Here is a 144,179-nt window from a genome sequence, read left to right on the forward strand (position 1 = left end):
AGTAGAAAAAGAAAAACAGCTAATGTGAAACAGTATATTTATAAGGCAATGATTTTTTTTTCTTGTCTTTCTTCTTTTTAAACTTCATGAACCATTAGGTTATACCCAACTGAAGGAAAGGCGTCTGAATGCATAAGGGTGGGATTTCACGGAGCACGCGAACGATTTGCGAAGGACGCGAATGACAAAATCCAACATTCGGAAAAGTTTTTCTCCGAATGTTTTCCGACAATGAAGCCGAAAACTATTCTTGCGCAATTTGTGCGAAGTTTCCACGACGTATGTGCGAATGTCGTGTGTATCATTGCTAAAGTACAGCATGTTACGTACACGAAGAACACGCGACGGAAATGCGAACAACGAAAATTTTTCAATAATCATGGGAGAAAATGTACCCAAGGAGAGGTGGAAGCTGTCTTGAGTTGAATTTTTTTCTTTCCTCTATTTCTCCTTTCTTTTTCTTTCATTTTTCTATTGTGTGCTTGCCTATATTTTTTTCCTAGGACGTATCTCCACAAGTAAAGCATATGATTTTTTTTTTTTTTTTGCAGTTCCTCCAACACATAATCTCTATACTTCAAATGAAATTTTACATACTTTAGATTAATTCTAACTGTATTCTGCGATTTTTTTTTTGTAAAACAAACATTTCTTTCTCTTTGCTAGTCTTTAATTTCTTTTGTTACTATAGTTGTTAATAATTGTTTGATGTTTAGGTGTATGCTACGATTTTTATTTGTAGAAAAGTATAGGCCATACATCCCCCAAACGTGCGCTAAACGTTCGCGAGAATGTCTCAAAAGGTACGCGAACAGTTTGCGATTACGTCGTAAAATGATCGGGAAAACTTCGCAAATTTCGCGTAACATACGCGAGACATTCTCCAAAGTTTCGGAGTCTGTTTGGGGTTTCACGAACATTTTGCGAACATCGCGCGTGTCCTGCGAAGGTCTTGCGCATATGACGAGGCTTTAAAGACACTTTCGAGAACACTTCACGAGCAAATCACGACCAAGTGTGCGGAAAAGGTTCGCAGAAAATTTCAAACTTTTTTGAAATTCTCGCCGAAGTAAAAACGACATTCGCGAACAATTGACGACGCTTCCGAACCCTCACGTTCGTTTGGCGATCTTTTGCAGACCAAAATGCGAATGCTGGATTTTGCCATTCGCGTCCTTCGCAAAACGTTCGCGTGCTCCGTGAAATCCCACCCTTACTATTGAAAGTGCTTCATACGAACAAGAAACAGAGTACTTGTGGGGTTACAGTAAACGGGACGGGACGCGACGCGACGCTACCTACCTTTTCGATAAAAAGTCATTCAAATCTACTCTCCAAACATGAATGGCCCCACAAAGCGTTAACAGCATTCATGTGTTCCTCCTAGGGTCCTACACACACACACACACACACACACACGCAGCACAACACACACAATCGCATGCCTACACAATAGTCATACAGACGCATACAAAAGTTAACAATACATGTGTCCATTTCATTATCCAAAAGTTGGTACAGATTCTCAAATGAGTATCATTATCAGCAATTATATATATTTTTTTCTTTCCTTTTCTGTGAAACCCTTTGCAGAAAGAAGTGGAATGGTTCAAAATGTTAATGCAAACACACCTTGTCTACACGAGTTCATCCTGTGTTTGATCATAACTGACAAATTTTTGTGAATTGTTCAGTCGGACCAGCTTATAAATTTCGTCACCTTCAAAACGAGTGAACTGAAAAGAGACAGGTCATTTGTACTCTGAACGAGCTTATTTGGATGCTGTTTTGTACTAAGTACATCTCGACAGCCAATCTAATTCTCAGCATTCCTCTGAATAATCAAAGAAAGAAGACTCCTGCAGGTGACGAACAAGAATACAAACTCTCATTCTAACTTCTCATTGGTTGAGTTTCTGGGGTGAACTTTGCAAATTACAAGACAGGCAATTTGAATGTTATTTTGTTTCATATACATCTAAAGAGCTCACCTTCCCAGCATTCAACGACCTAGAAAGGCACTCTGAGAGCGCAGACCTCTGCCAAGCAGCTCATTTCCACCACTGATCTTGTTCTTCCATAGAGATCAGTGATTTCCACTCATGAATACATGCATACTGAAAATTGCCTTATTTCCCAATACATGTATACATGTAGAGGCCTTTTGTTTACGTCATGAGATTCCATCTGTGCGGCGCCTCGCCCGAGCAAGGCATGCACTTTAGCGCAGCTTGAACTCCTAAGTTCATTGACCCTAGCTGCCAAAACATTTAGATAAAAATTCCTTCAAGAATTCATAAAAATCACCGGATCACTACCAAAATTTAATCATATGTTCCTTGTGTCATTAACGTCTTTTCCTGAATATAGATAGTTTCATCCCAATCTGTTCACAACTTGAGCTATTTTGCACACAGACAAACAAACAAACAAACAAACAAACAAACAAACAAACAAACAAACACAGGCAAAACACACAACCTCCTTGGCTGAGGTACTAGTAATTAAACAAAAAAGACTAGATTGCAGGTGTCAAACAAAAACGCTAACTTTGATTCTCATTTCTCATGGTTGAGTTTGTTGGGTGAATGGTAGCTTGTTTAAAACGTTTGCAATTTACAGCAAGATCAGTTCTTTGGTTGCACCACCTATTAGTCTTCTGCTCTCCATTTTGGGATGCACGCTGTTAAAAAAGGCACTACTCTTTTGTCTCTCACAATCAATGAGGTGGGGCAGATTCTCATTTATGGGCGAGTAGGCGAGTGCAAATCTGGTCTGAATAAGTGCAGAAATACAAAGGATGAATAGATTTAAATAGGTGCAACAATATCAAGGAGGATAGAGTTGAGTAGAGATGGTGCTTTGAGCACATTGAGAACATTTAAGGAGTGAATAGCAGTGAGGTATTCATTCCTGTCCTGCATTTGTTGTTGTTTTATGCTTTTTTGCAACAGAATTCCCAGGGTAGACCAACCATGCAGGCATGCAATAGTAGAAGATGGAATAGCTCAAACCGGCATACATGGCAGGATATTGCCCTGGGGTTGATTATATGGAATTTGTTTTTTTTTTCGTTCAACTTGAGATCAAGGTTACAGAGGATGTAAGGTCCAACACATGCACACTCCAACAAATATTTACACACACATCCTCAAGTACAATACACACACACACAAATGAAAAAATGCATTCAGACAACACAGGATACTCAATGGTATATAATTCACTTTGGCCACTTTATTACTTTTAGCAATAACTCAAAGGGTCAACAGGTAATTTCCACTTGAACGAGACAGCTGATACAAACACAAGCAGCTATTTTTCCTTCACATGCTTGGTATCTTAAAGGCACATGGTCCCGGTGTTTTAGTCAAATGCGTACACGAGCACATGGTGCAAGTTTCCTATAGAGACCTACGCTATCAACACCTCTTTAGCGCTCACGCTTTGGCCCATTTCCCCGAGTCCGAAGAAGTCCGATCCACTGTAGTCAGTGGTCCGATCACAGTTCGGCTCATGATTCGGTTGAGGGGGATGGCAGCTTTAGCAAACTTCTTTTGTGATGTCATACTAAGAAGCACATAGGCACGCTTCCTGGCATAACTACAGACTGCGTGATGCGCAGAGAAGACAATGAAGGCAATGTTACCTAGCAACACCTACATGCTTTACTCTTGATGACAGCTCAACTTCAGCAATCTTCGTATCATGCAAACGGTGATCAGCAGTATTATCCAACAGCGCCCTCTAACTCACCGGGACTATGCGCCTTTAAGTATGCAAGTGATAAGCTATCATGTAACTTGACAACAGGAGCATACATACTTCTGTTCATTACGTTAGCCTTGCACTTCATCAACATTTTTGTTGCAGGCGGTGATAACATTTCAGTTTTATTTCATTTACTTACACTACCATGTCATTGGGATTCAGAACCATTATTGTGCCATACACAAAGATTGCTGTAGAAAAAACAAGTGCAGAGATGGCAACCTTGTAAACAGCATTGCAGTATTCCTTGGGCTGAAAAGCCATAATTTTGTTGTTGTTGAAAAGACAGCATTTTTAAAGTATTTTTTACCTTCCCACTTTTCACCAATAGACATGTGTAGTTAAACAATTGGGGACAGACAGTATTTTCCATAAAACCTGCAGCATTTTTGGCCAAAAAACAGGACAAAATATTGTAAAAAAGTAACAGTTGCCATCTCTGTACAGTGCACTCCTGTTACAACTAAGTCCTCATGACCAGCAGTTTTTTTTTCGTTATATTTTGTTATATTTTGTTTCTTTCCTTATATTGAAATTTCGTTATAACCAAACAAATAAACAATTGAAATACATAGACTGGATAATGTGGTGGCATGATTTTTTACTTCATTGTAACCAAAATTTTGATACATGTACAACATTGTTTGTTATAACTGGAGTGCACAGAGCCCTTTCAGGGACAAGCTAGAAATGGTCAACTATTCATAGTCAAATTGTTAATCCGGTACATGAAAATTCATTTGAATAGTCCAGGCGCAGCGACCCAGAAAAAATGACTTCGTTCAACCTACCCCGCAGAAAAGGTTTGACTGTATGGGGTGGTCGGTTGCACCCTTTGGAACACCCCTAGGTAGTATGTGATATCAAATTGTGGTATCAATGAAATTTTACAGGCCATTTTAGTTGCGACATGACCATATTCTTCGAGGAAGCGTCTGCGCACACTAAGACTACTACACGTACCACTAGCACTGCTACAGGCGCCAATGCCAGTGGTGCGTGTTATAGTCTTAGCGTACAAAGACTTTTTCCGCGACAAACATCGGTTTTTGCCTGCAAACTAACTTTTCACGCTAAGCTGGGGTCAGTGTAGTGTAGTTTCCAGACGTTTTTATTTCGTCTTTATTTCTCCGAGTTCAAGCCAAGTGAGAGTGCATACCCAGCGATTGCGACGCCCGAACCGTTTTTTGTGGCAATCATTGAGCATGCACCCTCACTCGGCTTAGCGCAATACAGTGGGCTTCTGCACAATACACAAGCTGTAACTCAGAGAAATAAAGGCGAAATAAAAACAGCTAGAAATTAAGACTAGGGTCGGTAACGCTTGTCACTATTGGGGCACTGAAAATGACAAAATTATCACAGTTTTTGCATTTATTTCACAAAGGATTCATCGAAACGCTTTAAAACTATATATGTGCATGTTGCTAGAGATGTCAGCAATACAATGGGATACATTGTAAGGTATAATATTGTGCATGGTTACCATGGTAACCGGATGTCTACAGGTGATTGGTAACTCCCAAAAATATCTGGAATTTAGACAGGTTTGTTTCTTTTGCCTTTCGTGCACATCACTCATTGTAGATGAGCTCTACACTGTAAAGTTAGTCTGGATAAAAAGGGAAAAGACGCCCAAGATTTTTCCCTTATTCTCTCCTCAGCATTAATTCATTACTGCACATTTTGAATAAAATTTACATATCATGATATTTCATTTTATTCTATATATATATATATATATATATTACAATAGCTAACGAACACAAAAGTACGCTTAATTCTTCGATGGAAAATCCAGCGCACGTGTATATTCCTTCTTTAGAAAGGAATTTATCGGTATTCTTGAATAAACTTCCTTTAAAGAACATAAACATTCAATTGCTTTCCTCTGCTCTTTTCCAGGATTGTTTTAAATAACCATCGCTCTGTAAATACTCGAAAGAGCTACTATAGAATATTGGCTTTGCTTTCTGTATTCATCTTATTTTTAAGGGAAATTTGTGTCCATACATTATTAAAAACTATATACATTTGCCTATGCTTTGAAGTCAAATTTGTGTTGAAAGTACGACGGATGCAACTTTTTCATGCATTTTACTATTCGAAAATGATATCTTTCATTCAATGGCCGTTTATTATGCCTTTGCTTACAAATTTTGCCGTAACTTGAGAATGCTTCAAAATATTCTTCACATATATGTCGTACACTTTATGCAGAAGGAAGGACATGCTTATTGAGCTTTTTGAAATTATGGGCTTTAGTTTTTGAGTTATTGACAACTAAATTCTGATTGGATAATACTGGTTGCCATGGCAACAGGGAAAACTTTTTTAACGAAGATCAATAAAAAAGTGTGTGTGTGTTTTTTTATTGCATCTATAAGATTTAAAAAAAAACAATGTTTGCAGCAGGAGGAGGCATTTTGGGGGTTACCAGTCACCTTTAGGCATCCGGTTACCATGGTAACCATGCACAATATTATAACTTACAATGAATCCCACTGTATGGATGACATCTCTAGCAACATGTACATATATAGTTTTATGCAGTTTTGATGAATACTTCATGAAATAAATGCAAAAACTGTGTGAGTTTGTCGTTTTCAGTGCCCCAAATAGCGACAAGCGTTTACCGACCCTAGTCTTAATTTCTAGCCGTTTTTTCGTCTTTATTTCTCTGAGTTGCAGCTTGTGTATTATGCAGAAGCCCGCTGTATATATTGCGCTAAGTGGAGTGAGAGCACACACCCAGTGATTGCGATTCGGTCGTCACAATCACCGGGTATGCGCTCTCACTCGGCTTGCTTGAACTCTTGAAATAAAGACGAAATAAAAACGGCTAGAAACTACACTACACCGAACCCAGCTTGGCGTGAAAAGTTAGTTTGCAGGCAAAACCCTTGTTTATCGAAGAAAAAGTATATGCGCGCTAAGACTACTACACGCAGCACTGGCACTGGCGCCTGTAGCAGTGCTAGTGGTGCGTGTAATACTAGAGTAGTCTTGGCGTGCGCAGACTCTTTTATGTTTGTTCCAACAAATCATGATGAAAAGTGGCCAGTAAAATTCTACTGACACCACAATTTGGAACCACATACTACCTGGGGATGTTCATAGAGGTCCCATCTACCACCTTGTCTGGTCAAACCTTTTCTGCGGAGTGGGTTGAATGAACTCCTTAATTAAGCCTCTTACAGGAATTAGCGCCTTGACTAGAAGTCTTCGATGCAATCTGTGTAAAGAGTGTTTCATCAGAACTCTTTACACGATTCAAACACTTTTAATTTGGTTCTTTAACTCTGACTACAGCAAAGTTCACTGCAACCTGTACAAACCCTGCTAACTTGTTCTCTCTCAAACAAGACAATTTGTGCAGTGTATCTAGGTTTCAGAGGTATAAAGGGGGTTGCAAGGGGGGATGTGAAAAATGTCTTTAATACACTAATGCTGGAAAATGCAACTCCTTCATAGACATAACATTATTAGCACTTTCACAAATTATCAAAGGTGGGGATTAAATCAAATCCATGATTTGAATTTAGTCCACGAACTAAAACAAGCCTTTCGCATGCTTGTATCGGCACACTTTGATTATTGAATGTCTGTTTGCATTTTAAAGTGATCTCATCTGTCAAGCACATTTACACAGTCATAGGTAAGTTTGCATAGGCTGTGGTCTAAATTTAAACTACCTTTGTGAATTCGGGCCTTTATGTGCAAAGGCACTTAGCTTAATTTGCCCAGCTTTTCATTGTCATTTACAAAATATATCCAGAAGGGATTAAAGGAATAAGGTAATCTCCATTCATATGGCAAGACTTTTCCAGACATCTGTGCTAATCTGTGATAAATAAAGCACTCCTAAAGGTGGGCGAATTGGTAAACAAATCACAGTAAGGGTTAAAGGGATGGCACAGTTTTGGTTTCTAGATGGGGCTCCAGGTTTCCAACTTGTGTGTGTGTGTGTGTGTGTTTGTGAGATGATGAGAAACTTCTTGAGAAAATATGAAGGAACATGTAATACTTAGAGGTATTCACAGTTTATACGATGAAAATTGGTCTTGAAATGGCTGAGATATCAAAAAAAAAAAGTGATCCTAATAAAATGCGACAGGCCATGATTTTTATTAGGATCTCTTTGTTTTACGTTGTTTTTGGATATCTCAGTCATTTCAAAACCGATTTTCATCAAATAAACTTTGCTCTTCCCTTAGATTTGTATGCTCTTTAACATTTCATAGAAAAGGTTTCTAAATATCTTGCAAAACATTAAAAACTGAATCCTCATCTCAACCAATACTATTCCATCCCTTTAAGCATAGCAGACTGAACCTCAGACACTACCAAGACCAAACAATGACCTGTGAATGTAACAGACGATAATTAATGATGTTTGGCTATCAACAGCATCGCACAGCGACCTAGGGATGCGCTAGATACATCACTTGATATCCTGGGAAACACAGAAGGTGATTTGGTCATGCTGCTTTCTTTGTTACATACAGTATATCAATACTTCTGTAAGCACAAGAAATGTTGACTTGGCCTCCTTATAATGGCACCCCTCTACGACCTTCACAACTTCAGGGTGCTGCGTAGGGTTTTCAACCCTACACAGCAGAAGGCTACACACAACTCCCAATCCCTACCAAATCCTTCCAAGGAAGATGGTGTGTAAACCAAGAAGGGGGCATCTGCAGACCCCATCCTAATCTACTGGAGGTGAACGTGTGCAACTAGGGGGCGCCACTCCTCAACTTTCGAAACCCCTCCGTTCCAGTGGGGCCTTGGTGGTTGCACAAGTCCGATGAGTTCTGGAATGTGATTTCAGCCGCTCTCCGTATTTTCACTTCGTCCTTGTTGGTGAAAACAGAGTTGGTATTGCTCGCTCAGTTCCCTTCTGGTGTTGGCATACCTTGAGCTCTACCAATCTCTGGTGCTGGCAGTATCACTCAAAAGCCTAATCCACATCTGAATGCACTCTCTCAAAATCATCATTATGATCATGAAATGTTCGAGGAGAAGAGTACCTAGACAGACATCTGATGTTATTTTTGCGGTGGTTTCATGGCATTCATGTCTGGATACTTCTCCTTGAATCGTTTGATGGTATCTGGCTCCACAAGGTGGACTCCATCCAGCTGGTTGCCAAGGGTAACCCTGCAAAAAAAGGGAAATGATGGGAAATGGATGCAGATGAATATATACATAATCATATACGTGACCGTGCATCATAAAACGAACAACAAGACGCACCCCTTTATTTTATGTGAGGACTCCAAAAAGGTGAAACAGAATAACCAAGTCAATCTTGAGTTTTTCATATTTTTGACAGAGCTTTTATTCTTCTCCATTATTCCCAAGTTTGGGATTGTAATCATGAATGGGAAAGTGTGATTTTAGCAGTTTTTCTACAACCTTTTTTTTGTAGAGTAGTGAGATCAGGTTGTCTTAGAGGCCTCTTTTCGTTTCTTGAAAATCCTTAGCACACTCGTCACTTTTAACTCCGATAACTTTTGAAAAGATAATGCCACTGATTGAAAGTTGGCATTAATCATGAACAGAATGTGTTAATAGAGCATGCTCAACTTCAGCTTAATCTGATAATCCCTTCATTGTTGTTGCTCTGGTGGTTTACATTCCATTTTTAGTCCCATTCATTGCACAGACAGCACGGCTTGGTAAAGATTTTAGTACTTGAATAGACTCTGTACTTCAGAGCCTCTTTTCTCAGTTCACACTTTTCCAGAGTGTATGCTTTCTTTCCAATATTTACATAAGTTACAATAGTTCATTTGAAATGAGTTACACACCATTCTCAGCTTAGAGTGTGTTTTTTCACAATCTGCCCTGAACTAAAAATCCATGTCCGGTGACTTTTTGTTGGTTTTGTGATGCAGGGTTACATATATACATATCTACATATCTTTCACAAAAGACAAGGGAGATAGACGAGGGAGAACATTAATATTTCAAAGTGCTAATTAAACTAGCTAGAGAAGGGAAAGCGGATTGAAAGATAGAAATCAAATTCTAATCATCGGTGCAGCTAAAAGAGACAAAAAGAAGGATTTCCAGTAATCATCACTCCAGGAGCAAGTCATCTGAACCTTATCTAAGCCACCAGTTCCGGCTTTTCTTTACTCGCAGGAATAAAATTGCACTGCATCGTCATATTCAATCAAATGCTCATCCTCTTCAAGCAAGGCTGGCTGAGAGAATTAATTAATTCAAGCAATAAGAAACACTTTTATCCACTCCACAGTGGAGAATGAATGAAGGGGCTGGGAGAGGTCGATTGAAATCCGCAACGATTCATCATCATTACTGAAATAATATTTTTGTAGACGGCAGCAAAATGGTAATCTCAACGAGAGTCTGCCCTAACAGGGAATCCTAAGACCCTGCGTATAAATGAAAATAGGCAAATGTAATTAGACTTCAGAGCCATCTGCTGACATTTTTATTCGATGTTTTACTTCTCAAGGAATACTGGAATGATTTCAACCTAAGAGGGCAACTCATTAGGTGAACACCCTTGAAGGCATTTAGGGGCAATAATAATGATCTACATGTACATTAAGGGGGGGGGGGGGAACCAGATTCATGTGGGTGGGATGCAGTATGAAAACAGTGAATGGATTTTCCTTGATGAATGAAGCTGACAAGTCAATTTTATAACACACACTCAAACTAACACACACACATACTTTTTTGAATGATATTCTTTATTTGAACTTCGTTCAATATAAGTGCATCATATTCACAATGAAACAAATGAAAAAACAAGGATTTTATGCAGATGCACACACAGATAAAAAGACTTGCTCCAAACCAAACAACCACGTATAGAACAGTCTCACACACAGACTCACACACACACACACACACACATGCATGCACACACACACACACACACACACACACAATCTTTCCCCAATATCTTATTCTTCCAATCAGAAAAGGAAAAAAAAAAGCACAGAATCCGGACACACATCTGAAAATACATCTGAAAAAGCCTAATGATAACTAATTTCAATGATGGATTTGAATTATCTTATATTTCTTACTAATTACGTTTTGAGGTCTGTATGTTCTTCTATTTGAATTTCCAAATACATGTACAGATAATACTGAAAACACTTCAATGAAGAGAATGTCATCACAAAAATGTCTACATACTGAATTTGCTGAATCTAAATCACACCGAATCCTCAAGGAGACAAAGAATCATCAAATGTACAACTGTTTGGTAGCCTTTTTACATTTTTAGTCACTTCTATTGACATCTGAACTTTAGAAATTGATTTTATCAACAAATTTCACATTTCATATGCAACTTTTTGGAAATACTGTTGGAAAAAAGAGTCTCCAGAATTTGAAAAATTATACAATTGTACCTATATGAGGAAATTAATGACTTTTTTCGAGCTCTTACTGAGGCAGGTCTCGAGTATAACCTTTGAAAAATGAGTCAGCCATACATGGTGATATCAAACGACTTTCTGTACGCAACAAGGTCCTTATACAGTTAGAAGAGCAGGTGACGTACGTCAGTGCATCGTACAAGAACTACCAATGAATAGTAGTCACCAATAGACCACTTTACTTAGTACATCAGATTTAAGTTCATGAATGTTTCTTCCATCCTGACACAGTAACAAGCTACTTAAGATAAACCCGTGCCTCAAAAACACTTTTCAATACTTGGAATCCAACTTGCATACTTTACTTTAGGTGTTGTTGTGTTTTGATAAAAGACAAGCCTTAAAGGACAAGTTCACCTTCATAGACATGTGGGTTGAGTGAATGCAGCAATATTAGTAGAACACATCAGTGACAGTTTGAGCAAAATCGGACAATCCGTTCAAAAGTTATGAATTTTTGAAGTTTCTGCTCAGTCACGACTGGATGAAAAGACTACTATAGCTTGTGATGTCACATGAGTACAACGATATAGAGAAAGAATTTAAACAAGGAAAAGTAGAAATTACGCGGTGCGTAATATATGTCCCCGCCGGAAGTAGCATTTTGTAGCAAAATGTACAATATAGGTCAAAAATCAAGGTCAAGGTCAAAGAAGTCAAAGGTCAAAATTCTGTGTAGAAGTTCTGAAGCCCTCACCTAGTGCCATCACACAAAGCAAACGGAATCGAAATCGGGTTAGAAATGGCGAAGGAGTAGCATTTTGTAGCCAATGTACAATATAGGTAAAAAATCAAGGTCAAAGGTCAAAGAAGTCAAAGGTCAAAATTCTGTGTAGAAGTTTTGAAGCCCTCACCTAGTGCCATCACATAAAGCAAACGGAATCGAAATCGGGTTAGAATTGGCGAAGGAGTAGCATTTTGTAGCCAATGTACAATATAGGTGAAAAATCAAGGTCAAAGGTCAAAGAAGTCAAAGGTCAAAATTCTGTGCAGAAGTTTTGAAGCCCTCACCTAGTGCCATCACATAAAGCAAACGGAATCGAAATCGGGTTAGAAATGGCGAAGAGTAGCATTTTGTAGCTAATGTACAATCTAGGTCAAAAATCAAGGTCAAAGGTCAAAGAAGTCAAAGGTCAAAATTCTGTGTCGAAGTTTTGAAGCCCTCACCTAGTGCCATCACATAAAGCAAACGGAATCGAAATCGGGTTAGAAATGGCGAAGGAGTAGCATTTTGTAGCAAAATGTACAATATAGGTCAAAAATCAAGGTCAAAGGTCAAAGAAGTCAAAGGTCAAAATTCTGTGTAGAAGTTTTGAAGCCCTCACCTAGTGCCATCACATAAAGCAAACGGAATCGAAATCGGGTTAGAAATGGCGAAGGAGTAGCATTTTGTAGCAAAATGTACAATATAGGTCAAAGGTCAAGGTCAAAGGTCACAACTGAAATTCTGTGTAGAAGTTTCAAAGCTCCCATGTAGTGCTATCATATAAAGCAAACAGAATCAAAATTGGCTCATAAATGACAGAGAAGTAGCAAATTGAAGATTTTGATCACACACGGACGCACACACGGACGGACACACGGACGCACGGACGCACGGACGCACGGACACACACACGTACGGAGCCCGTTTCATAGTCCCCTGCTCGAACTCGTTCGGCGGGGACAAAAATTCAACATATTTCCATTTTTCTCGCATAACAAAAGAACACTCGACTTCTCTCTTTCAGGAGGCAGGGGGAATAATATTACCCTTAACATACGTCAGTAGCAAGTCGAAGAAATGTGCACTTTACTCAAAAAGTAAAGTTTTGTGAAATTCTCTTTTTATTTTCCGTACATAGTTGTACGCATGTGACATCATACACTGTAGTAGTCTTCTCTTCCAGCAGTGACTGCGCAGATACTTAAAATATTCGTAACTTTTGAACGGATTGTCCAATTTCCCTCAAACTTTCACTAATGTGTTCTACTAATGTTGCTGCATTCTTTCAATCCTTATGTATATGAAGGTGGACTTGTCCTTTAAGATATGCTGGAGCCATTCTTTTTTTTTGCATTTCTTTTTTTTTTAAAATCATGCCCAAAGTCTCCATCGTATCTCTGCGAATCCCTTGAAATAGCTGATGAATAGAAAGAACATCAGACATGTTACAAACTATTCCAGTATTGAGGTTTGAAATTTCTTCAGTTTGTCTTCCTCCAGAGGGAGACAAACTGACGAACAATCAAACCTAAACCTTCACCCCTCGACTTAATATTCTCTTGCATTTATTCCACTATTATAGCAATAGATGTGAATGTAGATCTCCGAATTTTAGAATTCGTTGGCCATTCGTTCTAGTGTGAAGGGTGGATGTGAGGCAAGCTTTCAGGTTGTCCCAAGGAATCACTGTCAAAAAGGCACGCATAAAATTTGAATATATTACAGTAGCAAACCAGTCTATGGGCTCTCCCTTTCTTTCTATCTCTGCCTCCCCTCTTTCTCTTTGTCTCTGTGTCTCTGTCTGTCTGTCTGTCTGTCTGTCTGTATCCGTCCATCATTCTGTATCTCTCTTTTCTTCCCTCTCTCTCATTCTCTCCCTGCTCAGCAGGACTCACTCATGTCATGTAAGCAGCCCTGAGAAAAAGGATGTTCCTCTGTCAATCTAGACAAATTCTGTGTTTATGCTCCTTGCCAAGTATTGGGAGGAAATCCAGAGGCCAAACCTGTCGCCAGAGTGCAAGGCATCTCTCTTGCAAAAGATGAGCCTGTTAGCTCCTTCTCTTGAGTTTACCACAAGAAAATATGAAAATTGGAAGCAATCAGGGTGCAGGTTGCCAGCTGGGACACGCCTAATCCCCATTCATACATGTTGTGCAGCCTTCAACAGCCATTCCACCAAGGACACACCGCTCAATACAAATGAGCCGATCAACTGCTCACACGTGGAGGTTTCCTAAATTTCTAAACAACAGCAAGACATAATTGTACACTCTATCTCCGTGTTCACCTTTTAAAAGGGATGGTATAGTATTGGTGGGGGAGGTGTGGGCTTAAAACTTTTTGCAAGATACCTAGAAACCACTTATGAAACAATACAGAGCATACCGTTCTAAGAGCAATTCAAAGTTTATTAGATGAAAATTGGTTTTGGAATGGCCAAGATATCCAAAAACAAAGTAAAACAAAGCGATCCTAATAGAAGGCGGGTCCCACATTTAATTAGAATTGCTCTGTTTTGGATATCTCAGCCATTATAAAACCAATTTTCATCAGATAGGCCTAAACATTAAATCCCTTTTGGAATTACATACTCTTTCATACTTCATAAGAGGTTTCTCGTTGTCTCACAAAAAAAAAAAAATGTTAGAAACACGAAGTTAGGTCTCAACTAAAACTACACAATCCTTTGACTGTGCTATCTATGTTGATGAGCATGATTGATGGTGCTTAAAAAATGCAGATAGACACAGATATCTTGAAACTAAAATCTGTCAATGAATCAAGATTACCTAATCCCCCAATCCCTATCATGCCACCATGGACGTCCTGTTGGACTGAAGCACATTGCTACATCTGAATGTTCTTGCCAACTTTACCCTCCCTCCTCCCCTCCCCCTCCCCCCTCCTCCCACCCACATAAGGCACGGTCAGACTGGCAAAAGAACGAGAAGTTTAAGAGCGCGATCTTTAAGATCTCGAAGTTTTGCCAGTGTGACTGCAAACTTCCCGCAAAACTTCCCGCAAAACTTCCCACATCAACTAGGGATTTTTTCCCCACCCCCTCCAAACTTCTCTATCTTTTGGCAGTGTGACCGCGAGAAACTGAAACTTCGCTATCTTTGTCAAGTGACCAGTCCACCACCTGCTTGCGGGCAGTGTCTTCGAAGCGCGAGGCCATTGTCATGTACAGGCGTATATTGTTACGTCACAATCACTAGCTATCACACGGCATGCTCTTTCTTCTTTCTTGTGCACGTGCAGCGATGACCCAAACTTCTCGATCCAAAGATCGAGAAGTTTGGCTGCCAGTGTGACCGCACGACAAAAAATCGCAAAGACTTTGCGATGTTAAACTTCTCAATCTTTTGCCAGTCTGACCGCATCAGAGCACCATTGGCATAGTCATGAGCAAAGACTATTTCTAACCTTTAGGAGTATCTAAATACAATATGACATTTAATTGCTTTCAGGTTTGGAGAAAAGAATCTATGAAACTCGCACATCATTAAGATTTTGGCCATTTGGGTTCCATCCCACCCTATCCATATGTGAGCCCATCTTTTTATACCAACTGAATGATTTTGCATTCCCTGCCTTCACAAAAGACTAATGCCAGGTTTAGTAAAAATCTGATTTCAGTTCATTACAGAAGAAGACTCGAGAATTTGTCAAGGCTGACAAATTAGGTGATCTGATGTACAAATGATTTCTCAGATTCTCATTGAAGAAAAGGGAATCAAACCTTTCATCTCTACAGATTTAAAATGGAAAGGGCATATCATGTTAACAAAGAGACAAAATGAACCTCTTTTTGATATACAAGTATGATGGCGTCTTAGGAAAAAGCCATAATCTTATGAAATGATCCTCTTGACAAGGTATGATATCTGTTCAAAATATGGTGCAATATGCTATGTATTTACCAAAATACAAGACAAAATTTGTTTGATCCTTGACTCTACTTTAGATAGCCGAGATGGCATCTGATTAGAACGTTGTTATTTCACGAAACGATCCATATGCCATGGGCTAAATGGTTGCAAAATATGGGAGTGATAGGGCATGTAAGTACCAAGATATAGGACAAAGTAGTCTTGACCCTTAACCCTTTATACCTTGCACAGCCTAGATGGCGCCTGAGTCAAACGTCGTTGTTATATGAAATGATCTAGGTAACATGGTCCATACATGTACAAAATCTGGTCCCCATTGGGCATTTAGTAAGCAAGATACAAATTAAAGAATATTTGACCTTTGAACCTCATTTGCACAGCCCAAATGGCGTCCGAGCAAACGCTGTTATTTTACAAAATGATCCATCTATCGAGGTCCATGAGTGTGCAAAACATGGTGGTGAAACCATATACACTAATGAGGTTACAAAATGAAGTATATTTGACCAGTGACCCCACTTAACACAGCCAAGATGGCATCTGAGCAAAAAGTTGTTATCTTGTGAAATTATTCTTGCAACATGGTCCTTACATGTGCAAAATGTCGGAAAGATAGAACGTGTATTCACAGAGATATAGGATTAAACACTTTTGACCTTTGACCCTAATTTACCTACCCAAGATGGTGTCGGAGGAAGTAGTTGTTATTTTATGAAATGATGTTCATGACATGAACTAAACATGTGCAAAATATGGCATTGATAGGACTTGTTGTTCTTGATCTATTGCACAGAAAGTGGAAGAAAGAAAGAAAAATGAAGAAAAAGTTACTTTATTGTATAGAAATTTGAAGGAGAAGTATAAAAAGATCAGAAAAAGATAAAGTTAGGAAGGGAGAGTAAGACTAACTAAAGGTCAATAGCACAATCAGGGTATGCAATTGTGTAACAGGGCAAAAATGAAAAAACTTGGTGAAAATGCTTTTTTTGTTGTTTGTTGTAGCTGAGTGTTCAAATTTTCATTTCATGTAAAGAACGAGTCAAAATTTTGCATTAAACTGTGCATAAATTAGCATTTAAATTAGGGGTGTCGAATTACATTGAAATGACCAATATATTGGAAAAATTCATTAAAAAAAGGAGAATGTTTTTTTCATCTGATATTGCTGTTAGATATTCCTGATAAATATCCCTTTCATTCACCACCAGCACATAGCCATGACATATCACAAAATATAAATGAATTTCATATTTTCACTTCTCGAAATGGATGATCAATTTTGTAGGCATTATTTTGAATTCAAATAAAACTACTTTTACATATTTTATCATATTTCACTTTTGCCTAACAGTGAAGAGGCGAAACTTTCAGGAATAGGTAACAGACATATAGTGGCCATTATTACAAATTTTTATGAAATTAGGGCTGGTACTTTGGAAGATATTATATTTTTCATCAAAAAATTATCTGTACAGTTTGACCTTGAATGTGCGCACAGTGTTTGGATCAATTCTCATATTTGTAAACACAGATAGAAGAATGAATGTGAGATTTATGATGACTTGAGTTGATATCCAAGCTGTGACACTCAAACAATGACATATTAAGCCAAAATACTATGTTTTTGCTTATGATATCTTTAGAAATTGAACAAGCATTGAAATATGAACACTGAACACTTATCATATGACCTTCATGCAGTATAACATGGGCGTGTATCGCACTTATTTATGCTCAGCACTTTGTAAAATATAAAAAAATAAGTTCCTATTGCTCAAATTTGCTAAAATTTTCACACAATAGATTTCTACATATGTACAATTCATGGTTAAAAAAACAAGGATATTCAATAAGGGGAAAAGATTCTTAAAAGTAGTCAAATTAGGATATACCTCACTGAAAATACTGAAAAACGGCTGCACTTATTTTACTCAGCATTTGAAAATGGCTCTAAACTCAAAACTGGCTGAACATTTATTGGCAAACAGCGCACCATATTGTAGTGTGTCTTCAGTACTTTCAGGAAAAGCAGAAAAATAAGCTGTTTCTCCATGTATAGCTGTACAGCATGGGTTAAAAGGTCACAATGTCACAAAAATAAGCCAGCATTACACTCCTACCAGGATGGGACTTCAGACCTTATAACTTTCTCCAGCTGAAAGAACCACTGTTTTTTATTGCATGCAAGCAATGCCAGGAAAAAATCCATTAATTTGATACCAAACACATAGGGGTAGACTTAAAATATGGACCTCAAATCTTGATTTTACGTAAGTTGTAAAACGCTTTTTTTGACGCATTACGTGGGTTTTGGGGGACTTTTTGGGAATTAACCTTTAATAATTAACAGTAAATGAGAAGAAATTAGCTATTGTCTTACCACATGTGATTACTGATGTCTTAGCATGCTGCATGTGAATTTTTAAGTCAGTTGGTGCATTCTTTTAGAAGTTACAATTTTTTAAAGTGAGAAAGTCATGATTGCATACCCTGATTGTGCTTATCACCTAAAGAAAAACAAAACTATAACGGTTTTTAAAAAAAAGGCAAAAGAATTGGCTGGGGTGAGCCTCGAACATGGGACCTTTAGTTTAAAAGTCCTATGCACTATCCACTGACCTATTTCATTCCCCAAAGGCTCTATGTATTACTTAAGCAAAATGACGCTATATCAAAGCCAAGTGCCAATTTCAACCAAGTTTTTCGACGTGATTCCGACGTCCAGTGAAAGAATGAAGGGCACATTTACGATAGCGCAAAGTCTCAGCTACAACATATTAAAATCTGGGAGAAATTCACCAAAGGATAAGTGAGCTAGTGCTCGATAAAGACAGTCATGTCAATTTTCATTTCCAGAAAAACTGCACTCCCATAGAGATAACACGTAAACTGGTCAAATTTGACAAGGTTACTTTCAATCCATTTTTACAAGGTGAAGACGTCATCCAATTAAAATTTTGATATTACGATGCTGAAAAAACATTCAATAAGCTACAACATACTGAAATCTGGGTGAAAATTGGCCAAGGATAAGTGAGATACGCTTGAGTGAACTTGAAATTTGATGACGTCAGTTTGAAAATTTGTCTTTTTTAATTCAATTGAGAAATTTGATATCTTTTAATCATTTTTCCAGCATCGCCAACCCATGAAATGACATGTACAACTCATCAGCTTTCAGAATATGTAAAGAAAATGAGGGGGGTCACAGTCCATCCTGATGAGTAAAATCGGATTTAAAATTTGTGTTTTTTTGGCATAGTTACACTGTATATCGCCATTGACGCGCACGCGGAATTTCAACTTTGACGGGCCCGTATGACGTTATATTGAATCGGATTGACTTGAAACTTGGTAGTATTATTCCATGACATTTTACACATCCGATCCATGTGAAAAAACAGGGAATTTCTATTGCATACGAGCTGCGCGTGCGTATGTATAAGCGCGCGCACGGGTACGCGTCCGTCCATTTTTTTCAATTTTTCAAAAAATGCCTCAAATGATCTGAACCATGTGCAAAATATTTTGAGCTCGATTGGAGCATGTCAACATTTCAACGTGCTCGTACGTGTACATTTTAAGTGTATAGATGAATTTTGAGAATATGAGTAGAAAGAGCTTGACTTGAACTATATGAGACGTGAATTTCATTGAGAAATTCTATTCCATTAATGAGATATGAATGAGAATGTGATTTCATATAATGACGTCATAATGACTTCACGGTCGACTGATCACAATGATTTTATTAGATCTGTCGTCTTTGGGACATGATACATATATGGTATAATTTTGAGATTGATAGGCAGGGGACTTTCTGAGTTAACCATTACACAACTTTTGAGGGGAAATAAAGAAGAAGAAGAAGAACAAAGAATCAGTACAGATACAGAAGGTGATCCGAGAGGATACTCGGATCACCTAATAATCACAACAGCTCATCTTTCAGCCCTCGGCTCTGGCTCCAGTGGGCTAAAGATATCGAAGGCTGATTGGCGGTTTGAATATGGTCTATGGTGAGATTATTATCTGTTATATAACATCTAGATAGATCCTTGTCATTTGATTGGTTGTTTGCTATTGGTCATTCGTCCCATTTTACTATTACATCATCATTTGTGCAATTGTGGTTCCATTTACCGTGCAATCATGGATCCATACGATTTGCGCCATTGCACACACGCCGAGAGCTCGGCTCACTACTAATGTAAAACGCTTGTGTTTGCAGTGTGTAGGCGCCAGCGTAAAGCGCTCCGAGAGCACTCTCTCAATCTCAGATGCTGAATATTCTCTCTTGTTTCTGAATTCATAAAACATCAAATGACAGGGATCTATTTTAGGTGTTTTATAAAACAAATAATGAATATTTTTCATTCATGCAATGGACAGACTACTGTAAAACGAGGAATTTTCGCGTGCATTTTAATTTCGCGAATTTCGCAAGCGCCAAAATTCGCGAAATTAAAATGCATGCGAAAGTTTTTGTCTACACTACATGCATTGAACGCCAGTGGCAATTCGCGAAAATTTCATGCCACGAAAAAGGCTGTCGGCTCCAATTCGCGAAAATTTCATGCCGCGAATATATCATGTTTTACAGTATTTTGTTCGGTGAAAAGATGAAATTATTGGTCCATTCAAAGAGGTGCAGCCCCGTTGAATGTGCCCATTCCATCTTTCACCTCATGAAATATTCTGTCCACTGCACTCATAAACATTCATTATTTGTATATTAATTCACAACAGTCTATGGAAGTCTTCCAGTTGAGTGGGGACCTGAACATACAAAGAGATGAATGTGTCTAGATTGACAAGGTCAGTCCCTTATAGATAATATGAGCTCAAGGAGGTCGGTGCCATTGTTCAAAGTAGTGGGATACCTGGAAGAACTGTAGGGACCTACTAGTATAGGACCGTCTACTTCAGGAGGCTGAAAATACATCATCTCTCTAATGGAGACACATTGTTGTCTTTCTCAATGATCCCTCTTATTAGGCCAGGAGCTGGCTGCTGGTCAATGTACCCTACCACACCCAAAAGGTTTGACCCCTCACAGTTACTGGGTTGGGGCTATCCTCTTCATTAGCTCTTCATGTGCCGTGGTGGAAAGCCCCTGTGCGTCAAATTATTCTGAGACACCAATGCAGTCATGCTTTGAGAAAACATTCTGTTTTTCAAATCTATGGTACCTCTAAAGATTTCTGTTAAGTTGGCCAGGTAGTGAGCAAAGTTGTAGAGAAAATGCCAAACTTTGCTTTCATGTAAATTATAATATGACAAATCGATCCTTTTCATTTCTTTCAAATGACCAGTAGCTACTTTACTGTAAAGGCAGGACTTTTGCACACATAACAGTGACAGAAACTTAGAATTTGCACGCAAATCCATTAGGGAACACCGCTTGATAGTCAATCACTACATAAAATGCAAGCTGTATGTGAGACAAACTGAGGCGCGAGAAAAGCTTTTATTATACTGCAGCATTTGGCAATTTATCAATCGGTTTGGGTGGGTTTGTGGGTTTGAGCAGAATATGCGAAGTTGGCGTGCCGTCGACTGAGTCAGATGTGCAAAAGGGCACACCACAGTCGACTGAGTCAGACATGCGAACGTAGCACATGAGTTAACAAAATGCACGTCAGCCTGACCCCTGAGGGTGGGTTCATCCCCAGGGACCCCCTAAAAGGGTTCCAGGGTAGTTTGCAGGCACAAATTGACCAGGTACAATAAAATACACACTCACACATATGCACCTGTCCAGTAATTAAGCCCTCGGCTCTCTGGCTCCAGTGAAAGATATTGAAGGCTTATCGGCAGTTTGATTATGGTCTTTTGTGAGATTATTACTTGTTAATAACTATCACAACAGTCTATGGAAGTCTTTCAGTGGAGTGGGCCTGACCTGAACATGCATAGAGATGAATGTGTCTGGATGACAAGGTCAGTCCCTTATAATATAACACATGAGCTCAAGGAGGTCAGTGCCATTGTTCAAAGTAGCGGGATACCTGGAAGAACTGTAGGGACCTATAGGACCGCCTACCACTTTACGAGGCTGAAAATACATCTCCTCTCTACTGGAGACACATTATTGCGGTTCTCAGTAATTCCTCTTGACACATCTCAACACCATTAAAGCAGCATGGAAAAACTTCCCAAAGAATCCAACTACTACATGGGATCACGTCATGTCCACAACAGAAACACATAATGCCAACAAATTCATACAGGGGCTGCCAACAGCGAAGAATTTATCACCTGTAACATCTAATTAATTACACTAGATTCACTGGCATCCTTACAGACAGCATTATAAACCACATAACAAAGCAATTATAATTAGCTCATGTGCGCACTTCGGAAAACGACCTTTCCTTTTTCTCAGTTGGTGAGGCGCTGCATTCATTTTAAAGGTGACATATTGCCTTATGTAACAGTTTGTGGAGTCCACGTTAATAAAGCAAAGAATGAACTTGTGAAGATCACATGACCAGAAAAGCCTGTCTTTTAACTCACACTTGAGAAAGCAACCATTTCATTGCTTTGCACTGAATGCACTGAATGCACTGAATGCCTTGAACAAACCTGTTCTATCATTTTTACCAAATACCATATGTCCCCCCAAAAAAATTACAACGTGACCCACTGCAATAACAACTTCAAAAATAGTGAATCAATCCAAATACAATTTCAGGGCATGAAACTATAACTTATAATTACCCACATCTTACAGAAAACCCCATTTGATTTGCTTCAGTGGTCAAAGAGAAATGAGGATTTTTTTTAGAGCTTGTCAGGAATTCCTCGGCTTCCCTCCAAGTTCTGTCCATGGAGGTACAAGCTACCTCCATGTTCTGTCCATTGTGTTCAAACATTTTTCACTTCCAGGAGCAGCCAAGTGCTAAACTTGGAAGAATCAGACCCATGACATGCTTTACAACAATCCTCATTTCTCTGTTACCATGTAACCAAATTGAATGAGGTTTTCTGCAAAATATAGCTAAAATGTTATATTCTACGACCTTAAAGTAGCATTTAGACAGTTTAATCATATTGGAAGTTATCAATGCAAAAATCCGATTGTAATTTTTTGGGAGACATACTGTACATGTACTAGGCTCTAACTAGAAATGTCGCTATGGTGACTGGTATGCCTCCGCCATAATGCATGGTTCTCCAAATAGGTCTATAGCACAATGTCTTGACAATGTGTGATGACAGTTTCACATAACTGGCAAAATATTAAAATGACAGGTTTGTTACAAATGCATTGAGTGTTCACTTTCCTTGAACTAGGTTTATTTGGATGAATGGCTATACTGTCTAAGAGTGCAGGTATTTGGGGATTTGAGGATTTGTACCCAACTTTTGACCCTTTTATAAGTATAAAGAAGACGTGAAATTTAGCACTTTCACTTGACCTTTGACCTTTTGGCAAGAAACTTCCAAGAGAATCTGTATTGGATAATACATGCATACACTAAGTTTCACGAAAAAAATCCTGCAGGAATTGCATAGAAAAGAGAGAAATAATGATAGTTTGATGAGTTGACCTTGACCTTTGACCCCTGACCCCTAAATTTTCTACACGATCACTGCCAGTCAGTGCATGTATATACTAAGTTCCATGAAGATACCTTGAAATATTTGTGAGATATGGAGAAAAAAGTGAAATTTTAACATTTTCACTTGACCTTTGACCCTTGACCTTTGACCTCATGAACCAAAGCTCTCTCTGGGGAATCTTTATTTGGTAGTTCATGTATACACCAAGTTTCAAGAAAATACCTCCAGGCATTGCATAGATATAGGGGAAATAGTGAAATTTTGAGCATTTGACCTTGACCTTTTACCTTGAGCATGTGTGCCCTAAAGTTCATAGGCACAACTTCGCCCACTCATACATATACATGCCAAGTTTCATTAGGATAGCTCTAACAGTTTTTTAGATACGCTGTCCACAAAATTGATTACGGACGGAAGGACGGACGGACGGACGGACAACCCGAAAACATAATGCCTCCGGCGACACTTCGTGGCGGAGGCATAATGAAAACTGTTTAACTGTTGCTGTATTAAAGGTAGATGCACTGGTATGTACTATCTAAAAGGATCACCTGAATGACCATTACATCCTATAAGCTAATCAGAATCTCACCTTTAAAAATTTGTTTTTTTTTAATTTGAATTTCAAAAACCAACTTGTTTTATATGGCAAATGACCCTTTTTTTCTGCCCATGTGCAAAGTGGAACTTCACAATGGCTTATTCTAGGAACATCAATGTAGTGTCAGTCTAGAAGTGGGTCTCAGCAGCTCATTCTTATTTGCAAGTCTTTAAAGTTCTCCTGAATTCTTAAGATTTTGAGATATCTTTATCTCTCTTTAACTTTCTTTCTCTCTCTCTTGCTCTTTAAAGACCTCAGCTCAGAGGGATGTTTGTGGTCACATTGGCAAAACTTCAAGATCTTAAAGATTGTGATCTTAAACTTCGCAATCTTTTTGCCAGTGTGACAGCTGCTATGAAATACTGTCCCTGTGTTTGCACAATCACAGTCTCCTGTTTGCTAGAGGGTTCAGGAGGGGGAGACTCTCCCATTTAAAAGGTGCTCTGGGTTGGAGTCTTGCCTCCTCTAATCTCCATATCCAAACTCTACAATGTATGTGAATAGTGGCTTGGAGCATGGAACGGCAAAGCCAGTGGAATGCTATTCAAACATTCAATTGTCGTGCTATCGAAACTGATATGCATAAGTTCGCACAAATTGCATAGATAGAGATTCCACTCCTTCTCTAACACCTTCTTGTAAACACTGGGCATCTCCACTTTCTGTAAACTAAACTTCAGAGCAAAGTGTACCAGTCACCAACTGCAGTTCTCAAAATGTAAATATACACCTCTCTTTAATATTTGTGCTCTATCCTGCGGTCATTCCTCCATTTACTGATCAAACCTGTCGGAAAATGGAAAATTGGCGAGATTTATTTTTTAGTTTGTGCAAATAAATTCGATGATATGGTAATCATTATGGCTGATTAAGATGCTTGAAATAGAACACTTCCCTACAGCGCATAAAAGGGATTAACAAGGGATTTGAATACAGTTTAATTCATTCGTATTGCTGTTTTTGCCTCAAAAAAGCCAGAGAATGGCTTTAATCGGGGTGTATTTCGTAGAAAACCGCTTGACTTGCAATGACATCATGTGGTCATCCGCGAGCAAGCAAGTAACTCTCCTGGAGAAAATTATACAATAAAAACATCGGCTATGATAATTTCAGATATAAGTAGTTTCTGGTATTGTGATTCTCGAAAGGTATATTCATGTTTATTTCGCTTTGTGGAAAACCAAGATTATTTTAGAGTACGAATAATAATTTGGATGAAAAGAGTGATTGGGTCAGAAATCTTCCTCTGGTCAGCTCGGAGAGACCGCTTGAGTTTCATTCGCTCTAAGAACGGCCAGAGGAAGAGGACACGTTTTGCGTCGGAGGAAAAGTCAAAGTTTTGGACAATCATCCCGATTTTGGAGAAAATCTGGGTTTGCATGACGTGTTCTGACAAACGGGAACTCGTAACACAACAGAGATTCCTGTATTGGATTCAGGGTTTTTTTGTTTTTGTTTTTGTTTCTTGAGTCATTTAGATAAATTAAAGGCCCAAGTTCCTTTAATTGAAGTCTCCCGACACTCTCTTTGGTGTGAACCCCGTGGACCTCAACCGTCCATATACCCCGTGAAGTCGACCCACTTCACGACAAACCGGAAGGTTGAGGGGACATGGCTGGACTTTATACATTCTACTTGGGTTAAAAAAGTGTTTGATTTTTTAGGTCTTTTTTTTTCCAGTGGTACAGTATGATGATGTGTTCAGTATTTCTTGGAGTCACACAAGCATTCAATCAAAGTCAGGTTGAACACTGTCTTTCTCTGTGGTTAGTTTAGAATTTTCCTTAGTAAGGCAAGAATGCCAACCTTCTATTAAACCAGTATTGCAGCATTCCCACGTCTGAAAAGGCATACTTTCAGAGGAGAAACAGCACTCTTACCTATCCTGGAATGTACATGTGTAGTAACGTAATTTTGAAAAAGAAAAAAAAAGATTTTTTTTTTTCCCCATGAAATCTGTAGCATTTTGGCTAAAAAGAATACAAAATACAACACACACAAAAAAACCCCACCCCAATTGAAATCTCCAGAAAGGGGCAGGTAAGGAGATCCTGCTTGCTACTGTATACAGGGTGGTTTGTGAGAGGTTTTGGTATGTTGCTGTAACATGCCAAAACTTTTGCACAACGTTCTACATAAGAGCCTGGAAGAAAATCAATAACATGCTGACATGCAAATGTGTCCAATGCGTCTGTAAACTCCACAAAACCTTGCAAAATATTCTTTTTTTTTCACTCTTATTACAGCTAAGTGATATCAGACATTCTACAATAAGGCTAAGATAGCACAAGAGTGCACAAAGAATCCTAGAGCTGGACAAAGGTACCAGAGGACTTTGTACTTGTAATACTATATTCAAGATTAGGCCTGTTTTTTTGTTTTTTTTTGTTTCCATGGAACATGCTGAAACATTTAGTCACAGACTGTTTTGCCTGTTTGATGTCACAGACTGTTTTGCCTGTTTCATGAAACAGTGGCTTTGCAGAATGTTGTCTGCTTTGAGATCCTGTCGGTGATGACAATACTCACACATATTATACATGACTGTTACTTGTAATGTCGTTCATGTCTACTGCTTGCGACCAATATTCGTGAGATGATGATGATGATGATGATCCACAGCATTCGTATGGCGCGATATATCTGTTATCGAAACATTCAAAGGCGCAGTTCCATACCATATCACTCAATGAAGAGATCAATGAAGACACATGAAACTGACAAATTCCTTATTCTAAAACTTGATTATTCTCTGTCTCATTGTGATAAAAACCATTGTCATATTGTTTGTGGGATTTTGAACTCCATCCATTGAAGCTGGCTTGTACTGTATATGGTATGGAGCTGTACGTTAACCCTTTTTGCGCCAGGGACTTTGGACAGTGTGTACAATGCTATGGGGTTTTCTGTGCCAAGCAGCGCTCAGGGCACACAAATGGTAAGGGAGTAAACCCACACAAATCAGCCCAAAGTAGAATAAGCCTAGAAATAGGCGTTGCAAGGGGTAGAGGAAAGAAAAAACAGGAAAATTGACACTGCGCGTGCTTCAGGTTTATGCAAGTCTGGAGCATGACAATAATAATGCTTTCACAATTGTTTCTGTTTTTAGACATCTTACCTACACTAGACTTATTTTTCAAGCCATTTCAAGGTTGGATGCAAAAAAAGGTCCTAAAGTAGGGTCTTATCTATGCAGGGAAGACAAATTAAGGGATTTTTTTTTTTCAATAGTGAGGTTGTAATTTGGGGGCTCTAATGGCTGTATCAAAAGAAAAAAAAAATGTGTATCAGGGTGATATGGATTATGCTTACTATGTAACTAGAATGCTGGATTCAAAACCTACGACACTCAGCCCAAGATTCAAGGAGTTTTGTGCAGTGAATGAGGAAAAACAACGTTTAAAGAAGAAATCCACCCCAAAAATAAATGTCACTGTGCATCACAGAAACCAACAAAAAGTCGCACCACTTGATTTTACATGAGGACGCAAAAGAGGTGAAACGGGTCCAACCAAGTCAATCTTTAGTTTTTCATATTTTCTGAAAGAGCTCTTCTTCCTCTTCATTATTCTTAAGTTTGACATCATAAAATGAATGGGAAAATGGGTTTTCAGCAGTTATTCTACAACCCTTCTTTTGTAGAATACTGTAAAACGAGGAATAATCGTGTGCATTTTAATTTCGCAAATTTCGCAAGTGGCAACATTCGCAAAATTAAATGCTCGCAATAGTTCTTGCCTACACAATATGCATTGGATGCCAGTGGTAAATCGTGAAAATTTCATGCTGCGAGAAAGGCCGTCGGCTCAAATTCACAAAATTTTCATGCAGCAAATATATCGTGTGTTACAGTAGTGTGATTAGGTATGTCTTAGAGGCCCCTTTTCATTTCTTAAAAATCCTTTACAAACTCTTTACATTCAACTCTAATAATTTTTGAAAGGATAATGCTACAGCTTTGAAAGTTGGCATTAATCATGAACAGAATGTGTTAATAGAGCATGCTTAATTTCAGCTCAATCTGATAATCCCTTCATTACTGTTTCTGTGGAGGTTTACATCCTATTTTTTTATTTTATTTTATTTTTTTTTTTGGGGGGGGGGGGGGTTCCATTCATCGCATCGCGCTTGAATAGACTCTGTACTGCAGATGCTCTTTTCTCAGTTCACACTTTTCCAGAGTGTGTGCTTTTTTCCGATATGGTTAGGTGAGGAGAGTTCATTTAAATTGAGTAATACATACATCATTTAAAAGCTTAGAGTCCGCTCGTTCAGAATCTGCCCTTCACTAAAAATCCATGTCTGGCAACTTTTTGTTGGTTTTGAGATGCAGGGTCACAAATAAATTTCAAAAGAAAGAAAAAATATTGTTCTATTTCTTTTGAAGTTGATTTATTTTTGTGGCAGATTTCGTTGTTAACCCGTTGAGGACGGTTTGATTTTGCTACAACACACATTGCCTATAGACATCTGCCAAAGTAAACTCGGGACTCATCCTCAACGGGTTAAAGGAGAACTCCACTCCAAGTTTCACCTTGTTAGAGAGAGTTCAACAATTAATCAAAAGATGATTTGGCGGGGGTGGCTGAAAAGAAGGAATAAGTTATAAATTACAATTGTTCTTTTCAACAGGTTGACTCAAATGCTTTCTTCCTATACAACATCACCAATCATATGCAGAAAAGTCTGTCCATCCCAAGGAGTTTTTAAACATTTTTTTTACTTTTCCGGTTCTCCTCTGAAGACAAGACAGAAGCCTGTGTGATAGACACTGCTGTAGGGGACGCTGAACCACTGTCATAGATCAGCAAATATAAATTGGATTGCAAAATTAACATCTCATTGATACACTGCGCTCACCAGCAGTTTGAAATAGCAAAGATCTGAGTGAAATTTTCATGGAAAAAGCCACAGCTACATGTACCAGCTCATTGATGAACTAATTAATAGTCATTACTGATCATCCGCGAATGGATCTGTTAGCCAATCACATTAGTTTAAGTGCTAAAGCATCCCCCCCCCCCACAGTCTCCCGTATCAAAGCATTCAGTTTGTATATAGGAGGGGATTTTGTGAAGCACGACATAGTCTGTGCAGAACATATCCCCGACAAGAAATGCAGACTGATCTGTCAGTCTACAACAATCATTACATTGATAATAATAATGATAGTAGTCCTTGATTTCATACAGCTCTCTCCTAAAAATTTATTGTGCTCCAAGCACCTTACAGTATTCATCAAATTAAGAGATACTTATTCAAATTTTCAAATTCCTCAATTGACACAGACCTGCCTCATACTTCTGTGTTCCAAAATGCCAGAAATATGCATAAGACGTAGAAAGTCATGTAACCAGACCTGCACTTGTTTGTTCGTTTGTTTGTTGTTTGTTCATTTTCCATCTGAGAAGATGGCTGGATAGCCCATATTCAGCTATGCTAAGCTGGTCTTCCATGGGGTCCAGTTGGATGTGAGCCAGGACCACTTCACCAGGTTAATCACCCTGCTCTAGCTTTGCGTTGAATGAATGAAGCAGGATGTGCATGAGATGTGACTCTCTCACATACAGGCCCTCCATTTTATGTCTTATCCGTGGGACAGAGTGTTTTGCCTCTTGCTAGAGGGGACAGTATGATTACACAAAACATTGCTCAGTCCAGACTCGGGTTCGAACCCGGGTCGCTTGGATCGGAGGCAGACGTGCGACCGACTGAGCCAACTCACTGCCCTTGTACCCTCACACACCACAGATCTTGCGTGTCCCCTTGAAGCACAATGCCACGTCAAACTATCTTCTGCATTATTGCCCATTCTTTTCTGGATCTACTTTGTCAAGGATGGTCCTTGGTTGACGAGTGTCCTCAGTTTGACGGTACACATTTCTTCTACAGGCAGGTGTCACTGCACTTGTGCAAATCAGTAACCCACACACACACACACACACACACACACACACACACACACAAAACCACACTTTAACATGTTTCTTGTGCACACAAACACACACTCATCATAGGCAGGTGTAATTGCACTTGTGCAAATACCCACACACACACACACACACACACACACACACACACACAAAACCACACTTTAACATGTTTCTTGTGCACACAAACACACACTCATCATAATACATGTACAAAAACACTTAGATACAAGTACCTTCCACACAAATACACACATAAACAAACATACAAACAAACATACAAACAATGACAAGCAACACTGAGTTAAACCCTGACTTACCAGTTAGGCTGTATATTGTGGGCCCTGCCGAACAGCTCAATTTTCCTAGTTCCAGGCGACAGTCTTTCGATGAGTCCATAGATCTCGTCCGGCTTGTGGCTGGTCTGACGCACCTCGGCCACAATGACATCACAGTCGAGGCCCTTGTTGAAGTTTTTTGGGTTACCCTTGATGCCACACTGTTCATAGAAAGTGAGTTCAGTGACCACATTTTGCTTTTGTTTAGTTTATCAGGGCTCGACATATGTAGTGGCCAGGTGGCCCAGGCCCACCAAAAATTGATGTTGGGCCATCAAATCTTTCTTTTGTTGGCCCAATTGGGCAGCTAAAATCCAAAATACAGTTTTGAATTTCCTATTATTTCGGGCCCCTACATTTCTTTTTCGGGCAATCAAAATTCCAATTCAAAAATTTTAGTGGCCTGAATGGGCCAAAGTGAAAAAAGTTGCTGTCGAGCCCTGTTCAGATATACTTTTCAGTACTGATAGAACTGCAAGATTCACTCTAATCGCCATCACACTGGCAAAACTTCTCAAAGTTCAAGTTCTGAAAGTTTAAGTCTTTGAATTTTGGCCAGCATGAAAGCTAACTTCCCCGAAACTTCTTGCGAAGCTCCCAGCTAAAACTATGGACATTTCTTGAACCACCTCCAATCTTTTCAAAGTTTGTGCAGTTTGAACACACACAGATTAAACTTCATGAAATTTGTCATGTGACCAGTTTCGAATACTTTTTGCATTTATTGGTCATCTGTCAGATTGAGCATGCTTTTTTTGTTCTTTGTTGTGCATTGATCAAATTTCGAGAATTTATCAAGAACTGAAACTTTGAGGAGTTTAGCTGCTACTGTGAATGATCAATATGATCATGCAAACTCCATGAAGTGTTCTCAAATTAAATTTCTTGTAGTTTTGCAAGTCAGACTATGGCTTTTGATTAAAGTCACAATGGTTTGACTTTATACATAGAGTCCAGTTGATGTAACAGTTATGATAGTGGTAGAATTTCAGTCGTTACGTGTAGACTTTCACAAAACTTGTGTGATTGTGGTAGAATCACAGTGGTTGTGGGTATACTTTTACAAAAATTGCATCAGTTGTAATATTACAAACAAATGCAAAAGTAGTGGTAGTGACAGCAGCACTAGAAGTGGCAGCAAGTGGTAATCAGTTCATTTGAAACCAGCCCTATAATAACATTTTATTCTGATTGTCAACCAATGCACATACATAGAGTAAACAATATTGACTTCTCAATGCAGTTCTGGTATAAGAGAGAAAATTTCAAATTAGCATTCAATTAACCAAATCAAGTGCTATAAATCTTATCGATGAGAGAAATCTTATGTCACTAGGGCTTCTGTCTCGGGTCATGCTTTCCCATGAGAATTCGTGCAAGATTTTTCTGGATTGGATTGGATTTTGGATTTATTTATTCAATACTCCATAAAAACCATACAAACAAACAGAGAAAATACACTACATATAAGTACAAATACATTACATTTAAATTCATGTCGTCAAATTTGTATAAAATAACTGATATGACTGCAACGGATACAGAATATAAACGTCAACATAAGAAATCATGAAGCATTAGGAACTTGACAGGAAGGCGGTGCCTTATATGAAGCCAAGTCCTTTAACATGTACCAAACGAATATCATATATATTACAAAGTTACAAACAGCAGCACAAAAAAAAAAAAAAAACAAAAACAAAAACAAAAACAAAACAAAACATAGACACACAAACACATTAAACAAAAAGTATATGTATAATCTTATCAAAAATATTTTTATGATACATTTATTCTAAAGATTGTCTGTCACTTAAATACTGCTTAAGATGGGTTTTAAAAATCGTAAAAGTCTGACTTGACTTTATTTCCTCTGGTAACTCATTCCATATTTTCGGTCCATTATAAAATATTGACTTTTGATACGAGCTTAATCTTACAAATGGCAAGTGATAATTAAAAAAGTTTCTTGTTATACATGTATGCACCTGGCTATTGAGCTTAAAGTAATTAATTAATACTCCAGGTAGCATATTATGAGAACATGAAAACATAAATATTGCACTTTGATATATATACATATTATAAATATTAAGAATTTTCAGACGATCAAATATTAGCATTGTATGAGCACGGTAATCGCTATGAGATACAATTCTGATTGCTTTCTTTTGTAATTTAAAAAGCCTCAACATATTTTGTTCACTACAGTTTGCCCAGATTTGTATACAATAATTCAAATAAGGCAGAATTAGAGAATTATACAATAATAATAAAACTTCTTTTGGATACGAATAAAATCTATACAATAAACCAATATTTTTTGCAAGTTTGTTGCAGACAACATCAGTGTGCTGGTTCCAAGACAGTTTTTCATCAATTATTACACCCAAAAACTTAACATATGGAACACGTTTAATAAAAACATCATTGATTTTAATATAAACAAAATCATTGTGTACTTTTTTGTTTGAAAATAACATAAAATTTGTTTTATTTATATTAAGAACAAGCTTATTTATATCTAACCAATAAACTAGCTTTTTTAATTCACTTGCAAATTGTTCCTGTAATATTTGTATATCAGAATTGGACATGAACACACTGGTGTCATCTGCATATAAAATAAACTTTAAACGATCAGACACATTACATATATCATTAATATACAGAATGAATAACAAAGGGCCTAATATAGACCCCTGTGGAACACCACACTTAATTGTCTTTTGATTAGAGGTATAACCATTAATTGATACATATTGTTTACGATTATCCAAATAACTTTGAAACCATTTGTATACAATACCTCTCATACCATAACAATAAAGTTTATCTAAAAGAATATGATGATCAAGGGAATCAAAAGCCTTACTAAGATCTAAAAATAATCCAATAGTTATTTCTTTTTTTTCCAATGCATTCAATATTTTGTAAAGAAAGTCAACTAATGCATAAGATACACAATACTTTGGCCTAAACCCAAATTGATTGTCAGTTATAATATTACACTTTTCTAAAAAATCTATTACTCGATTAAAAACACATCTTTCGAGAACTTTTGAAAATAAAGGAAGAATAGATATAGGGCGATAATTTGATATATCGTCCTTAGATTCATTTTTATGAATGGGTATAACTTTTGCAATTTTTAAATTATTAGGAACTTCACCAGTTGACATAGATAAATTACAAATTTCACATAAAGGAATACAAAGAATATGAATAACTTTTTTAATAGGCAGAACACCAATTTCATCATGCCCAGGACTTTTACCATTTTGAATATTACTAACAATCCGGATTATTTCATCAGGAGAACATGGCTCAAAGAAAATACTACTTGCATTTCTTTTAATATTACTCATATAATTACCAACTCGTTTACAAGATGAGGCAAGTTTGGGCCCAATATCAATAAAAAACTGATTAAAAGCAGAACATATATCATCTTGCCCAGTTACAGTTTTACTATTGCACTTTAATACATTAGGGAGGGCATTTGACTTCTTTCTTGTACCAAGCATATCATTAACTATATTCCACACTTTTTTCATACTACCTGTAGCTGATTCAAATTTGTTTCTAAAATACAAAATCTTAGCCTTCTTTATTTCTTTTGATACCATATTTCTGTATTGCTTGTACCTAAAACATCTGTACTCAGTTGGATTTTTAACATACTTCCTGTACAATATACATTTTTTGTTACAAAGTTTACGTAATGACGTGTTAAACCACGGCTTATGCATATACTTTTTCTTATTTGTAACACGCTTGACAGGAAAGCAATCATAATATATTTTGGTCAACTTTTCAATAAAATCATTATAAGCATCATTTGAGTTATCATGTGTAATATTCCAACACGTGTTGCTAACCACTTGAACAAATTTCTCACAATTCATAGAATTAATATCACGTGTAAAAAAAATATCTGAATCACTATTATTTTTCAATAAGATGTTGCTCACAGAAAAAACAGGAAAATGATCACTTACATCTGCTAAGAGTACACCTGCAACTTCTTGATCAAGAACGTTGGTAAAGATGTTGTCAAGTAATGTTGCTGACTGGGGTGTAACACGTGTTGGAATATGAATCAAAGGGTATAAACTATTTGACATGCATAAATCTAAAAAATTATTTACATGATGACAAACAGATATCTCCAATAAATTCAAATTAAAATCACCTAACAAATACACAGATTTATTTTCAGCATTAATAACATGCAGAATATTATCCATTGATTCTAAAAAAGAATTTACACATTGGTTTGGTGGCCGATATATAACACCTACTATAACATTATGACATTGAGTCTTGAATTCAATAAATAATGATTCTATATATGGTTCATTAGTATCCAAATCTGTTCTAGGTATAAATGATAATTTTTTATTAATGTATATTCCAACACCACCTCCTCGTTTATTTCTTCTTCCTTTAGCTAAAAATGTATAATTTTCAATATCAAATAAAGAGTCACTCTCATATAGCCAGGTTTCTGTGACAGCTATTGTGGAAAACTGCATCCTTAGCATATCAAGTGTGGACTGCAAATTATCAAAATTTTTACGCATACTCCTACAGTTAAAATGAATGGTTGAAAATCTGCTATAAATATTTTCATGATAAAAAACATCAGATATATCTGTATTGAACTGGTCATAAGTGTAAAAAAACTGATCAGACCCTTCTTTTTCTTCACTTTTATCAAATGGAGATAAATACTCAGACAATCCTATACCATTACTGACATCACTATTGACAGAATCAAAATAAGTTTGAGTTTGATATTCAGACATTTACCTAATACACTACACATAAAACACACAGATTAAAAGTAATGAGTCACAAGGATTCACAATGATACATTATAGATATCAAGAAATACCCAAAGCAAATATCTAAAAAAAAAGCCACGGGGAGGCTATGAAGGCAGTTTAATGATCATTAACAATTATATTTCACGGCATGTTTGTTGAAAAAAGGAACACATAGAAAATCTACTCAGCATACTTTGTCCACTGTAGCCATACATCTGTATACAGCTATAGAGAGAGAGGGGGGAAAATGGAGAGGAAGAAAGATTTTGAAAAGAAAGAAAGAGAGAGAGAGAGAGAGAAAAAAAAAAAAGCATGGCATAACATACACTACATGGTGTATTTCAAACTCAAAAATATACAGATCAAATACATGAATAGGTACCTGCAGTGTTATGCATTTTTTCAAATCATAGTTTTGTGAGATCGTCTTTGCACTTTATCAGTCGTTTGGTAGATCTTCCATTGCTTGCAGGGATCAGGACAAAGACGCGACCATCTACAGTCCAAGCTGTTGTCACTTTCTCATGTCCTTGGGCCTCCAGAAGCAGATCGCGATTCCTGGAAGTAAGGTCTTCGTGGATGGTGGTTCCACTTCCTTTCAGCCTGCGACGATGCAGTATCAACTTCTGCCGAGCTCGGTATGAGGAAAGTTTCACGATGATTCCTCTGCTCCTATCACCAGTGGGTTGTTTGCCGACTCGGTGGCTGCGATCAATGTCTGCGACACTGAGATCCACTCCAATCCTTTTGGCAACATCAAGAACAACCTGGTCTGTACTTTCGTTGGGGCGTTGAGGAACACCGAAGATCCTTAAGCAATTTCTTCTTGAGTACTGCTCAAGGTCATTCACAGTTGTTTGAAGCATGTTGATCATGTTGCACTTGGAGTCCAGAGCTTTCTCGAGTGACTGGATTTTCTTGTTTGCTTGGCTTTCACTTGCTGAGAGGTCCACAACAGAAGCTTCCAGAAGTTCACACCGCTCAGTGATTTTGTGCCACGAGTCATTTACTTGTGTTTGCAGGTCACTGCATATCTTGTCTGTCTTTTTCAAAGACTTTTCAAGTCGTGACAAGCATTCGTCTTGTTTTTTTATTCTTTCCACAATTTCCTCCAGTTTCTTTTCCACTGATCTTTCCACCGCTTCAGCAAGGTGTTCAGTAATAGCATCAAGAAATTCTGTGCTTTCCAATAGTTCTTTCAGAATAGATGCAATCAATTTCTTTGAAGCCATGGTGTATCGTGGAGAATACCAAGTCAAAGTAGATTTATGGGATTTTCTGAAAGAACTCACGAATTATGTTTTGATGCTGCACATATCTAGGTCATGCCGACAATGGGTAGATCCCCTACACAGTACTAGCGTCCGTGCATGCATAGCAATAATGAACGCGAAATCCGTACAGAACGTGTAAAGGAAACACCAATCTTAGTATGTGGGACAACAGTGTAGCAAGAGTCTCATTACAGGTTCTCGGAGGTTATGGAGAAGTACAAACGGTATCAAAATTCCATACCATGCAGTGGTTGATGTTACTCCCCATGTGTGGCAAAAGATTGAGATATACAGTATTATCACATTGTGATCAGGACAATCTGCAGAGAGTTCTAGAAGATGGCAAGAAACGACGATTTTCACAGCCTTCCAGTAGGGGAAACGATTCCGGACCAGCGCCCTCTTGCATATGTGTGCACTGGCTGATAACCAAACTGATATAAATGAGTGTCAGACGACGGCAGGAGTCATGTGTTGTAATTGGCAGTCTTGATGATTACTGGCTAAACAAACAAAGACGAGCGAAAGATCCCATGTTAATTTGTCTCGAAGGTTTCATCCTTGGCCATCCAGGGGTGCACAACACATCAATTCACATCAATTCACAAGCAAGCATCTGCTATAAAACCCACTTTCAAGGCAAAAATCGAAATGCATTTTGCACGCAAAAAAAAAATAGATGTTGGATGCCAGACATTTAGACGAACTGCCAACAATCTACATGTCAACACCAAGTCTTCGTGAAAATGCTAGATGGAGCAATTCATTCATGGACAACTGTCACTCTCATCTTGAAATTAATACTGGAAGTTCTGACTGCAAGCCATACATGTGAGTTATAAAGCAAGCCTCAGATTGCAACATGGCACTATTTGACTTGATCGTGTCAAATCCCTTTAAGATGTTTCTGTTTCCATTGTATCATCTGACAATGGTCAACCACATGACTGCATCCACTATCATATTTTCAAAACAAAATGCTGCTGGGAATAGCAGTGTTGGAGATAGATATTTTGTTGTGTGCCCGGAAGAATGACCCAAACACATGGCAGGCCTGTAAGTAAAACATGCGATTCACGTGCATTCACGTCGACAATTTCTTGACCTTCAAGACATCTTTACCATTCAGTGAACAAAGCAGAATAAGGGTTGAGTTTAAATTCAATTCATTCAGTTTGTCTTTGTTTGCATTTGTTTGATTGTTTGTTTGTTTGTTTGTCTGTGTTTGTATGTTGGTACAGGCGACCCTACCAGGCAGTGTTCCTTTCCGTGATTCAGCCAGTGACCCGTTCTGCCGGTGCGGATCAGCCGCTGCAGCTGGTTGGTCTTCACCCAGATGAGCTCCTCCACCTGGTTGTAACCCCAAAGCTGTAGGCACTCCCGACCCAGCTCCATGGCTCTGAAAGATCAGCAGCATCACAAACCATCATGGTTAATTGGGAAAATTGGATCCGTTTGTTGCTTCATACAAAAAATAATACTTGTCCCTGGGGTGACAAGACCTCGTATCTCTGAAAATTCATGATTTTGGACATTGAGATTTTGTCACCCTAAACACACACACACACACACAAACAAACAAACAAACAAACAAATAAACACAAGCACCTGAGCATGCATGCATGCTTTGCAAAACTCGACAAAGTTAGGTCACAACAGCTTCAAGTTATTTCCTATGTCACCACTCTCTCTCTCTCATCAACAGACACAAACACACATCAAACACATCAAACAGGTCATTTTGAGTCCTTGATAAACAACATTCTGATTCCAGGAGTCAGACTAACCACTCACTGTCATTTCTGCTTTCTCTGTCTTTCTCTTACATGCAGACATACAGACATACAGACATACATACATATAGACCGATTCGGGTTCGTTGAGGGCAGCAGACAATTTGTGGCACTGGGCACAGCCACTAGCTCAAAATTCACTTTGCCCTCTGCATTTACCAATACAAGATCTTTAGGTCATGACCTATAAAGAATCCACCCAACTTTTGACCCGAATGTGGATGAGGTGGAAGCCACCAAACCCACTTTGGATGTGCTCAACGGAAGAGTGGGACTGGTATTCCGAAGATTGTTATGGCAACCTTTTTTTACCTCCTCTCCAGCCTAAACCACAATCACGGTTGAGTAATGATGCTTTCAGCGCATCTCTCTTTGAACAAAAAAAAATAATACTTGTCCCTGGGGTGACAAGACCTCGTATCTCAATTGGTATATATCGAAGAACCTCCTGACTGTATTTTGAATATCAAATACAATGTTAATGTAATTCCAAACAATATTTTTACACTATTTGATGTCATCACGGAAGTCATTTTGTGAAAATGTTGCAACAACAAAAAAGCCTTTTTGCTCTCCTGAAAATGCATGATTTTGGACGTTGAGATTTTGTCACCCTAAACACACACACACACACAAACAAACAAACAAACAAACAAACACAAGCAACAGAGCATGCATGCATGCTTTGCAAAACTCGACAAAGTTACGTCACAACAGCTTCAAGTTATTTCCTAAGTCACCACTCTCTCTCTCTCATCAACAGACACAAACACACATCAAACAGGTCATTTTGAGTCCTTGATAAACAACATTCTGATTCCAGGAGTCAGACTAACCACTCACTGTCATTTCTGCTTTCTCTGTCTTTCTCTTACATACAGACATACATACATATAGACTAATTCGGGTTCGCTGAGGGCAGCAGACAATTTGTGGCACTGGGCGCAGCCACTAGCTCAAATTGCGGTGTCCCAGCCTACCCCCCCTCCTCTCCCCCACCCCCCGGGCAACATGTTTATCGCGCACTTGTAGCAGGAGTACGCGCACTTGTTACAAAGGTTCGCGCGCTAAGCAAGCGTTCGTGCACTCAGTACGAGACGCCTATTGGCTAAAACAACCATGCATCAGTTTTTCATTCCATGCGCATGCTTATGTAGGGAGGGGTTGGGGGAGTTGGCCAGGACACCGCAGTAATGGCGCTGCCCATGCCGATAATACACAAACCGCCTCACAGAATCGGTCTATATACAAAATTGTCCCTGGGGTGACAAGACCCAACATCTCAAAATCAGGAAGAGAGAGAGAGAAAGAAAAAACCCTGTCATTTTCACAACATTTTCACAACATTTTCACAAAATAACTTCCTTGTTGACTTGAAATGATGCACAAACACTCCTTTGTATTACAAAAACAATCGTTTTAATTTTAGATTCAAATCAGTATTTTTGATATTCAAAATTGAGTCATGCGTTGTTGTTTTTTTTTCTTGTCTTAGATGTCATGTTACCCCAGGGACTATACACAAATATGGTAAGCAACTTATGTACATTTGCATTGCACAGAATTCTTGGATTTTATCTTAATTTGTAGATGGGTTTGCCCAAAGAAAAAAAAATTTTGTTATGCTGCTTAGCTGACTCCCTCAGCCTCTTACTCCATGCATCTTTATACTCATTTAATGACAATCTAGAGGTGTTACAGGTGTTGTAATGTGTCACAGCTTTATATTTGCTTTGGTTATCAGGCAGGAAAAAAAGGAATTTAATTAGATCTTATTGGAAAAAAAAACTGAAATGGCATTTGAATTTGAATTTGAGTTTGAGCTTGAATATGAATTTGAACTTGAGTTTAAAGGGTGTGTACAGTTCTGGTCGAGGCGAGGATTTAGCTTTTAACGTTTTGCGAGATATTCAGAAACCACTCTATGAGATGTCAAAGAGCATGCAATTCTAAGGGGTATTATAAGTTTATTTGATGAAAATCGGTTTTGAAATGGCTGAGATATCCAAAAACAAGGTGAAACAAAGAGATACTAATAAAGTTGTGGCCTGTTGCCTTTTATTATTATCACTTTTTTTTGGATATCTCAGCCATTTGGAAACCCTGAAGCCCTTACCTAGTGCCATCACATAAAGCAAACAGAATCGAAATCGGGTTAGAAATGGTGAAGGAGTAGCATTTTGTAGCCAATGTACAATAAAGGTAAAAAATCAAGGTCAAAGGTCAAAGAAGTCAAAGGTCAAAATTCTGTGTAGAAGTTTTGAAGCCCTCACCTAGTGCCATCACATAAAGCAAACGGAATTGAAATCGGGTTAGAAATGGCGAAGGAGTAGCATTTTGTTGCAAAATGTACAATTTAGGTCAAAAATCAGGGTCAAAGGTCAAAGAAGTCAAAGGTCAAAATTCTGTGTAGACCTTTTGAAGCCCTTACCTAGTGCCATCACATAAAGCAAACAGAATCGAAATCGGGTTAGAAATGGTGAAGGAGTAGCATTTTGTAGCCAATGTACAATAAAGGTTAAAAAATCAAGGTCAAAGGTCAAAATTCTGTGTAGAAGTTTTGAAGCCCTCACCTAGTGCCATCACATAAAGCAAACGGAATCGAAATCGGGTTAGAAATGGCGAAGGAGTAGCATTTTGTAGCAAAATGTACAATTTAGGTCAAAAATCAGGGTCAAAGGTCAAAGAAGTCAAAGGTCAAAATTCTGTGTAGAGGTTTTGAAGCCCTTAACTAGTGCCATCACATAAAGCAAACGGAATTGATATCGGGTTAGAAATGGCGAAGGAGTAGCATTTTGTAGCAAAATGTACAATATAGGTCAAAGGTCAAGGTCAAAGGTCACAACTGAAATTCTGTGTAGAAGTTTCAAAGCTCCTACATAGTGCTATCATATAAAGCAAACAGAATCAAAATTGGCTCATAAATGACAGATAAGCAGCAAATTGAAGATTTTGATCACACACGGACACACGGACGGACACACACACGGACACACACACGTACGGAGCCCGTTTCATAGTCCCCTGCTCGAACTCGTTCGGCGGGGACAATAAACGTTGAATCCTTCTTAAAATTACAGGCTCTTTCATATTTTATAAGAAGTTTCTCATTATCTCACTTAGGAATTGTTCAAAACATGAATCCCTCACCTCAACCAGTACTGTACAGTCCCTTTAAAGACACTCAGTCGTGGCGAGTGGTTTGTGCGGCACGGAGACGAACGCAACACGCTGCCTCCCCCATTCTGTATCAAATGTAGTGACCCCCGAATGAGAATAGCGCTGGCTCAGTGGGTCAGCGAAAATACGGTAGGCTACAAGAGAGCTCCCTGTGCTTATCTCCTAACCCAAAATGGCTGTCCCAGCGAGCCACGAGAGCTTCCGAATGGACGCACACTCTCAGTGCGCATGCACATGAAGAGAGGCCGAAAGAGCCACGCGTCTTCTGGCCTCTCTCCTCCAATCACCGCAGCTCGCGGTGACAATATTTGTGTATGATGCGTACACGCACACAAACACACACAAACACACACACACACACGCCGCAGCGTCTTCTGGCCTCTCTCCTCCAATCACCGCAGCTCGCGGTGACAATGTTTGTGTATGATGCGTACACACACACACGCACACACACACACACTTGTCTCAGTGGTAGCATTGCGCAATTGCATGCACAAACTTCGGTCGTTCGGAGTTTACGTACCATTAGGGATGGCCATCGGCTGCCTTTAAGTTTGAGTTTGAGCTCGAACATGAATTTCAATTTGGGTTCAAGTTTGAGTTTGAGTTGAAGTGAAATTTGCAGTTTGTTACTCTTTCCAGCTGCAGTTGCTGAACATCCCATAGTCAGGGTTTATTTCACTCCTGCATCATCAGCTACACTTGTCACATTCTCTATGTGCCCCTTTTAATACATACCTAATATGTTTTTCCACCTTGTCTGAGCTCAAAACTCCAAAAGTACAAACAACAAGTAAAGATATACTGAACTATGCATGGTCATGTCTAAAATGAACCTTCAAAAACAACAGTCACCGTGGAAGATTGCAGTTTTAGTACAAGGTTAGTCATACTTTATGATCACTATCTTGTTATAATCTTTTTTGCTTTGTTTTTGTTATTACATACAGCTTTCTTTTAATTCACTTTGCCCTCTGCATTTACCAATACAAGATCTTTAGGTCATGACCTATAAAGAATCCACCCAACTTTTGACCCGAATGTGGATGAGGTGGAAGCCACCAAACCCACTTTGGATGTGCTCAACGGAAGAGTGGGACTGGCATTCCGGAGATTGTTATCATGGCAACCTTGTTTTACCTCCTCTCCAGCCTAAACCACAATCATGGTTGAGTAATGATGCTTTCAGCGCATCTCTCTTTGAACAAGCTCGTAAAAGTTGCAAACTGGGGTTCTGCAACATGAGCATGTATGAATGGGTGGTGGAGGGGGGCTGGGGCGATGTGTCTTTTGGCTGGTTTGCATCTCGTACGACACCTGGACGCGCCCCTCAATTGGTTGATGGGGCTCATACCATATCTTGGAGTGCACTGATTGGATGGTTCGCAAAATGGCTTCACATTTAATGGATGTCTTATCTGCCCTGGAGAACTATGCATTAACTACCTAAAAGAGTGGTTAGCTATTTTTAGATTGATCATTTTCTCTCTTTCTTGCTATCTGTATCTCCATTCATATTTGTTTTGTTTTTTTGTACTTCTGTAACTTTTCCTCTTTCCTACCCACGCACACACTTGCAATACAGTAAATAAAAAAGAACATATTCAAACCTACCCTATATATCATTGACAGTTTTTAGATCTCATCCCACACTCTGAAGCCATATAACGTAACAAATGGTGGTTTTGTTTGTTTGCATAATAAGGAACGTTCTGGAATTTCACGCATGAACACTTGCAATGATTTGGATGGTACATTCTCAGCCCTCCCCCCCCCCTTCAATAAGTCACTTTCTACACAATACTGCCCCAAGAGGCAACAGCAATGCAGGAAATTTAATTAAGAACCTCAAAATCGATGCTGCAATCTCGACAAACCTGCTCGGCCTAAGACGGGTAAGTAAGAAAAGGGAGCAAGGACACACAAATGATACCACTACATGTAGAAGCATCCTACAGAATGTTCATGAGCTATGAAGAACTCTGCATTACGTGACATCACAACCCTTCAAAAATCACACACCATTATGACTTGCATTGAGACCAGAAAGTCATTAGACTCACTGGCAATGCAGCTTTTCTGGAAAGGACTCGAGTGAAAGCCCAAAAATAGTCAGAGAAACAGATTTGAAAGCAATATACTTGGGTGACCCGCACCTCGTCATAGTTAATGTTTGCGCATATTTGAATCACATTTCGCCACTGAAATTCTTTGAAATCCAACTCACATACAGTAAAAATGCTGAAAATTCCAATGGAATCACAAGTTCACTGATCGATATCGAAAATTTGCAGCTATCGTCGTCAAACGCGAACGATGCGAAAAAGTTACGCGCTAAGGAAGGGGCCCGCAACTCGTCACCCGCGCTCCCATAGACAAAGCACGTAAAAGACGTGTGCGGGTGACCGTGATACTCCCATAGACATACACGTAAAAGATGCGTGCGGGGACAGTGGTGATACTTATAACATGTATTCCGATTAAATTTCAGATTTTCGCGAAAAAATGTTCGGTTTTCACCACAATTTGCGTGGTTGTGGTAGCCCTCCATAGTTTCAAGCGTACTGAACACAGTCCCGGGCATAAATTTTTGTTTAGTGGGCTTAAAACAATTTTAAGCGGGGTGACGGTATTCGGGCCCCTGACGAGGTGCAGGTACCTCACTATACCATGAAATGCTTCGAAATGAGATTCTGGACGCACAGTTATGCTAACATCCAGCCAGCCTAAACATCCTAAACATTATGTGGAATATGGCACCTCAGATCCTGCTCTGCTCACATTGGGAGGCAATTGGATATTTGAACAAAAAATAAACACCTGTCTGGATACATTGCAACAAGTACACTAAACTGTCATCATGGTATGTAGCTCAATTATCTACTCTGAAATCCAAGCAGCATATCACCTCCCAGCTCCCTATACATTAAACATGTGATTTAACACAGCACACGTGAAGGAAAACATACTAAAGATGGCATTGGTGTACAAATAACTAGCGATAGACATTTAACCTCTCAAGTTTTGTGCTAAACAGGGCACATGATGAAAATGAGAACAAGGAAAAGTAGAAATTACGCGGTGCGTAATATATGTCCCCGACGGAAGTAGCATTTTGTAAGAAAATGTGCAATATAGGTAAAAAATCAAGGTCAAAGGTCAAAGAAGTCAAAGGTCAAAATTCTGTGTAGAAGTTTTGAAGCCCTCACCTAGTGCCATCACATAAAGCAAATGGAATCGAAATTGGGTTAGAAATGGCGAAGGAGTAGCATTTTGTAGCCAATGTACAATATAGGTCAAAAATCAAGGTCAAAGGTCAAAGAAGACAAAGGTCAAATTCTGTGTACAAGTTTTGAAGCCCTCACCTAGTGCTATCACATAAAGCAAACGGAATCGAAATCGGGTTAGAAATGGCGAAGGAGTAGCATTTTGTAGCAAAATGCACAATATAGGTCAAAAATCAAGGTCAAAGGTCAAAGAAGCCAACCAAAGGTCAAAATTCTGTGTAGAAGTTTTGAAGCCCTCAACTAGTGCCATCATATAAAGCAAACGGAATCGAAATCGGGTTAAAAATGGCAAAGGAGTAGCATTTTGTAGCAAAATGTACAATACAGGTCAAAAAATCAAGGTCAAAGGTCAAAGAAGTCAAAGGTCAAAATTCTGTGTAGAAGTTTTGAAGCCCTCACCTAGTGCCATCACATAAAGCAAACGGAATCGAAATCGGGTTAGAAATGGCGAAGGAGTAGCATTTTGTAGCAAAATGTACAATACAGGTCAAAAATCAAGGTCAAAGGTCAAAGAAGTCAAAGGTCAAAATTCTGTGTAGAAGTTTTGAAGCCCTCACCTAGTGCCATCACATAAAGCAAACGGAATCGAAATCGGGTTAGAAATGGCGAAGGAGTAGCATTTTGTAGCAAAATGTACAATATAGGTCAAAGGTCAAGGTCAAAGGTCACGACTGAAATTCTGTGTAGAAGTTTCAAAGCTCGCATGTAGTGCTATCATATAAAGCAAACAGAATCAAAATTGGCTCATAAATGACAGAGAAGTAGCAAATTAAAGATTTTGATCACACACGGACGCACACACGGACGCACACACGGACGGACGGACGGACGGACGGACGGACGGACACACGGACACACACACGTACGGAGCCCGTTTCATAGTCCCCTACTCGAACTCGTTCGGCGGGGACAACAAAAGGAGGAAACAAAAACCACATAAAGAGGCCAGAAATCTTTAAAACACAGTGTGTGGCAGCTCACCGAGCCCTCCAGTCACGTCACACGAGCAACTTCTCTCAATCCGCTATTAATGTCAACCGCAAACAGGATTTACTGTCTTCCACCCGGGAGTGGAGGGGGGAAGAGAGTTCAAGTGGGACAACATTCTTCTGAGGATTACCCAGCCCTGGGGACTCCTTGGCCCGTGGAGTCGGGCGACACCAGGTGGACTTAAGGTGTCTGCTTGCAGGTGCTTCAAATTTCCTCCTCCTTCAAACACCACACTGCTAATTGTACCACTTCTCTAGGGGGGTTAAAGGTCGGGCACTTGACCCGGTAACGACCTCCAAGTCAGAGGTTCTCCATTGGGGCATGTTCTTGGCCCATGCATTCCTCTCCTGCCTAATGAGAAGAGCATGGTCTTCTAGGGATGGGGGTTGGCACGGTTTGACAGCACTGAGACACCTGCAGCATAAACAAGGAGCTTATGGGAATTTAGTCAGGGGTCAAGGGTACTGACATTTTCAAGGTTGGCCTATGAATTATGTTTTGGCACAGATGCAGTGTGTGTGTGTGTGTGTGTGTGTGTGTGTGTGTGAGAGAGAGAGAGAGAGACAGAGAGGGAAAGATATAGTTATCTGCCACATGGAATCTTGACAGATAGTAATGTTACGGTTAACTGACTTTGATAATGGGTAGGGGAGCAGTAAAAATTTTACACGGAACTCCAGTGCCTTCACGCTTGAATGATGTCATGAATGTTAATATGTTAATAAGGAAACACATTTGTCTCTCTTTTCCTATCCACTTTCTGCCCGTCATCCTTTCAAAATTATTCTCACATGGAAAAGTGGATATAGACAATTTTACTGCAAAGTGCTTTGTTGCAATTGTCAGCTCTGAGGAAAAGGGGATTATTTTGTCGTTTTGTTTGTCTTGTTTTGTTTATTTGCTTTTGATGGGGGGGGGGGCAAGAATAGGGTGTGAAAAAGCACAGCAAGTATAGGTACAATGTAGGTAATGAAAGTTGTGTTTGGACAATATCTAAAGAAAGCCTTTTTCTACTAATTCTGTATGCTAAATTGAGCTTCTGCACTTTTACAGCACTGGTTTGTGAATTACTGAACCTCTTCTAGTGAGTATTCTCAAAGACGCTTGATAACTCACATACACTAAAAAGCAGTGGGTTGGCAGTTGCAATGGGGAAAATCTGTGTTTGCTGATGCCGCAACACAGTTTGCATGCATACGAAACTAGGTCTAGTTGACGGTACTTTTGAGGATCAGCGAAAGTGTCCCTTCTCCCTCAGCATGCGCTCAGAGCTTGGCAGAAAGAAAAGAAAAAATTGCTGTGATGCATGGAAACATTGCATTGAATGCAACAGTAGTTGTGTTGTGTCACAACCAGTGCAGTGTGTATGTACACACATTGACGTATTAACTCGTTCCATATGGGAACCTGGTGGCTTGTGTATCAAGTCTATGGAGATTTCAGAATTCAGTATGGAAAGGGTTATGTGACGCACTGTAGCTCTGTATCCTGCAATCATTGTTAATAGTTGCTCGAAGTCAACGTAAAAAACCCAGCTATTTTTTTCCTTCTCATTATCATGATAATTCCAAAGGAAGTGTGAATTCTCAACAAACTGTTTTGTTTTAAAAATTGCTAGAAACAAGATTGCATCTCTTGTAAAGACTATTCGTATTACAGGGATTTAAGCAGGGGTCTAACAGCATGGCATCAGGGCCATAATATGACTGGTAGTTACTTGATATTGCAATCCAAGTGAGCTGGCCTTGGACAGTGTGTGCATGGTCAATGTTTGCTTCTTTTTTTTTTCAATATTTTCACAATCAAGAGCCTATTTGCTATCAAAATTTGTGAAAATAAAACCATCACAAAAATGACAGTGTACAGTACATGACTAAAGAGATGTTAGATTACCCGAGTTCTAAATACTGGCCTACATTTTTTCAAATGTAACCTTGATAATCAAGACTAGCAAAATCCAAACAAAGTCACAGAAATCCTTGAAATTTGGACTAGCTTTGAAGTCATTGTTTGGTAATACTGATGCGCTAGATTACACTTTGAAAATTTATCTTTGACTAAGTGAAATATTGAGTCAGGCTTCAAGAGGAAAAGAAATAATGGTCTTCAATAACTCATATTGTCTACACCTTCCTGGCTATGTGATTTAATGCTCGGTGAAACAAGGGAAGAGATTTGAAACAGCTCTGTTAGATATATCCAAGTATTTTACATCTGGGTATTGACTTTACGGCCGTATATTATCCTCGTGGTTGCCTTCACAGGGAACAGAGGTGGAAAGGGGGAGAAAAATTACAGAGAAAAGACACACAGACACCTGAACACAGAATCCCTAGATTGCTGATATGAACTTGTTCTAGCGGTCAGAGTTCACTTTGCAGTCATCTTTCGAAGTTGAGCCCAACAGCTGCGCAACACCTTGCCGCAAAGAGTATACTGCATCAAGGCCATGCATGAAAGGGGAGATCTTGAGAGGAGAGCTGGCGGAGGAGGAAAGGTAGGGGAGCAGAAGCAGGAGCAGGAGAAAGTACACATATAGGAGGAGGAGGAGAAGAAGGGGGAGGAGGAAGAGGAAAAGGAAGAAGAGGGGAAAGAGGAGGAGGATGGGAGGATAAGCAGGAGCGGAAGCAGGAGCAGGAGGAGGAGGGGGGAGAAGGAGGAGGAGGAAGAGGAGGAGGAGGAGGAGGAGGAAGAAGAGGAGGAGGAAGAGGAGGAGGAAGAGGAGGGGGAGGAGGAGGGGGAGGAGGAGGAGGAGGATGAGGGGAAGGGGAGGAGGAAGCAATGGAGGGGAAGAGGAGATAACAAGAAGGGAAGGAGGAGAGGGAGGAGGATTAAAGGAGGAGGAGGGGAGGGGAGGAGCAGCAGCAGGAGGAGGGGGAGGGAGGAAGAGGGGAGGAGGGGAGGGAGGAGGGAAGGAGGAGGGGATGGGGAGGAGGGGAGAGAGGAGGAGGGGGCAGAGGAGGGGGAGGACTACAGGAGGAAGAAGCGGAGGAGGAAGCGGAGGAGGAAGGCGAGGGGGAAGGGGAGGAGGAGGGAAGAGGAGGAAGAGGGGATGAGGAGGAAGAAGAGGGGGAAGAAGAGGAGATACAGGAAGAGAATTTTCTGCTGCCATATGATGGTCTCCACACAGTACAGCTAGTGGGAGATGAAACAGGTCCCCCATGATGCTGAGGAGGGTAGAATTCTTATCCAAGTCTGTCCAGTTTTATTTTCCTTTTTGAACTTCAAGGGCAATAACACAAACATGGAGAGATATGGATGCATGATGTGGACTCCACTGCTGGCCTCCGTACACATACCTCAACTTCTTAGGAAAACTTACCCTGAAGAGATGACATATGTCATCTGCAGCACTGCAAATCAGTAGCCTCAAAACACAAAATAACACTCCTCCTTGAATGCTTCTGGGTGTTTTTTTTTTCACACTAAGACTATGATGACAAACAAGCTATTTATCATACAAATATCCCTGAGGAACAGCAAAATGACTTTTGCAACTCAGTCATATTTTATGTAAGCAACCAGTTTTTGGTGCACTTTTGATCTACATGACAAAACCAGGACTGAGGCACATTTATGACATGTGTATGGTGGGTCTGGAAGTCACAGATCAGTATTTAAACTAAAAACGAAAACAAAACCAAGCTGTCGAATGTAAAACAAACAAATGCACAAATCACACTGTAGCCTCTCTCACAGGCTTTTGACCACCATTTAAATCTGATGCCCAAGTATAATTTCATTTGTGTGTGTGTGTTAAAATGGATACTACTGGTGAAAATGTCTACAAATTGTTCTAAATGATAGGCTACCAACATACATAAAACCTCATTAGGCAGAAGTGTGATGGAACAGCCAGAAGTCATGAGACTCTAACATTCACATCTCGCAAGACTGAATACTTCATGCCTTGTCGGTTTTTCACTCTTTTGTACGTTGAGGCCTCCCAGACAACCTGGCGTGACTGAAAGAGTTGGAAAATCAATCACCACAGATTTTACTCTCATGTTTTTACCCGTAAAAGTAATAATAGGGTTTACTTTCTTGTCTTTTTTCTTTTGTGAGATTGTATTACCTCTCATCTGCCATTTCTTATCCTATAGTCCAAAATGACCTGTTTCGAAGTCAACTCATGATTCCTTCCCAACCCCATTCTTTGCTGCAAGAAGGTGACCTTGTGAAGGGCTTTGCAAGGCTTTAGTTCTGTTGTTAGTCTTTGATGTGTTTTAGTAACTTTATATTCATACTTCTGTCTACCCATACATGGTTACATTTTCGCACATTATTGATATTGATTTTGAAGGGAAAGCAGATTATAAGCTCTGCTTTTCAGCTTCCCTGTCCATTTTCAACATGATGCAGAAAATAACTCTTAAAGCTTTATTCATTTCTCCCTCAATTCATGGTATTTATATGATATTTTGACGTATTGAGAATATGTATCTTTAGTTCCATATTACTATTCTTTTCTCATGATATGTTTGTACATTGTCACTCTTTGTTGAAAAGAAATAAACATAATGAAAAGTTCGAACGAAGGCAACCCCAACAACAAAAGCTGCTCTCTCCATACCACCAGGTATATATATCTCTCTGCTACTCTCTCTCTCTCTCTCTCTCTGTGACTGACCTGCCTGTGACCCAGAGGAAGACAAAACCCTCGTCCTGCATGATGGGGACGTTGAGCTTCCTCATCTCGTCGTCCTGCATGGTGCCGTAGGGAAGCTCCATGTGGATGTCCCAGGGTGGGTCGGCCATGATCACCGCAAACTTGCCCAGGACCTCGAAGTCCAGGTATCGCAGGTCGCACTGCACCCACTGCCGAGATGAGAGAGAGAGTATTTCATTTCAAAGTCCCCTCATTTAGGTGCACATTTTATATATATCTTGGGTGGTGTAAAGGGGATAATTATTGTGTGATGTCATTAAATCACTTCTCGTATACAGGAAAATTAATTGTGGCCTGGATATCCACTATTGAAGGCTGCTGAAAAATATAGTAAGGCAGGCAATCCCCTTTCAAGTTTGACATTGTACAATCCAGACGTGTGGATTTGACTACACATTTGCATGAACAGTATCACAATTCTTTTTGCAATGTGACTCATTTGTACAATCATTATTTACTATGCAGTCATAATGGCATATAGTGAGGAGCTAAGTACATGTATGATCAAAGCTTTTCTTTTCTCATTGTGCAGAAATTTGTATTTTCTACCCCGAGACTTTGACAGAGACTACAAGCAGTACATATGTAGGTCACCTGTGGAGGGGTCATGACACTGGGCCCTAGCTTGCTGTTCATCCGCTGCAGCGCCACCGGTCCGGCCGGCTTCTCACCGCCCTCAGGCTTGCTGGGCTCCTCCACCTCATAGTGAACATACTGCATGGATGTTTCCAAAAGCAATTACAAGCAGAGAACGGTAGCACATGAACTTCCAACCATTAGCTTGAAGATGATAAAAAAACATATCCACGTACTGATGTTAACACAACTATTTTTTGGCTACTTAAAACTCTTCATCGTGTGGGCACAAGCACTGCCAAGCTGTATAGTTTCTGTGCAGAGGGAAAGCAGGAGGACTATTTGTGTACTACTTTGGATTACAATATGCAGTGAATTTGTTTGATGGAAGGCAATATCTTTTTTTAATATCATTTGACTCGTGCTATTAACTGCAAGTACAACTATATTACTTTGGGAATTCTTAGCTTTGCTGCACGATTTTTTTTTCTTTCTTTTTTTAAATATTACACAACTATAATTTCCATCACTTCCCTCAGCAAGTACATGTAACTATGTAAGGAAAAAAAAAATCATCCTGACATTTACCTGTTACTTCAAATATATGATAGCTGCCCATACAATTAACCTCATTTCTGCAAGCGATAGGTGAAAAATTATAACTCACTTTGCAGGTATCCATGTGAAAGCATGTATTGAGGAATGAGCAGTCTCCAAGTGATTCTGTTAAATGACAAAAAAGAATAAGAAATAAATGAAATGTATTTATAAAGACTACACACATCCACAAGCACATATAAATATACATACCAGTATATACTAAAGCACTATGTTTGACAATTGTAAGTCAAAAACAGCTAATTTTGAACTGTGTAACTATGCGTTTGGTCTCATAGGGCATTTCTACCTACCATATCTTTACCTTGCATTACTTTATACGGAAATAAAATTATTTGAATTGAATTGAATTGCATAATTGTTACATATGCCTGTTTTTGTCTTTTTATCTGTTTGTTTGTTTGTTTGTTTGTTTTTTAAGTCTGAACAGCCAGCTACTATAAATTTTTTTTTGTGGGCTTCCCGTGTAGTAACCTTGTGGGGGGAAGGGAAAAAAAATGAAGCAAAGCACAACTTCAGGATTGTGGACAGGTAAATATCTTTGACAGATAGATCTCTATTTTACAGCACATACACAACATTAGTTTTTGGTTTCTTTCAAGAGACACCTCTGTACTGTAGATGCTTGATTTCACAAGCATGAATTAATGAAAACAGCACAACAGAGTGAAGCATCAGGTGAACACTCAGCCCTCCCACAGTGGATGAATACTGATAGAAAATAGAAAATTTGATAGAGAACTTTACTTTAGGGTAGATATCCAATTTTTCATCGCATTAGGTACAACTTGTACATTGGTCAAGTAACCCTGTAGGGGGATATTGCTGGCATGAAAACATTTGGGCTACTACACTGCTACGCTAAACTTACCATCTGTGTGTTTATTGATGATTCTTCTGAAATGGAGCTGTCAAAGTGAACAAGACAGACAAGAAATAATACATAGAATTTCATGAAAATGATATGCATGTTTACAGGTTTGTATCTTGATGAGGCAGCCTAATTGTAACAATAGTATAATTCATGATACTTTGAGAGACAAAATTGTATATTCCATTATCACCTATCATGGCTTAATATCATAGATTTCTTGAAAGACGAATAAAATACAGTGTATCCTGTTATTATCATCAGAACTTCCGGAGGTTGATGACATCAAGTGTGACTTTGTGCCGTTTCCAGCTAGGTTAGTTTACTGTTTGAAATGCAGCATATAATTTAAAGTCACAAGTACACAAAATGGCACACACAGCTGCTTCATGAAATCTATCTTCCTTTGGCCTCTGTGTCAAATTTGCATGCAGCTTTTCCCAGGAATTTTTTACTTTGACTTCAAATGCCTCTATTTGAGTGTAGTAATGACACAGTGAGCTCTAAGATTGTTGTATATCTGTTGCACTCACTTGTCTTACGTCCAAAGTTTGCGGGGGGGGGGGGGGGGGGGGGAAGAGGAAGACTATACATGTGTATTTATATTTACCAGAAACATTTAGAACACTAAGAAATAGGTTTATTGGATGAGCAGTCATTTTTTTCTGTTAAATTCTTTGCGCATTTAAGCCTTAATTTTGACAAAATGTCAGTCACTTATTACATGTGCCATTTTTTTTTTTTAATTCACACGGTGAATACCCAAGCACATATAAAAAAATGTGTGCTTTGCCTTCTTTCACGCAAGTATGAGGACAAAACATATCATGGCTCATAGTGACTGCTGTGGACAAACCTTGTTGCACTCCGTAGAACCAGAGACCTTGTTGCACTCTTCTCTCGTTCCGTGAGAACAGAATTCCTGCACAGATGCTGCAAGAATGAGACAGGTAGTATTAAAGAAGGAGGAAATGTGTGGTCTAAATGACTTTTGAGCAAATATCTGTTTCTTGCAATTTCTGCCTCTCCCTTCATACAATTACAATAGCTAGCACTTTAGAAGTGTTGAGGATGTGTTGCAAAGAGCTATTATGGATGTAAAACCAATTCAATACTACAATACATCTGCTCTAATGGCATTCAGATGGAAAGAGTTTTAGGAAATTAATAGCACAGGCTTCCAACTGAAATCAATATACAGTCAAACCTGCCTTAGCGTCCATATGTCTATAGTGGCCACCTGCCATCTACAGCCACTAAAAGAAAACTCCCCCGAGAGAAAAACAATGTAAAGAACACTGCCTATAAAGGCCACTTTTTGTTCTCCCTTGGGTGGCTGCTATAGACAGGTTTGACTGTATTTCATATCATGAAAAAAAAAAAAGTCTACAGAATAAAGTGAGAACTATAATTCCCTTCTCTGTGCCTGCTGTTTTTTGTTTTTGTTTTTGAAAAGTTAACATCCAAATTTCATACTGTCCCTGTGACATCTAACCCTACCACTTTTTCCACTGAAACATAAGTGGCTGTTCCTCTCAAAACTCAAAGAACCTCCCCTGGCCACCCTCATGAGGGTTTGTACGTGTTAAGTGCACCTGTGTGGAGTGCAGGTATGTGAAAAAGGGGTGGGGCTTTCTTTGCCTGGTCCACATCATCCGTTTCCCTATACTCTGCAAGCTCTTTAAAAAAAATTAAAAAAAAATACACAATCAATTTCATCTTAACCGATGCAATCTAGTGGTAATCTCCACTGCTTCGGTGAGTAGGGATAGGCACTGAGAGCAACCTCTTGGTGCTAAAGGGGTTACATCAATCACAGAAGATTCTCCAGCTAGTAAGCAGTACTGTTATAGCTTCTGAACCTCACAGTTTATTACACCCGATGTTCTTGACTACGACTTTTACCTCCTTTGGACTTGAATGCCTCTGCGACTGACTTCTCCTTGGCTGTTGGCATGCTCAAGAGATCGTGAATTTCTTGCCCCATTTCTTTGCTCTGGATAAAAAACAATCAATCCCAGCAAAACAACACATATATGTCACATTTGGCAAATATATCGCTTTGGAATAATAGCCGCCTAAGAGATATCGTAATTCATTGCATTGTGTGAAAATGACCAATATCATGAACTGCTCATACTCGAAACTTTGCAAAGTTCAAGAGATCATGAATTTCATGTCCCATCTTTTTGCTCTGGATAAAAAAAAATAAAATAAAACAATCCAAACAAAACAACACATAAATGTCACAGCCGGTAAAAATATCACTTTGGAATGATACCCACTTACGGGATAATTCATTGTGGCAATGATCAACATCATGCACTGCTCATACTCAAAATTTTGCAAATCCCTCTCATATAGCTTCCCATTTGAAGACAGACAATATACATGACATTGTTGGTCATTGATTTTCCCCTATGATGATGTCCTTTGCAAAAATCTGCTCAAAAAAAAACAAAAACAAAAAAAGTTGAGGAAGTTGCTAAGTACATCCATGCACTCCATTCTCTCACTACATAGCTAGTAACATTATTTGTAAGGCTTTCTCTCTTCTGCTTGGTGCTTTTGCTGGGAGATGAAACTAAAGACTAAGAGATGGATAACATATCCTACAAAGAGCTGGCAAAGCCCATCATGCATTTTGATATGAAAACCTCCATCATTACCAACACGCTTTGTGTCATGCTGCCCTCTCTTGTCAAGAAATAGCATAGTACATGATTTAGGCACTAGAGTTGACAAATGTTGATATATACATGTAGTGTACATCACATAATAGCATCTTTCCGATGTTAACGCCTATATAAAAAAATGCTGTGCTTTCCCACATTAAGTCATAGCAAGTGATGCTTTACAAAGGATTTTATGTGTGCATTTGAAAAACTGCATCAAATTTTCATCTCCTGTCTTTGAAGAATGCATTAATTATATCAGACGATGAGTCGTAAGAATTAATGAAAAATCATAAATCCGATAAACAAGCTTTCTATATCTATGATTGTAATGATATGGGCAATGTAGCTGAAGTCATTTCTCATTGCTATCACCTTTTTTCCAAAAAAAAAAAAAAAAAAAAACCCAAAAAACCTAAAGCACTCTTATTGAACCGAAATATGACCTGAATAATCTACTATGCCATTTGTGTGCATAGTTACACACCGAGGAATGTTTTTTCTCTCTTTCTTTATCATCACAGTAATGTGGAATCATTTACATAGGGGAAACACAATCAGCTTAATTTCAAGAGACAGTTTGTTCCCAGATGTATGTAGAAGGCACCATACTAGATTCACAAATTTAATATCCTCCAATATACTGTATGCTACAAAGCTCCTGCATATGTCAATGATTCTAAAGTATCGAGTCACACTCTTGCTACACTTGAGCCAGCTTACGGTTTCCAAAACATGGATTCTAATGAAATCAATGGGAGTTGAGTAAACACAATTATAGCTTCTCCTTGATAATCAAGTTTATGAACATTCATTGTAGAGTTACTTATGGATCAGAGTTTACCACTGCTTGCTTCCTGAAATCTGTAAACAAACAAATAAACCTTGCAAGCATCACTGTTGTGAGTTCATAAATGGCAATTACAAGACCCCCCATAATAAGCCAATTCTGATTTACAAGCTGTGCATGAGCAGATGAAGGTAATCTGAGAAAAACAACACAAGACACAGAGTTGTAGTGACCAATGTCATGGAAAACGCATGAACAGTTTTTTTTTTTTTAATGTTGCAGTGAAAGAACATCTATAAACATCCAAGGGAACTTAGAACATAACATAAAAGCAAGTTGGATTATGTATAGTGGGTAATATCTAGCTTTACAACAGTTTTGTTACAATGGGTTAAGATTTGCAGTCATTTGAACAATCAATAATTGCACGCTGGGCCCCACTTCATAAGATGTTAGGATAGCAACTCTTGCTCGAATGGTAACTGCCAATAGCAACAGCCAATCAGGAAGCTGGATTCTTGTTATTACCATGACAATTGCCATTCCAGTAAGAGTTGCTATCATATCAACTATTTATGAAAAGGGGCCCGGTCTTCAAATGCATGCAAGTCAAACAAAGTAGAGCATATCAATAGCTTAGAAAATACTTCTGTGTTCTAGCATTCAAATAATATGAGTGGTGTCTACTTACCTCCTGCTCTTTAAATGATGTCGATGAGAGAAGGTTCTCCAGACTCAGATCACTGTCGTCATTGCTCGGCTTGGTTGTGGCAGCAACCTTGGTGGTAAGCGCGACAGCCACAGTGACACTGCTCACAGTTTGGTCTGACTCAGATCTGCAGAGGCGGATACGGACCAGAATGTTAGAGCAGAAATTAATTCAATTTTTTTTTTATTTCATTTATTTTCACTTATTAAAATATGCATACATAAAAATGTGACAATAGTATGACAAGTATAACATAACATTGTGACAAAACAAACAAACAAACAAATACACAAACTAGAAATGTCGCTACGGCGACTGATGCCTCCGCTATAATGCATGATTCTCCCAATAGGTGTATAGTACAATGTTTTCACAATGTGTGATGACAGTTTCACATAACTGGCAAAATATCGAAATAACAGGTTTATCAGAAATATCTTGAATGTTCACTTTCCACAAACTGGGTTTGCTATAATTGTCTATTAAAGAGTGCAGGTACAATATGTACACATATTTGGGGAATTGAAAATTTTTACTTGACTTCTGACCGACCTTATTATAAGTTTATGCATATGAGTATAATTTTCAAGGTATGAAGAAAGAGTGTAATTACAGTACAAAATATATATATTTTTTCATTCAAACCTAACCTTTGACCCTTTACCTTTGACCTTTGACCATCTGGCTGGAAATTTCCAAGAGAATCTCCATTAAGTAATACATGTACATATATTAAATTTTAAAACTAATAATGCAATCATTCCATATACTAGTATATGAGGGAAATAGTAACATTTTGAAGAGTTGACCTTGACCTTTGACCCCCTGACTATTGACCCATGACCCCTAAATTCCCTAGATAATCCCTGCCAGTCAGTACATGCATATGTACCAAGTTCCATGAAGATACATTGAACCATTTGTGAGAAAAGTGATATTGCAACATTTTCACCTAAACTTTGACCTTTTGACCTTTGACCTTATGACATGAAACTCTCTCTGGAGAATCTTTATGCAGTAGTACATGTCTACACTAAGTTTCAAAAAAATAACTGCGGGCACTGCATAGATATGGGGGAAATAGCAACATTTTTAGCATTTGACCTTGACCTTTTGACCTTTGACCTCTTGTCAATGTCACTAAAATCTACTCAACTAATTGTCCCATCATACATCATCCTTGGACCAAGTTTGGTGAAAGCTGCTTCATCCAGTTTTGAGTTATCACGTAAACAGATAAATTTTAGGATTTGACCTTGATCTTTGACCTTTGACCTCTGTCCGATTTCACTGAAAAACTAATCAAGTAATTGTCCCATCATACATCATCCTCCAACAAAGTTTGGTGAAATTTGCTCCACACAGTCTTGAGTTATCACGTAAACGGATAAATTTCATGATTTTACCTTGACCTTTGACCTTTAGCCGATTTCACCTAAAATCTAATCAAATCATTGCCCCATCATACTTCATACTTGGACCAAGTTTGGTAAAATTCCAGTAAATATTACTCAATTTATCGCGTAAACGAAAGCGGACGGACGTACGTACGGACGTACGGACGTACAGACGTACGTACGGACGTACGGACGGACGGACGGACAACCCGAAAACATAATGCCTCCGGCACCACTACGTGGCGGAGGCATAACAAGTGAACAAACAACCAGTTATCAAGTGAAGGGGTTAATGAGAAGGCAATGGGCCTTATTTAAAACTAACCTCAGGAAAGTAAATACAGCGTTATGTCTCTTCTTTCTATAAACTATAACTGACAAAAAACATCGGCACACACTCGCTCACACACATGCATACACAGACAAAAACATACACCAGCACATTAATACACAAGATGCCATTTTCACAATTACACCCCTATCATGCTAGTCTCTTATCAATTCAGAATGATATTGATTACTTCCAGAATACCTTTCATGTAAAATAAGCTTGTAAACTTTCTTAAGACTTTTTACCGTCTTCTTACATTTCACATCAGAGTGGATAGAATTCCAGATTTGAGGGCCTTGAAAAAATATTGACTTTTTGTAGGAGGATGTTCGAATCTGAGGTAAGTAAAAATTTCTACAATTTCTTGTGCAATAATTATGATTTTCTTTATCTAATTTAAAATAATCAAGTAACAATACAGGTAAAATATCATTATAGCATAAGAACATATATACTGCACAATGTAATAAATACATATCATACACAGTTAAAATTGACAAAGCAGAAAATATTGGCAAAAATCAAAGTATGCTTGTATGAAAAGCTAATAATTTTCTATTGCTACCCTGTCCATCTCCATTTGTGGATGCTTCTGATGATTCTACAGGTAAGTTTTTGTGATAAGTACAGACACTTACTCTTCTCTTTTTCTCTTCCTAGACTCTGGAACAGAAGTGGTCACTTGGCTACTTGAAGTTGTTGAAATCTGTCAAAAAATATGACACACACTTTAGACGTTAACAATAGTAACAATACTAGCAATGGTGAAAACAATGAAAGGTAACTATTGATAACAAATGTGGGGAAAAAGAAAAGGAAGAAAAAATACTTTTAACCTGTTGAGGACGGACTGATTTTGCTACAACATGCATATACTTGGGACTCGTCCTCAACGGGGTAAAAAATACATGCATAGTTACGTACTGGTGTGGCAAGACTTATTTTCATGATACTGAGAACTAGATGTCTAGATGCTTTGATTCTCTGACATGACAGCAATAACATCCAACCACAAACACAGAACGAAGCACAACCCATTGGGAGAGCACATACATTTGGGCAATTCCGCAGTTAGGTGGACATGACATGGATAAAAGAAATGTGCCTCTTTACCTTACTCTTTAATCTAGGTATCAACTAATGCCATGGATGTTCACCAATCATTAAGGTCTTTCAAATTCAGTAGATTTTATTTTTCGTATTTATTGATTTCGCGAGATCTAAAACCATCATTTAAAATGTACATGTGGGACTGGGGATGCTAAAATTCACTTAAATGCAAATTACAGTGGGTTCCTTTGAAATATTTTCCTCAAAGTTTTGCTAAAGGGTAAAAGATGAATACATTTAAATACTCCAGAAGTCATGTGACATTTTGTCAGTTACAAAAGGGTGAAATGACCTGCGGAATTACTCCGGACAAATGTAACGTTACTAACTGTAACGTTACTAACCATGCTTTTGGGGGTCTAGCTAAGAAATTATTGGTCGAACTGCTAAAAAACATTGTGTAAACATTTGTCATGATGCAATAATTGAAATTTATGCAACACTTTGTTTGAAGTAACTTGAATTTTTGCACACTTTTTGTTACAAGACATTGATTTTTTTGTCATGTCCTTTTTTCGTAACGTTACTAACCAGCCCTTTTAGTTGCCATAGCAATTCTAATATTTCTTGGATTGCATTCATTCTTTTCTGTATCATAAACCTGGGAGGGATGAACATGTTTTTGACATAATTTTGACTTAAAATGAATAAATTGTAATTTAGTAGAAAAAACAAATATCTAAATTTGTTCAAATGTAACGTTACTAACCGCGGAATTGCCCATTTGTTGTTTAGATCAATTATCAAATAAATGCTGCAATATAATAAGAAAAAAAATGGTGTAGCATTTGCTTGAGGCTGTGTTGCATTGGTCTCAAGCAACACAGGAGGAAATGTCAAATGCTTTCTAATGATGTTGATGTACGGTGCCTTGAATATGAAATATGCGAACTTTCATTCTACTCTCAAAGTTGCATCTACTAGCAGGCACCAACAGTGTGACAACACTTCATGAATATTTACTCTTCTTATACAGGAATATATGATATAGGTATATCAGTACACATATGTTGGGTCAGGTTTAAAGTAAATTGATAAAATGGGAATGATACCCAATATGTAGATTGAGTGAATGCAACAATACCAGAAGAACACTGTCACATCAGTGAAGTTTGAGAAAAACAGGACAATCTGTTTAAAAGCTATGAATTTTGAAACTTCCAGCGCCATCACTGCTGGACGAGAAAATCACTACAGTTTGTGATGTCACTGCACGACCGCTGTATGAAGAAAATTAAAAGAGATTTCAGAATATTTTCATAATTATAGCATAATGACAGAGCACTTTAATAACTTCTTTCAGAAAGCAGGGGGAATGATATATTACCTTCATCATATGCCGATGCCAAGTTGAAGGAAAGCGCACCTTTCATACAAAAAAAAAGAAATTGTGGAATTCTCTCTATATTTTCTTTAAATCACTGTTCTGCAGCAATGTCACTAATCATTGAACTTGCAGTCTTCTTATCCAGTGATGGTGGCACTGAAACTCAGGAAATTCATAAGCTTTCAGTGGATTGTCCAATCTTCTTCAAACTTCCTGATGTGTTCTACTAATATTGCTGCATTCACTCAATCCATACAACTCTGGACAGCTGTACATTATCAGGCAATATCAGAAGCAGGATATATTTGAATACAATTTGAGATAAGCAACTAGTCTTTCAAGTATTAAAAAAAAACAAAAAACTAGATATATCGCTACGGCGACTGATATGCCTCCGCCATAATGCATGGTTCTCCTAATAGGTCTATAGTACAATGTCTTGACAATGTGTGATCTGATGACAGTGTCACACAATTGGCAAGATTTAGATTTTAGATTTTAGATTTTATTCGACTCTTCCGACCCCATTCCGGGGTATGAGAGTACAACACATAAATACAAGATATGGTTATAACAATATCAAAGAATACATGTTTGTGATGTATTACAATGATGTATATAAAATAGTCTATACCTACTAAACATATATACAGTGATATATACAAATTGGCAAGCAAAGTTAACTAATCGTATGAACCATACGACCAAACAATCGTGACATACAACTACAAAATATGTACTAGAGATCGAGTATCACTGGATGCTTAATTTCTCTACCACTACGAGTTACAATATTTTCTTTCTTGACTACAGTACACTCAACTTGTTCAGGCTTCTGCAAATTTGCAAAATATGACATGATCAGCCTCACAAATAACACTAATCTTTTAAGCTGTCCTAAATGCGAACATGAAAATAATCTGGACATGTGTAAATGAGCAAGGACGTTTAACCAAATAATGATTGCTTAAATATAACTGCCTTTCCTTTTCAAAGAAGGGGCATACGAAAACATAGTGAATGTGCTGAATGTTCACTTTCCTAGAACTAGGTTCAAATGGATGAATGATTAAATTGTCAGAGTGCAGGTATTTGGGGAACTGATGATTTTTACTTGACTTTTGACCCTTTTATAAGTTTATGCATTGAGTAATTTTCAAGGTATTGAGAAAAAGTATAATTTCAGTATCAAATGGGAAAATAGCATTATCTAAACCTGGCCTTTGACCTTTGACCTCACAGTTCCAAAGAGAATCACTGTTAGGTTGAACATGCACAAATATGTAAGTTTCATGATGATACCTTGAGTTACTTTTGAGATATGGAGGAAACAGTGCTATTCAGCACTTTCACTTGACCTTTGACCTTTTGACCTTTGACCTTTTGGCAAGAAACTTCCCACAGAATATGGGGTAATACATGTATACATCAAGTTAAAAAAAAAAAACCTTCAGGCATTGCATAAATATAAGGAAAGTAGTGATATTTTGAGGAGTTGACCTTGACCTTTCACCCCCTGAACTTTGAACCATGACCCACAACTTCCCTAGACCTTCGACCTTTTGACCTTTGACCTTTTGGCAAGAAACTTCCCAAAGAATATGTATTGGGTAATACATGTATACATCAAGTTAAAAAAAAAAACCTTCAGGCATTGCATAAATATAAGGAAAGTAGTGATATTTTGAGGAGTTGACCTTGACCTTTGACCCCCTGACCTTTGAACCATGACCCCCAACTTCCCTAGATAATCACTGCCCATTGAAACAAGCATATATACTAAGTTCCATGAAGATACCTTGAACCATTTGCAAGATATGGAGAAAAACATGAATTTTCAACCTTTTTTTTCACAAAATAACCTGTGACCTTTGACCTTTGACCCCGTGACCCTAAAATCCAAACAAAGTATTATCCCCCCAGGATATACCCTCATACCAAGTTTGATGTAAAACCACCACACGGTTCTTGAGTAATCGACAAAAACAAAACGGGACGGACGTACAGACGTACGGACGGACGGACGGACGGACGGACGACCCGAAAACATAATGCCTCCGGCCACTTCGTTGGCGGAGGCATAAAAACAGAAGGCATGTACAATTCAAAAACTATGCACATAGATAAAACGGATAGACCGAGCTTAGAGCATGCTGTACACACATTTGAACTTGTATCGAGCATAGCTTCATCTTCCGGCTTGATGCCCAAAATGGCCGACGTCGATGTGACCTGTGGGACGGTGACGCTTGTGGTCTGAGAGCTCACTGCTGCAGCAGAGGTAGATGGTAGACTGGCTGTATTCAGCTCCACAGAACTTGATGATGTGCTATCTGGGGACATACATGATGTACTAGTAGATCAAAGCATGGTCTCAAGTCTAGAATTGATTCAAAATTTTAACATATAAATGACAATTTTGACAACAGTTTGGAGAGGGTTCCAATATACATTGTACATGTACACTCCATTAAAAAAAAGGAATGATTGAAAAAAACAACAACACCGCAACATCATAAAAGTGCTCTGAAACGTGGTACTAAATATTGTATCATTTATGGCAATGCTATAAAGTTATAGTTATACATGACCATGTTATAATTTGTAAAATGGCATTTAAACCAAACCTATGATACCCAGTCTAGGAACTCTTTAGCAGTAGCCAGTAGTAACAAGGAAAAGTAGAAATTACGCGGTGCGTAATATATGTCCCCGCCGGAGGTAGCATTTAGTAGCAAAATGTACAATATGGGTAAAAAGATGAAGGTCAAAGGTCAAAGAAGTCAAAGGTCAAAATTCTATGTAGAAGTTTTGAAGCCCTCACCTAGTGCCATCACATAAAGCAAACGGAATCGAAATCGGGTTAGAAATGGCAAAGGAGTAGCATTTTGTAGCCAATGTACAATATAGGTAAAAAAATCAAGGTCAAAGGTCAAAGAAGTCAAAGGTCAAAATTCTGTGTAGAAGTTTTGAAGCCCTCACCTAGTGCCATCACTTAAAGCAAACGGAATTGAAATTGGGTTACAAATGGCAAAGGAGTAGCATTTTGTAGCAAAATGTACAATATAGGTAAAAAATCAAGGTCAAAGGTCAAAGAAGTCAAAGGTCAAAATTCTGTGTAGAAGTTTTGAAGCCCTCACCTAGTGCCATCACATAAAGCAAACGGAATCAAAATCGGGTTAGAAATGGCGAAGGAGTAGCATTTTGTAGCCAATGTACAATATAGGTCAAAAATCAAGGTCAAAGGTCAAAGAAGTCAAAGGTCAAAATTCTGTGTAGAAGTTTTGAAGCCCTCACCTAGTGCCATCACTTAAAGCAAACGGAATTGAAATTGGGTTACAAATGGCGAAGGAGTAGCATTTTGTAGCAAAATGTACAATATAGGTCAAAAATCAAGGTCAAAGGTCAAAGAAGTCAAAGGTCAAAATTCTGTGTAGAAGTTTTGAAGCCCTCACCTAGTGCCATCATATAAAGCAAACGGAATCAAAATCGGGTTAGAAATGGCGAAGGAGTAGCATTTTGAAGCAAGATGTACAATATAGGTCAAAGGTCAAGGTCAAAGGTCACAATTGAAATTCTGTATACAAGTTTCAAAGCTCCCATGTAGTGCTATCATATAAAGCAAACAGAATCAAAATCGGTTTAGAAATGGCGAAGGAGTAGCATTTTGAACATTTTGATCACACACGGACGCACACACGGACGGACACACGGACGGACACACGGACACACGGACACACGGACGGACACACACACGTACGGAGCCCGTTTCATAGTCCCCTGCTCGAACTCGTTCGGCGGGGACAACAAACATTGAATGCGTGCAGAGGCATGGGTTTTACTTTACTCGTAGCCGGCAGTTGAATAGACAGTCGTATGGTCAAAATACTCAAATAATGGGCAGCTTTCTTTATATACTCTTGTGTTTAGTGTTATGGTAGGTTATGTGTTCAATTAGACAGAAAAATCCATCTGTTTGGAGGAGTTTTTTATATCACATTTTTTTTTTACTTGTACCGCTCTCCTCGGAGAGGATCCGTGAAGCCAGATGTAGTTTCCATGGAACATATCCCCCGGACAACAAGATACAGGCCAATCTTTTGGTCAAGTGTTACTTGGTCATACTTCATAGACCAATAGTGTTATAAAACTACAAAAGGGTACTGGTAAATGTTAAACAGGGTATCAATGTGTTACTGTGTAGTGTTTGGGTAAACGTTAGGTTCAAAAATTTTAATTTCCAGTCTGTCTGCCTTTTTTTTCTTTTAATCATGTTAGTTTCTTTCAAAATTAACCCCCCCCCCCCAAAAAAAAAGGGGGAAAATCCAGGCCCCATAACTTCAGATTTGAAAAAACAACAATTAAATCAATGCTGAATAGAAAACATTTTGTTAAATTACCAGGTACTATCCCAGTATAAGACATTTCTACAGCCTACTAAATTTTAATTTCCAGTCTGTCTGCTTTCTTTCTTTCTTTTAATCATGTTACTCTCTTTCGGAATCAGCCCCCCCCCCCAAAAAAGGGGAAAATCCAGGCCCCATACTTCAGATTAAAAACAAACAAACAATTAAAATCAATGCTGAATAGAAAACATTACTCAAATTACCATGATTGAATTAATTTTACTATATATGTTGCATTTTGTATGTATAGCATTAACTATACAGTACACAGCCCAGTCGCTGTACGTAGGTACGTACTGTAAGTGGAAATTTTCGCAGTGTTGAAATTTTCTCGCATTTCGCGCAACCAAAAACTAGCGCGAAAATAAAAGCACACGAATATTTTTGCTTGCCATAATATATGTTCCTGTGCGTGATGTCTTGATTCCGTGGATTTAAAAACACGCCAAACTCTTCTCACCCAGCCTAGCGCGAAAATTAGTAGCACGGAAATATCCACGGTTTTACCTGTATTCGCACAGCGTAGGAACAGCGTCTGGTCGGGCTAGTATACCATTAGACAGAAAGATCCGTCTGTCCGGAGGACTCTTTTATATTTTGCCATTAACGCTGTCCTCCGTAGACAGACGGAAGGTATCAGTACCCATTGCTGTGTGGATGTTCTTAACCACTGTCTCTATGGGAAAATTGGGTGAGGTACCTCACCCTTCTCGATTGCATCTAATTCATGGCCCTAGGTTGGCAAATTTAAGCTTGTATAATGAAATTAGCTTTTTACGAATACATTACACTCACCAGATTAATGATATAATCCAACATTTTAGTAGAATTTTCAACGTAAAACACAGCCTGTTGCGTCATCACGTTCAAACTGCAGAAACATACATTATGAATATATTAGCCAATCACATGCGAGGTACGTGTTTTAGTGTTTGTTTTACTAAAACACGTACCTCGCATGTGATTGCCTTACAAATTCAAAATGGCGACTTACTGCTTCCGAACGGCGATGTTGCGATATCGATAATATTTCTGCGTTATAACCGAGTTTATGTGAGTATTTCGACGGCACAATGTGAGAAATTTATCCCAAATATTGCTGCATAATGTGTCAGGTCATGTCAAACTTGTTTGAATGTAAAAAAAGCTGTCTGAAATTTGGTTTATCGTAACGTTTGATCTGTGCGCGACTTCTCCATACAGGAGCCGCAATCATTGACTTCGGTCTGTATACGGAGGGGATCCGTGAAGCCAGACGTAGTCTCCGCGGAACATTCCCCGACGGACAGATACAGACCGATCTTTCGGTCAAGTATACCATAGGCTATATAGCAATACGCTAGCCTCCGTTAGTACAGTACAGTAGCAGTACTCTACACGTTGTCATGTTGTAGAGTGTAAAATACTGTATGTTTCACTTTCCAAAAGTGCTTCACACCTACATCACGCTATCCGAATTCTCTTGACAACCAAATCACCTTTCTCTCGCCATATTTGAGGGTGTTGAGTGAAACCGAATTCATCATTACATGTACAACCAAAAAGACTAAAGTTTAACGTTACACATCATCGGGACATCGTGTAAAATTTACCGTACGGTGACAACAACAACAATGCTATCCCACAAGTGATTACATACAACATTTTCAATATCCGGGACTACACAAAAGTCCACTTGCCTGCGCTGCCGATACTTATTGAAGCAATTTCCCTGCGACGCAGTAATTTCGCCTTTAAATCGTTCCGCTTCCTTTTCAAATCCTCGAGTTGTTTTAAAGTGTTCGACATATTGCTTTCAGGGCTGTTCTGCGGTTATTTAAGAACTCTGGATTCTACGACTTTCTCTCGAGCTCGTCGCAAGGAATACCAACCATCCGCGGCGCCACGCTGTGCGCATACTCGACATTACACACACGGTGCCCGTGGTGGTAAGGGTGGGTGGGGGGGGGGGGGGGGGGGGGGGGGGGGGGGGGGGGGGGGCGTGTTTTTTTTAGACGGCACAGATTGGGGACCCAAACCCTAACATTGGGGACCCTAATCCTAATCCTAAATCCAGGGCTCGACACTAACGGTGGCCCGGTGGCCCGGGGCCACCAAAAATGAAAGTCGGGCCACCAAATTTAAAAAAAGGGCAAATTTGGTGGCCCGCCTCGCGGGCCACCAAATTTTTTTGAAAAGTGTCATTTATTTATGTTAAGATGTTGCAACCCATGTGCCTGTCAATGAATATTCATACTTAGTCTTACCATTCAGCAGTCAAATTTGTTTAAAGGATGGATGAAAAGGACTGAATGAGTGCCTGAGAGTGAGTGTTGCGAGTTTGTTGAGGTTTATTTATGAGTAGACATGTCCAGCTTCCAGTTCTTACTATGATAAAACGTAAATATTTGACTTATCAAAAATAAGGAATTTTAATGTTCTTTATTGTTTTTTGGGGCCACCAAATTTTTCTCTCGGGCCACCCAAAATTTGAAATTGATGATTTTGGTGGCCCCATCGGGCCACCAAATTAAAAAGTTAGTGTGGAGCCCTGCTAAATCTAACCATCAAACCCTAACCCTAACCCTAACCCTAACCCTAACCCTAACCCTAACCCAAATCCCAACCCTAACCCTAATCCAACGTTTTCCCCATATGTTTAATACGCGCCATGCCCCAATCTGTGCCGTCTTAAAAAAAAAAAAAAAAAAAAAAAACCGCGGGCGGGGGGGGGGGGGGGGGGAGAGGCCAGGGAGGGGGACATGAAGTCCGTGGCGCCCACACCTGAGTTTGAGGAGAAGCCTAATGAAGTTTTTTTTTGTTTTTCATCAATGGAAATCACAATGTACAAACAAATTTATACAAAACTCTCGGCACCAGTTTCATAATCATTTTCATCAATGGAAACGAAATTTATACCGAAACTTAACATCAATTAATACATTTTGATACACTCTAATTCATCTTTTTTTAAAACTATTTTTACACTACTAATCCCTCATTCTCTTTTTGATTTTATTCCTTCATCACATTACAAATTTTATTAAATAAATCACTAATCCAAAAATACCTTCTTTTCAACATTCATTCAATCCAACTTTAAATATCAATATCCATAGATTGAAGTTTATTCTTAAAAAAAAACACCCACAAACAAACAAATACAAACCACCCCGACCACCCTTACCCCCGTCCATTCTCCCTCTTACTACCCTACCCCATTCCCCTCCCCCTTCCAAATCCCCCCTCACAACAAAACCTGAAAAACTACTAAAACACATATAACACCTGACATACATTATTAAACATATTTCAATACGAGTGCGTGGAAAAGGCATTTCCTGGTGCATTAGGCCCTACTCTATTAAACAAAAGCAAAACAAATTCTCAATTCTTTTTCCAGTTTTCCCATTTTTGCAAATGTAATCACAACGTATTACGTATAACTGCTGACTTTTCTTATTCTAACTTATCCTGCTCAATAAAACTTTTAATGAAATGTTCCGTTGGGGGTGTCCTGTTTTTCCTTCCTGAAAAAAGCAATTTCTTCACCAAAATTACAACATGGTTAACTAACTGAGCTTTTCCTTTATCTGGTAACTCTACCAATCGATTGGAACAGGTTCAACGAGCAGCTGCCCGCTTTGTTTTCCGAGACTATATAGACGGAGCTCAACTCCTGTCACACCATAGATCATAGAATCCGTCTGTTCGGAGGAGTATTTTATGTTTTTGCCGTTATCGCTCTCCTCCTCCTGACAGGATCTGTGAAGCCAGACGCAGTCTCCTTGGAACATGTTTTATCCCCGACGACCAGATACAGACCGATCTTTCGGTCAAGTCACACCATACAAGTATCCTAACAGGGTCTCAGACCTGTTACACACTCGCCGTCTTCTTGATGCGCAAGCAATGTTTTATGAAATATAAATCACAACCTGGTGAACAACTCGTTCCCCGCCATCCTGATTATCCCAGCAACCTACATTGGCAGAAATGACTACCTCCTCGAGTCCACAGTCCCGGAAGTCACAACTGATCCTTACAAATAAAATACTATATTTTCCCTAAGAATACCAAGACAGTGGATCGATTGTGCAGGTACTTCTAGGACACCTATGACTGCTTTCCCAAGAAGCTGCCCTGACATCTTTTCGGAAAATGCAATCCCCACCGGGGGTTCAGGATGCTATAGATCCATCGGCGTGGTTTTTAATTGCACCCAGCATTTTATGTGTGTTTTGTTTGTTTGTTTTTCGCTCATTTGCTATTTGTAAAGCGGGGTTCCCACTATCGTGCGATCCATTGCGAACGCCACGATTGGACATTCGTAACTGATCGTGGAAATTTTGTTGAACTCGTCTGAAATTTCACGTTTGGATACGAGGTTATGCGAGTCAATACGTGTTGGTACGCTTGGATGCGATATGGTCACGATTGGTCTATTTCAAGCGATACGATCTGTCACGATCTGGTCTGCCGTTCAAATACGATCCGACAGGATTGTCCTGATTGAATTCACGATTGGTACCGATCTAACATGACCATTACGATCAGGAACTCCGATCTGGTACGTGCAGCAACGTACTGATACGTTCCAATACGAATACCGCGAACCAATACAGGCTGCGGAGATAAGATACAATATCTTTTACGATCGGGATCAAAAGCGACCCCCATTTAAGGCGCGATTGGACCCGAATGGGAATATTATAGTCCGGCTGACGATGGATTTCATTGTTTCCCTTAAATTATGCAGAGTGATTAGGCCTATCAATTTTATCCACAACCATTGATGATGGCAAGGCTTGACAGGTTGACGATATGATGACAACGTAACCTTTGCAGTATTGCTATAAATGACGATTATGTTATCAGAGAGAAAGCAGCACCCAGGCTAGCCATAACCTCAGATATTCCCTCTTCTAATATTAAACGTAAAGAAATTAATAGATTATTAAATCGACATGCCCACCCTCCACCTCACACACACAAAAAAAATGAAATAACGACCCAAATACATAAGATCAGATGATTGCCCAGAAAAAAACCCAGCAAGACAAAATGACCTTTCTCTCCAATACATGAAGAAAATAATTATATGATGGAAGCTAAGAAAGAGGATGGGATCATTTTGAATGTTATGTAACATAGTGTTATGTGTTATATACGCTCGATATAAGAAAGTTGGCCGAATGGATAGTATTGCTTATGTGTTCGATTTCATATTCGCAAAGTGTATGTATCATATACCTTTTTATTTCAAAATGTCGTTATCTCATGGGTTATTAAAAGTTTGGTTTATTCGGCTTGATTTAGTGTTTTACTTAACAATTTTTAACATAACTGATACACACACATAACAGAAAAGTGACTCCCTAATCAAAATGATGTCACTTTTTAACAAAAAAGGAGGTTTACGCAAAATTATTTCGCAGGGGTATATTGCTACACTTATTGAATAACTAACTGTGAAAAATAATAAGAGTGATCTTCATTGTCATAATCATACGGATGATCTCACATCCACGGCAATGGTCACTTTTACATTTGCAGTAATAATGAGAGTTGAAAATAACCACTTTCCTCTAAAATTATGCTCTACCAAACATACAAAATAAGACATTGAAAAGTGTCAAAATAGATGTAAAGGGGTCAAACGATGGCTGATGAAACAACAACTCTTAATTACTATGTACCTTACACAAACAGCAGGATACTGCACCCCCCCCCAAAAAAAACTCTATAATATACGTTTAACAATTAACCATTTGCCTTTGATACGTACCCATTCAAGCACGATTCATTAAATTATTCTCATCTCTGTACTGACGTTAGTCAATACGTGCAGACATATACAATTGCCATTTTATTTTTGCTCATTTTTTGTTTTTGTTACAAAAGTTATCCCATATCCTGTTTTGTGTGTCTGTATAATGGCAATAATAATTCATTATTGAAAACATCATTAACATAATGTACGAAAACATCTAACAATCTGTAATACAACTTTCATTTTATGAAATCATTAAAAAAAAATGATTTTGATACACTGTAAAAACATCGGTGTTAGATTTAACACCATGGGTGTTAAATCTAACACCAATCAAACTTCAATAGAGGACCACACCCACAGGTGTAGAAAATGCACTGTAATGGTGTTGAAAAGTGTTCACCTGACACTTCGTGGTGTTAATTTGACACTGTACCTGGTGTTATTTTGACACTGTACTGGTGTTTATTCAAAAATGGCACCACATGGTGTTGATTTGATATTTGTTGGTGTTAATATCAATGGTTTAACACCCGTCCAGCTTCAATAAGAGACCACACCAGCTGGTGTTACTGTGGTGTAAATTAATTTTCAAATTTTTTCAAAAATTTAGTATTTTAATGTAAAATTCTTGATCGTCTTGTTTAAACTAAAAATCAACAAGAAGTGCAGTTACTAAGAAACTCTTCAAAAAACAGTTTTATATTTGAATATGACACCCGGCGGTGTTGATTTAACACCATAAATGAGCACCGAAAATTTAACACCAGCTCGGTGTTCACTATTTAACACCGGACTTTTTGCAGTGTAATGTACCTTAAAAATTACGACAATTAAACCCCACACCGTCATACAATTTACCGTTTGGAAATAATCTAAAGATGCAGGCTACCACCTATCAAAATACAAAATAAATATAATTTATGAGTAAAATAAGGGCAAATGGGCAAAAAATAATAATAATGATAAGCGGAAGTAAAGTGAAAAAGTCGATCCCGATCAACACGATTAAGAAGCACGATTACAAGAGATTTGCTGCGTTTGGATACGATCCTAGACGATCTGATGCGATGATCACGATCAAAAACTAATCGTGTTAATCGTAGAAAAATTTTGAACCGTCCAAAATTTTCCTACGATTAACGCGATTGCCACGATTGACCTTAAGATCTGATACAATCTGATAAGACCATCACGCTTGCTGCACGATTAAGACCACGATTTCAATCGTGGCGCCAATCGTGATAGTGGGAACCCCGCTTAAAATACACTACGTCCGTTGGCCTTTGATGTCTGCATGTATACAGGTCTCGCGTAACTAAATGGGGTGGGGGATGGGGGATGTTTACAATTAGAAAAGTGGACGTTATTAGTTCAAGTTTATGTCAAGTTCCGTTCATTTACACATACCTATAAGATTATACATTAGCAATACCAAGCAGCAAACCGGGTGGGGGGGGGGGGGGGGGGGAGGGGGAGGTCCGCGAAACCCCTAACTCCCCCCCCCCCCCCCCCAATCCTAGTTACAGGCCTGACCATCCCAGCATACACACTTCCTGTGAAAAGCTGCAACAGGGATTACTCCTTCAAGGTTCAAGGTTCAAGGAGTAGAGGGGGGGGGGGGGGGAGGAGTAAGCAGAATCGTCATGGTAGGTCCTATTGTCTTCAATGTCTGAACATGAAAGTGTACCCAACGCAGCCAGATTCTAGGCCTCCTCACAGAACGGGTACTTTGGATCGAGCAAATACCGACTTCTATGTTGGGACAACTGTACAGGTGTACTTGTATAAGGCAAAGACTTGAAGAAGAAGAAGAAGAAGAAGAAGAAGAAGAAGAAGAAGAAGAAGAAGAAGAAGAAGAAGAAGAAGAAGAAAGAAATGATACCGGGATGTGTTACCAATACTCGGTATAATATACCAGGTGCGAAACTCATTTCCATTGATAAGAAGGCATCAAAGAGGTTCTACTTCTATCTCTTCGGACGCACATAATGTGTTTTATTTCCGTGCGCGCGCGGAACTTTTCCTTTGACGGTTTTCGTTTTCAGTATGTTCGGAGAGCCGAGAGTGACGGCTTTCCGACTATGAACTGTCCTGATAACTTCGTCGTCAAACTCTAGATTGCGTATTATTCTCAAACAAACCTGTGAAGATTCCGAGGAGTAAAAACAAAGTGTAAAATGGCTGCTAGTAGTAACGATGTCATCAGTGTCAGCGATAAACCGTCGACGAAGACCAACTCGACGTCGCAGAAAGTGGTCCTTCGTAAGCAGGTGTCCCTCCTCGACTGTGTCGCTCTGGGTGCCGGGACCATCGTCGGGTCTGGAATCTTCGTTTCCCCGAAAGGCGTGCTGGCGAACACAGGGAGCCTCGGGATGTCGCTGGTCGTGTGGGTTGCCAGCGGCTTCTTATCCATCATGGGTGCGCTGAGCTACGCCGAGCTCGGCACGACGTTCGTCAAGTCGGGCGGCGACTTCGTCTTTCTCCTGGATGGTTTGTCCCCTCTCCTTGCTTTCCTCCGCCTGTGGACGTCGATAGTGTCCGTCAGGACGGGAGCCTACACTGTGCTCTCAATCACCTTCGCGAAGTACGCCTTAGCTCCTTTCTTCTACGGCTGCGACAATGCGCCTTTCCTCGCTGAACGGCTTCTTGCGGCTTGTGCCCTGTGTAAGTTAGAAGATGTTTGTAATCACCAACTCGGCCTCTGGGCGTGATTTAGGAACAAGCCACGAAAACAAAGAGCGATAAAGATGTACATCCTGCATAAAACATGGTGTCTTACAAAAAACTTTTTTTTTAGGGGGGGGGGTGCAGTCTTTCTCACTTGACCGGACCTTGATGCAAATTCAGGACTTTTGATTAATTTCGGTCATAATGATAATGGTATATACGTCTTTAAACAGCAATAATTTCTCTTTTTTATATTTCAGTTTTTAATTAAACATGTATGATTATGAACTTAATGATAGACATCTTGACAATGTGACTCTTATTCAACTGATCAGTGATTGCTCTACAGCTGGTAAAGCCGCTTTGCAGACCATGTCTATTATTTCCATATATGCTATACCCAGTGGTTCAAACATTGACCTGATCTGTGCATGTGCTATTATCGATTTGCAGTGTCGGAATCTTGTCGGGTAACAAAATGGACTGATATTACTCCTTGCAAGATTACCTGAAGAAATGTAAAATAGAAGTAGCCATATGATGTCAATGGGCAAAGTTCACCTTTAATTTGTTATGTTTGTGTGCGAATTTGTTTAGCCATATTACATTATGATATCATTCACAATAGGTGACACGGCATTTGCTGCTTCGACAATTGCTCCGGTTTTGTTTTGTTTTTTCTTCCAAGGACTTGGGTTTGGGTGAGGGTTGTGATGGTTTTAGGTTTAACTTGCTGTGAGGATTAGGATTAGGATGAAGGTCATAGGGTTATGTTTGTGGCTAAAAAGAAGATTTGTTGCCTTAGAGTGCAGATATTTCATGGGAGCAGTGTTATTGTCGCAGCTCGGAGCAAATATACGTAGAACCATGCCCATAATAGTGTATCCCAGTCTACACGCATGAACTCTGGTAAGTGCAAAACAATGTCAGTTTCATGGGGTCATGATAATAAATACCTTTGGCGATAACCATTATGCAAATTCAAAACATCAAGCTCCACTGAAGCTCAGTGTATACTTTTTGTTTGATATAGTATAGCGGCCTGGTGATCGTAATTCATCGTGATTTTCGAGAGGTCATCATTACAAATTTGACCTCCGGTATCTCCGTTACACCATGGATTTTGCTATCTCATTTTGTATTTTATGCCTGCAGATATTTTTGACTTCTTCAAGGGACTGTACAATACTGGTTTAATAGGGAGGATTCAGGTTCATGACATTTTTTTTTTGGGGGGGGGGGGTGAGATAATGAGAAACTTCTTATGAAATAATTATGAAAGAGCATGTAATTTTAAGAAGGATTAAGGTTTATTTGATGAAAATTGGTTTTCAACTGACCGAGATATAAAAAAGCGATAATAATAAAAGGCGACAGGCCACGACTTTTATTCGGATCTCTTTGTTTCACTTTGTTTAGGATATCTCCGTCATTTCAAAACCGATTTTCATCTAATAAGCTTTTGATTCCCCCTTAGAATTGTATGTTCTTTGACATCTCATAGAGTGGTTTCTGAATATCTCGCAAAACATTAAAGGCTAAATCCTCACCTCAACCAGAACTGTACGGTCCCTTTAATCGGGTGGACTGTCGGTAATTCCTTGATGAGGCGTGCGTGGTCTTGTGCTTACAATGTATATTTGAGAGGGGGTTGGAGGAGACGTTTGCGAGATATGGAAAGGCACGAATTTTCCTGTGTTGGATGCTGTATAAACGTATTCTGGCATTGGTGTTTTGGCATGGTCATCTATAAAAGTCGATCATGGAGTAAACAATTTTTTCTCCCCTATAACGGCCGCCTGTATCTCACACATCCCTGCATTTGATGCTGAAAATCGCCCTCCTCATACAATGTTAAAAATATGTTCCACAAACCAGAACATTACTTTACAGCATAGCATTACATATTCGAAGATTTAGTTTCAAGACGATTCATGTGTGTATGCATTTATGGTACCAACTCTCATAGGTCTGGTGTTTTACGTTAATTGCGCCAGTGTCACGTGGAGTAGGCGTGTACAAGTCGTTTTCAGTGTGGCGAAGTTCCTGGCTATTCTTGTCATCGTCATCTCAGGGTTGGTAGTCTTAGGTCAAGGTGAGTGCTATTATATTTTTACTTTTCTGTTCATCGTATTCACTTAGGCCTACAGTAATTCTGTAATGTGTTTAATCAATTGTTTATACAGACCAAATATGGAAGATATCGGACGGAATAATGGAGACACCAACCGATGGAAAAACAGGAAAATGCTAACAGGGGAATTTGTCTCCTATAGATGACTATACGCCGTAATCAAGGAGAGAAATATGATGTGTAATGGACATTCTTGAGTCGTATGAATGAAATGAAAATCATGTAATATTATGCACTATTGTTATTGAGTAAGCATTTGATTAATTATAACTAAAACTTTTGCAACCATTAGGCGGCACGACCAACTTCGAGCACAGCTTCGAATCCTCACAAAACTTCGAGTACACTAAGCTGCCGCTCGCTGTCTACTATGCTCTCTTCGCTTATGCCGGATGGTAAGTAACAGGCAGGTGTCAGGGGAACTTGTTGAACTCCTGGCGGGACGTCGTCTTACTTAGGAGAAAAACAAAATGAGAATCTGAAAAAGAACACCTCCAAACCTCACAGTTATGCTTGTCTCTCGATCAGTAGTCTATCGTTGGATATATGAAACCTTGTGTTATCTGCGTGCCAGCTCAGCTCATCTAGTTTCCGTCAACACAAATCCGACAATCGAACCCATGAAATACGATAACCTCGACTATATAGGCAGGTGATAGACGTATACATAGGGCCCGTAGTTGTTGTTTGGGCTATGAAACTTACTCTTTTATATTATGTTATCATGGTCGCTGTCAGAAAACGAAGAAAAGAAAGAAAACATTCACGATATATGAGGGATTCTGTGCTCTCGCCACGATTGTCAGTCAGACCAACCAGATATTGCTATAGGACACTATACTTCCATATTTCATCCGTGCCTTTTATGTCCTTTGCGTGCAGACTGTACGTATATAGGAGCAGCCATACATGTATCATGGAGCATAAAAAAACCCAAACGACATTGAGACCTACTTTGGAAAAGGTTCATTGCCACAGTCTGTGAAATACAGGTTTAGTCAATAAACCCCTGTACAAGGCAAGACATGAGGCTGACTGCTTTTTTCCAGGCACCGCTGTCAATGCAAAACTCATAGAACTCGGAATACTCGGGGTTAAGCTGAAAGTTTGTATAAAAGGAAATATGAGTCCCCAATTTGTACTCCTGTGTACTTATATTCACGTAGGCCTAATTCCGGCGCAGTTCGACTTGTTACATGACAGACATTATGCAGCCATGCAGACTAATAAAATCTTTACTTTCCTATAATTAGATATATTTGCCCATATGCCACACAGTGTCGGTATTCCATTGCTGACACCGAGCCAAAATCTCAGGTGATAATTGTCGTTCCTCCATGCATGTTTATTTAATTTGTTGGTTTCTTGAAGTCATGATCCGTATGCAACTTTGAAATCTTCTTTTTTTTTGTGATAGACCAAGAGTTCGTAGAAATATTTTGTCACAATAGATCAATTATTCATAACCAGTAGACATAGATATCCATTCAAATGTTGGCAAAGCTGGGAAATCAGATTAGAACCAGTTGTACAAAGCAGAACCAGTTGTACAAAGCAGAACCAGCACCAAAGAATAGCGATCTCTCTGCACCTTGTGAATGTATTTACCATGTTCATGCCCAAAGAAGTGCATCGCAATTTTTTTTCCATTATGTCAGTATATTGAATCGACTACTGTATATTACATTGTACATTTTCCCATTCAATTTGATTCCAAGATTGCGTACGAGCAATTCAATGCTGAAAATATCAATCGCATTTTCAGTGCCAGATTCGCTCAATAGATGTTTTATGGTTACGTAGACTGCATGGGTGTTTTTGTTTCCGTTTTTTTTTAATGATAAAACTCTTTTGCTTCCACTATTTCTTGACTATAAAAAAGGTGAATACGGACCGCGGTCTATGAGCCTTGTTTTCATGTTATTGCACAGCCAATCACGCGTTTGCGCGTGCCACATGCAAGTACAATTTTGTCGTCACATCGTACACTCACGACTCACACCGCAATGTTAAATTCATAGACAGACTTCCCCTTGATTCTATTTCGCTTTTCTTTCCCCATGATATACGAAATTTGATATCAGCTATAGCAAAATGTCTGCTCATTAATGTATATCACACACATACCTCCTTGGCCTGATTATATTTGTTGTTTCCCAGAAGGAAAAACCCGTTACAACCAATTGAAATTTTCAACTGGTTCTAATTGATTTCAACCGGAACTGCAACTGGTTTATCTGAAACAAGTATATATCTATGTTCAGTTCTACTGGAACTTCGGCCACACAGTTTTGTTTGCGTTTTATTTAGTGTCAAACACTATAACTCAAATGTTTACACAGAAAGAAAATACTGAAAGCATATAATTGCAATCAAATTAGATTACTAATGATACAGGGTATGTACAGTGCAACTCCTCAACGCATTTCGATATTCGTGATAATATACAGTCTCTAATCAAAACCCTATACTTATCCTTGGAAACATGAGTACAATAGACCTACGTGATCATTATGGGCCTATAATCCTTATATCATCATGGTCATCAGCCATGCCGTTGTCTCAAGTCCACATTCCAGCCTTCATATGATACTATGGAGCGTTTCCTTATTATAGGGATTTGGGTTTATTGAGGCCATGCACTGTTGCTGTTTGCGGTAAACACGGCACCACCGGAATGCCAAGGTCTCGACACAGACCAACCTCTCCCCAAGGGTACAGCTTTTTCCACCATTCCAGGTCAGGTGGTTTTGGCCTGACCTGGCCCTGGTTGGTAGGTGATCTCTATGCCAGTCCTTCCTTCCCCGGAGACGTGAAAACACCCCCTAACCATTCGCATGACACTTGCATGATGTGCATGAATGTTCGTCTACTGCTTGAAATTTACTTCTTAGAAAAACAACAACAACTTGAATATCAGCCAAGTCCTTGATAATTTCGGCATTGTTCTTTAAAGGGATGGCACAATATTGGTGGAGATGAGAATTGGGCTTTTAACTTTTTGCGAGATACCAAGAAAACACTTATGATATACTAGTAGTACAGAGCATACCATTTTAAGAGGAATTCAAAGTTAATTTGATGAAAATCGGGATTGGAATGGCTGAAACATCCTAAAACAAAGTAAAACAAAGCGATCGTAATAAAGTGTTGGTCCAACACTTTATTAGAATCACTCTTTTTTTTTGATATCTCAGCCATTTCAAAACCAATTTCATCAATTAATAAACGTTGAAGTCCTCATAGAATTACGTTCTATGTCATATTTCATAAGAGGTTTAATTCTCATTATCTCACCAAAAACGTTTGAAACCTGAAATTAGGTCTCAACCAAAATTCCACGATCCCTTCAAGCAGTTTTAGGCCCTATACGCAGTCTCTGAATTATTCGCTCTGACTGTATGTAGGTAAAGGTTCTACACGTAAAACAAGCCATGGGTTAGGCCATTCACATTGATTTTACACTCAATTTGTTTTGTTTTGTTTTTTAGTTTAGAAAACAGCCCCCTTCGAGAAAAAGTTTCCATATCGCAAACATTACAACTAAATACAATTAGAGATGATGTGCACATCCAGAATTGATAATTGATTTCATATCCAATGTTTTGCAACAATATATGTCACTAGACATATCAATAGACAAAATAATTTTCAAAACTCATCAATTTAACCGTAGGCCGGGGTTTTTTGGGGTGTTCTGTCGCCGAGGTGGGGGGGGGGGGGGGGTGGAGGATGATAACATTTTTTGTTGCATTCCTAACAATGTACTTGAAAAAAATCTGGTATCAAACTTAATTTCGTATGTATTTTATTGTTTCATGAATTTCTTATGTATTTATTTGTTTTTCAACCTTTTGTTTGATTTTTTTTCGCAAAATTTATGACGGAACCTTTTGCAAGCATAATTAGGCTAAAATTGATTGATTTCAGCCTGTGAAAATGAAAATAATCATATCTTTATGAATAATGTGAGAAAACTCAGTTTGCATAGACTTTATACACAGAATCACGTTTTTGAACCCTTTTTGGTCTGACAGGCATGTACAAAAGATCGTGATGTAGGGTCGTAACGGTATGCGCGATTTTCGTGAAAATGGTGTCAAAGATGCGCGATACTTGAAAGTAAAAAGTCACCGAACGGCGTGGTCAAAAAAGATCGTGAAAAACGTCGAGGGGGGGGGGGGTTGATTCAACCCCCCCCCCGGCCTATTTAGGGTTAAAAAAGCCATTGAAATTGATTCTAAAGGTAGATACAACGATGCCTCAGCAGGTTTTAAAGTAACACAATGCTATATCTGAATAAATGACGGTTCCAAAGTTCTGAAGTCTATAACGGATACAAGTGTGAAATGTGACGGAATCGATTAAAGCAATGTCTTCCGGTTAACTGCATCCTTAATACGGAGCAAAGTACATGTACTTTGAAACAATATATCCATAAGGGATTAAAGAGATGATATAGCTTTGGTCAAAGTAGGAAATCAGATTTTAAACTTTCAGTTGGATATTTCATAAGAGGTTTCTCATCAGCATTACCAAAACTATACCATCCTTAAGTATCGCATAATGTTTTCGGATTATCCGCCCGTCCCTCTGTAATCAGTTTTGTGGGCAACGTAACTCGAGAACCGTTAAGGGTATCCGAATGAAACTTGACGAAATTATAATGTATGAATTTAAGTGAACGAAGCTGCACCAATCTACTTGCGGGTGCACACACTCAAGGTCAAAGATCATAAGTCAAGGTTAGATTCTACCATTAAATTTTGTATATCTCTGCAATGCTTGCGAGGTATGCCACCCTGAAACTTCAGTGTATGATACATGTATTACTTGATGAGATACAATTCTCGATAGAGATACATGTACTATAGAGAAAGGTTTGGCCATAATGAGGCAACGCTCGAAGGTCACAGGTCAAGTGAAAATGCGACAATTTTCTTGTTTACTCCATATCTCTGATAAGGTAAGGTATCTTCATGAAACTTGATACATATATAAGAATTACATAATATTGTCTTGAGAAGTTTTGGGTCATGAGGTTAAAGGTCAAGGGTCAAGGTTAAGTTGATTTGCTGAAATAAACCATGTAATGCGGAAATTACAATTAATCTCCATACAGTGGAAATTACTCATTTATATTCATTGTATAATGTTGGGCGGTTATGTTGCCTCCTTTTTATGCTTACATATAGTCCCAGCTCATTTCCCATTTTCGTTTCACCATTCAGGCAATATTTACCCCAGATCACGGAGGAGATCGTGAATATCAACCGGTAAGTGACTCCGTGTCAGATGGTTGAGTATTGTTAGATATGAGGGTTGCTCGCGTCTTTGTTGGTACAGCCAATGTTTTAAACGTGCTGATTATAATCCGAGTCAATGCCTAGTTTTCGCGTAAACGAAGTTGGTGGTCTTGTATTATAATAACTGAGAAGTCGAGTAAAAAATAAAAAGCATCAGATTAAAGACGACATTGAGAAAGTGTATTGTACGAATACTATGCAAATCGAATTCTCTGTCTGACCGGCTCAATTGGTCTTGATCTTTAAAAAAGTAATTTTTCATATTACTGTCAAAATGCAGCTGTCGCATATTTGAGTTGTGTTAACTACTCAAAATCAGCATTGTAACGATTATGTTCACAAATATTATATCAGAGGATCATTTTACGTTACTATAGAAACTATTATGATTATAATGAGTAGACCATTGCCATTATCATCATCTCATTTTCATTCTTATTATCATTACAATCATCATCATCAATATCATTGCTTTCTGTAAGTAGACGTCCCTACGTTATCAACAGGATGACAAAATGACCCTGTTGTTTTATGTGTGTCTGCGTGTGTGTGTTTGTGTTCCGTATATTTCTGTGTTGTCCTTTTTTTTTGTTAACTCACAGTATTATTGGTGTAAATGATTGCATCTCTACAGGACCCTTCCATACGGTCTGATCATATCAATCCTCCTTGTGTCTTGTCTCTACACGCTGACCAACGTGGCTTACTTCGCTGTTCTCTCTCCCATAGAGATCCTCTCGTCCAGCGCCGTTGCAGTCGTAAGAATGGTCCAATGCCCCACTGTGTGTTATTACACATTATATTGCACATACAATATTGCTCATGTATTGCACGTATATATTGCATATAGATAACACATAATGCTATTAAAACTTTATGATCCCCAGTGCATTATGTATATATGTGCATTAATGTATATGTACCTTCTTTTTTTTTTTTTTTGCAAATTGATAAAACGATATACGATTTGTGTAGTGCGTGCTTTGTTGTACTTAAATGCAATTGAATTGAAATAATAATCATGCTGGTACTTGGTGATAAAGCTATGAGCTGTAGGCCTGCATTTTGCATTTTGCTCCGTTATTGCCACTCTTACAATTTTATTTTTAGTCATGAAATCATGTGTTTTGCTCTGTTCGTGTGAAGTCGTGAAGAAGATAATTTGCATAAGGATACGGGCCCATGCATGACATTAAGGCAAATTTGACCCTTTTTTTTTGTAGAGGGCAGGGTTTGGGTTACTAGCACTGTAGCAGTGGATCACTGAATGGATAAGCGGATCTGTTGTTATTGCTGGTGCAAAGCTATGGAAACCGTTACTTCACATTGAACAGTGATGCCGAGAAAAAAAAACCCCAGCTACAACAACAACAACAACAACAACAACAACAATTAGCTCTTACAGTTATAGTCATTCAGTAATAAGGATTTGTTTGTACTGCCAAGATCTAGTCGACTTTCAAGCAGACATTGACAGACTGACGCCGTACGATCATGTATAGAAAAGAGGGAAACAGAAATACATGTACATAGAATAGAATGAAGCAGGCGAAGGACATGCGTATCAGAGTCCAGAGGCGAAAGTTCAAATAACTTCTGTCTCCAACGAGGAGGTCAGGATGCTGGAACGACAAACAGGGAAAATACAGTGGTCTGGAAGTGTAATGAATCGCATCGGATACTGATCGCGATATATAATCGCATATTAGTTATATTAACTATTGTTTACCTGATTTGACACTTGGGACGTTGTATTGCAGGACTACGGGCGACGAGTTCTGGGGTCATTCTGGTGGGTCCTGTCCATTAGCGTCTCGATATCTTGCATTGGATCCATCAATGGCGGTCTTTTTTCATCGTCTCGGTAAGTGTTGTGTGTATGTGTGTGTGTGTGTGTGTGTGTGTGCGCGTGCATGTGTGTGTTTGTTTGTGTGTTTTTGTTTTAGCTCACCTGAGCCTCAGACTCAAGTGAGGTATTGCGATCATTGTCCTGCGTCCGTCTTGCGTCGTCGTCATCCGCTGTTCGTAAACATTTGACATGACTAGTTTCTTCTTTAAAAACCTAATGTCGGGTTTTCACCAGACTTGGCGGGTATTTTCAAAATCCTATAATAGGAAGATTGAATCTCAATTTGTTTAAATAGGCACAATGTCCCCCTGGGCCCCAACCCCATGAGACCAAACCTAAATATTAAGACATCTTTAATAATTATCTACTCTGTAGTACCAGAAGTTAGTAATAGTGACATTATAAAGCTGTGAGTAAGTCCTGAGTAGGCATTAATGGCTTTTGTTTCAAGTTTGTTCATGGAAGATTCGGGGTGGGAGGGGGGGGGGGGGGGGAGACCAAATTGTAGTCCAATTTTTCCATCTCCATCTTCATTATTCTTAAAATCACATGGTCAAAGCTGTCACCAAATTTTGTGCTTATAGTAATGTGTTTCAGCATGATTTGGTAATAATGGTTATACAATGAATATAATCACAATCATAGAATGATACAATTACCGTTATCAACGGGGCTATTTTTCGCATCATTGTTAGAAATTATCACAATCATTACCACCAGGTGCGAGCACTCTTCCTATTTTTTTATCAACGTGTTTTATGTCGTTATGTTTATGATACGAGAAAGGGGTGCTATTCAAGCATCAATTCGTTAGCATGAAAAACGACAATAAATAGATGAAAAGTTTGAATTTATGATGTTCTATCCTGTATGACATAATAAATGTAAAGTTGAGTTCCGGATTTTCTTTATGCTGTGTGTGTTCCTACCCCCACCTATCCCGCCCCCTCTGGTTGACGAAGGATGCTGTTTGTGGCATCCCGCGAAGGACACCTGCCTAAGATTGCCTCCATGATCCACATCCGATGTTACTCGCCCCTGCCTGCAGCCGCTGTCATGGTAACAGAACATTTTCAGACAGCCACTTGTAATAGCTCGATTTTATGTTTATTAATGAAAAGAAAAGAGAAGCAAAATGAATAGATAAATGAATAAATCAATTAATTAATAAGGAAATAAATAAATGAATAATAATAATGATAATAATAATAATAATAATAATAATAATAATAATGTGAATGATACTGATAATTATAACAATGATGAGGATGGTGTTGATGATAATACACGTAATGATAATAGTAATGATACTAGTAACAATAATAATAGTGAATTTATATAACATATTTCATGAAGCGAATTTCATGTAAATCTAGTTTGAATTGTGTTCCGTTTGGTCCAAATATGGTGATAAGAACCATTGCAATTAGCCCATTTTGGACAAGTTCCAAACACGTCTTCAGGAAACGGAAGGCCGCGGATATTTTCCATCTCCACGGATATTCCATGTGTGCAATTTATGTTTGATTTGTCGAAATGCAATCTACCACATGATATGGTAAACATGGTAGAAGATTTGTATTCAGCACTCTAATGCAACAAAATAATGATAAGAAAGACGCCTTTTCTTCCAAAATATGAAAGGACCCATCATGCTCAACTGTTAACATCCTACATTGGAATTAAATTATGTAGTCCGTAGAAAATTATTTAAAGGGACTGTACAGTACTGGTTGTGGTGAGGATTCAGGTTTATAACATTTTTGATGAGATAATGAGAAACCACTTATGAAACATGAAAGAGCATGTAACTTCAAGAGGGATTCAATATTTATTTGATGAATATTGGCCTTGAAATGGCTGAGATATCATTAAAAAAAGATCCTAATAAAATGCGACAGGCCACGACTTTTATTAGGATCTCTTTGTTTTACCTTGTTTTAGATAACTCAGTCAATTCAAAACCGATTTTCATCAAATAAACATTTGATTCCCCTTAGAATTCTATGCTTTTTCACATTTCATAGAGTGGTTTCTAAATATCTCGCAAAATGCTACAAGCTGAATCCTCACCTCAACCAGTACTGTACAGTCCCTTTAAATATATCAATGTGTTCTTGAACCGTGCACTGTTAGTGATAGTGACGTCATACTTTTCCCCAACATCACAAACATGCATTAATTTTACTTTGCTTCTTTTCGTAGTTGCCAATTTGCTTGCTGATGCTGACGAGTGACAATGTGTACAAGCTCCTAAACTTCCTCAGCTTCTCTCGGTGGGCCTTTATCGCTCTGGCCGTAGCGACTATTCCCTATCATCGTTGGAAGCACCCGGACGCACCACGCCCGTTCAAGGTATACAAGCCTTCACCAAAGGTGGCATGGCGGATCCTGTTAAAAAGTTACAGGAATGTCATTCTCGGGGGAACGGTGTGACCCGTTGCGTTCCATAACATGTTCAAGTTCAAGTTCAACTTTATTTTCATTTCCATTAAATAAACAGGAGAAATGATATTCAATGCATAAACAAAACAAATTTGTAGTAATTTCGATAAACGTACATCAACAAGATACATGTGATGATGAGTAACGACATAATTGCATTTATAAGGTATATACATATGCATATTACACGGATGGGAATGGAAATGGAGGGTCCCACTGAAAAGCCAAGCTTGTACGATATGGGACCCTCAGACATACATAAAAAGCAAATAATGGCTTCATGAAACTACAAACAAATATATGAAACAAAATCAAAGAAACCAATGTCAACTGACATGAAATGAAATAACAGGAAAGAACGAAAAAAAAAAGAGAAAAGGGAAACAAAATAAAATGAAACTGCAACACACGCCATCGTGGACACAAGCAAACAGATTTCCAGGATGTATAGGAGTAATAAGACGCACCCTTGAATGATATTGTGAATATAAGGATTGGGTACAAATACCAGAAAAAACTACAAAAGAGTGGACATATTAAAAGCAAAGAATAGACACAATGATGCATTATTCGATGACTGTCATATTTGAGGAGAACTTATATTCGACAGATTATTTTACTCTCATGATAAAAGATAGTTGATGTGTAATGATAAATGCATATATATATATATATATATATATACATATATATATATATATATACATATATATATTGGCGAAATATATATATATATATATATATATATATATATATAAAGATAAGTGATAACTTAATTGAGTTAATGAAACAAACCTAGTCCGGTAATATGTTATAAGATTTCAATTAAAATAATTTCAATTTATTCTTGAAAGAATTCAAAGTTCGTGCTGTTACAATATCATTAGGAAGTGAGTTCCAAAACTTTGGCCCATCGTAAATAAAGGTGTTCTGAGCCAGTAGGGTTCTGAAAAAGGGCAAATGAAACTCATTCGAACGCCTTGTTGGGTAATTATGAACGGACTGATTTCTTGGAAACATTGTTTCAAATAATATTATATTATATTTGGAAGATTTTTCTATCATAAACATAAATTGTCCTAGATTATACAAATACAAATCCTTGATTTTCAATATTTTGTTTTCAAAAAATAACGGGTCAGTATGAGACAGAAATGCAGTATGACATATAATACGGAGTGACTTCTTTTGTAATAAAAGTAATTTATCTAAGAACATGACATATGACACAATTAGCATTATTGATCGTATCTATGGCACATCGAAGTCCAGCAACGAAGCTATTATGGTTAAACTTGTCGAAGGAAGGAACACATGCTCTATACACAGACATTTTTTGCGGATAGGAGCTCTTCATGCATTTTAATTACGTCTCCTGTTTTCGAGTTTGAATAGGTGCAAAGTTGATTGGGTGTTTTGTGCTTATTGTTAAAGGGGGTGGCTAGTAACTGATCAGTGGGAATCAGTGGGAATGCTGGGAGATGATTGTTCCAATTTTTGTGGGATTCATTTAAGAATACATTATATATTTATTGTTGTGTGAAAATTATTTGCCTCAGAACGGTCTCATATTCAAGTAATGTCAGTCTAATGCCCCGTCACTGTACAGGCTTGCTAACCTGGAAACATTAAACTGCACAATACTTGAATATGAGACCATTCTGAAGCAAACAATTTTCACACAACAATAGATATATAATGTATTCTTAGATAAATCCCACAAGGATTGGAACATTCCTCCCTGAACATTCCCACTGATTCCCATATTGATCAGTTACTAGCCATCCCCTTTAAATTGCATTTAATCAATGATCGGAAGGAGAATTACGATTTTGACATACACTATCGTACATATTGTTGCCAGTTGCCAACTTTTGTCGGATTGATTGTTTTCACTAATTTCCTTCAACTGTTAGGGCTGAAGAGAATAAGGTTTTGAGAAAATTCTGGCTCTGTCGTTGATGATAGCATAATGTCAGATGTAAAGTAAAAGTACCATTTTATGGAATAGTAGCGCGAATATTGTGAAAGAGAGAGAGAGAGAGAGAGAGAGAGAGAGATATGATTAAACAGCAAGGTGGAACACCTCCCTTCTCGTCTCAGACAGCTTGATATAAATGAAAAGTACTTCATGTGTAGCATGGACCTACTACACATGGACATTCATTTCCTTAATGAATGCATGCCTCTGTCTATGTCAAAAGTGTCACAAAAGCATTATGAACATTCCTCCCTGCTTTGATCTTATAAACTCCGCCGCCGGCAACCCTTGGCAAAACACAACGCAGCTTTGAAAAATCTATAAACTAAATGCGCAGAAGATAACAACTGTCTTAAATAAGAATGCATGTGCAGTTGTGGTATGTATTGGTATAATCACCTCTCAGACATTTTCATTAGCGAAATGCAGGTACTTTTGAAGAGATAGCTAAGTTTTTAGCTAATTGATCATGATTTGTCATCTCATTTTCCACCTTTTCCGTTTCCAGAGTAAAAACTGATACAGTAGCAAGGGAAGATGATATGTCTGTCATATGTGTGAGTGCTAGCGAGCGAATCGGTAATTTCCAATCCAATGAAACGAGATCAGTCGTGTTCTGAGGTTTGCTGCTTCTCATCATTGGCGTTTAATCCAAGACGTTTCAGTCTGAAAAGGCGCATCAGCCAAATAAGACCAGAATTAGGGAAACAATTCTTTTGTCAGTGACGATGCATGATTATGCAATCATCATTTTTGAGACACCTGTGTGTACTCATTGAGATGCGCATAGTCAGGTAGCGGCGGATCTTGTTCCTCAAAGTGGTAGGTTTCGTTGAAAGTTCATTCGTTAGTAGAGGTCCATTTTTGTAGCAAGCAATCTGATTACGGTAGGTCTGTTTCCAGCAGGTTTAAAAACTTGATTGCACAAAACTCTGAAAAGGCAGGAAACACTTAATTGATAATGTTTTGTCTTTTGGTTTGCTGCTGTTGTCTTTTGTAACATGTGAGGTTGCCCTCCTTTTTGTCCTTGATTGAATAACACCTATCGATATAGCTTTATAGCTCGAGTCATGCGTATTTCGTCAACTAATCTACCAAGATCGTCTTTCAAGTGATACTTCAAATGATGCTTCTGTTGTTGTTGTTGTTGCTTTTCCCACTTTTTATATGTCAAATGTTTCTATACTCCACTGCAGATTCCCGTGGTTATTCCGATCATATTTTCGTGCTTTGCCTTGTTCGTTGTGATCATGTCGCTGTACTCGGCACCCGTTGAGTGTGGGATAGGTCTGGCCATAACAGCCGCTGGTATCCCCGTCTACCTGGTAGGAGTGAAGTGGCAAACCAAGCCAGTTTGGCTTGTCGGAATGTCAGGTAAAATTAAGATGTTGTAAATATTCTGGTTTTTTTAAATTGTTATTAAGATCGTTTCTACGTCTATGTAAATTGCGACAATGTGACATCATGTAAATGGAAATTGAACTCATTTCTCGATTTCTTTCATTTGTTGTAATTTTTTCTTTTATCAAATCTAACCTTTCCAACGCTTCATTTCATCTGCGACCGCCAGCTGGCAATTTAAAGCGTGTTCCACGATGTACGTGACTCTAAGAAATTTCCGAAAACACATCTCCAGGGATACAGTTTTATTGATTTTTCATAAACAGTTTTCTGTATCATACGATGAATGTATGTATTCATTTATGCGTGTATAGCGATGTGCTGCCTCTGAATAAGTTAAACATCTTTTCATATTTTCACTACATTGCACAGAATGACAACATGTTCTAATAAGTACGCATCGATGCGAAAATTATATATAAATATATAAATATACATACATTTACGTATACATACTAGGTGTTTCAAAAAACATTTCCCACTTTTGATCATTAATAGTCCAAAAACTATTCATCCGATAAAACTGTCATTGATATGAGTAATAGCTGAATAGTGTACAATTTTGTTGAAGGTAATTTGGATGTGAAAACATGAATCAATTTCATTAAATCTAAGATTGATTTTGAAGTAAGGTTTCAGATTTTGGTCAAATTCTAACCCTCTGTACAAAAATGAACTTTGCACAGGAACCAATGATGTGTATGTGAGTGTGTGCTGACAATGGCCCTGAACAATGGACATGCCTGAACCACCTGTTGACGAGGCGTCAGTCTCGCGCTCCCAGGCACATGAATGCTAAATCAATAATTCATGTGGATTGCCCTGGGCACTGCTAGTCTGAATTCATGCACGATAAAGGATAAAATGAATGCACATGGAAAAAGTAAGCACATGTTTCCATGTGCTCGCAAACACCACATTTCATTCCAGCTGGCAATCATTTTCAAATTTTGCTTCACATGTCACTAATCTGGGATATAAATAAGCATAAATGATCTAAAGTTCTTCATTTTAATACAACTGTTTACTAATAGTCTGACAAATTTGTCGCTTTTTCGATAAAAATAAATCATTTTTGGTAAAGAGTTCAGCAGCATTTTTCATTGGGGCAATTTGTTTCACAGTTGTGAGCAGATTTATTTAAGGCTCCGTATACACAAGTGTATATTCTAATTGATTTTCTTTGCTTCCTGTCACCTTGTTTACGACAGAACAGAAGGTATTCATTGGAATTTCGTTTTTCAGAAGTAGGGAGAGCATTGTCGCCACTCAACGACAGTATCGGCAGGCGTTTGCCTTTACACAGATACTGCCAGAGGCTGAATAAAGTCTAGTTGTGATAGTGGAATTTCCCATGAATAAATAATGAAGCATTCAAACTCTGGCCATCATTCAGGACCATTGTCAGGGTGTTAACCACACACTCCCATACACACCCATTGACCCCTGTGCAAAGTGAAAGTTTTGTACAGAGGGTTGAAAATAGAGCAAAATCTGGAACCTAACTGTGAAATTAATCATGGATTTCATGAAACTGATTTATGCTTTCGTATTTAAACCACCTTCAACAAAATTGTACACTATTCAGCTATCACTGATATCAATGACAGTGTTATCTGATGTATAGTTTATGAATTATTAAGAATCAAAAGTGGGAAATGTTTTTTGAAACACCTAGTATATACACATATACAAATACATATTACATTGTATATTCAAGTTTCACGTCTATACTATTTGTTAGTATGTTTGTTTGTTGTTGTTGTTTTTTCGTTTCAGAGAGCGTGACCATATTTCTGCAAAAGCTATTTTTGGTCATTTGTCAAGAAGAGAAGACCTGCTGAGCATCCGCCGCAACGAAATGGACGGCATCCGTTTCTCAGACGACCGTCTCTTTTCAGATTTATTTTTGAAACATCATTTGTTTCATGTCCATTTTGTCAGGTGACATTCATCAGCTACAAGTTCCCCATTAGCATCATTCAATTCATTTGTGACAAATATACTGAAATACCTTTCAAACTTTTCTGATCTAGTCGTATCATTGCCTTAAATAATGAAATTAAAGGGTGTCGATAGTGCTAGCATTTTTCTTTTTTTTAATGTAAAACTCACTCACAGATTTGGTAAAGGCAATTGTAAATGTCCCATAGAATTTCACCGTATTGGATTGTGGTACATGCACTTGATACGAGTCTCCAGAAAGGCCTGGGAGGATAAATCAAATTTCTCCAGACCTATAAAGGATGCGCGGACGTATGGTCGTCATTATCATAACCCAATTTACATGCTCTCAAATCGTGTGTCATCTTTCTATCATTAATGTCCATAAATAAAGGGTAACTGGCCTATAAAGCCCCAAAACGGTTACATGTTGAAACTATCAAAGCAAAACAAAATGAAAAATTCGTTTGTTTGTTTGTTTGTTTGTTTGTTTTCACAATGCTTATGCAAAACGTATGAGCGCTATAGGATGTGCGCATGAATTCAGTACAAATTGAAGTTGCTTTAGAATTGTTTTTTTTTCTTCAGCTGACCTCTTCTGAATGTACCTCAAGACCATGTTACTGTATACGCTATTTGTTGATATGACATATCTTATTTTTTTCTATGTATATTCACTATTTCATAATACGTTATACGCACAAGCTTCATGAACTCGCTCCTTTACGCTGAATATACGGACCACGTGCTTTTTTTTTTTATAATAATGTCTTCATTGTACAGTGTCGGCTTTCGATCTCCCGGTCGCGGAAGCACTGAAGACTTTACTAGGCCTAAAAACAGAGAGAATTGCAGAATGAGATTTGCGCTCCGTCAAATCTAAATCAATCGGGGTGCTTGGATTTACAAACACGTTACGCCACAAATACGATTCTTCCAACTCTTGGTAAAGTATTACACTGAAAGCTACATTGTATTCACTTTATGAACAGTGAATTTGCTTTCATGGAGCTGTTACTACAGCTACTGGATCTACGCATCTGGCTCTGGTCGTCAGGTTCTATGGACAGCCATCTAGTAGGTATTTTGATGGACTGGGTCAGGGCGTCGTTTTACGTCTAGGGAAAACAAAAGAACATACGGGTAAATTCGGAATACAAGGAATAGCTATCAACAACTCAGGAGCAACAATGGCAGCACACTCTGGTACGCGGTTTTCTCACATAGAAACAAATACATACACACACACACGCACACACTTTTTTTTGTTTTTCAACTATGTTTATTCTGTTCCATTCAAAGTAATAGAAAAAAAAAATAACAATTTTCATTTGCTACAATTGAAATGACGAAAATATACATTTGTGATCATAATAGCAAATTTGCTATTGCTGTACATAATGACATAACAAAAATTACATTTTCATGAACAATTATCAATTTACATACAGTCACTTCCCCTATGCTCTCAAAAAAATTGCTTAAATTTAACAGTGATAATTCAATTCTTCTAGCATTAATCTTAATAATCATCCAAATGAATTATGCAGCAAAATTATACATTAATAAATAATGGAACCATATTATTTATCAACCAATACCCGCCCACCTACTAACTCATATCCCTTACTGAGTCCCTATGACCACCCCCACCAGTTCCCTCCCTTCCTGTTTCCTCCCCTACCCCTATCTGTACACATGCAACACACAAACACACACAAACACACCCATACACACACACATACACATGCACACACATACATACACAAACACACACAAACACACACACACACACACACACACACACACACACACATATATATATATATATATATATATATATATATATATATATATATATATCTTTTTGGGGGTGGTATGCAAGAACTGCATTCATGTATGAAAAACATTCAGCAATATAATATTTGAACTGTAGGTCCCTCAAATCCTATAGGATTTTTGTTTCCTGTGTCTAAAGGAAAACAAACAAGAAACCTATAGCTGTTGCTACTCTGGCACGATAAGTTTTCATTAAACCCATAGTGTATATTTGCAAATATCTTACTATATACCATTTAGTTTAGTTTTCAAAGATCGACTTTTTTACATATACATGTTAGCATAATGTCTAGCAGTTATGTTGCTGTTAAAATAAAAAATGTGGTGCTATAAATAGATCTCGTGTACCATTTTGTGAACCATACATGACACAAGTTTGACTTGACAAAAAAAAAATGAGCACAAAGAAAATTTTCTAAAATTGTCCTAATCAGTACAGTAAATGATGATGAAAATAAAGGGAAAATAATTTCTGTTCAAATTACTTTTAATTGCATTCATTCAACATTACTTTGATGGATGATTATTTTGAGCTGCCCTTTTGTACTATAATTGTATTGGATAAGTGCAAAAGTCTAATTTTTGTATACTCACATTTACCATGTACTTTTAGCCAATGTTGAGTTTGCATCCTAATCGATTATAGTCTTTTATTCAGTAGGCCTACATCTTTTGACCATGTATTATGTAACATTGTGCACAGCAGATCGATACCTATTCATGTTGAAACTGTGACATTTACTTGTTTGATATTCACATAAATTTTTTTCAAAAGTATGAATTGAAATGCTTTTATACATGACAACTGTGCTGCGAGTATATGCATCCCTCAGTTATTAAAATCATTTTCCCTTATAAATTGTGTATGACTGATATGTGTGAATACTTTCATAGATATACAATGGTTACAAATCGATATACATAATATATATATATATATATATATATATATATATATATGTATATGTATATACATATATATATATATATATATATATATATATGTATATGTATATACATGTATATAGGCCTATATACGTATATATATATATATACATGTATATAGGCCTATATACGTATATATATATATATATATATATATATATGTATATTAACATATATATGGGTTTGTTTGTTTTGGCTGTGTTTTGTATCCTTCAGAATATCCTCAATAAAGTCCCGTAAGTTGGTATTTATCGGCAGGTGTTATTTTCAAGATCTGATGAACATATACCAATGCTTATCATAATTTGTAAATAGTAATTTGAAGCGCATTAGTACAATCCATGTATATTATCTTGCAGCAGTTGAAGTATGAGATTGAACTTTGCACACATTGTCAAATATCATTATTCTATCTCGGTGGAAAAGTACATACATTTTATCATATTGGCGACAGGAGTGCAGCCGGCAGCGGCATATTTGAATTAAATTTGACTCAATGGTTTATTCATTTCCATCAATATATGATACAAAGCGGTACATGTGTCGATTTTACTTTCATCCAACTGGAAATTACAGTTCATTGAACACAATATAAAAGATTTGTACGAATGGTATCATAACCAAAAAAAAAAAAAAAGAACAGAGAAAAGATTTATGCAAATTTTTTCATGGTAACAAAGAAGAAGAAGCAATCATATCGATGAAAAAGATTGTTCCACTAAAAAGCCAAGCTTTGTCACCTACAAATACAGTAACGTAATTAAGTAACAGCCGCAAAGAGATGAAAGGAAGAATAAATTCATATACCAATTGATAACGGATTTTTGTCAACATTCTTGGTAAAAATAAAATGTATATCACCTCATACATGATATGAGCACAAATCAGCTTGACAGAGCATGTGTCACACTGGCATCTAAAGTATTGAATGAGTCAATGATTTGGTTTACCTTCCATATAAAGGCCCATAACATGACAACACCAACCAGGGAGGTGAGACAAAACCTCCCTGCACCAACCAAAGATTTTGATCGAGAAAATAGTGATTTTTGTTTCAATAAAAATGACGTATCTGATCCTAGCATTGGTAACTCGCTCAGCGGCAGAGATGAAAATCGACGAATTTCAAATGTTTAATTTTAACATCTTGATCGACAAAACACGAATACAAATTGATATGACTGGGAAAAAACCGACACAAGGTTTTAGCAACGCGATGCGACGGGCGTATACCCTCCCCCCTCCCCATTTTTTTTTTTCCATACAAACCTCCACATTATGTGTTAAGAACCTTCTGGCGTCCTCTGGATTTGAGCTAATTTATCAGTCGTTTTTTTTTTTTTGGCTCCTAGTTTACAGGTTGTTTCTGGGTCATTGAACAGGTTTCCAGTCCACTTCTTTTGCAAAATAGAACAAAGGAGTGAAAGAAAAGAACAAAGCTCACTCAGTACAGATGCGTCCATGATGAAGTCTCTTCAATTTATGGACTATCTGTTGTGCGGGAGTTGCTCAACGTGTTTAAATAGTGACCTTTATTGTGTTTATATTATTTCATATTTGTCCTAACAACTGTAAGCGAGTATCATTTCACGAGATGAAATTTGATGAGTATATAACATATACAACGAAATAGCATGCAAAGAAGTAAAATAATGACAAAAAAGAAAAATGTTGAAAATTGAAATTATTAAAATAACAAAGAGAGAAAATAATAATACATCTTAGTTTGTTTCTATGCACATCATGGAGTCGAAGGAGTGAGATATCAATGGTAGGCCTACATTGTAAATCATGTAGTAAGCAAAGCATCACATAATAAGACGACACCTGATTTTTATTTCATTTCAATAGTGGCGACAACATGCCTTGTCCTGAGCAGATAACACCCACCTTGAGATCTGACACGTGAACGTTTTTAAGACGACGCAACCTCACCGGTTGGACTATAATATTATAGTAACAGCTGTTTGCACAAGGGAGTAAAGCCAGGCTGACACTTGCACCACTTTTGGCCACGATTTTGTCGTGGCAAGTCGTGACCAAAATTTTGAACATTTCAGAATTCTCGTCCCGACATGGCACGCAGGTCACGACGGGTCTACGCACACTTCACGCCAGTTTACGACTAGTTTGCGCACTGGCACGATTCGAGTCGTGCCAAAATGCGTGCCGCAGAATCGTGCAAGTGTCAGCGGGGTTCCCACTATCACGATTGGCGCCACGATTGAAATCGTGGTCTTAATCGTGCAGCAAGCGTGATGGTCTTATCAGATTGTATCAGATCTTAAGGTCAATCGTGGCAATCGCGTTAATCGTAGGAAAATTTTGGACGGTTCAAAAATATTCTACGATTATCACGATTAGTTTTTGATCGTGATCATCTCATCAGATCGTCTAGGATCGTATCCAAACGCAGCAAATCTCTTCTAATCGTGCTTCTTAATCGTGTTGATTGGGAACGACTTTTTCACTTTACTTCCGCTTATCATTATTATTATTATTATTTTTTGCCCATTTGCCCTTATGTTACTCATAAATTGATTTATTTTGTATTCTGATAGGTGGTCGCCTGCATCTTTAGATTATTTTTTCCAAACGGTAAATTCTATGACGGTGTGGGGTTTAATTATCGTAATTTTTAAGGTACATTATCAAAATAATTTTTTTAATGATTTCATAAAATGAAAGTTGTATTACAGATTTTTAGATGTTTTCATACATTATGTTAATGATGTTTTCATTAATGAGTTGCTATTACCATTATACAGACACACAAAACGGGATATGGGATAACTTTTGTAACCAAAACAAAAAATGAGCAAAAATAAAATGGCAATTGTATGTCTGCACGTATTGACTAAAGTCAGTACAAAGATGAGAATAGTTTAATGAATCGTACTTGAATGGGTACCTATCAAAGGCAAATGGTTAATTTTTTACAGTATATTACAGAGTATTTTTTTTTTGGGGGGGTGCAGTATCCTGCTGTTTGTGTATTGTGCATAGTAATTAAGATTTCTTGTTTCATCAGCCATCGTTTGACCCCTTTACATCTATTTTGACACTTTTCAATGTCTTTTTTGTATATTTGGTAGCACATAATTTTAGAGGAAATGGTTATTTTCAACTCTCATTATTACTGCAAATGTAAAAGTGACCATTGTCGTGGATGTGAGATCACTCGTATGATTATGACAATGAAGATCACTCTTATTATTTTTCACAGTTAGTTATTCAATAAGTGTAGCAATATACCCCTGCGAAATGATCTTGTGTAAAACCTCCTTTTTTGTTAAAAAGTGACATTATTTTGATTAGGGAATCACTTTTCTGTTATGTGTGTGTATCAGTTATGTTAAACATTGTTAAGTAAAACACTAAATCAAGCCGAATAAACCAAACTTTTAATAACCCATGAGATAACGACATTTTGAAATAAAAAGGCATATGATACATATACTTTGCGAATATGAAATCGAACACATAAGCAATACTATCCATTCGGCCAACTTTCTTATATCGAGCGTATATAACACACAATACTATGTTACATAACATTCAAAATGTTCCCATCTTTCTTAGCTTCCATTTCATCATGTAATTATTTTCTTCATGTATTGGAGAAAGGTCATTTTGCCTTGCTGTTTGTTTGTTGTTGTTTTTTTCTGGGGAAGAGGGGCAATCATCTGATCTTATGTATTTGGGTTCGTTATTTCATTCTTTTTTTGTGAGGGGGGAGGGTGAGCATGTCGATTTAATAATCTATTAATTTCTTTACGCTTAATATTAGACGACGGAATATCTGAGGTTATGGCTGGCCTGGGTGCTGTTTTCTCTCTGATAACATAATCGTTATTAGCAATACTGCAAAGGTTACGTTGTCATCATCGTCAACCTGTCAAGCCTTGCCATCATCAATGGTTGTGGATGAAATTAATAGGCCTAATCACTCTGCATAATTAAAGGGAAACAATGAAATCTATCGTCAGCTGGACTATAATATTCCCATTCGGGTCCAGTCGCGTCTTAAATGGGGGTCGCTTCTGATCCCGATCGTAAAAGATATCGTATCTTATCTCAGCAGCCCGTATTGGTTCGCGGTATTCGTATTGGAACGTATCAGTACGTTGCTGCACGTACCAGATCGAGGATCCTGATCGTAATGGTCATGTTAGATCGGTACCAATCGTGAACTCAATCAGGACAATCCTGTCGGATCGTATTTGAACGGCAGACCAGATCGTGACAGATCGTATCGCTTGAAATAGACCAATCGTGACCATATCGCATCCAAGCGTACCAACACGTATTGACTCGCATAACCTCGTATCCAAACGTGAAATTTCAAACGAGTTCAACAAATTTTCCACGATCAGTTACGAATGTCCAATCGTGGCGTTCGCAATGGATCGCACGATAGTGGGAACCCCGCTCCAGGGTGAATTCCCAGATTCTCACGACATTTTCGTTGGTGGTGGTGGTGGTGGTGGTGGCGTGTGTGTGTGTGTGTGTGTGTGTGTGTGTGCGTGTGTGTGTGTGAATGTGTGCGTGCGTGTATGTGTGACGTGTACGTCTCTGTATTCTGCTTCTATAGTGAGAACTTTACGAGCATGTTATAGGTTGCTTGAATTCAATGACTTCATTTGGTACTTGGCTTGATCAACAAGGAGTCTGTTCATCTCTATTTCCTGTACTGTAGTTCGGCTTTTGTAAATCATTTGAATAGTCAGGCATTACCAGTCACGCGCAACATGCATTATGCAGCGTGGTGAAGCTGGAAATAATGAAGTCCTTATAGCCCAGAGCCAGAATTTCTAAATGCTACATTAATCATTGTAACTTTGTCTGTCTTATTGCGGACGCGATATACAAAGCACTAACTGGCAAAAGTGTGCCATTTTACATGCACATGATAGTCTAATGGGATTTCGGAAAATTTGACTGTAAGATGCATTTAAAGATTAAAGTTGGGAACCGAAAGTCCAGTACACTGCAATGATTATGCTATGCTGGAATCCGATCAACCCAGTTCTAAAGGTAATTCCAAGAGCTACGCCATTTTTATTATTTATTTTTTTTTAACCCCAGGGACGGGTTGCGTCACTTATGGAGTGATGGTATAGAGCGGTATCTGTGTATAAAGTATGTCTGTATGATAGAATTCAAAACTTAATCACTTTGCGTTAAAAATGTCACGAGGTCTCTGCCATTTTTATCTGTTTGACTTCACTCTATCACTTAAGTCCTTGTGAGCATACAACGCCAACTTCCATGTTGAGTTTTAAGGAGCACTTGCTGGATAAGGCAGAGAATTGAACGTGTGGAAAAAAAAAATCATATCTTTGTTCGTGTGACAACTGACAAGCTCACCTCAGTGCAGAGATCTATACCTTACACAGATATTCCGATGACCCCGTGAGTCATCTGTTTTTATGAAGTTGGTCGAAAATTCCTTAACATATTGTCTAAACTTTGTGCTGACCGCAGTTTATCGGATGCATGGAAATATCATAAGTCCGTTAATTACCGAAATGCCCGGTAAATCATGCGTCCTGTAGGCTAATTATCGGGCGCACGGTTATGGAAATTGGCATGAATAAAAGGAAAATAAGCATGCAGTGAGTGAAAAATTGTTATATGACAGTTGACCAGTTAGACTGTGAAAATTCCCTAACTAATTCTATAATTACGTTTTAACAAACAATTTATACCAAGTGGTGACGCATCCTTCGAATGAAATGGCACATGTTATTGACTGTGTGTTCTCTTTTTAGTGAGCGTGAGTTTGCCCTCTAAAAGTTTTCTTTTTCGGTTCAGTGAACCGAGAGTAACAGTTTTTTGACTAACTGCCTTGCAAGTTCGTCGTAATACTCGAGATACATGTTTAATTCTCGGACGAACCTGTGAGGATTCCGAGGTGAGAAAGAGATAATTATGGCTGCTAGTAGTGACGATGTTAGTGTCAGCGATAAACCGCCGACGCCGACCACCTCGGCGTCGCAGAAAGTGGTCCTTCGTAAGCAGGTGTCCCTCCTCGACTGTCTCGCTCTGTGTGCCGGCACCATCATCGGGTCTGGAATCTTTATCTCCCCGAAAGGAGTGCTGGCGAACACAGGGAGCCTCGGGATGTCGCTGATCGTGTGGATTGCAAGCTGCTTCTTATCCATCATGGGTGCGCTGAGCTACGCCGAGCTCGGCACGACGTTCGCCAAGTCGGGCGGCGACTTCGTCTTCCTCCTGGATGGGTTGTCTCCTCTCCTTGCTTTCCTCCGCCTGTGGACGTCGATAGTGTCTATAAGGACGGGGGGTTGGACCGTGCTCTCGATCACCTTCGCAAAGTACGCCTTAGCTCCTTTCTTCTACGGCTGCGACGATGCGCCTTTCCTCGCTGAACGGCTTCTTGCTGCTTGTGCCCTGTGTAGGTTTTAATGTAATCACCGACCCGGTGGCAAGCCATGATTTAGGATTGATTGAAATGTTCGGCAGAGGTACATGAACGGAGTCATCCCACGAGACCGAAACCCACGAGTCATACGGCCCACAAGTCTGACATTGAAAAAAAGTTCTATGAGTCATACTGTTAACGAGTCATACAGCCCAATTGAGTCCAACACTTAATAGGCAAACAAGGCCTACAAGTTCGACACTATAAGCAAACAAGGCCTATATGAGTTGGACACTGAGCAAAAAGGCCCACGAGTTTGACACTAGGCAAAAAGGGCTTTCGAGACCGACATAACATCACGGTCGGGGCTTTTGTGTCTGTCTCATGGGCCTTGTTTGCGCAGTGTATGTCGAACTCGTGGGCCTTGTTTGCCTATTAAGGGCTGTATGACTCAAGGGCTGTTTAACTCGTGGGCTGTATGGTTCGTGGGCGTCGAGCTCGTGACGTGCACCCCACTGAACCATCAGCAGGGAACGTCTTCGACATTTTGGTGGCATACGGGTAAAAGGTCTTCTGATACATAAGAGTTCGGGCGAATAATACACGAAACTAACTGATAATGTCTTCGTAGTGATACTTGAATGTTCTTTCCTATGCATCTTTTTGTACAATTATTTAAGTTTTTTGGCTGGATTTATCCTTTTCCTCTAAATTTCGAAATGAAGTCGATCTTTTCGAGTACGTTATGTGTATTTTGGTATGGGTAGTTTGCCCGTTTTGAGGCATTTAGCTCGGTCGTATTTGGTGTATGATTTGTCTCGTATCCACTGGAGCGTTGGTGCTTTGTTTGGTAATTTGTTCGCTGTTCAGCTAAAATGATAATGAAGAATCGTTTTGGATGGTTGGCAAGGACGAAATTATTACATTGAAATTATGCTAACAGCGGTCTCTTAGATGAACACTTCGGTTCATAATGACGAATAGAAAGAAAATTAGTGACTAGGAACACTGCTATTAATAATTTTCGCGAAAGAATAAGCGTCAGATTTGGGACAGGAGAGCAGACAATATTATTGAACGAAAGGGTGCACCACAGTCGCATTCCCCGAGCTCCAAACAGAATGAACAAACAAGAAGCGTGACTGATTCATGAACTCTCTTTGCGTCGGAACAGCGTTTAAAAGCTTTTCTTGGCAATTTTTTAAACTTTGCAAAGTTGAATTGTAGCAAATATGGGACTCTTGAGGAACAATCCCTGTTGACTCATTTAGATAAATTTGATTCGGGAAAACAGCAATAACTAGAGCCATCTCATCGGAGCATCTAAAATTTAACATCGGAGGAAATCATAGACTTGATGAAAGCAACGACTGCAAGACTTTATCAAACGGATTTCGTATTCGAGATCGCTCTTAACATCAGTGCCGTGCCCTAAATTGACTTAGTAGTCGCTTTTACAAGTAGCTATAATTCATCACAGTATTTTTGGATACTATAGGCAATCAAATATTTTAATGTATTGATATTTGCTGAATCATACTCCAATTTAATCCGTTTCAAAAAACTGATTCAAAAAAGATACAGAACAATATTGTACCAGATAATATTTCTGAATGATTTTGAAAATGCAAACATCGAATTCTGTTGGAAATTTGGCACAGTCATGTAGAGTTCAGGGCAATAAATACCCTATGCTCCTCCTACACTCTGCTGTCTATGACCCATTATGTTAAATGATCTCCCCAATTCAGTAACTAAGTGTGAAGTAATGTTATATGCAGATGACACAGTTCTGTTTTACAGTGGAAATGATGGCCAGGAGATTGAAACCGTGCTGAATACTGAATTGTACAATGTAAACTGGTGGTTGAGACAAAATTGTTTGATGTTGAATGTTAAGAAAACTCAGTTCATGGTGATAGGAACATCAAGAAAACTGCTATCTGCTGATCGACTGAAACTTGAAATCGATGGTAATGAATTGGATAGAGTGAGGGAATATAAGTACCTGGGAGTTAGGATGGATGAATCAATGAGATGGCAAAAGCAAGTTGAAGAATGTTGTAAAAAAATTGCCACACGACTAGCATTGCTGAGATGCCTGCGGAAGTACCTAACCGAAAGTAGTGCTAAAATCCTGGCAAACTCATTAATCCTACCGTATTTTGATTATTGTTCTTGTGCATGGTCAAACTGCTCACAAACCCTTAAAGATGTGCTTATCAAACAACACAAGAAAATGGCCAGAGTGGTAAGGAGAGTGGATCACACAGTGCCAACCAACCAGGTGCTTGGAAGGTTACGTTGGATGACGCTTGAAGAGAGGTGGCGTTTGAACACTTGTAAAGCAGTCTTTAAGACACTTCATGGCAACATGCCCGAATATGTGCAAGAACTCATCACGCCTCTTGGTACTCTCTAAAAAAGAAAGAGTGAATTTTCACTCGATTTTCACTCCCCTTGGTAGTGACGTCAAGGATCACTAGAAGTGGAGTGAATTTCGAGTGAACAGAAATTTCACTCCAAAAGAGAGTGAAAAAAGACGGAAATGTTTTTGGTGGGATGTTCACTCCTTTCTCACTCTAAATTCACTCCTGACGTATTTCACTCTTTTGTCAGTCGTTTTTCACTCCTTTCTCACTCTCAATTCACTCCTATTTATTTAACTCTTCTTTAACTCCGGAGGTTTTTCACTCCTTTTTCAATCTTTTTTCAATCCTTTTTCAATCTATTTTCAATCCCAAACAGAATTACACTCTACATGAGCACACATCTCTATCACAGCACTCAGTGCACTAGTTATTCAACCCTGGAAGAAAAAGTGACAATGGTGATGAATTTGGGAATAATCTAGGTGGTCTGGAGCCATTTCTGGGATAATGAATACCAATCAAACTAATACAAACAAAAACAGCAAGCAACGTTCATAATATAGATATTTGTTAATATTAATGCATGTATTTTGAAGCCAACGATCCACCACTGGTAGCCCAGTGCATTGCCAACTTTGTGTTCCAGTTTTGAAAGTCATTTATACCCGAGCTGGATCAATACATGAAACTGAATAAATATAAGCTAGTAATCCAATTGGCTGTTGTTTCATTCTTTCTTATTAATTTATTCTTTCTTTAAGTAGCATTGAGGAGGATATAAGAAGATAATGTACTAAATGCTACGCATGATATGTTTTTTTTTTTTTTATGAGCTGATTCTCTATATAAAATAAATGTGTGATGTCCACTGGATCACCTGAAATTTAAAAAAAAAGGAATATACCTCTTTAAATATCTAAACTTCAACTACAGAGCAGTACACCATTACAAACAGTCTTCATGTGCTGAGTATCTGGTTTTCCATGAATTATGTGGTCAATAATAATTATACATATTTTTATCATTTAAGAACAACTGTCACCATAATCATCACAAGGTCCTTGTAAATATGCTATTCTAGCTGTCATTCCCAAAGCTCTACAAATGAAGAGTTTGTATGCAAAAACTGATAAGTCCATATGTGCCAAATGGAGATATTTGCGATTAAAGGTCAAGAAAAATACAGAGAATAATAAGAAAATGTTTGCTTCTTTTGATCATAACTTCAAAAATGTACCTTTATATGTAGTGACCAATATATAATTTAAAAGGTATTATTTTGTACTTTATGACAGAGACCGTACTTCAAAATCTTCAAAAATGGACATATCGGTTTTTGCGAACAAACTTTTCAAATATTAGCATCACACATTTCCCCGAAAATATGCCACATTCATAAAGTTTGTGCAAAAGTGAAAAATTTTACAAGTACCCTTCCTGAACATGTTTAATTTTCGACTACAAGTGAATATAATTACTGCATGTTCAATGATAAGCTACAAAAGACTTGCAAAGTATAGTCACCATTATCTATATTATAATACAAAAACAATTACACATGTACCAGGAATTGTGATTGCTTTGAAAAATTGACAAAAACACAGAAATTTTCAATACTCCATGGTTAATCAAGTTTGGAACCTCTGTCATGTAACACAGTGATGCTCTACAAGTACATTGCACAAATACCTAAACATACTCGATCAGAGAAGCATGGTCTTGACTTTAAGTAGGATTTAGGTGGGGTATTTATGTAGATGATAGAGCCAGAGGGGGGCCTCCGTGAAACCCCCAGACCTCGGCCATCAACCGTGCGATCATTACAAAATCCACACACAAATTGCCTGTGACATAATCTATAACACGGTAATATTGATTTTCAACAACAAAAAAAGTCACTTGGCTAAATTATGCTAATTTGAGCATGAAATCAGACCATTTGCCATAACTTAAGTTCCAAAAAGGCACATTTTTTGTTTTTTGTGTAAATATTCTTTCTAGCGTCCATAGCAAATGAAAGAGAAAAAAACTGTGCCATCAAAAAATTCTGAAGTATCATTTTTTTCTATATACTCATGTATTTCTTTGTTTCTTACTTTTTGTTTTTCATTGTCTTTTCAATGAAATTTGTCAGCGACACGTCCAGCATGAAAATATTTATGTTATTGATTACAATCAATAACCCCCCAAGATAATCATGCCTTCATGAAATTTGGCATGGAATGTCAAAGGGGAGGAGGGCTCGTAGCCCCCCCCCCCCCTCAACCGGGCCTACTATTTATGGAAAAAGAATTGCAATCAATACAGTTGACACAACATGTATCATATCATTGATCTTCTTCACCTAAATAAGGCATCATTGTACAATATTGAACACTTGTAATCCTTCCGAGTTTTGCCAGATGTAGCAACAACTAATGCATGCAAACTGAATTTCTTATAGAATGATTTCATGTGACGTCATGTCGGCCACCATAATGGAGGCTTCCATAGCAAAGGCGATCAATATTCATTCATGCATGCATCTATAACAAAGGTGTTCTTTTGCCTTAGGTTTCCCTGAAGTAAACATTGCTGCAGCTTTTGTATGCAGTCTTGATTTCTAGTCAGTTTAGGCAATTGACTTCATTAGGCTGCGTTCACATAGAAGTACAGTGTATACGGTATACGGTATTCGGTATTCGCTATTCGGGCACCCAGTACACCATCACCCTCACCGTCAACTTGCCATCCCATGCAGTGAGGATTTCTTCCTCCTACATCCCAGCAATTCTTATTAACAATTTCTAAACTGCATCAGAATGTCAGTCTACATGCTTATTTTTGCTAAAGGGCAAATCCAGACCAAAATTGTCATTATTTCATAAACGTGAGACGGTATACGCTGCAGGAAAATCGAACAAGCTCAATTCCCACTTTGCTACACTATTCTATGCTATTCGGTACATTCAAATAGTGCCCTCTTATGTGAACCGGTGTTAGGAAATCCTATCGTTCGATTCAAGCTATTTCCGTGCCCTCGAAAACGAGCCCCGAATACTCAAATAGCAAGGGCGTAGCGAGGGGGGGGGGGGGGGGGGGGTGTTTTGGGTGTTCAAACACCCCCCTTTGCCAAAATGGGGGTGTTTGAGGTGTTCAAACACCTCCCTTGGGCAAAAGGGAGGTGTTTGAGCTGTTCAACACCCCTCTTCAACAATGTTTAGATGTTGAAAAATGAAACAAAAGCTGTCTTTACCGCTTTTATTTCCGTTTTGAATTCCGCCTTTCCTTTCTTTCGTGTTCATTTTTTTTTTCTCTCTCTCTCTCTTCCCTGCTTTGCTTTCTGGCCGAATCGCGAAGATACATTGCGCATATAATGTTCACCGTTTACCGGTGTTATACCGTACGCGGTACCGTAAATTGTGTATGATGCATAATATTATGTGTGTACGCAATGCATGCTGCGCTGCAGCCTATATTATAGGCACAATAATTGCTTGCTAAGTAATTGTTAGTAGTATCAACTACCAAGTATACAGTCAGTATAGTAGCCTACTGGAAGCAGCTCAAGCACGTTTTCCCGTTTTCACAGAATCTCAGGGTAAGCTAACTTACTAGAGGTCTAATTCTGTTTATATACGATGGTTTTCAACGTAAGTCGCATAATGATTTTTAACACAGCAAACTGACAATACTGTACTTCGGTAGTTCGGTGACATATCAAAGTTAGACCTAGGCATACTGCGAGAGCAGCCGCCGCACGCTGTGCTCGCGGTCCACGGGGCTAGGCTAGCGCCGGAGAGGGGAGCCCGGGGACAGCGCGCGCCGCACAACGTGCAGCGGCTGCTCTAGCAGTTAGGCACAAGCTAATCCAATATTGTTTTGTTATGAGTCTGGGAGTAGCAAGTTACTTGCTACTCAATCATGGGCATCACCAGGGGGGGGGGGGGGGGGGGGGGGTGCGCTGGGTGCGAACGCACCCCCCTTCTGAACCTTAAAAAAAAAACACAAAAAAAAAACCACAAACACACACACACACACACACACACACACACACACACAAAACACGCTTCAGTCTGCCAGCGACCTCAACGCCGGACGCTAAATAATTGTTCTTTTTTTTTATTTTTTCTTCTTATTTTTTTTATTTTGCACCTGGAGGAAAAAAAAAACAAAAACAAAAACAAAAAACAAAAACAATCGCACACCGGATCTGGCAGCACTGATGCTATACATACAGTGTTTACTATCTATCGATCGTATACTGTATATATAGGTACGGTATCATTCATTGTGCAACGGATTATCAATTCAGAAAATGCAAAAGCTCCATCGCATGGGAGGGAGATACCCCGCCCACACTCTCCCCCGTTATAGGTCTCCAATCATCCAATCAGTGGCGTAACGGGGGGGGGGGGGGGGGCACCGCTGGTAAAAAGAAAAATTTCAAAATTAGAATTCAAGGGTTAGTAAACTGCTTTTGAAATTGACATGAAAGGGCGAGCAAGAAATTATTTTTTTTTTTCTCTAAGATTTTTTTAACCATAATTAAAGCGCCATCAATAGTGTGAAACATTGTTCAAAAAGCCCGGAGCCGACAAAAGATTGTAATTCAACGTGATTCCTGGTTGGCATTCTGAATGAAAGCAGGATGTAGCAGTGTACTCAGAACATCCGAACGGCAAACAGTCGCTGCAGTGTTGCGCAATGTGATGTAGAATGTACACCTCTGTACCTTACACTTCGTTATATCAAAGCTATATAGATCACCGAGTGTTGCTTCACATACTATAAGTAATAATACTTATTAAAAGGCCTTGCATTGCTAATAATAAGCCTTGACCTGGGCTATTTCCCAACTATTCCATGTATAAAACACACACACACACAAACACAAACAATTAGGAGATGCTCTAAAGTGCAGATTTTGCCCATTCTTTCCCCGCTTGGTCACTTCGACGCCCCCACGCTGGTCATATCTCCCCCAATCATGAACATAAACCGACATCCTTGACTACCGGTGGCGCACCGCCCCCCTTAATTTCCTTAAAAACATAGGTACAAACGGCAGTTTTTGGACTGTAAAATGTCAAAATTTTCACTCTCACTCGCTCCGCTCGCTCGTATCTGATCGCTATGCCATTCTCCTGATGTTGCTGCCAGTATCAAATTGCCAGCAGTTGCACCCGGTGCGCCCCCCCCCCCTCCTTAATTTCCAAAGCGAAAAGGACAGCTACAAACGGCAGTTTTTAGACTGTAAAATGTCAAAATTTTCAAGCTCGCTCGCTCCGCTCGCTCGCATTTTAATCAATTCAATTCAATTCCATTCAAACTTTATTTCATTTTTCGAAAAGGACACAAACATTTCACTTTCTTTGGTAACATACAATAGGCCTAAGGTTGCATAATCAAAACAAAGTAAATTGAGAAAACATAATTATTGTGGAACCTTGGGGTAACAAAAACGTTGTAAGGAAAATTGATTGACTGAAGTGATACAGACGATATAATCGTTATGCCATCCTCCTGATGTTGCTGCCAGTAATTGCCAGCAGTTGTGCCCGGTGCGCCCCCCCCCCCTTAATTTTGAAATCGAAAAAATATAGCTACAAACGGCAGTTTTTTGACTGTCAAAATTTTCAAGCTCACTCGTTCCGCTCGCTCGCATGTAATTGTTATGCCATTCTCCTGATGTTACTGCAAGAAATATAGCTACAAACGGAAGTTTTTTTGACTGTAAAATGTCAATTTTTTCAAGGTCGCTCGCTCCGCTCGCTCGCATTTAATTGTTGTCCCATTCTCCTGATGTTGTTGCCAGTAATTGCCAGCAGTTGCGCCCGGTGCGCCCTGCTTAATTTCCAAAGCGAAAAAATATAGCTACAAACGGTAATTTTTTGACTGTAAAATGTCAACATTTTCAAACTCGCTCGCATTTATTCGCTTTGCCATTCTCCTGATGTTACTGCCAGTAATTGCCAGCAGTTGCGCCCGGTGCCCCCTCCCCCTTAATTTTCAAAGCGAAAAGATGTAGCTAAACACGGCATTTTTTTAACTGTGAAATGCCAAAATTATCGAGCTCGCTCGCTTCGCTCGCTTGCATTTAATCGTTGTGCCATTCTCCTGACGTTGCTGCCAGTAATTGCCAGCAGTTGCGCCCGATGCGCCACTCCCCCCCCCTTTTATTTCCAAAGCGAAAAGATAGAGCTAAAAACGGCAGTTTTTGGACTGTAAAATGTCAAAATTTTCAAGCTCGCTCGCTCCGCTCGCTCGCATTTAATCGTTTCCTAATGTTGCTGCCAGGAATTGCCAGCAGTTGCGCCCGGTGCGCCCCCTTCATTTCCAAAGCGAAAAAATATAGCTACAAACCGCAGTTTGGGATTGTAAAATATCAAATTTTCAAGCTCGCATTCAATTGGTATCCCATTCTCCTGATGTTGTTGCCAGCATTTGCGCCCGGTGCGCCCTGCTTAATTTCCAAAGCGAAAAAATATAGCTACAAACGGTAATTTTTTGATTGTAAAATGTCAACATTTTTAAGCTCGCTCGCATTTAATCGCTTTGCCATTCTCCTGATGTTACTGCCAGTAATTGCCAGTAGTTGCGCCCGGTACCCCCCCCCCTTAATTTTCAAAGCGAAAAGATGTAGCTAAAAATTGCATTTTCTTTACACTGTGAAATGCCAAAATTTTCGAGCTCGCTCGCTGCGCTCGCTTGCATTTAATCGTTGTGCCATTCTCCAGACGTTGCTGCCAGTAATTGCCAGCAGTTGCGCCCGGTGTGCCACCCCCCCCCCCCTCTCTTATCTCCAAAGCGAAAAGATAGAGCTAAAAACGGCAGTTTTTGGACTGTAAAACGTCAAAATTTTCTAGCTCGCTCGCTCCGTTCGCTCGCATTTAATCGTTATGCCATTATCCTAATGTTGCTGCCAGGAATTTCCAGCAGTTGCGCCCGGTGCGCCCCCTTCATTTCCAAAGCGAAAAAATCTAGCTACAAACAGCAGTTTGGGGGATTGTAAAATATCAAAATTTTCAAGCTCGCTCGCTCCGCTCGCTCGTATTTAACCCATTCCATAACGGGAACCTGGCGGCCTGTGTACTAAGTCTATGGAGATTTTAGAATTCAGTATGGAATGGATTAATTGTTATGCAATTCTCTTTTTTTTTTCTTTTTACAAAAAGTCCCTCCTACACCCTCTCCCGCTCGGTTGCTTCGCTCCCTCGCCGAGGATCTCACACCGTCACATAATGTACCCCCGTAATAGTCCTTCATAGTATTTTTATTTTCACTATGCTCTATATATAAACGCGACTTTTTCACTCTTGTCTTTACAAAAAGTTCCTATATACCGTGGGAGGGGGTATCCCCCTCCCACACCCTCCGCACTGAAGGAGTGGAATAGATCATCGCCGAGGATCTCACACCGTCACATAATGTACCCCCGTATAGTCCTTCATAGCGAAAGATTCGTGTATACGTATACAATAGTATGCATGTACATACTATAGAGCATGTGTAAATTAATGTTCATGATGACACTGGAGCCAATAAACCAAATTAAGAAAAAAAAATCTCACAGTTTATATTTACTGTCCAAACGCACCCCCCTTGAAAAAAAGCTGGTGACGCCTCTGCATGTTTAACCCAGTGACTTTCTTGGATACTACATTACATCTATAAGTTAAAGCAAAATTCAATGTAACTCGTAAGAAAAAGAATCAAGATAAATTTCCTTCATAACAACAGGGCTCTGGCACTGTAGAGACGTGGGTTTGCCGCCTTCGACGGCTCTTCTAGTTCATATTGCCCATGAGTCGCATTGGCATAACTACAGGAAGGGGCATGGGGGGCACATGTCCCCTCAAATTGGCTGGTCAAAAACCCAACAAAACATTTACGAAAGTAGGAAAGGAAAAGAAAGGAAAAGAAAAGGAAAGAGAAAGGAAAGAAGAGCAAACAAAAAGAAAGTGGAAGAGAAATACCCGGAAGCGTTCGCTCCCTTCGCTCACTCGCATTTTAAGTATCTTAAGCAATGCAGGTTGTATTAATAATTACTATTCTTATAAAAGGGAATTGGTTTGTATCTTGTGTCTCTATCTAATGTCATATTATTCTTTTACTTATAAAGAATTTTAGTATATAATATAACTGCAAGGAATCGGGCGGAGGTTGACCTAAAATAGATGAATGTCAGTGGATAATGGCCTGTGACCAATAGCCTATTCCTATCATATAATGAGAACGGAATATGCCGATAAAATATACACCATCATGAGAATGGAGAAACAATACACTAGAACCTTGGGGGGGGGGGAGGGGCGTTTCATGAAGGAACTTGTCGGATAAAATGTCCGACAAGTCAATTATATCCGACAAGTTCAGAGAAATCAGCCAATCAGACTTAAGAATTTGTCAAAACTTGTCGGATATAATTGACTTGTCAGATATTTTATAAGACAAGTTCCTTCATGATATGCCCCCCCTGTTCTCAGTATACAAAATTCCAATTTTAATGCTCGTAAAATCTAGGAACAAGATGGTTTCCAGTAGCGTGATGCCTTAATATCATAATATTTGGGTAACTATCCTCGGATGCGGCATGAAGATGTATTTAATAAAAATCAATTATTGTATTTTGATGACGAATCTACGTTTTAAAGAAAATAAAGTTTCTTGTCGGTCGCTCGCTCGCAGAATGGTTACGGACGGCAAGCGTAGTGACAGAGTCATATTCGGCTGATAGCTTAGGTGATGGAATTATCTTACAGGCTTATAGTGAATTTTGGTGACGAAATCACACTTCTGTACCGTGAAAAAAGAGAAGTAAAGTTAATGAAATTTCAGATGAGATCACTACGAACACAATACAATACAATAATAATAACGATAATGATTGATAATAATGATTATAATAAAAATGATTATGATGATAATAATAATACTAAACAGAATGACAGAAATAGTTAAGATTGATATGAAAAAATTAAATCTGACATTTCCTTTTCCTTGTTTCCCGTTAATGTCACTTTCATATATTTGCATGTTTTATTTTTATGTCTACATTTCTCTGTATCTTCTGAATATGTAATTTCCATTGAGTTACATGTAAAGAGAACAAATTCCCATATGGACAATAAACGATGAATTGATTGAATTCACATTATTATCATAATTGTTATTGTCGTTATTATTATCGTTATTATTACCATTTTTCAGGTTTATCAACAAAACTCCTTTGAGCTTCTTCACGCTTTCCACCCCCTCTCTCCACCATACTTCCAAAGCGTTCCCGCTTCTCCTGTCAATCAATTTTTTTTTCAGTTAAAATAAAGAATAGATCTAATCTTAAACACCCCCCTCTAAAAAATCCTGGCTACGCCTATGTCAAATAGTATACTTATATGTGAACGCAGCCTTATGGTGGGCAATAGTGACATCACTGCTAACACTCTGTAACAAAATATGATTGTCAGTTGCAGGTTATCTTAATAATTTGTTATGAGGTCAAGGCAAGAATTGTCCATAAGTTTGACTTGGCACATTAGTGAACTAATCTATTTGGCTCCATTTTCTCTAATGCCGTGGATTTATCAATGATGGGCTGCAGATGTTTCGTGGAAAAAGAAGTTGAACCAATTGAGCTTCTACCCACAAGTTTTTCAAAGTACAGTACATCAATTACATAAAGGTGAAAATGTACAAAATAACTCTGGGTCCCGTAACCCTAGGGATCAATGATTCCCATCAATTTTGTTTTATTTTTTTCTAAGATTTTTCCCTCTACTCCAAAGAAGATGGATGCAATAAATTTGAGCACATGCATATTGTACTACATCACTGTTAATCAAAGGGGTGACAAATGTATGTGGTAACTTAATCACAACATGGAGACATGATCTTCATCCCAAGAGCATGGATGACCATTGGAAGATTCTACTATTTAGCTGCTATTTGTAGCATCCCACCCCCCCCCAAAAAAAAAATGAGGGAAAGAAAAAAAATACATACGAGTGTCTGTCAACCGTTTTCTCTCTTGAATATTAGACCATAAAAAGGTTTTATTAAAGAATTGCCTGGAGAGAAGGGGGTGCTTAATCATGAGCGCAGCCAGATTCGTATCATGCGGAATGCCAAGCTGTGTGTGGCCAAACATTCTTTCATATGCTTGGAACACCTTACAGATGAATGTATTGATTAACATGTGGCCATGAAGAGGAGATTTTTTCTTGACTATATAAGTCAAAACTATTTTCAGTTACTAGTATATGCAACAATCAACAATTTAAAGCATTAACAATCACACATTCTAAGCAACAAACTCTTTTCATCGGCGAGCCCTGCTCTACTTTTAAGTGCTGCAGTACATCCTGGTAACAGCTTCATGCTAAACTACCGCTGAGCCTGATGAGGCTGACTCTTCAACAAGAATGTAAGTTCCAACGTCAAAGGAGCATATACTGTATCTCAAAAGAGGAAAAAGCAAGGGTATTTAGACCTATATACCGATGGTAGCTGTCTCTTCTCATTGGGCTTCTAATCTAACAGTGGAATGGTGCTCGGTCAGGGGCTTGGTGGGAGCTGCAACTACTCTCTCTCTCTCTGCATGAGGTGATGAGTGGTGTCATAGCTCCTCAAGGTCTTCAAACGATACTCAATGAATCCATGATCCTTGCCATACAGGTATACTCCTGAAATATAAGAATGCATTGTAAGTCAAAGCTTTTTCTTGAGTCTCAACAACTTTGACTTTGGCACAGAGTTGACTATAACAGATGAAGATCTGATAGCAGTAGAAATACATGTAGTGGCATTCTTATGGAAGAAAACGAGTATAGGTTTATTATAAATGAACGGCGCAACAGGCATGTTGGAACTTAAGTTACATTACGTTGCGTTGAAGTTAACGTTTATCGAACCTAAGTCATGGAATCAGGCCAATCTGCACACAACTTTATTAGACATCTATGAGAAGGTACATCAAAGATTATAAAAAGTCCCCACATTGCCTGTATATTTGCACCATGAGTTAATTAAGAAATAGATGCAATTTCCCTGTAAAGGCCATTTTTTTAATTTTTTTTTTTTTGGGAGGGGGGGGGGAGGGGTCATGCCCATAACCTGAAAAACTTTGGGTCCTTGCCCCCTAACTAAACAAGGATGATCAACTCCTCGTTTGGTTGCTTAATTCTGTCCACTAGCTCTTGAGAAAAGTTGAAAATGTTGAAGTTTTTGCAAGCTGATAGATGAATAAGATACCATGTTACAAGGTATGTCACTTAAGCTTTCTGCTAAAGAGGGCTAAAAAAAGTTGTAGATCACACAAACTTACAAGTATAAACTTACATGTCCTTTTGCACCTTGTGTGGTGTCTCACAAAGTGGGGTACTGCATCGCAACAGCCTTGGCTACAACATCCTTTGCTCACTACTTGGTATCCGAATTTAAAAAGAAAGCAAGAAGAATGTTAATCAAAACATCAAAAATTTGGCCCTCATTTTAATCTTTTAAGGGGCTGAACTTTTTTTTTTCTTGGCATTAATTTCTATTGCTATTCAGTACCACTGTTTCAAGTACATTTATTGCTACTTGAGCCAGATATCAGTTAATACATATGAAAATTTCATGCAGATAGGTTAAGTGTGAATAGTGTGAATGTGCACAGTTAGTAGAAAAATTTATACAAGATGTAATTATCCATTGAACTTCATGGCACATCAACTCCCACTTTTTTATTAATCATTGTGATGATTAAATCATAAGTATTAGGACTATTATCAAATCAATATACATGTGGCCCGATGGGGCTACCAAGAAAATAAGTCAGCGTGGAGTCTTGTACGTACACTCTGTTTACATGTCTCATACAAGTATACCAGTCTTTATTTTTAAATCTGTAACCATCACTTCATTAACAATGTCATATACTTTGAATAGCCCCACCGTTGGTCCGGGGCTAAGCAAAATTTTACAAGTGTAAAAAGCCCTTAAGATACCTCCCCCAAGAATAAGAGAGGGTAGTTAGAACACCAGCTGCGCATGTATGAGGTCTGCACTAAAAATGGCGGTCTGACAGGAGGTCATGCTATCGTTAGGTACCTCTGCATTCCAGGCTAACTCAAATCCGCTGCGCAAAGTCGTTGGGCAGGCATACATCCTTTCCGCGTTGATCCGTCCGTGTGAGGTTTTCGTTACTTTTCAATTTCAATTTCGATTTCAATATATCTCATACTTCTCGTTTATCAATATTACATCAAAATAAACAGCACTAGTTCTTTTACCTTGTCTACAATGACAAAATCTTACTTGTAGCGAGAAAAGTTCTTCCTGCGTGTAGGAGTTACTAGCCTACTTGCCTTTACAGACACGGAATAAATGTGCCCTACATGTATGTATGACGTGAACTGAGTCTGATAGTATCCTTAGACTGTAATTATGGCATCGAGATAGCAATGACACCTCATGGTTAGTGGTTGCATGTACACCCATTACACAGAGCTGTAAGAGTATTGCTTCAGAACACGGGATTGGCCAATTCAAAGGGAGTGTATTGTGTTGGTGGAGATGAGGATTGGGCTTTTAACTTTTTGCGAGATATCAAGAAAACACGTGTGAAATAGTACAGAACATACTATTCTAAGAGGAATTCAAAGTTTGTTTGATAAAAATCGGTTTTGGAATGGCTGAGATATCCAAAAACAGAGTTGGTACGGGACTATCCTTAGCCCACTTTCTGTTTACACTCGTTTTTGCCAAAGTGGGCTAACCCCACCGATAGTACGGTACTATCTGGCCCTGCAAAATAGCAGGGGTTAGCACCGCAATTGCGGTGCCAAGCAAGTGAGTGTAAACAGAACGAAAAAATAATCCTGGGCTAAGCGACGGAGACGAAGTCCGACCCTCACTGACCAATCAGAAACGAGGTAATCAAGTGCTGCCGGTGCGTGCGTGTACGTGTACAGTACACAGCGTAATTATGAATATTCATGTGGTTTGGAAAGTCCGGGGCTAAGAAATACGAGTGTAAAAAGGTCAGTTTTCTCCTTAGCCCCGGACAAGAGATAGTACGGGACTAATTGGCGAGTGTAAAAAGCTGAAAAAATTGGTACGGGACTAACGATAGTCCTGGGTCAGAGAAAGTCCGGGGTTAAGAAACACAAGTGTAAAAAGCCCTTTATAGTATACTGACGTGTGGGAGCAGATATCTTGGTAATCGCAGCATAATGTCCAAACTTTTGTATCCTTGAGAGTTTTCTGTTCATTCTCGTTCTTCATGTTCTTTACAGCACGTACTCCTCATCAAAGGCGGCAAGGTTCTATAATGTTGTAATTGAGACCACAACGTTTACAGTGTCTTTACTGACTCACCTCCGTAAGCATAAAGCTTCTTTTTTTTTATAATTTGCAACAGCAAACATTATGATGATGAAACTACCTTTTTTCGGGAAATATGGGATTTGAAAATATCTGGCCCACCTCATCTCTTCATATATGCGTGTGTGACCGTATTATATTGATTTCTCTCCACTGGTAGCCCTTAACCTTTCCAATTACTTTGTTTTTCCCCCCGAATGTTGAGAGTGTATCAGTCTCAATGAGTAAAAAGTAAATGTTAATGCCATTTGAATCAGTGATAAATTCTCTTGTTTTATTCCTAAGTGTTTCTTCTTTGTTTCTTTTTTTTTTACTTTTTCAACATCATGAAAAATACCTACCGGTTTGTAATGCGAAGACGTATATGACCGCTAGGATGTGAATGCGTTCTGAAGACTGCATCTCGGGTATTATTTCCTTGAGTTGGAAAGGGAGGGGAAAAAAGTGGTTCTAGGAACAGTACCCCCTGGAAAACCACCCTCCGGATAACTACCACCCGGATAATTACCCCCCAGGAGAATTCCCCCCTAGGGCAACTACCCCCCGGACAACTACCCTCCAAGGGCAATTACCCTCCAGGGTAATTACCCCCTAGGACAACTACCCCCCGGACAACTACCCTCCTAGGGCAATCACCCCCCAGGGCAATTCCCCCTTAGGAAAACTGCCCCCTGGATAACTACCCCTCGGATAACTACCCCTGGATAACTACCCCCTCGGATAACTACCCCCTGGATAACTACCCCCCGGAAAACTACCCCCTGGGTAACTACCCCCCGGAGTTATACCCCCTGGATAACTACCCCCCGGAGAACTACCCCCTGGGTAACTACCCCCAGGATAACTACCCCCCGGATAACTACCCCCCGGATAACTACCCCCCCCCCCGGATAATTACCCCTCGGATAATTACCCCCCGGATAATCACCCCCCGGATAATTACCCTCCGGATAACAACCCCCCCCCCCCGATAATTACCACCAGGATAATTATCCCCAGGTTAATTACCCCCTCCTCCGATAACTAGACCCCAGATAACTTCCACCCGATAACTACACCCTCCGATAACTTCCCGAGGATGATTACCCCGGATAAGCAAGCCTACAACTCCCCCTCCCCTATAACTATCTAGACGAAAATTACCCCCAGGACAGTGCACCACGCCAATTACCCCCTGGGTAACCACATCCCGGGTCATTGCCCCCCCCCCCATCTTACCTTTAATAAAAAGAATATCATTACTACAGGAAACGAAGTTCTTTGTATTATTTGCCAGGAATCACGGAGATGCCATACTGATACATCATTTTATGAAAACAACATCTTAAAGATTTACGATTTGTATCGTTTGCACTTAGGACAATTTATGTAAAAGCTTAATTTCTCCCTCTGTATTTTGACTCTATGTTCATAAAACACGAAGCTGTCCCTTCATATCCTACCCGGTAATCTAGTAAATGTCAATGCCTTTAACCAAACTATTTTCGCTAAATCTGTATTTTCTTTTACTGTTCCGAAATTTCAGGTTTCTCTTGATAGTATAGTATAAAAGAAGTCTTAAGTTTGAATGCCTTTACCATTGAACTAAAGACATTTTGAAGAAATGTTACACTTCAGAATGAGTTAAACTTTTTGCAATATTTTTCTAACCACAATTGTCTATTGTTTACCACAACTCCATGTAACACTTCTTTATTTTGAGGAGCTTATATCTCATGCCTCACGTGCCCTGGTTTTGACCCATCATCTTCCTCTTCCCTCTCGCTTTTCTCTGTCCACCGTGAAGGTAGTCTATATTCCTGTCATTCATAACTCACCTTTCCTCTTTCTCTCATTACAAGGGATTTATCTCGTGTGTGTTAATGTGCAGTGCACTCCCGTTAAAACGAAATGCTCAGGACCGGCAGTTTTTTTTTTTTTCGTTTTAACGAAATTTCGTTGTAACCGAACAAATATAATATGCAATGTATAACGAAAAGAAGGAAACCACGCATAAAAAAATTCTGTTTGTTGAATCCTCATCATACGCTGGAAAGCTATGTGAAATGGGAGAATACCTTTTTAATTTCGTTTAAATATTACATTTTAAAAAGAGCATAAAGTTGTTTGTGTTGTCACACATGTGTAGAAAATGACGGTGAAGGATTTGGTTACAGTTCGCTATTCCAAAGGTTCTTTTCTTACTAAAGTACGTTACTCCGAAGACTCCTTATTCCGAAGTTTCGCCATTCCCGGGATTCCGATGGTTTGTTTATGTGAAGGTTCGCATTTCCGCAGAATCATTATTCCGAAAGTTCATAATTTAGATCAAAATAATATATTGTTCATTTTCCGAAGGTTCGTTGATCTGAAAATGAAATGAGGTTCGTCATTCTGAAGGTTTATAAATCAAAAAAAGAAAAAGGTTCACTAGTCAGAAAGTCCATTGTGCGAAGGCTTTTTCATCCGAAAATGAAATAAGGTTCGTTATTCCGAAGAAATTTTGTTAATGAAAAAAAAAATGAGAAAGGTCAGTTATTTCGAAGATTTATTTATCTTAAGACGATTATAAAGATTGCAATTCTTAAGTTTTGTTAGTGTACTCTCCTTTTTCCACCATGGATTAACGATACTTTTTGTAATGTTCCGATTAACGAACGTTTTGAATTCCTATCATTTTCGGACTAACGAACCGTATAAGAATAAGAATAAGGACCATATTTTATTATCGAATTAACGAACCTTTGGAATAACGCCAAAATGTGCTTAATAACAAACCCTCTTTCATTTCCGAACTAACGGACATTTAGTTGTATCAGAATCTGTGTGTTTTGTATTAAAGGACTTCGGAACAATGAAACAAACCTTATCTGAATTCAAATTACTTTATTGCAACAACGCAAGTTCCCCTCGGAAACTGTGCGTGATACACGGAGTGAACATTCAATGATGCGTTCGCTCATGCAGAGACGCTTTAATAATGCTTGTTCCGCTACGCATTTTCAAATGCGATCCGCATTTCAATTCAATTCAATTCAATTCATTTATTTTCATACTTCTCATTTATGAACATTACAACAGAAACCAGACAAGTTCTTTTACCTTGTGAACAATGTGCAGAAAACAAACAATATACATGGTGATAACACAGTAATTACATGTAATGATAACTGGTCAAAATCGAAATCGAAATGGGGTTGATCAAAGAGAAGTATGACGGGACCTACATGAAAGCTAGCTTGTTTGGCTGTAAGCCCCGAGTAATCAGTGTTTGTGAAAAAGAAACGGAGAACGGATAGAAGATAAGACCAGAATGATGATGTAAGGTTGCCAAATTTTATGTAATAAAAAAGAAGAAGAAAAAGAAGAAGAAGAAAAACAAACAAACTATACATTAATATGAACTTACTGTGACCGAGCCATCATTATTATACAGCCTACTTTGGTATATATACTATGAACTATTGTTGCATTAAAACTTTCACCAGGATATGATCAGTAAGACACAAAAAGTAACATGTACAACTATTAAGCCATTTGGTGCCTGCCGTCAAGCTCTGCATAGAAGGTTAAAGAGGGGTAGAGGGAAAGAGGAAGAGAGGGAAACGAAGTAGAATGTGGAATTGCTAATGATGAATTCAGAGAGCCCGATGGCAAGACCCTAAATGGAATCTGCAACGTGTTGACAAAATGTTTGATTGGACAATAACATACCACAGTATTACATAAGACATTACGACTGTTCAGTGTCTGCAAAATATGCACTCAATAAAAACTCTTTTAATTTACGTTTAAAGGAATATAAGGACGAGCAGCTTGTTATTTCGGGGGAGAGGTCATTCCAGTATCTAGGGCCCGTATACATTATCGTTTTTTTAGCGAAAATTGTTCGAGTACGTGGAAGGTGAAATGCGTCACTTTGGCGGGTAGGATAATTATGAATCAAATAGTTTTTTCTGAACATGCTAGTAAAAACACCCGGTAACTCGTTGGCAGAAAATTTGTACATAAATATGCCAACGTTGTAACTGAACAGATCTGATATTTTCAGTATTTTATTTTTCAAAAATAAATCATTCGTGTGGGACAAATATCCGACATGGTTGATATTTCTGATGGCACGTTTTTGAATACGGAACAGTATATCAAGAAGATTTCTAGTTGCATTCCCCCACACAAGAATACCATAATTAAGGTACGGAGTAATCAAAGTAGAATAAAGATTAAGCAGAATTTGACTTGGAAAAACACTCTTAAGTTTATTAAGAACACCCGTATTTTTAGAAAGAATATTACTTAAATAACTAACGTGGGATTTCCAAGATAAATCACTATCAATAAAAAGCCCTAAAAATTTTATACTACTGACTTGATTTAATTCAGTTTCATTAAACTTAATATGAAAAGGAAGGGTTTTAAGACTATTGCTAAAAAGCATACAATGAGTTTTATCAATATTAAGTGACAATTTGTTGGCGTATATCCAAGATTGCACAGATTTAAGTTCTTTATTCACTGTGTTAACAAGAGTATAAGGATCTCTGTGTGTAAAAAACAGATTGGAGTCGTCAGCAAAACATATAAAGGAAAGAATTGGCGAGGAACTAGGAAGATCGTTAATATACAAAATGAACAATAGTGGGCCTAGTAAGGAGCCCTGTGGAACACCACATGAAATTAACTTTAACTGAGAATCACGGCCATTTATACTCACAAATTGTTTTCTGTTTGATAAATAATCTCGAAACCAGTCCAAAGCCTTCCCACGTATACCATAATGTCGTAGCTTGTAAATCAAAATATCGTGGTCAATTGTGTCGAAGGCCTTCGAAAAATCAAGAAAAACTCCAATAGTGTGGGAGACATCATCTATAGCATGAGCAACTTTATGGATAAAAGTGAGTAAGGCATGGGTCGTACTGTGGTTTTTCCTAAAACCAAACTGGGAGTTACAGAAAACTTCACACTTTTCGAGAAATTTGTGTGTGCGCGTATATACCAACCTTTCAAGAAGTTTTGAAAATGAAGTTAACAAAGATATAGGGCGATAATTTGTCACAGATTCTTTTTGTCCTTTTTTAAAAATTGGTACTACTTTAGCTATTTTCATTTGTTGTGGAACTATGCCAGTAGATAACGATAGATTAAAAATGTGTGTTAATGGTATAACTATTTCATTAATGATGTTTTTAAGGAGAAAATTGGTGATTCCATCACATCCAGAGCTTTTCTTAGTGTTCAAGTTTTGCACGATATCTTTGATTTCTTCTTCAATGACAGGTTCAAAAAAAAGAGACTGCTGATTCTGGTCTTTTAGAAAGTAATAAAAATCAGTATTTGAATGCGGAATACTGCTGGCAAGATTAGGTCCTATGCTTACAAAGTATTCATTGAATACTTCTGCCACATCAGCTTCATCTTCAATGTACTTATCATTATTAATAATATGCCTAGGTGGTTCGATGTTATTTTTAGTGTTCAGCGCTTCATTTATCACCTTCCACGTACTCTTGATGTCATTTTTATGCTTGATAAATTGCTTTGAAAAATACATTCGTTTGGCTAAACGTATGGATGATGTTAGAACGTTGCGATAATGCACATACCGAGACCGAGTTCGACTGTTAGGATCACTTCGGTATTTGTAGAAAAGAGCATTTTTACGGTTAATAGACCTCAGGAGAGATTTCGTAATCCATGGTTTCTTTGGAACCTTTTTACGGTTTGAACGAGTAAATGGCTTAACGGGTATAATGGAATTGAATGCGGATGATAATATTTGTGAAAAGTGTTCAAAAGCTAGATTTGCATCGCTTTGGTTATTAACAATTGACCAATTAACGGATCCTAGTCTCTCCCTAAGTCTATTAAGATTAGTTTCTGACATTTCTCGAAAACCAGAATTGGGCGAATAAAAAGAGGCATTACTTATGTTAACATTGGGCAGAACAGCGAAAATCGGAAAATGATCGGATACATCAGACACTATTACACCAAACGTGATATTGGAAAGAGAACTATTAACAAAGATGTTGTCAATTAGAGTTGCTGTGACATCTGAAATTCGAGTGGGCTTCTTTATAAGAGGTGAAAAGGACTCGGATAACATCACATTGAGGAAATCTTGGCATGCGGAGTTGGTATGACAGTCTAAAAGGTTTAAGTTGAAGTCACCCATGATAAAACAACTTTTATTCTCCAAATATTTATCAGCTAAAAGTACGGATAAAGATTCAATAAATTCAGTGGGGCTTGTATTTGGAGGTCTGTATATTTCACCGACAACAATACTTTTTCTATTTGGAACCCTAATTTCAATGAAAATACTCTCGATAACTTCAGACATTAAACTGAATTCGTCTAAGAGTTCATAATTCAAATTCTGAGTGACGTAAAGCCCAACTCCGCCGCCTTTTTTACCTGCCCTGTTTTTTGTCAAAAGAGTGAAGCCATCAATGGTAAATAGCGAAGAAGGTGATGTTTCATTTAACCAGGTTTCACTGATTCCGATAACCTGACTATCAAATTTAACTTGATTCACGAACATATTGAATTGATCAAAGTTTTTGTTTATACTCCTTATGTTAAAGTGCGAAATAAAAAATTGGTTTGGATTAGAATGAGATAATGAAATTATGTCGTCTTCAATGTGGTATTCTGTGGGTGGTATTTGAGGACTGGTGTCGTTTACATCAGAATCAAGTATCAGTTCGTGAGCTTGTGAGTTCAAAAAACTAATTATATCAGGGTTATTACCCTCTTCGCTATTTGTGGCATGTACGGGTACATCCTCTTTGTCTTGTGCATAAGCAGACATAACAACAATTCCATTATTCATATCATTCACACTATTTGACTCAGCCATTGTGAAAAAGTTTCAGAACAGTGGGTATTACATAGACTTGTTGACACAAAACTCTGCTTTTGAACTTGTTTGCTGCTTGCTGTTTAGAGAGAAGACGACATTCACCTGGCTGAGTTATATAAGATGCTTGAGTAGCTGGCAAAGGAATGTCTGTAAACAAAACATGAGCAAGCATTATGCGTAAACCAAGCTTGAAGTACGAGTACAATTTTTGTCTTGAGGTAGGGATTTCACGGGATGATTTACAAAGAAAAATACCTGTGTTTGTCAGTACAAGCAGCAAGAAAACTGTATAAAAAGCAGGGAGAGACACTGGAATGAATATTTTCCCCTTTGAAGAAATGTGACACATTTGAGTAGCTACGTACGTACAGACATTGACAGCAAAAATGTCGGTTGTACGGTTACAACCAGAAAATAAGAAACACTTGAAACATGTTAACAGCTTGTGTTCACTGGGTGTAGAATAATGACAGGGGGTGTGAATCTGGCTACTGGAGTATCTGCATACCAGAAAAAGAAGGGACAAGTTCATGTGGTCACAAATAAGAATTGTGTCGATACATTTTGTGCTATTATCATAGGCATTTAAAAGTGCACGCTTGGCACACGTATAAAAGAAATTAAAAATCTTTGTGGAGCTTGCGTTTGGCATTTCAACATAGATATACCTTCTATAAAAAACAGAAGGAATAAATGACGTTGAACATAATGTGCATAGATCAAAACTTACTATATCAAACAAGGTAAACGCAACTGTCTCAACCTCTGAGAACAGAAGCAGGAATACCATTAACACGAGAACGGAATTATACATTTCTTTAACCGATTCCAATAGAGACAATTTGTGGTCACCCCTCCCTCCTATACATGTGAACAGAATGACGAGCAGAGGTGACATTTTCTTTTTTTCCTCTTGTCAACCCTTTTCTATTGTAAACAAGGAAAAAAGTATCATTATGATACAGATTCTGAATTACATATTAGTGGTACAATGTACCCAATGTCATTACTTTTTGGTTGCTGTTGGAGAAAAAAAAAAAACAACAACAACAGCAATAAAGTTGGACGTAATGTATTAAAATCATTCATATTGGGTTTAATATAACCTGCAGTTGAATGCAACAAGATTCATGTCAAGCCATTTACGTACATACCAATGCACAATCCGTGAAATTGTGTAGAAAAACAAATATTACATTATTTCACAGCATTAGGCGAGTCGTTGAACATAATTTGATAAGGGTAAAATAAATGACAATTATCCGGTTACAACGACTGCCTTGGTAATAAGACAACAGTGGGCTACAGCATAAAACACACTGCTCAAGTATTGTTGCAAACTTATTGTAATGGTGTGGCTACGTATTTCGAACTGAGTATGATTAAGGTGTGAAATACGAATTACCTGCGAGACCTATTAAGGACAACGTTCGTTCGTGTCAAAATCAATTAAAATTACATATTTCAGATGGACTTTGATAATGTGAAACGATTTTACTGGGAAGCATACTATGGACGACGTCCGTTCATGTCCAAACCAGTTGTGAATTACAAATTAAATTTGGTTAACAAGCTGGTTGGAAAACGTACTGTAGACGGTGTTCGTACGTAACAAAATCGACTAGTTTGGTATACACAGCATTTAAATACAGAGTCACAGGTTGCATCAGCACCTTTCAGATCAAGTTCATTCTTCTCGCAAAAGTGATAACAATGTAAATCAGTATCAAAGTTCAGTTGTGTAGTAAATGAGGTTTAGAAGGGCACGTTCATTTTATGTGGACATCTTCAAAATAAATGTGGAATGGTGAACTAACCAGATAAGTTGCGCTAAGAGTTTGCGATAGGGGATTCGTCGCTTACCGTAAACGCTGTAGTTTTGTGCTGATAAATCCTTGGGTCACATGGAGATGTTTAGAGGGAAAAAAGCAGAAAACTAACGAACGCAGTAAATGACTTAGCCGAAGATTGGAATGAAGATTTAATCTTTGTATTGGTTCCACACTGCTGTGCCTCTTTCCTTCCAGTAGAGCAGCACTCTGGTACCAGCCACTGATATTTTGGTGGAAACATTTCTTTCCTTCCTCATGTTGTACGCGATTTTCGCGAGGGAACTTCTCGTAGCTTTAAGGGCGGGTGGGAGATCCGTGCGAACGGTTATTCTGCGGGTTTCCTGCGGGTCAGTGGCAGCTGAGGCGTTGGCTGACCGTGGCTGGCGCTGGCGTTGGCGCTCATCAAACGCAGCGAGGACTTTATTTCTGTCCTTCATGTAGACAAATTTTGCGATGATGGCGCGAGGGGCTGGGGCTTGGGGAGAGCCCTCGTTGGGTTGGGTGGGTGCATTGCGTCGGGGAAGTCGATGCGCATTGACCAGGGCGATGGTGGCGGCTTCGTCGTGGCTCAACCCTAGGTAGACAAAGGTATCTCTAAGCAGATTCTCCACGTTTTCGTCGGGGGTTTCCTTTATTCCGTAGAACAGTAGGTTCATGCGACGACAGTAGATTTCCATCAATGTTATCAGTAGATTTCCATCAATGTTTCCATCATTTCGTTATAACGGAGCGCATTTCTTTTGTTTTTCTTTGTCAGTGGCGCTCAGAAAAGACTTCGTGATAACGAAAAGTTTGTTATAACCGTCTTCGTTATAAGCGAATTTTGTACCATAGACTTTAATGGCGATAATTTTGGGACCAGACGTTTTGCTTCGTTATAACGAAATTTCGTTATAACCGTGTTCGTTGTAAGGGGAGTGCACTGTATCTTTATTTGTGTACTTCGTCTCTGTCTTAATTTGCTTTCTTTGCATTGTTTCATCAATTTTGTAACTATTTTACTGTTATACCGTTAACGCTCATTTCAGAATTGCCCTACTGCATTATTGGGCATATTAACAACTAGTACTAGGTGTTTCAAAAAACATTTCCCACTTTTGATCATTGATAGTCCAAAAACTATTCATCCGATAAATTTGTCATTGATATGAGTAATAGCTGAATAGTGTACAATTTTGTTGAAGGTAATTTGGATGTGAAAGCATGAATCAGTTTCATTAAATCTAAGATTGATTTTGAAGTAAGGTTTCAGATTTTGGTCAAATTTTAACCCTCTGTACAAAAATGAGCTTTGCACAGGAACCAATGATGTGTATGTGAGTGTGTGCTGACAATGGCCCTGAACAATGGACATGCCTGAACCACCTGTTGACTCGGCGTCAGTCTGGCGCTCCCAGGCACATGAATGCTTAATCAATAATTCATGTTGATTGCTTTGGGCACTGCTAGTCTGAATTCATGCACGATAAAGGGTAAAATGCATGCACATGGAAAAAGTAAGCACATGCTTCCATCATGTGCTCGCAAACACCACATTTCATTCCAGCTGGCAATCATTTTCAAATTTTGCTTCACATATCACTAAATTTGGGATATAAATAAGCGTAAATGATCTAAAGTTTTTCATTTTAATACAACTGTTTACTAATATTCTGACAAATTTGTCGATTTTTCGATAAAAGAGATCATTTTTGGTAAAGAGTTCAGCAGCATTTTTCATTGGGGCAATTTGTTTCACAGTTGTGAGTAGATTTATTTAAGGCTCCGTATACACAAGTGTATACTCTAACTGATTTTCTTTGCTTCCTGTCACCTTGTTTACGACAGAACAGAAGGTATTCATTGGAATTTCGTTTTTCAGAAGTAGGGAGAGCACTGTCGCCATTCAACGACAGTATCGGCAGGCGTTTCACTTTACACAGATACTGCCAGAGGCTGAATAAAGACTAGTTGTGATAGTGGAATTTCTCATGAATAAATAATAAAGCATTGAAACCCTGGCCATTGTTTAGGACCATTGTCAGGGTGTTAACCACACACTCCCATACACACCCATTGACCCCTGTGCAAAGTGAAGTTTTGTACAGAGGGTTGAAAATAGAGCAAAATCTGGAACCTAACTGTGAAATTAATCATGGATTTCATGAAACTGATTTATGCTTTCATATTTGAACCACCTCCAACAAAATTGTACACTATTCAGCTATCACTAATATCAATGACAGTGTTATCTGATGTATAGTTTATGAATTATTAAGAATCAAAAGTGGGAAATGTTTTTTGAAACACCTAGTATATCAAGGATGTGGGAAGAGATTGTCACCTCCTTGGTATGATCACTGCAGAACATTACCTCCCTTGACAATTACTCCTTATTAAAATTAGGCTCCAAACAATCACCCCTCTTACAATAACTCTCCCCCAGAAAATTACGTCTCTCAGTGTTATTTTCGAACACGTTAGCTATTTGAATTGAAAAAAAAAAAAAACATTTTTTTCATATCGTCTGGTTTTGGTCGAGACCTAACTTCAGGTTTTAAACATCTTTTGGGTGAGATAATTAGAAACCCCTTACGAAATATTAAAGAGCATGTTATTCCAAGAAGGATTCAATTTTTTGAGAAAAAAAATACTCTTGAAATGGCCGGGATAAAACAGAGCAGCCCTATAATGTAAAAAGGATTCTGTCAACTACAACTCTCCCTAGATCTATTCAAAAAGAGGGTGCAGGACAAAAGACTTCGTTAACAACTAGGGGTGTTTTGTAAAAAAAAAGAAAAAAAAAAGAAATACCGTTAAACTCGTAATATTTTACTCTTTCTAATGAGACTAACTTATATTTGAACTGAATTTCCTCTTAAAGTGTCGAGAACATTTAATTTGAAAACTAGCACAATTCTACTTGTATGTAAAACAAGCTGTAATTTTACTCTCATGACAGATTAGGGCACCTTTTGATAAAAGTTGCCAGTTATGACATCTTGTTAGTATCTAATAATTTCAATAAAATCATGGGTTCTGCTTGATTGATAAGCTCGAGTCACTGACTTGTTACCATGGACCTGCTTTGATCGACCTACAACGATTGGTAATTGTGTGGAACTGACAGCTTGTCAGGACTGATAACTTTCATAAAACCGTGCCCGGATCCTATCATAAATTATGGCTTTATATCGAAGAGTCCCTCGCTAATGTTAAGGGAATATGAATTGCAGTGAAATCAACTCTCCTTTTCTTATGTTTATCGTCTATCATATGTGTTATAACGGTAGAAAATAAATGACAAGCCAAAAGAGTGATGACAGTGTAAGAGAAAGGTGCATCTTCTGATATGGTGTTATGAACTTATGGAAAATATACGACGGGTGGTAACTTTCGGGGGGGGGGGCGGGGAGGGAGGGTTGTCCAGTAGGTAAGTATCAGGAGGGGGCGGGGGGGGGGGGGGTTCGGGGTATTGTTAATGGGGGGGGGGGTAGTAATCCGGGTGGTAGTTATCCTGGGGGTAGTTATCCGAGGAGTAATTATCCGGGTGGTAGTTATCCTGGGGGTAGTTATCCGGGGGGTACTTATCCGGGGGGTAGTTCTCCGGGGGGTAGTTATCCAGGGGGTAGTTATCCGGGGGGTAGTTATCCAGGGGGTAGTTATCCGGGTGGTAGTTATCTGGGGGGTAGTTATCCGGGTGGTAGTCATCCGGGGGGTAGTTACCCAGGGGGTAGTTATCCGGGGGGTAGATGTCCTAGGGGTAATTGCCCTTGGGGGTAGTTGCCCTAGGAGGGTAGATGACCGGGTGGTAGTTTTCCTAGGGGGTAATGGCCCTGGAGGGTGATTGCCCTAGGGGGGTAGTTGTCCGGGGGGTAGTTGCCCTAAGGGGGAATAGACCTGGGGGGTAATTATCCGGGTGGTAGTTATCCGGAGGGTATAGTTGCCCAGGGGGTAAGTGCCCGGATACGGAAAAAAGTAACATTGCATCACATCACTCGCCTAACGAACAAAAATGTGGGGGACATTGTGTCTACAAAATTAATTTGTAAAGTTACTCAAGAAAATGTTGTCCAAGTTAAGAGAGATGTCAAAAGCTGGAGAGTGTTGTAATTTCATAACGATAATTATAATGATAATAATTATGAAATACAATGATTACTCCAGTTCTCCAATCCCTCCACTGGCTCCCCATTCATCAACGTATCACCTTTAAAATCCTCCTCATTGTTTACAAGATATGCAATAATCTTGCCCCATCTTATCTTAAAGACTTAATTTCCTTCCGCTCCTCCACTTCAACCCGTTCTCTCCGTTCTTCCTCCACTCTCCATTCATCACGTGGTCCCCGCACCTGTAATAATAATAATAATAATAATAATAATAATAGTTGTTATTATTATTATCATTATTATTATTGCTATTATTATTATCATTATTATTATTATTATTATTATCATTATTATCATTATTATCATTATTATTATTATTATTATTGCTATCATTTTCATTAACCAGAGGAGTGCCACAAGGGTGCTTGTTAGGACCATTGTTGTAGTATATTTATCAATGATATCAATTCGGGGTTTTTTTTTTTCTGACTGCAGGGCCCATTTACACGCCGATGACACGGTCATCTAATTACTCACATAAAAACCCGAAAATTGTGGAAAATGTTTTGCAAAAAGAGTTCGTATACTGTATGTATAGAAACATGGATGGCTTACAACAATTTAAAAATCAATTTTGATAAAACTGTTTGTATGTTATTTGGTACCAAAAAGCAAGAGTATTTGAATGTTAAACTTATAGGGTAAACAATTACTTCAGGTGAATAGTTCTAAATATGTGGGAATTATTCTAGATGATAAGTTACTGTGGGATGTTCACATCAGACAACTATGTAACAAGTCAAGTAAAATGATTAGTTATATGGGTCGTTTGAGACAGTTTGTTAATATGACTGCATTAAACTGATACATTGTTTTATTGTGTTACCTCGTTTTGATTACGGTGATGTAGTATTGCAATCTGCCATGGGTAGCTCTTTTTCCCAATTAATGTAAGATAGAGCCGGGAGATTAATTTTGAAAATTAACCCTTATTCCCATATTACTACCAGTGATGTTCATTATAGCTTAGGGTGGAAGACAGTAACCAAAAGACAAAAAAAAAAGCATCTGCTTTCATTCATGTATATGATTATAACTAACATGGCCCCCGATTATATGAAAGATAATTATGTTTAAGTACAAGACATCACCATATTCTTCCGTAATCAAAACGATTTACAGTTACCACAGCCTTAAACTAATTATTGTAAGAGTTCATTTTCATACAGAGCTGCAGCAGCGTATAACAACATACCTAATGATTTACGTCAACTTTCCTCTCTATCCGTGTTGAAGTTTAATTTTATAGGCAAAACCGAAATCATTTCCACTTGTTTTTTTTTTATTCTCCAAACCTCTGAACAATATGTAATAATATTGTATATATTATGTAGTCACAATGTAGTAATGAATGTACCGTTCTATTTGGTGTTTGTGTTATATTCTATTCTATTATCAGTCCCTGATTGTGTGTAATTTTTGTGAACAGGGCCCCATGGAAGACCAGAAGTGACTATCATTGTCACTACTGAAAATGGGCTACCCTCGGTATGTTTTTTTTTTTCTTTCTTTTCTAGACTTTATGTATGAAATATGTTGATTTTTAGTACGGAAATAAAACAAACAAAAACACTGCACTTGTTGCAAAATAATTGATATTCTTGAACACATTAACATTAACGTTTTCATTATTTTCTCTGTGTGCCTTTTTAGCACATCCCTTCTGTTGTGTATTTTAATTTCATAAAGATAGATTATTTTCATATTTGTTTCTTTTCTGCAATCAACACTTCATAAACACACACACACACACACACACACACACAAATAACTATATCATTAAAGGATCAACCTCAGAATGATACATAGCTCAAAGAAAGCTAACCCTTGAACCCACTAAGAAAATTAAGTGAAAGACAAAAAACGCTATGACGTCATAGCAATACAAGCTCGTTCATTAAGGTACATAATGACACAAATGATCACTTATTCCATCCATCGTTATTATTTCCAAGTCAGTAAGTAATGATGGTTGTTTTCACAAATGTACGTGGGGTTTGCATGCACACCTTCAAATCGGGGGTTTGGTGATACAAGAGAGAAAAAAAAGGAGATATACAATATCAGTTCAAGTTTGCACATAACAACGCTATCAAACACCCTCGTATTTCGTTTCAATTCTCAAACATAATTGTGATATAATTTCTAGATTACTAATAACTCTGTCAATTCAATACATACGTTGACATGCTGAGTGGAAAGTCGTATCATAAACTCTATTTCGGTAGATTTATATTCACGACAGAACTCAACTGATATGGAATAATCACTATCTGCCAGACCCAAAAAAAAAAAAAATTCCTACTGCAAAATCTGAACTGTCAGCTCCTGCATACGACTCATACTTAAACAGACTCGAGTATACCAGTTTAAAATTCGTTCATCCGATAACTTTGAATTTGTGAGAACAATTGCATGTGAATCAAATAGATTGTCGTCTAAGTTATTAAAACACAGCAAATAGGGATGTTCTTTTCCTATCTCAAAATCAAATTATACAACTAAAGAATCAATCAGGGTATAACATCCCATGTATGTACATTTGTACACATTATGGCGGGTTATAAGGTGCGCCTTCCAACAGCTATTCAAGGTTGAAACTAGCACCAAACGTCGACGAAAGTCTACTCACAATGACAATACGTTTTCAATTCTCGCTATCGCCAATGACGTAAAAAGTACCCGGATGTGGCTTTTTCATCAAGATTTAGTGCACTTGGTAGCAAGAGCACTTCCGGCGCGGGGCATAATTTGCACAACGCTAGCGTGCGCGTACGTGTACCTTACCTATAGCGCCGCGCCGACCACGGGTACTAGTACAGTAGGCCGCTGTACCGCCCGAGCCAGCGAGTGGCCATCAGGCCTGTCATACTCGTACACTGTAGTCCCCGCCGGCGGCCGGGCGGCCTTGCATCACCATGCACCACTACTGCACGCAGCGCATAAGCTAACACATACCGGTACAGCGTACTGCTTGATCAGGCGATCGACGTGCACATCACAGTCAACAGATCAGTCATCTCTGCATGCATATGCTGGAAAATATTCACTCACCTGGATATACAGTATATCGTCATAGAATGCCCATCTTTTTTTGATTTGTTCTCTGTCGAACGATGTCGCGAACACAATCGGGAACGAACAGTGATCTCGAATTTATCCTGTCTCCGAAGCAACTTCTTCCAAGTAAGTACAAAATGTACGTACAATGTACGTAGGCACTAGGCCTACTACGTTGACTACACATGTACCTAGTGTTACTACCACTACTAGTAAGTCGCGCGTGCACGTACTGCGCTGTGGAGTCACCCGCAAACTTCACCCACGCAGCCACGTCACGTCTCGCATGCAGGTAAGGGTCCTATTTCTGCAGATTTTTTTCATTTATTGTCGTGCGAACAACACATGGCAGCTTCGCAGCAACAACCAATAGTCGTATTAACAGCAATTTCTTAGGAATGGAGAAATTCCAAATCATATTAAAGCTGTAATTCAAGTCGAGAAAACCGGAAATACACGTAGAATACAGTCGGTTGTGTGTGTAAATAGCATTGGTCACGTATCACGCGCGTACGAACGGAAGTGACTTTGCTACCGGACTATCCCATAATGCACCGTAAATGACGCTTAAATCAACATCCAGGTACTTTTTATGTCATTGGCGATAGCGAGAATTCATAACAGAACACATACAGTGAAGATATCAAGGAAGAATAAAAAATCATATCCTACCTGTAGTTTTGTAAATTCTTGATTTTGGTTTCTGTGCACTAGAATGGGACTTGGCGTCCGGTCCGTTATTCCGCACGTTGCACTTCAAACGTTCGTATCGTGTGCCGGTTTAGTGTGCGAAACCCAGGGTAAAGCCCGATGACCACTTTACTACAGAGCGGGTTTTTTTCTTTTTTGTGTGTGTGAAAGTTAAAGCCGTGGACTGGCTCCTGAAATATTACTCCGCCCCGGTGATATTTTTGGAGACATGCAGTTTAAAAAATATGCTGACACATTTGATACAGGCTCCATGTTTGCGTATCATTTTAATGTACGATTTTCACTATATCTAAAAGCTAAATTTTTGTGTCTGTTTTTTTTTAATGTTCATCCAATAAATATAGAGTACAGAACAAAAATTACAAAGGGAAGAACAATGTCAAATCAGTGTAGACTGAGTATAAAACATCAAAAACATCATTGTTGACAAAATTAAAGTGCTCTTACTGTACATAAGTGACTATTTAAATGCGATTGCTCTATTTCTTTTGCACTGAAGTCGTAACATATTTTGATACGAATCCCAGTTTTTCCAGTGGCCTCAAAGAACTTCGCATGGTTCTATCTAAGAGCAGCTTGATTAGAAAGTATACACTACCACCAGATTAAGTAGTGGATGTGTCTATATGCACCCCCCCCCCCCGCATCCCACATTTTGTCTCTTTACTCTTCCACGGATCGTTCGCTGCAATTGCGTTTTCTATTTTGCTGCATGCAAATTTCCACCCCGCAATAACTTTATTGGTCTTCATTATTTTACATGAGGCCTCAAACCGGGCGGTAAAGCATTTTACCCGATGATAAGCCGTTAAAGGACATAAAACTATATGCGGTGCAGATGCATGTTGACTTGGCATTGATTCATGATACTCTCAACATTACTTAATGTGCCGAAACGAATGTGTAAATACGTTCCTTATGAGGGCCTTTTCTCCTATTTTCTTGGAGTACTTGTATCTGTCCATGTGTAGAAAAAAAATGATTTAACAAAATACGTCAATCATTGCTATAAGTACTTTATCGCTGTTTTTGATTACCAAAAAGAAAAAAAAATCACCCTGACTTACTTAGACAAGAATAACTCGCATGTTTCCCCGAAATGTCGAGTTTCATTAGCCATCATGTGTCCAGGCTAAAGATTCTCTATCTACCCTTGCACCAATTTTAATAGGGGCCCCCAGGGAAGCATTTTGGGACCTCTTCTCTTTTTTATCTTTGCCAATGACCTTCCGAGATTCTCAAAGTCACTCACAATGATACTTTACGCGGATGATACCACCATCTTTTTTTTTTGCAGATACAAGCTATAGATAGACTTTTGTCTGTAGGAAATACTGAATTAGAAAAGGTTTCAAATTGGTTTCAAGCTAATAAATTGCAACTCAGTGTATCAAAGACTAAGTATATGCTGTATAATATGAAGAATAAAACTGCCTCTGCAGATGTAAAACTGAAACTCAATAACGATGATATTTTACAGGTTGACAATGTCAATTTCCTCGGTTTAATTATTGATCAGAAATTATCCTGAACCAGTCATACACAATATATTTTTCGTAAGATAAGCATGAATATCGGTGTTCTGCATATTAAAGCTACGTACTATGTTACCATTAAATGCCCTGCATGCACTGTACAACACCACTATATTACCTTACTATAACTACTGTAACCTCATGGGGTCGTGCATCTGCCTACCTTTTAAAGAGACTAGTGGTGATACAGAAACAGGTTATTCGTCTGTACACTGGCTCACATTATCGTGCGCATACACATGATCTATTTCAATGCCTCGGCGTCTTATCTCTGTCTGATTTAGTTTTGTACAAGACTGGATTGTTTATGTACGAGTTTATTCACAATACACTTCCATCTGTTTTTAAGGATTATTTCAAACGTTGTAATGAAATTCACTCAAGAAACACACGGCATCAATTCAATATGTATCCATTCTGTTTCCGAACAACTCGTGCCCAAGAAACAGTCGATAAGATTTCATGGATCTAATATTTGGAACTCCGGAGTTCCGGAAAATCTTAAAAAGCTGCCTCTGAACAATTTCAAGGAAGAATTTCGATATGCTCTTGCCTTCTCCTCATTTTAGTCAAAATAGGAAATTTGAATTACATGTTTTATTATGTATTTTACATGAGCTGCAATCGGTAATGTCTTCTCGTACTATTTACACGTATTTTTGTAGTCTCGTTCTATACCTCGTTCTGTTTTGTTTGATTTGCTTCATGTGATGTTATTTGTTTTGTTTTGTCCTCTGTCTTAGTATGTTTTATGTATGTTTCGCTCTGTGCTCCTTTTATCATTTGATATTTTAATGTTTAAATTGCAATATGTGTATGATTTGTTTTCAAGGGTACATTCTATTTTAAGAAGCCTCTGGCTTTCTCAGGAACTGTACCTGTTACATTTTGTAAACATTTTATATCGAAACGATGTCTATTACTGAATAAATGTATGGATTGAATTGAATTGAATCATTTGCCATATCAATGACATGGAAACATGCAAGTTGTATTTAGTCTAAAGAAAAGTGCATTGTAATGTATTTTGTTAATCACATCATTAGTACATCACAATGATGATGTCATGAGCAGAATCTGGGTTAGTGAATTTTTTGTTTTGTTTTTGATTTTGTTTTTTGTGGGAGTTAACAAGCAACTTGAAGGAAATAGTGGAATATAGTGTACTCAATATCATAATATTTTTAACGTAAAAATGTTATTGTTTTAATTATTCTTGTTTTCATTATATCATTGTTATCATTATTTATTATTATACCATTATCACTATTATTATTATTATTGTGATTATAGTTATTGTTATTATCATCATTATTATTATTACTATTATCATTATTATTATTATTATTATTAGTAGTAGTAGTATAATCATCATCATCATCATTATCATAATTGATTCGTTTCGCCACATTTAAAGTGCAGTATGTTGACGGTACAGTGAATGTACACAACCATATTACGTGCCTTTGCACTATAATAGTAGTTCCTTTAATATAACAATGCTTTCAAAAGTGTCACATTCATCTTTTCCCTCACTAGTTTTATTTGGATATGGCTAATGAAAATCAGCCGACTGCAGCTCGGAGTGATAACCTGCTGTAATTATTTTTGGCCATGCATTGCATTTGATTAAAAGTACCACCATCTTCTCATGCAATCGGAATTCACCATCGACACTGTCATTATGCAGAGCGCTTTTTATTTCCAGCACTCCTCTCCTTTCATCACCTTCATACTTCATTGCCAAACCACCATTTCAAAATTAAGCGGATCATCCATTGTAATCGTAAAGCATAATTCAGTGCCAAAACTATGCCACAGAATAATTGTCCGTCGTCGGTGATCGAACGGGGCCAAAAGTCAGATGTGGAAAACGGTAATGCCTTGCCGTCGACGATAAACTCTTCATTTTAAATTTAAAAATGTTACATCCATCTTTATCATTACGACACATCCAATACAAAAACCCTCGACTGCTCGCCCAAGTGACCGCATGAAGGGCGATGGCGCAGCGGCTAAAAATTCATGAAATTCTTCCTGCTCGAGTATATACGCCCATGATTTTTTTTTTAATATGGCTACTACTAAAACACTGATCAATTCAGTGCTTATCTACGTCGATGTAGGCAATTTGTCAATCAGGTCCTGATGTTCTTCAAACTTCCAAAACTAAAAATCTAAAGATGATAATTACACACTTGGGTAACTAACCCCATTCACAATTACCCTTAAAACAAGTATCTCTTTTTTTTAAAAGAAAATGAGGGGGGAGAAATTGAGACAACACAGGGAGAGAAAGAGGAAAAGACAGCTTATATGGAAACATACAACATAAAGACAAAAAGAGAAGATGGAAAGGAAACCAAAACAAGAGCTTACAAACCCAGTCGATAGTGTACCCACAATTCTTTCATCGCAAGTATTGTGCTTATAGAAAAAAAAAAATCAGGAATGGCCACATAGTGTCGCCTTCATGCATCTGAATGAATACAAATAAATTCACTGAGAATTGGTTCGCTCACGCTGTCCCTCTTCAAGCCTAGTCTTCGCGCCAACTCGGGCAGCTCTGGTTATTCCTAACTAATTTAGAAAATAAACCCTTCAAATACTTGGGTAATCTTCAAATATATATACACTCAGCAAAAAAGAAAGTAAACGCTTTTTCAAGTTTAGATTTCTCATAGAATATTTGGCTGAAAGCTAATGTATTATATACCATATTGAAGGTAATTTAATTGGCTATCAACCTGGTGGATCATCAAAAAGGGAAATTTTATGCATGAGTGAACACCATTGTTTTTGTCTTCCAGGCACAAAAGTAAAAATTGCAAAACTGAACAATTTGCCATTCATGCGTATGTGCTCTTCCATAGAACAATGAGAACAAACAACAAATTTCACACAAAAAGAAACATGAATTAAGTTGCAAAAATAAAACCTTTGATCTCTATGATATCTTTAAAGACCAAAAGATCAATGAAGGCTAAAAATAAAGGGGGAAAATAAAGCATCTTATGTCAAATCCAAATTCAAATGAAATGAGAGCAGAAGTAATAATGAACAAAAATGGTAGAAAATTTGAGGGTTTTTTTTCAAATTTGGAAATTGTAAATAATGTTCGGTTCTTGAAATTGTCATATGGATTCTTAAATCACTAGATTGAAAGAAATAAATAAAGAAATTCTGCTCATTTAACCATCTTTATGCTTATTATTCCTTTGTCATTTGAAGTTTGACTTGACAGAAAATTTTTGTTTTTCCCCCTAGTTTCCCACTTTGTTTTCTTAGAGGTTATTAAGAGATAAAGAGAACAAAAACTTATTTTTCCTATTTTAATCATGTCTCTCATTGTGTTAAAGTGCTCTTTTGTTGTCAATGTTATCGTGAAGGGCATTTGCAAATAAAAGAGAACTTGTCAATTTTTGCAATTTTTAATTTTGTGCCTTGGAGGACAAAATCGAATGTGCTTACTCATGCATAAAGTTTTCTTTCTAATTAACCTATTAGCTTTAATAAGCAATTAAATTACCTTTAAAATGGTATATGATACATTGATTTTTTTAAAAATCTTCTATGAAAAATATGACCTCGAAAAAGTGTTTACTTTCTTTTTTTGCTGAGTGTATATCAATAACCCATTTGCCTTCTAAAACGTATTTTCGTAGCAGTGATACAGACATGCAGGAAGCCTATATACTGTACACATTATCTTTTTTTTCTACAAAGTATTCATTGAAGGGTTTTATGCGCTATGACATATTAGCCTATTTACATCATGGTGGATTATTTCAGTCCGTATACTTAACCTTTCCAGTATTTGGTTTGAAACGTTTCATGTAAGCACAACACGATGGACATTCTTCTATCTTGAGGGAAGAGGGAGTTAATTCGTGTTGATGATTCGTTCAGTCGAGGAAAAAAAAATGACCAGTACTACTTCTCATCCCCAGTCACTTGGGCGTTACTCTTCTGTGCGGTAGTGCTTTCAGAGAATGAGTTTACACGCATGAATTTGAGTTAATTCTATTACACCACGGGTCGCTCACTTCAGCCATTGGCTGTTTGTTTTTTTCTATGAGTCCGTGTGGTTTAAAAAAAAAAACATACCCTTACAAGATACAACATTTTATACATAGTTCAGGAAACTAGATAAAAAAATGAACAAACACACAAACAAGCAAAGAAATAAAAGAAACACATTACTATTAACTCTAAAGTACTATAGGTACATGACAAACTGGCTATGTATAGAGAGCTATACTTTTATCAAAGCAGAATACATTCTCGAAAAATATTAGCCTCTTTCAGGATTTTACTACAAAAAAAAAAATATTGTTTTGGTAGGGAAAGGTGATTAAGGTGCAATGATCTCCAGCATGCTTAGTGAAGAAGAGAAAGAGAGAGAGAGAGGGAGAGAAACGCATGAAAAAGAGAGATAAAAAAGTTAGGGAAGAAGGGGAAGGGATTGGTGAAAAAAAAAATCGGTGCAAAGACAATTTAAGAGATTTTTCAGTCGGGATTGTAACTCGGAAATTCATCATTTCAGTTTTCAGGGCCCTAGATATGCACTGGACTACTAGAAATCACATGTTGTTGTCAGGAAGGTCACCATTTCCAAAATCAATAGAAAGAAAGGAAAAAAACAACAATGAAGACAGAGATAAAAGGAAATCAAGACAGATAGATAGACAGAATAGATAGAGAGACAGATAGATAGATAGATAAATAAATAGATAGATAGATAGAATAGCTAAATATAATAGATAGATAGATAGGTAGAATAGATAGAGAGACAGATAGATAGATAGATAGATAGATAGAATAGCTGAATATAATAGATAGATAGATAGATAGATAGATATAGATAGACAAACAGATATTTGAAGAGTTTGTTCGCAAAATCCGATAGGTCCATATTTGCCAAATGGAGATATTTGCGATTAAATGTCAAGAAATATAAAGAGAATGATAAGAATTGTTTTGCTTCTTTTGACCATAACTTCAAAATGTACCTTTATATGTAGTGACCAATATATCATTTAAAAGGTATTATTTTGTGCCTTATGGCAGAGAAAGTACTTCAAAATCTTCAAAAATAGACTTATCGGTTTTTGCGAACAAACTCTTCATATAGACAGATAGATAGATAGATAGACAGACAGATAGATATATAGATAGATAGACACACAGATAGATAGATAGATAGATAGATAGATAGACACACAGATAGATAGATACATGTAGATAGAATAGATAAACAGACATATACATAGATAGATAGAGAGATAGAGAGATAGATATAGAGATAGATAGACAGACAGACAGACAGACAGATAGATAGATAGATAGACACACAGATAGATAGATACAATGTAGATAGAATACAGCTGTAGATAGACAGACATATACATAGACAGATAGATAGAGAGATAGCCAGACAGATAGATAGAGAGATAGATAGAGAGAGGGGGAGAGGACGGAGAGTAAATGAATTCGATTCATGTGCACGAGAATTTCCACCATATAGAATCTAACATCGTCAAGTCAAGGCTTAAATTCGCAGATGAAGGGCTTTACCCTGTAGCAATAATCATCAGACAGCCCATTTGCATACAAGTATATACAGTCTTGATTGACTCCTGTGGATCTCAGGGGCGGGCCCCCTCCCCAAACACCACTTGAGTGGGGCAAAGTGCCACCGACATGCTCCCACGTGTAGAACTGTTCGGACAGTCTGTCATTCAACCCGACCCATATCCCGGAGAAGGTCGTAATTCCGTAGTGCGAAGCGAGAACGTCATTTCGGATGCTGGATTGCTCGCTTTGCGTTCCCATGGCGACCAGATACCCTCCCAGCTCATCGCATGTATCCCTCGCCACCTCCCAGGTCTGTTGGTCCTGACGGTAGAGATAGCAGGAGTCTGGGGACGATGCATCGCCAGGGCACACGACGTCTGAATTACATACACGACAAAACGTAACACACATGGACGTAGAAAGTCCGTCACGGAAGGATTCAGAAACAATGAAAAATACATAATGAAATATGAAATGAAATCAATAGTGCTGTTGAAATAGCAGTAAGGTATGAAGGAGTCCTTTTTCTTTTCGTGTTTTACTAAATTATTTTACCAGTCGCACGTCAAGAGTTCGACACCCAAGAGTCATACAGCCCATGACCTCGCCGCTTGGTAAATAAGACCCATAAGTCCGATACTAATTAAACCAGGCCCACGTCGATTCCGACACTAGGCAAGCAAGGCCCACGAGCTCGACAATTAACAAATAGGGCCCACGAGACCGACTCCTTAAGCCCCAAGCAGCAGCTGTTATGTCGAGCTCGTGGGGCTTTTTTGCCTGGTGTCGAACTCATGGGCTGTGTGACTCATGGACTTTTTTTCTATGTCAATCTCGAGTGCAGCATGAATCATGGATGTCGGTCAAAAATTGTCTCTGAGTTAATGTATTATATAAAACAAATGTCCCTACCTAATTTTACCTACATACAAAGGCCTACATACACGGACATACATACATAGTTATTACATAAGTTAACATAATGTGCAAATACTTTTACCACCAGTTTTGAAGTGTACACACTGTGAGCATAAATAAATGGAAACATACCAGGTGCACATCACGAACTCGACACCTTAAAGTCATGCAGCCCACGAGTCATGCAGCCCATGAGTCGAATCAGCCCACGAATCATAGAGCGCACGAGTTATACCAGTAAATGGGTCGATGAGCTATAACGTGGAGTCTTATTTGCTTAGTGTCGAGGCTTATGGGCCTTACTTGCCTAGTGTCGAGCTGGTGCGCATTTTTTTTGGAAAGTGTGGAGCTTGTGGGATGTACGACTCGTGGGTGTCGAACTTGACCACAACTTACCCACTTGACATCGTTTTCCGGCAAATGGAATGGGGCACTTGCAGGTGAATTCCTCCAAAGATTCCAAGCAGCTCCCTCCACTTAAACAGGAATCGGGCTCACAGTCTGTTCATGTAATGAATTATATCGTTGAAAATGCTTTGGCGTTTGCCTGTTAAGTCGTTTCTTTGTTTATGTGTTTGTTTGTTTGTTTGTTTGTTTGTTTGTTTGTTTGTTTGTTTGTCCTCATTTTACGTAAGGCAGAACTATGTTTCCATAATCAGTTTCGATAAGTTATGTATAAAGGCGCTATTAGTGGCCACCAAGGCAATTTCGTTAGCGACACGTCTGTTTTATAATTACGGGAGAATGATACCAAATAATTTGGACTGGGTAAATGCACTTATATTATTTAAACGCATCAAAACTATTGTGGGTCAACCGAACTACATCTCCTGTTTATTCTATAGAAACCTATTGTTCGATAAATCGAGCTGTTTTTTATTGCATCTGATTGATTTATTGTCCTACACAATACATCGAGGTAAATGAGCACCAAAGTAATTATTGCTATTCTTGTAGTAGTAGACACAATAAAGATTTGAAATCATGGGTCTACATACTCAGATAGGATTCGAACCTGCGGTCTCCTGATGATCCTACAAGACTCTATCCACCCGAGAGTTTCTACCCGAGAGCCCGTGCTGGTTCTAATCCTATAGCATGCAGCGATACTACGTATTTTCAAATTAGATACGTGTCTTTTGTTGTTCTTTTTGTTGTTGTTTTTTACATACTTTTTGATATAAATGCACCGTATCCGGGCACTTACCCCCTGGGCAACTACCCTCCGGATAACTACCACCCGGATAATTACCCCCCAGGTCTATTCCCCCTTAGGGCAACTACCCCCCGGACAATTACCCTCCTAGGGTAATCAACCCTCCAGGGCCATTACCCCTAGGACAACTACCACCCGGTCATCTACCCTCCCAGGGCAATTACCCCCAAGGGCAATTACCCCTAGGACATCTACCCCCTGGATAACTACCCCTGGGTAACTACCCCTAGATGACTACCCCCCGGATAACTACCCCCCAGATAACTTCCACCCGGATAACTACCCCCTGGATAACTACCCCCCGGATAACTACCCCCTGGATAACTACCCCCCGGATAACTACCCCCGGGATAACTACCCCCCGGATAACTACCCCCAGGATAACTACCACCCGGATAACTACCCCCGGATAACTACCCCCAGGATAACTACCACCGGATAATTACTCCCCGGATAACTACCCCCAGGATAACTACCACCCGGATTACTACCCCCCTCCCCATAACCATACCCTGAACTCCCCCCCCCCCCGCGCCCCCTCCTGATACTTACCTACTGGACAACCCTCCCTCCCCGCCCCCCGAAAGTTACCACCCGTTGTAATTTTTCAATAAGTTCATAACACCATATCAGAAGATGAACCTTTCTCTTACACTGTCATCATTACTCTTATGGCTTCTCATTTTCTACCGTTATAACACATTCGATGATAAACATAAGAAAAGGAGAGTTGATTTCACTGCAATTCATATTCCCTTAACATTAGCGAGGGACCCTTCGATATAAAGCCATAATTTCTGATAGGATTCGGACACGGTTTTATGAAAGTTATCAGTCCTGACAAGCTGTCAGTTCCATTACCAATCGTTGGAGGTCGATCAAAGCAGGTCCATGGTAACAAGTCAGTGACTCGAGCTTATCAATCAAGCAGAACCCATGGTTTTATTTAAATTATTAGAGACTAACAAGATGTCATAACTGGCAACTTTTATCAAACGGTGCCCTAATCTGTCATAAGAGTAAAATTACAGCTTGTTTTACATACAAGTAGAATTGTGCTAGTTTTCAAATTAAATGTTCTCGACACTTTAAGGGGAAATCCAGTTCAAATATAAGTTAGTCTCATTAGACAGAGTAAAATATTACGAGTTTAACGGTATTTCTTTCTTCTTTACAAAACACCCCCAGTTGTTAACGAAGTCTTTTGTCCTGCACAGTCTTTTTGAATAGATCTATAGAGAGTTGTAGTTGACAGAATCCTTTTTACATTATAGGGCTGCTCTGTTTTATCCCGGCCATTTCAAGAGGGTTTTTTTTTTTCACAAAAACTTGAATCCTTCTTGGAATAACATGCTCTTTAATATTTCGTAAGGGGTTTCTAATTATCTCACCCAAAAGATGTTTAAAATCTGAAGTTAGGTCTCGACCAAAACCAGATGATATGAAATTTTTTTTTTTTCAATTCAAATAGCAAACGTTGTCCGAAAATAACAATGAGAGACGTACTTTTCTGGGGGAGAGTTATTGTAAGAGGGGTGATTGTTTGGAGCCTAATTTTAATAAGGAGTAATTGTCAAGGGAGGTAATGCTCTGCGGTGATCATACCAAGGAGGTGACAATCTCTTCCCACATCCTTGATATACTAGTTGTTAATGCCCAATAATGCAGGTAGGGCAATTCTGAAATGAGCGTTAACGGTATAACAGTAAAATAGTTACAAAATTGATGAAACAATACAAAGAAAGCACATTAAGACAGAGACGAAGTACACAAATAAAGATACAGTGCACTCCCGTTACAACGAACACGGTTATAACAAAATTTCGTTATAACGAAGCAAAACTTCTGGTCCCAAAATTATCGCCATTAAATGGTACAAAATTCGCTTATAACGAAGACGGTTATAACAAAATTTTCGTTATCACGAAGTCGTTTCTGAGCGCCACTGACAAAGAAAAACAGAAGAAATGTGCTCCGTTATAACGAAATGCGGATCGCATTCGAAAATGCGTAGCGGAACAAGCATTTTTAAAGCGTCTCTGCATGAGCGAACGCATCATTGAATGTTCACTCCGTGTATCACGCACAGTTTCCGAGGGGAACTTGCGTTATTGTAATACAGTAATCTGAATTCAGATAAGGTTTGTTTCATTGTTCCGAAGTCCTTTAATACAAAACACACAGATTCTGATACAACTAAATGTCCGTTAGTTCGGAAATGAAAGAGGGTTTGTTATTAAGCACATTTTGGCGTTATTCCAAAGGTTCGTTAATCCGATAGTAAAATAATTTATTATGGTCCTTATTCTTATTCTTATACGGTTCGTTAGTCCGAAAATGACAGGAATTTAAAACGTTCGTTAGTCGGAACATTACAAAAAGTATCGTTAATCCATGGTGGAAAAAGGAGAGTACACTAACAAAACTTAAGAATTGCAATTCTTATAATCGTCTTAAGATAAATAAATCTTCGAAATAACAAACCTTTCTCATTTTTTTTCCATTAACAAAATTTTTTCGGAATAACGAACCTTATTTCATTTTCGGATGAAAAAGCCTTCGGAACAACGGACTTTCTGAACAGTGATCCTTTCTCTTTTTTTGATTTATAAACCTTCAGAATGACGAACCTCATTTAATTTTCAGATCAACGAACCTTCGGAAAATGAACAATATATTATTTTGATCTAAATTATGAACTCTCGGAATAACGATTCTGCGGAAATGCGAACCTTTACATAAACAAATCATCGGAATCCCGGGGATGGCGAAAGTTCGGAATAAGGAGCCTTCGGAGTAACGTACTTTAGTAAGAACAGAACCTTTGGAATAGCGAACTGTAAACCAAATCGTACACCGTCATTTTCTACACATGTGTGACAACACAAA

The 144,179-nt window shown here is 38.4% G+C and overlaps 3 protein-coding genes and 1 pseudogene across 3 annotated transcripts in view; 2 read left to right on the forward strand and 2 right to left on the reverse strand.

Annotated features, from left to right (window-relative positions):
• Positions 1–8,381: 8,381 nt before the first annotated feature.
• LOC139709710 (N(6)-adenosine-methyltransferase catalytic subunit METTL3-like) lies at positions 8,382–66,948 on the reverse strand. Its single transcript, XM_071621666.1, has 13 exons — positions 66,753–66,948; positions 62,831–63,000; positions 58,869–58,936; positions 56,485–56,629; positions 54,234–54,324; positions 53,185–53,261; positions 52,329–52,365; positions 51,507–51,562; positions 50,858–50,977; positions 50,225–50,412; positions 37,596–37,743; positions 30,221–30,399; positions 8,382–8,934 (listed from the first exon to the last, which is right to left on the reverse strand). Exons 1-13 carry the CDS (start codon positions 66,859–66,861, stop codon positions 8,823–8,825), a joined length of 1,500 nt encoding a protein of 499 aa, XP_071477767.1. The 5' UTR covers positions 66,862–66,948; the 3' UTR covers positions 8,382–8,822.
• Positions 66,949–73,005: 6,057 nt separating this feature from the next.
• On the forward strand, positions 73,006–90,455 carry LOC139709689 (cystine/glutamate transporter-like). Its single transcript, XM_071621646.1, has 10 exons — positions 73,006–73,492; positions 75,465–75,590; positions 75,922–76,024; positions 80,861–80,905; positions 81,570–81,693; positions 82,696–82,799; positions 83,747–83,843; positions 84,990–85,139; positions 88,407–88,584; positions 90,391–90,455. Exons 1-10 carry the CDS (start codon positions 73,006–73,008, stop codon positions 90,453–90,455), a joined length of 1,479 nt encoding a protein of 492 aa, XP_071477747.1.
• An 8,818-nt stretch (positions 90,456–99,273) lies between these two features.
• On the forward strand, positions 99,274–99,768 carry LOC139709690 (cystine/glutamate transporter pseudogene; annotated as a pseudogene).
• Positions 99,769–139,123: 39,355 nt separating this feature from the next.
• LOC139709691 (perlucin-like protein) overlaps positions 139,124–144,179 on the reverse strand; it is a 9,986-nt gene continuing 4,930 nt past the window's right edge. Inside the window, exon 3 of the mRNA XM_071621648.1 lies at positions 139,124–139,533. Coding sequence (XP_071477749.1) covers positions 139,124–139,533 — 410 coding nt within the window. The remainder of the gene's footprint in view (positions 139,534–144,179) is intronic.

Source organism: Diadema antillarum, unplaced genomic scaffold (assembly GCF_040938485.1).
Source record: "Diadema antillarum isolate AM-2024a unplaced genomic scaffold, OU_Dant_1.0 seq00001459_RagTag, whole genome shotgun sequence".
NCBI classification, from domain to species: domain Eukaryota; kingdom Metazoa; phylum Echinodermata; class Echinoidea; order Diadematoida; family Diadematidae; genus Diadema; species Diadema antillarum.

Bases quoted from the DNA above. Each gene is read 5' to 3' on its own strand.
- LOC139709710 (XM_071621666.1), bottom strand. From the start codon at position 66,861: ATGTCGAACACTTTAAAACAACTCGAGGATTTGAAAAGGAAGCGGAAC. The intron at 56,630-58,868 runs GTAAGTGTCTGT...CCGCCTCTGCAG, and splicing joins AGGAAGAGAAAAAGAGAAGA to ATCTGAGTCAGACCAAACTG. The intron at 8,935-30,220 runs GTAAGTCAGGGT...CTTTTTTTGCAG, and splicing joins CACAATATACAGCCTAACTG to GGTTACCCTTGGCAACCAGC.
- LOC139709689 (XM_071621646.1), top strand. From the start codon at position 73,006: ATGGCTGCTAGTAGTAACGATGTCATCAGTGTCAGCGATAAACCGTCG. The intron at 80,906-81,569 runs GTAAGTGACTCC...GCATCTCTACAG, and splicing joins GAGATCGTGAATATCAACCG to GACCCTTCCATACGGTCTGA. The intron at 85,140-88,406 runs GTATACAAGCCT...ACTCCACTGCAG, and splicing joins ACGCACCACGCCCGTTCAAG to ATTCCCGTGGTTATTCCGAT.